This window comes from Oncorhynchus mykiss, chromosome 10 (genome assembly GCF_057628025.1).
Source record: "Oncorhynchus mykiss isolate SJ-2025 chromosome 10, ASM5762802v1, whole genome shotgun sequence".
Lineage (NCBI taxonomy): Eukaryota > Metazoa > Chordata > Actinopteri > Salmoniformes > Salmonidae > Oncorhynchus > Oncorhynchus mykiss.
The window spans coordinates 41090902-41235080 of record NC_143031.1 but is presented as its reverse complement, the minus strand read 5'-3'; the positions used below and the strand labels follow the sequence as shown (position 1 = coordinate 41235080).

Below are 144179 nucleotides of genomic sequence, written 5' to 3'. Positions count from 1 at the left end.
TTAAACCTTGAGTCATTCTTAGCACTAGTATAACTGAACAACAATGACAGTTCAAAAATACTGAACATAACCAATTCAAAAGCACCCAGGGCATGTTTGTCTTTCGGGAGATAATATTTTACGGAATGTGAGATCTCCCATCTCAAGGAGCTTATTATATATTTTCTCAACAAAAAGTGAGGAGAAATAATTTCCTGGCCCTGTTGGAAGTGGAGGCTCTGGAGATTGCTGCTTGCGTGCGTCTCAGCCGGAGACCTTGAGGGAGTTGTGATCTATTGGAGATTTATTCAAATGTATTTCCTGAATAAGTACACAGCCCACTGGGTGGCATGAATACCAACTGTGTTGACGACTGAGTCAGGCACACATAGAGACAGAGCCGGACTCATCCAACCAATTACAGTGATTTAGACAGCTTCAACCAACAGTATTACTCTCATCTGTAGCCACTGCTACACCATGTACTATGAATGCTCAGCTTCATCTATTGTGCCTAAGCTATGTGCCCTCCTACCAACACACCTATGACATACAGACTTTTCCCATAGTCCACCGCCACAGGACCTACAGGCTGAAAAAGGGTTACCACTGCAGCCAATAAATAGATACGTGCATTACAGACAGGCAATTTCATAGCTGTGAATACATTAGCATTCAAAGTGGATGGACGAACAGACAGAAATCCATACATGCCATCAGGCAGCGATGTAGTGGTATTGAATGAAAACAAGGCGAGACCAGAGAACTGACGGACAAGCTTAGCTAACTCTACCCCGTACCCCCCCACCACCACCACCACCACCACCACCACCCCACCCTCCCCCTCCAACCCACCCTCCCACTTCTTCAGCTAACCTAGCCTGGAATTGGCTTGGACTGTTTACATGCAGTGTTCATGTGTCTTATCCATCCTTATCCTTATCTAACCCCACCACCCAGGCTTCTTTTGCAGAGGCTCATTGGCATTTTTCCACTGTACCCTCTCATTCCACTGTACACTGTACATCACATTCTCTTGATAACTGGTCAGTCACATCATGTAAGGGAACACAGAGAGCTGCAGAGAGACACCAAGGATCACTGGGCACTCAGACATTATGTCAGGGTGCCATCTCTCTGTGTAGAGTGGTGAAGAATAAGACCCCACAGGCTTTACATGAGCTGACCACCAACATTACTGGCACAGACAATATTCTGCTGCCTAGACTAGAGAACCACTATATTCAATGTGTTTGACATCCACAAGCAGTGCAAACTCAAATATCTGACATCTAGCATGTGTTATTGGATGATACCAAAGTACAGCCATTGTCTGTGTGGCCTACGTGGTCATGTGTCATCGTTACCAAACACAGAGAAGTGAAATACAACAGTGTGCTTGTGGACCACCTGCCCCTGCCTCTCCCACCTTTGGTAATGTCACTGCCATAACTATGGATATCCATCACCCTTACAGTATCTTATTTATCTAACAATATCTCAATGTTTACCATCACCCCATCCATCACTCTATAACTCTTTGTTTTCATCTGTCAAACCATTCATCCATCATGTCTCTGTCCATCCCTCTATCCATCCATCAAGGTATTCAAATTCATCTACTTATCTATCTATCTATCTATCTATCTATCTATCTATCTATCTATCTATCTATCTATCTATCTATCTATCTATCTCTCTCTTTCTCTCTATTGTGTGCTATTACCCTATCCTTTGTTTTTCCTAAATAGTAATGAACTTGATGAGTGTAGTGTACTATTTTAAGTTCATGCTTTCTTGTTGATGAATTAAGGTTGGTATTGATGAGTATCTCCTTTAGATAGCCAAACAACAACATCATTCATTGGAGGCCTCTTGGATGCTCTCTGTGCCTCTTCGGCTTTAATACAAAGCTCATTAACTAACTAAATGAGACAATTAAAAACACATTGAGCTGGCTGTTACCTCCCTGACCTTCACAGTGTCATAGTTCATCTGAGCCAAACACCTTTTGGTGCTACTGTGACAATAGCCAGAAGAAAAGAGAATGGAGGATATGCTGTTGTTCCTCAACTTAATTAAGTATATAGGTGATTAATCACCTCTCTGATTATGATCGGCATGCACTCGAAGTTCAGCTTGCACTGTATATTGTTTTGGATGCAAGTGATTAGCGAATCGGTGACAATAAGAAGTCAGAGGAGGGCCTCAGGTGGCGCAGTGGTCTAGGGCACTGCATCGCAGCGCTAGCTGTGCCACCAGAGACTCTGGGTTCGCGCCCAGGCTCTGTCGCCGCCGGCCGCGACTGGGAGGTCCGTGGGGCGACGCACAATTGGCCTAGCATTGTCCGGGTTAGGGAGGGTTTGGCCGGTAGGGATATCCTTGTCTCATCGCGCACCAGTGACTCCTGTGGCGGGTCAGGTGCAGTGCGCGCTAACCAAGGTCGCACGGTAACCAAGGTCGCCAGACACATTGGTGTGGCTTCCGGGTTGGATGCGCGCTGTGTTAAGAAGCAGTGCGCCTTGGTTGGGTAGTGTTTTGGAGGACGCGTGACTTTCGAGCTTCGTCTCTCCCGAGCCCGTACGGGAGTTGTAGTGATGAGACAAGATAGTAACTACTAATAATTGGATACTATGAAATTGGGGTAAAAATGTAAATACAATTTTAAAAAGAAGTCAGAGGAGCAGGCAAGACTTATTCCCTACACCCCTGGGATTTCTGAGAGGCATCGTTTAGTCCATCACAACGAGATGGGTGTCTCATTTTGACAAACTCACAATGCAGTTACAGCATCAACAAGCAATATAATAAACAGGTACTGATTCACAGACTGGGTAGAAACAACAGTTACATACTGCCAGTTACATACTGTTTCACCTGTCCTTGTGATTGTCTCCACCCCCTCCAGATGTACCTTATTTTCCCCAGTGTATTTATCCCTGTGTTTTCTGTCTCTCTGTGCCAGTTTGTCTTGTATGTTTCCAAGTCAACCAGCGGTTTTCCTGGTCTCCTGCTTTTTGCATTCTCCTTTTTCTAGTCCTCACGGTTTTGACCCTTGCCTGTTCTGGACTTTGTACCCACCTGCCTGACCATTCTGCCTGCCTTGACCACAAGCCTCTCTGCCACTCTGTACCTGCTGGACTCTGATCTGGTTTTGACATTTTTGCCTGTCCACGACCATTCTCTTGCCTACCCCTTTGGATTAATAAACATTGAAAGACTCCAACCATCTGCCTCCTGTGTCTGCATTTGGGTCTCACAAGGTCTCACCTTGTGCCTTGATAGCCAGATTAATGCAAAACGTCACTCCATAAACTATTGAACAATAATGATATTCTATTGCTTGTAACTGTATTGTGAGTTGGTCAAAATGAGACACCCTAAGATCCCATCATTCAATTAGTTTATGGAGTGACATTTTGCATTAATCCAGGAATATGTAACTGTTGTTTCTACCCAGTCTGCTCCCAGGTGTGAATCAGTAACTGTTGCTTGACATTACCATCTCCGAGGACCACAACTCTTCTAATTGAATCAAATGTAGATGAATCAGATATTGCTCCGCATGGGAATGGTAATTGAAACCTTGAATGGAATTCTTGACCAGTTGTCTTATCTTCCGTGAAGCAAAGGTCTTTGTAAGGGTGCATCACAATGGCTGAGTGTTGGAAGGCAGCAGGTATAATGGTACAGCCTCCCTGCCTCCTAACGCCAGTCATCTGTCTGCACAGAGCTACAGCAATTTCTATACGAAGAATGGGGCGCTCCTGCAGGCTTTGAATTCACTGGATGTTAGAGGCCCTAGTCTGTGTGTGTGTTTGGACTGGATAATGATTTATTGGGGAATATAAGAGTGCAGAAAGAGGCACCCTCTATCTCATTTCTGCTCCCTAAAAATGCTATTTTTGGCCATTACAAAGGAACAGGCACACACACAACCATCCGTAAATACACATAGGCCTACAAAACACCAACAATAAAGCCATGCAGAAATGCAGGGACACACCCATCCTACTGGGCACAAACTGGTTGAATCACCGTTCTTTCAACGTAATTTGTCAACGTATTGTGACATGAAATCTATGTGGACAATATTCGAAAAACCTCATCAACTGTTGTTTTGAGGGTGATGTTTCAACCACATGATTGTCACCATGGTTACCAAATTTCAACATAGACAATGTGTTAAACTTGTACCTTCAAAACAACGTCAGATGTTCTACGTTATATCCACTATAAGTAGAAGAAAAAATAGGCTAGGCAGCACCTCCCACCGGAGAATTGATACATCTACAGTTACCCCTTGGTCTCCCATCCAAGGTTTTAACAAAGCCCAGCCCTGTTAGCTATGATAATTATCCCTGACTATTACCAATGCGCTATCGTGAGAATGATTGTTAAGAGATCTCCACTTAAAAACGAAATAGATTCACTTCATTCCAAAGGGTAGGTTTAACAGAGCAAGTAAAATATGACCGTACTTGACCGTCATCAACAGCAATTTTTTTTTTAATTCAACACAGAATACACAACAATTATTGTATTTTTCTTGTCTATATTGAATACATAATTTAAACATTCACAGTGTAGGTTGGAAAAAGTATATGAACCCCCTAAGCTAATGACTTCTCCAAAAGCTAATTGGAGTCAGGACTCGGCTTACCTGGAGTTCAATCAATGAGACGAGATTGGAGATGTTGGTTAGAGCTGCCCTGCAATTTAAAAACAACTCACAAAATGTGAGTACTATTCACATGAAGCAATGCCTGATTTGAACCATGCCTCGAAAAAAGAGATCTCAGAAGACCTAAGACCTACGATTAACTTCACTTGCATAAGTTGGAAAGGGTTACAAAAGTATCTCTAAAAGCGTTAATGTTCATCAGTCCACGGTAAGACAAATTGTCTATAAATGGAGAAAGTTCAGCACTGCTGCTGCTCTCCCTAGGAGTGTCCGTCCTACAAAAATGACTGCAAGCGCACAGTGCAGAATGCTCAATGAGGTTAAGAAGAATCCTAGAGTGTCAGCTAAAGACTTATAGAAATCTCTGGAACATGCTAACATCTCTGTTGATGAGTATACGATACGTAAAACACTAAACAAGAATGGTGTTCATGGGAAGAAGCCACTGCTGTCCAAAAAAAAACATTGCTGTACATCTGAAGTTCGCAAAAGAGCAGATTAAACTACAGTTGAGTTGTTTGGAAGGAACACAACACAATGTGTGGAGAGAAAAAGGCACAGCACACCAACATCAAAACCTCATCCCAACTGTAAAATATGGTGGAGGGAGCATCATGGTTTGGGTCTGCTTTGCTGCCTCATGGCCTGGACAGCTTGCTATCAGCGACAGAAAAATGAATTCCCATGTTTATCAAGACATTTTGTAGGAGAATGTAAGGCTATCTGTCCGCCAATTGAAGCTCAACAGAAGTTGGGTGATGTAACAGGACAACGACCCAAAACACAGAAGTAAATCAACAACAGAATGGCTTCAACAGAAGATAATACGCCTTCTGGAGTCCTGACCTCAACCCGATTGAGATGCTGTGGCATGACCTCGAGAGCGGTTTTCACCAGACATCCCAAGAATATTGCTGAACTGGAAAAGTTTTGTAAAGAGGAATGGTCCAAAATTCCTCCTGACCGTTGTGCAGGTCTGATGCCAACTGCAGAAACGTTTGGTTGAGGTTATTGCTGCCAATGGAGGGTTCACATGCTTTTCCCACCCAGCACTGTGAATGTTTACACGGTTTATTCAGTAAACCGTGTAAACCATGTCATATGCTGAGTGTGCACAGACACCTTAAATAAAGTGACATTCATTTGAGGTGTTATAAATCAGTTATTAATGTGCTTGTCTCACATGGTGAGTTTAAAGTTTTACAAGCTAAACGTTCAAAGGCAAATGGGAGCACAGATGTACTTTGTTTTTATTTCTATTTTGACGATGCTATAAGCTGCTCCGTGTTGTACAAATTGGACCACGTTCAGATATATATAGAAAAGAAACTTAAAATAATATTAATAATGATAATTGAAACTAAATGGAATCAAAAATAATTTTACAACCAAATCAAGGTTGCTTGGACACAGGATGAGTGACAGCTGTGAAAAATTTATTTGTGCACACTACAGTAACAATAATACAAACCATTTTAAATGGCTAGTTAGTCAAGTGTGGTAAGTACGTAGTGGATGATGCAATTGCAACATTGAGTCGAGTGTGAGCTCCTTGGTGAGGGGAATATTCCCCGCCGTGTTGATGGAATGTGGCAGCACTAGAAACGAGAAGAGGCCACAGGTAAGTATAAATTGGCTACCAGATTTAGTGCCACACTCACAGACATTGAAGTGTGGTCATCAATCTTACTCTTACAAAAACAGTGTACTGCTAACACAAATGCACACAGACTTTATGGCAGAGGGTTGTAGGTTCCCAATTCATTTAGTTTCTCTTCACTTTGGCCTTGACCATTTCATGGTAGCAGTTCTGATAGCTGTATGATGTAAACAAAACGTTGGATGCTCAACATGAAGGTTTAGATTTAAAAGAAAAAGAGCTGAAAGTAATGTAGGTTATTTGCGTAGAGCTTCCTATTGGTTTATTCTGATACTTGGGAAAGTGGGGTATCATCTTTATACAAAAACTTTCCAAGTCGGAACTTTCCGATTGCATTTTTTGGTGTGAATTTTGTAACATATGCCAAAGGATTCTATTTCAGTTCAAATTACTAGGCTTTCATGTCCTCGTGGGAACTTCCTATATCCGAGTTGCAAGTAGCGTAAGAGCTATTTGTGTAGAGCTTCCTATTGGTTTATTCTGATACTTTCCAAGTAGGAAACAAACAGGGGTATCATCTTTCTAACTTTGAGTTTTCCTAGTGCTGACATGTCATGAATGCAGCCTTAAAGAGCAGGTAGCATAAGCTTAAGCAATTGCAAAATATGGATTTGCATTAGTATACGTGTATGTATCCAAAGTCCCAATGCAAAGTTACATCTCATTTTTTAGTGTTATTACATTAAACCGATCAGAATTCCGAAGAATGACAAAGTCATGTCTGAATTTTTTTTTGCAGGGTGTGATGTAATATGGAAGACCCGGCAAGCCAGCCTATTCCCTATCATGTAAACTACAGAAGTAACATAAAAAGTATAACTTCAATTTAAACCCCATCATTTGTATTCATGACGACTGGTTTCAATAAAATGTTCAACCAACTTAAAAATAAATACTTTATGAATTTATGGTTACATATCAGCTTACAAGGTTGCTAGCCAACTAGCCTGCTAAGGTTATGTTAGCACCAGGGGTTGGAACCGGAAACCGGGAAATAACAATACTTTTCAAAGAACAGAATCAGAACTCGGAACGAAAGTGATCTATACTCTTCCGGAACAGAACTGTTATTTTACAAGCATGGGAACAGGATAATAACGTTCTTTTACAGGCATTTTTTTTAAGTCCCACAAAAAAACGCAACAAAGTGCCTACTCAATTCCTCCCTCTGTCAACCAGAAACTTCTTCCAGCTTCTGCTTGCCAGCTGAAAATCTTTGCCAGTGTGTGTGCATGTAGGCTACCTGCCCTATTCCCTCCGAAGCATAGCTGTAGTCTACTGATGTTTCAAGCTTGATTCAGAAGATAAGGAGAGAGATTTTCAATTAGAGAAGAATGAATAAAAAATGTCAATGCTAGTTAGGGATACTATATTTATCACATTTCACATTGGATTTATTAACTACGTGTTTTTAATTCTGGTGCCACTCTGCACACACAAGCTTGTTAGCTAGCTAGCTTCTCTGGTCCAACATTAAACCAACTCTGAAGTTCAAAGACATTCAAAGTTCCTGCATAGAAGCCGGTCCTATGTAGGTATAATACTGTGAGCCTAATTCAGATAATGCATGTCATCACAAGATCCCCAGGGCTTCAAACCAAGCCTCCTCCTCCACCCTCTCTCGCTCTCTCCCAACAGCAAAGTTTCAGTAGCATCTCACACCGTCTTTCCTTCACGCATGTAAACAACTCACTGTGCTATAGCTTGCCCGCCCGCTCCATAGCAAGATGCTCTATCCGCATTGTTGAAGTAATTTAATGTTGAGCTAAAAAACATTGGGGGGGTTGAACCGGTTCAGAACTTAATTTTTCTGGTCAGAAAACAGTTGAACGGAACAAAACAAAAAAAATATGTTCAGAACTAAATGATTGGAAAATAATTTCCGTAACACTGCATGATTTAGCCAGTTGCTATCGACACCTAGCTTACAGCTATATTAAAGTAAACCAATGTTTTGGAAATACATAACGCCATCTAACCAGTAATCAAATTATGTTACCGGTATATGCAGATATCTCAGCCAGCAAGCCAGCCAGCTGAAGTTAGTTATTTTAGCCTGCTAGGTAGTCTAGCCAGCTAACTAGCCTTGTTAGCCAACCACCACAATCAACCGAGCTAAATAGTAAGCCAGAGAACTAGTCTAGCACAGGCAGGAACCCACAGAACACACAAAAAAACTGCAGTTATAAAGAGTAGAGAGCGGAGAATTAGCGATTGACGGCTTAGTTAGCTACCAAAGAAGAGCCAAGGAGAGGCCTTAAGAGGTAGAGGCTGTTTCCTTAGGCGAGGGAGAGTCAGCTAATCCAATAGCGATATAGTGGGGTAAACCCACATTGAATTTACCCGGTTTGTCTCAATCACTACTGACACTCACAATGTACCAGTGAGTCGGCAGGAAACAGGGGTTTCAGGTTTCACATTCACGCTAGGCACAGTGCCTGATTCCAGTCAGCATCTCATTCCGAATCCTGCCTTCCACCGGTTATACTAAGCCTTTAAAGTCCTCCAGGAAGTCCTCCAGGTTGAAATGAGCACCGCATAAACTAGACATACTTCAATAGGACCGGTCCCACTTCAAAGCTATCTTCTCGAGTCGTAACCCCATCCTTGTGGGTATTACTCCATTATGTGGGTACTAGTATTACTCCATTATGTACTGCAATTAGTTAATGGAAAAATATAACAATGCTCGCGCGACTATAGTTTTTCACATTCATTTGTATGGTTTCTGCTTCTTTGATGTAAATTGTAGCTCACCAATGCCAACACTTTGTCTTGAATGTAATGACATGCTAGCATGGCTAGTGGCTAATGTTATCCAGCTGGAGCTAGCTACGTAGCAATGGTTTTCCATATGACATTGAAAATAGTGCATTGTGGGTAGCTACAAAGATATCCAAAAATAAGTTCATAAATATTTTAAAAACCTTAAACATAACTTTTTTTGGAGTTAAAGGTAACCACACCGTGGCTACAACTAAGTTACCAATTCTTTAACAACATGTTTTGACGACATGAGTAAAAACTCATTTTTTAAAAATGTTGTTTGTCAATACATTCCCCTTTTTTTTATTTCTGACATTGGATTTCACTCTTTTATTGATGTACACCAAGTGTACAAAACATTAGGAACACAGCAGGTGTCTCCCCACTTACAACTGAAGAGTCTAAACAGCTTCCTTGGGAGTGACGTCCCAGCTCTGACATCACCCCATTGAAGTTGACATTTTAAAAGGTTAGGGTTAGGTCACTGTCATGCCCTGACCTTAGAGAGCCTTTTTTTAGTCTCTATTTGGTTAGGTCAGGGTGTGACTTGGGTGTGCAAATCTATGTGTTCTATTTCTTTGTTGGCCGGGTATGGTTCCCAATCAGAGGCAGCTGTCTATCGTTGTCTCTGATTTGGGATCATACTTAGGCAGCCTGTTTTCCACCTGAGTTTGTGGGATCTTGTTTTTGTACAGTTACTGTGTAGCCTGCAGAACGTTACATTCGTTTATCTTTTTTTGTTGTTGTGTGTAATAAAGTAAGATGTACGCTTACCACGCTGCAACCTTGGTCTCATTCCAACAACGGACGTAACAGAAAATCCCACCACAAACGGACCAAGCAGCGTGGTCAGGAGGAGAGGACACGACAGAAAACCGAGAGGCCAAATTGTGTGTGTGGGGGGGGGGGGGGGGTGTCGGTGCTGAGGGGTGAGTCCGAGACCGAGGAGGAATTCTTGGACCGTTTGAGCAAGGAGTGGTTGGCAATGGAGAGGGACGAAAGAGTTTGGAGGGGTTGGAGTCTGGAGCAAGACAGTCGCTTTGAGGAGCGTGTGACCCTTCAGGCACCATGCTTTGCGGTTACACGTACTGTGTCTCCGGTACGCATCCACAGCCTGGTGCACTCTGTGCCAGCTCCCCGCATTTGCCGTGCTAGAGTGGGCATTCAGCCAGGACGGATTGTGCCGGCTCAGCGCTCCTGGTCTCCGGTGCGTCTCCTCGGCCCAGGATATCCTGCACCGGCTCTGCTCATTTTGTCTCCGGTGCGCCTTCACAGCCCAGCGCATCCTGTGCCAGCGCCCCGCAGTTGCCAAGCTAGGGTGAGCATCCAGCCAGGACGGGTTGTGCCAGCTCTGCGCTCCAGACCTCCGGTGCGTCTCCACGGCCCAGTCCATGGCCCGAAGCCTCCAGTGATGATCCATGGCACGAAGCCTCCAGTGATGATCCATGGCCCGGAGCCTGCAGTAATGATCCATGGCACGAAGCCTGCAGTGATGATCCATGGCACGAAGCCTCCAGTGATGACCCATGGGCCAAAGCCTCCAGTGATGATCCATGGCACGAATCGTCGAGTGATGATCCATGGCCCGAAGGCTCCAGTGATGATCCATGGCCCGGAGCCTGCAGTGATGATCCATGGCCCAAAGCCTGCAGTGATGATCCATGGCATGAAGCCTCCAGTGTTGATCCGCGGTCCGGAGTCTCCAGCAACGGTCTGCAGTCCAGAGTCTCCAGTGACGATCTGCAGTCCAGAGTCTACAGCAACGCTCTGCAGTCCAGAGTCTACAGCGACGGTCTGCAGTCCGGAGCCTCCAGCGACGGTCCCCGCACCAGAGGTGCCACTGAAGTGGGGGGAGCCTCAAGCGGAGCGGTGTCTGCGTCCCGCACCGGAGCCTCCACCGAGATGAGATGCCCACCCGGACCCTCCCTTATAGATTCAGGTTTGTGGCCGGAGTCCGCACCTTTGGGGGGGGGGGGGGGGGGGGGGGGGGTCACTGTAACGCCCTGACCTTAGAGAGCCATTTTATTCTCTATTTGGTTAGGTCAGGGTGTGACTCGGGTGGGAAAATCTATGTGCTCTATTTCTTTGTTGGCCGGGTATGGTTCCCAATTAGAGGCAGCTGTCTATCGTTGTCTCTGATTGGGGATTATACTTAGGCAGCCTGTTTTCCACCTGAGTTTGTGGGATCTTGTTTTTGTACAGTTACTGTGTAGCCTACAGAAGGTTACGGTCGTTTATCTTTTATTTTTATTTTGGTGTTCATCAAAATAAAGTAAGATGTAAGCTTACCACGCTGCAACCTTGGTCTCATTCCAACAACGGACGTAACAGTCACAGTTAGGGTAGGGGTTAAAGTTAGGGTTTAGGACGTCATAAGGATTCCAGATAGAACTAACCCACTTACAACTGCACGGTCAAGCTTGGGGTCACAGGTCACTTCTTTTAATATTTGTGTTTGTGTTCACAACATCACTGAAGAAGGGGAAACATAAGGGAGGCACTCTCTACCTCATTTCTGCTGTCTAAGAATGTATTCTATTGTTGGCCAGTTCAAAGAAGAAGGCACACACAACAATACAGTGCATTCGGAAACTATTAAGACCCCTTGACTTTATCCACTTTTTGTTACGTTACAAACGCTGCTATGAGACACAAAATTGGGCTCAAGTGCATCCTGTTTCTATTGATCATACTTGAGATGTTTCTACAACTTGCTTGTAGTCCACCTGTGGTAAATTCAATTGATTGGACATCATTTGGAAAGGCTATTTAAGGTTCCACAGTTGACAGTGAATGTCGGAGCAAAATCCAATGTCACGGATGTGCGTACTGGTAGCGAAGTCAGGTGCAGGAGAGCAGAGAGTTGTCAACAGATGCACACTTTATTTAGACTGGAGCAAACAGCAGACGGACGCAACTGTGTCAAAACCTACAGCAAAAATGGTAAATGTGCAAAGTGCGAAAACAGTCACAAAAGCTGTAGTTACCAAGTAAACATACTTTGTGAAATAAACATGGAACATGGAAAACCAGCCTGGCACATCACATAAAACACCTAACACAAAACAATTCCACACAAGGACTTTGGGGGAACAGAGAAATATATATACACAATGTGATTAGGGAATGTAAACCAGGTGTGAGGGGAACAAGACAAAACAAATGGAACAATGAAAAATGGAGCGGCGATGGCTAGAAGGCCGGTGACGTCGACCGCCGAACGCTGCCCGAACAAAGAGAGAGCCGACTTCGGTGGAAGTTGTGACAACTAAGCCATAAGGGTTGAAGGAATTGTCCGTATAGCTCCGAGACAATATTGCGTCGAGGCTCAGATCTCGGGAAGGGTACCAAACTATTTCTGCAGCATTGAAAGTCCCCAAGAACACAGTGGTCTCCATCATTCTTAAATGGAAGTTTGGAACCACCAAGACTCTTCCTAGAACTGGCCGCCCAGCCAAACTGAGCAATCGGGGAGAAGGGCCTTGGTCAGGGAGGTGACCAAGAACCCAATGGTCACTCTGACAGAGGTCCAGAGTTTCTCTGTGAAGATGTGAGTATCAAGGCATAAGGCGAGACCCAAATGCAGACACAGGAGGCAGATGGTTGGAGTCTTACAATGTTTATTAATCCAAAGGGGTAGGCAAGAGAATAGTCGTGGACAGGCAAAAAGGTCAAAACAAGATCACAGTCCAGGAGGTACAGAGTGGCAGGCGGGTGCAAAGTCCAGAAACAGGCAAGGGTCAAAACCGGGAGGACTAGAAAAAGGAGAACGCAAAAAGCAGGAGAACGGGAAAACCGCTGGTTGACTTGGAAACATACAAGACGAACTGGCACAGAGAGACAGGACACACAGGGATAAATACACCAGGGAAAATAAGTGACACCTGGAGGGGGTGGAGACAATCACATGGACAGGTGAAACAGATCAGGGCGTGACAGTGAGAACCTTCCAGAAGGATAACCATCTCTGCAGCACTCCACCAATCAGGCCTTTATGGTAGTGACCACACAAAATCCCCTCCTCAGTAAAATGCACATGACAGCCGGCTTGGAGTTTGCCAAAAGGCAACTAAAGACTCTCAGACCATGAGAAACTATATTCTCTGGTCTGATGAAAGCAAGATGGAACGCTTTGGCCTGAATGCCAAGTGACATGTCTAGAGGAAACCTGACACCTTCCCTACAGTGAAGCATGGTGGTGGCAGCATCATACTGTGGGGATGTTTTTCAGCAGCAGGGACTGGGAGACGAGTCAGGATCGAGGCAAAGATGAACGGAGAAAAGTACAGAGAGATCCTTGATGAAAACCTGCTCAAGAGCGCTCAGGACCTCAGATTGGGGTGAAGGTTCATCTTCCAACAGGACAATGACCCTAAGCACACAGCCAAAACAATGCAGGAGTGGCTTCAGGACAAGTCTCTAAATGTCCTTGAGTGCCCCAGCCAGAGCCCGGACTTGAACCCGATCTAACATCTCTGGGGAGACCTGAACACAACTGTGCAGTGACTCGGAAAACCATTTATTCCGGACCAACAACAGCAAACAAAAAGAGGGTAACGCCGAACACAGGCGTAAAACACTCCCAAATGTACAACACCGGTACATATGCTGTAAGCGGACATAAATGAAAAGGACACTCCTGAACCAAAAATAGCAAACAAGCCCGCACACACACAGGCGGGCCAACTGAACTTAAATAACCCAACCCAAACCCCCAAACAAGGAACAGGTGAAACCAATTAGACCAAACAAAACGAAAAGGGGAAAAGGGATCGGTGGCAGCTAGTAGACCGGTGACGACAACTGCCAAACGCTACTTATCAAGCCATTATCAAGATTGTAATTATCTTGAAATGACTTACATTTTGACACCTTGGTTCCAGTTGGTGGATTGTGGTAAATGTGAGTGAAATTAATTGACACAATAAGATATTCAGTTTTATCCTTCACCCAAAATAAATCCAAGAGGCTTTCATTCTGCAGCAAACTATGATGTTCAATTGCAAAGTTGAAGTCTACTTTCATGTCTGGTATCTAATGTCATCAATTAATCAGAAGGAAAACGTGAATAAAAAAACATACATTTTGAAGTTTGTGATAATAATTACCCCCCCTTGAAAGGCTTCAATGTTTTCTCTGAAGTAGATTAATATGATTCAGCTTATTGGAGTGGAACAGACGCACTTTTGCTTTAATCACATTTTTATGAGGAAGCTAATTTTGATGCTTGAGGCCTACTCCAATAACTAACATCAATTGGGTTCCTTGAATCAAGAGAAGACAACACAGTGCCCGCTGTAATTATTGTGACAGAGAAGCATTTTTTCTTATTTTGGTTCTATACTTCAAAAGTTTGTATTTGAAATCAAACAATGACTATGTGGTTTAAGTGCATACTGTCAGCTTTAATTCAGGTATTTTCATTCATATTGGGCGAACATTTTTCGAAATTTTAGCACTCTTTGTACATAGCCCCCCCATTTTAGGGCAACAAAAGCATTGGGACAAATTCACTTACAATATATGTGTATTAAAGTAGTCAAAAGTTTAGTATTTGGTCCCATATTCCTAGCACGCAATGACTACACCAAGCTTAAGACTCTACAAACTTGTTGAATGCATTTACTGTTTGTTTTGGTTGTGTTTCCGATGATTTTGTTCCCAATAGAAATGAATGGTAAAAAATGTATTGTGTCATTTTGGAGTCCCTTTTATTGTAAATAAGAATAGAATATGTTTCTAAACACTTTACATTCATGTGGATGCTACCATGGTTACGGATAGTCCTGAATGAATCCTGAATAATGATGAGTTAGAAAGTTACAGACGCACAAATATCATACCTCCAAGACATGCTAACCTCTAACCATTACAATAACAGGGGAGGTTAGCATTTCTGGGGATACGATAATTGTGCATCTGTAACTTCCTCACTCATCATTATTCACAATGAATTCAGGACTATCCATAATCATGGTACACTCCACATTAATGTAGAAGTGTTTAGAAACAGTAAAAAATACCCTCAAATGAAAGCTGGCATTCTTCACTTTAACCTCATTTCATTGTATCATTTCAAATCCAAAGTGCTGGAGTACAGAGCTCAAAGAATAAAAAATCCTTCACTGTCCCAATAATTACTGTATTTCCCTTATAAGGATGTGTATCTCAAATATATTATCTGTAAAGGTCGACATTGATTACGATGGCCTTGGATAAAGATAAAGAAAAAATAAGCTCGACTTATAGAGCTGAGCCCTGTCTCAGAGCGTTATGTAACATTAAAAAGATGTGACGGAGAGAGCACCTGATCAATGTTAGTGGTACAAGGCAGTACTTTTTACAGACTTGAAAGTCAGCCAACACAGCCATTTATAATTGCATTACCCCACTCTATTTATTAGCCTAGCAGATGCCCTTACTCAGGGTGACCTATCTAGCTCCATTTCATACAGAGGACTCCCTCCTTAGAGCAGACGTCTTTCACTTGATCAGGTGGACTGACAGTATACACTGGACAGGAGGTTACCAAAGGGGAGGTTACCAAAGGGGAGACTTTACAAAGGAATAGGATTTGTACCAACCTTGCCACCTCAATTGATTATCATCCCCATTGTGTTAGTTTGCGTGACACAGAAGTGTTATATATGACAGAGATAACTAGCACGCTCTCACCATGAAATTAGTCTCAAATCCACTCCTTCAACTCCCTTGACCAGGGCCAAACAGAAACCCTTACCTCTACCTCTCTTGAGTGTCAGGGCCACACAATTCATAGGCTCTCTGAGAGAATCCTCATGATCCTCACAGTCAAAGAAGAGAGTCAAGAAGTGAGATAAAGATTGTTGTTGGCTTTTCTCCCTGGATAGTTCAGAAACTAACTGAATAACTCTATCTGCCTTTCCATGATAGGTCAAAGGTCAAAGGAAAAGTAAACCTACAGTGAGCCAGTCTCAGCAGGGGCGCTATATTGTATCCTTTCTGCAGGTGAAGGAGAAATCAAGACCAGTGCATTTTCTATGTTTCTCAGAGATCCACATTTGGCAGCCACTGGCAAAATAACATGAGATGAACTTTTGGATCCATCTCTCACTACAACTCTGAGCAGAGTTACTGTGATACAATGGCTAAAAAGGTCAACTATTCCAACATAGCAGCCAATTACTACAGTCCTTGATAATCAGTATGTTTCCTCTCCCTCAGTTCTACATGTGAAAATATTTGGCATGGGCCCTCAGATCCTCAAAAAGGGGGCTGAACTCCCTGCCATCCAGGACCTCTATACCAGGCGGTGTCAGAGGAAGGTACTAAAAATGGTCAAAGACTCAAACCAAGTCAAAGACTGTTCTCTCTGCTACCGCACGTCAAACGGTACCGATGCACCAATTCTGGAACCAACAGGACCCTGAACAGCTTCTACCCTCAAGACATAAGACTCCTAAATAGGTAGTTCAATTGTTAACCAAATAGCTACCCGGACTATCTGCATTGACCCTGTTTGTACTAACCTTTGGACTGATCACATACGCTGCTGCTACTGTTTACTATCCGTCACTTTATTCCTAGCTACATGCATATGTACATATCTACCTCAATTACCTCATACCCCTGCACATCGACTCAGTACTGATACCCCTTGTATATAGCCAAGTTAACATTACTCATTGTGTATCTAAGGATCGGACCCTTTTTTTCAATTTTCGCCTAAAATGACTTACCCAAATCGAACTGCCTGTAGCTCAGGACCTGAAGCAAGGATATGCATATTCTTGATAACATTTGAAAGGAAACACTTTGAAGTTTGTGGAAATGTTAAATTAATGTAGGATAATATAAAACATTAGATCTGTAAAAAAAATATATATACAAAGAAAAAAACATGCGTTTTAGTTTTCATTATATTTGAAATGCAAGAGAAAGGCCACAATGTATTATTCCAGCTTAAGCGCAATTTAGATTCTGGCCACTAGATGGCAGCAGTGTATATGCAAAGTTTTAGACTGATCCAATGAACCATTGCATTTCTGTTCAAAATGTTGTGTCAAGTCTGCCCAAATTAGCCTAATCAGTGTATTAATACATTTTCAAGTTCATAACTGTGCACTCTCCTCAAACAACAGTATGGTATAATTTCACTGTAATTTCACTGTAAATTGGACAGTGCAGTTAGATTAACAAAAATGTAAGCTTTCTGCCCATATCAGATGTGTCTATGTCCTGGGACATGTTCTTGTTACTTACAACCTCATGCTAATCACAATAGCACACATTTGCTCAACCGTCCCATGGGGGGATACTGATCCCGTAGAGGTTAATACTTTTATTATGACATGTTTTACTTTTCTATTATTTCTCTATTTTCTTTCTCTCTGCATTGTTGGGAAGGGCCCGTAAGTAAGCATTTCACTGTTAGTCCACACCTGTTGTTTACAAAGCATGTGACAAATAAAATTGTATTTGATTTTGTTTTGCGGCCTGTTTTTACAGTGGGCATAAACGCTGAGGAGCAGGAAGTCACTGTCTCTAACTCCACCATGCAGGCGAAGCTGAAGCTGCTCAGTAAATTAGCAACGCGCATATCCCACCCACCTTAGGATCTATTTTTTTCAGCTATTTATTTCCTGTGTTTGAGGGGTGCAAAATCCACTTGTCACTTAAATCTCGCTGGATTGATTGCTTTCATTTTACTGATGCGACTCTGTCATACTCTTGCTTGTGCCATTAATTTCTTCCGTTAACGTTACAACTGTGAAAATGTTTGTAATGACCTGTCAGATACACCATGGTAATGGCTGATATGGGCTCAGTGGAATACATTGACTTTCCGTTGGATCTGTGAGAAGCTTCATCAGGGATTTAACGCATCGTCTCGACACTTACATAACAAGAAAGGGAAGAAAGATAACCTTTTTGTGGAATTGAAAAAAGTTATAATTTTATACAATTTTATACTTACATAGTAATTATGACAACTTCCGGAGGACGTCCTCCACCCTATCAGAGTTCTTTCAGCATGAACTGACATGTTGTGCACCCAATCAAAGGATCAGATAATTAATCTAGTACTGAAAGCGTAAGCTACAACTACAGATCCAGGTGTCGCAGCCACCCGTGACCGGGAGACCCATGAGGCAACGCCCACTGTCGTTCGGGCTAGGGGAGGGTTTGGCCGGCTGGGATGTCCTTGTCCCATCGCGCTCTAGCGACTCGTGTGGCGGGCCAGGTGCATGCTTGCTGACACAGTTGCCAGTTGTATAGTGTTTCCTCCGACATATTGGTGCGGCTGGCTTCTGGGTTAAGCGAGCAGTGTATAAAGAAGCAGTGCAGCTTGGCAGGGTCGTGTTTCAGAGGACACATGACTCTCAACCATCGCCTCTCCCGAGTCCGTACGGGAGTTGCAGCGATGCGACAAGTTGCAGCGATGCGATATCACGAAAAAGGGGTATATCACGAAAAAGGGTTAAAAAGTACAAAATACTATCATTTAAAACCAGAAATTTCACTTCCCTGACCTGGATCCTTTGTTTGGACTACAGGGAGGAGAGCTCTAATGTTACTTTGTCCATCTTGTCTTTGGTGTCGTTAACAATCCTTGGTTCCCGTCTGTGCCTGGTAAAGATATGAGGGGGCGACATCATGACCTCCTTCTATAGACTATTTGGCAGAACGGCCAGAATATGTTATTTAAGTTAAGATAGGAGATGGTGCCAAACACAAGCCGGAACCAACTATGAATATGACTATGAACTATGAACATATGATTATGAACTATGCCTATGTAACATCTCTGTAAACTACGTTGTATAGGCATAGTTGGGACTGCCCCAGTAGAGCTCCTGACTATGGTGCATCAAGTTTGTTGGAACCTCTCCAGCGTGCTGATAATAAACAATGATTCATTTAAGATTGACTTTGAGTGTCCCTGGGTAAGAATTTCCACAACAGAGCCCTGGCGGAGTGGTGTGAGGTAAATAACCTCTGTCAACAAAACGAAGGAGCTGATCGTGGACTACAGGAAACAGCAGAGACTGCACACCCCCATCCACATCGACAGGGTTGCAATTGAGAGGGTCACTGAGGATCACTGAGGACCTGAAATGGTCCCTCCACACCGACACCATTGTGAAGAAGAAACAACAGCGCCTCTTCAACCTCATGAGAGAAATTTGACTTGGCCCCTAAGACCCTCACAAACTTCTACAGGTGCACCATCAAGAGCTTCCTGTCAGGCTGTATCACCACCTGGTATGGCAACCCCACCGCTAGCAACTGCAGGGCTCTCCAGAGGGTGGTGCGGTCAGCCTAACGCATCACCAGGGGCACACTGCCTGCCCCCCAGTTCATCTACAGTACCCAGTGTCACAGAAAGCCCAAGAATATCATCAAAGACCTTAGCCACCCGAGCCACGGCCTGTTCACCCTGCTACCATCTCGCTGACAGAGACAGTACAAGTGCATCAAAGCCGGGACAGAGAGACTGAGAAACAGCTTCTATCTCCAGGCCATCAGACTGTTGAACAGTCATCACTAGCCTGCCTCCGGCTAGTACCCTGCCCTGCATCTTAAACACTGTGTCACGCCCTGACTTTAGAGATCCTTTTTATGTCTCTATTTTGGTTTGGTCAGGGCGTGAGTTGGGTGGGCATTCTATGTTTTGTGTTTCTATGATTTTCTATTTCTATGTTTTGGCCGGGTATAGTTGTCAATCAGGGACAGCTGTCTATCGTTGTCTCTGATTGGGAACCATACTTAGGTACCCTTTTTCCCACCTGCATTTGTGGGAAGTTAACTTTGTTTGATGACACATAGCTTTAAGCTTCACGGTTTGTTTTGTATTGTTTATTGTTTTGTCGGTGTCATTTCTTAAATCAAGTCAAATGTACGCTCACCACGCTGCACCTTGGTCCTCATCCTTCAACACACTGTCACTAGTCGGGTACAGCCCGGGACACTACCCTACACATTAGAGACTGCTGCCCTATGTACTGTACACTGAGTATACCAAACATTAAGAACACCTTCCTAATATTAATTTGCACCCCTCCCCCTCCCTTTTTGCCCTCAGAACAGCCTCAATTTGTTTGGGCATGGACTCTACAAGGTGTCAAAAGTGTTCCACAGGGATGCTGGCCCATGTTGACTCCAATGCTTCCCACAGTTGTGTCAAGTTGCCTGGATGTCCTTTGGGTGGTGGACCATTCTTGATACACACAGGAAACTGTTGAGAGTGAAAAACCCAACAGAGTTGCATTTCTTGAAACAAACCGGTGTGCCTGGCACCTACTACCATACACCATTCAAAGATACTTCAACCTTTTGTCTTGCCCATTCAGGCTCTGAATGGCACACATACTCAATCCATGTCTCAATTGTCTCCAGGCTTAATTATCCTTCTTTAACCTGTCTCCTCCCCTTCTTCTACACTGATTGAAGTGGATTTAACAAATTACATCAGTAAGGGCACAAAGCTTTCACCTGGTCAGTCTATGTCATGGAAAGAGCTTCATGTTTTGTATACTCAGTGTCTATGGAGTCATTGAACACTGACCACTTTAATAATGTTTATTGCTAGCGAGATCCTATATTTATATTTCCGGACTCCGACATTTCTCGTTGTAATATTTCTTATTTTCTTTTTCCTTCTTTTTTTTGTGAGGGGGGATTATTTTAATTGTATTATTGTACTGTTAGACACTTACTGCACTGGTGGAACTAAAAACATAAGCATTTTGCTGCACCTGCTTTAACATCTGCCAATCTGTGTAAGCAACAAATAAACTTTGACTTGAAATCTCTGTTACAGCCTCCATGGCAGGTGGCACTGGTAGAGCTCTAGGTGCTGTTCCCGTGTGGGATGAGGAGTTATTCATCCCAGACACTGACCTTCACATCCTTCCATTCAGCAAAGTGTCACATCCCATCAGGCCACATACACTCCAATTCTTACTATCAAGCTATCTGTAAAGCCATCCTCCCGCTCAATAACGGTATCACTGCACACACTCAATTAGCTATTACTCTCTGTGTCCATGTCTGTGTGGGTTTGTCGTCGTCGTCACCCCCCCCCCCCCAAATTCATTTTAAGTTTGTCCTGAAAATCAATTGTTTCAACAATATTTTATATGCATGTATATAACGACATGTCTCATGTTTTATGTACAAGATGTGGGTTCCGAAATTATTGACACCCTTGATAAAGATGAGCGAAAATTCTATTATTTTATACTGATACTGTACAATTTCACAGTGAAAGAGACTTTGTTTAACAAGTAATGCTTTTTTTCTCAAAAAGGTAGGGGTCAAAATGATTTACACCGCTGTTTTCAATACCTTCCCATACTTCACATTGCAATGATAACGGCACTGAACCTATTTCTAAAAGGTTTTATGAGACACACTGAGAGGGATCTTAGACCATTCCTACATACTGAATGCTTCCACTGGTCCTGGGGCCCTTGTTAGGGTCAACGGCATCATGAACTTTGCCCAGTACAAGGATATTTTTTTTGCCAAAAACCTGGTTGCCTCTGCCAGTTGGCTGAAACTTGGCCGCAAGTGGATCTTCCAGCAAGACAATAACCCCAAGCACACATCACAATCCACAAAGTAATGGTTAATTGGCCATAAAATCAACATTTTGCAGTGGCCATCTCAGTCTTCGGACATGAAACCTATTGAAAACCTTTGGTTTGAATTGAAGAGGGCAGTCCATAAACACAGACGAAGGATTTCAAGGATCTGGAAAGATTATGTATGGAGGAATGGTCTAAGATCCCTCCAAATGTGTTCTCCAATCTCATAAAACATTATAGAAAAATATTCAGTGCCTTTATCCTCGCAAGGTGAGGTATTGAAAGGTATTGAAAACAGGCTGTCAATAATTTGGACCCCTACCTTTTTGAGAAAAAAACTATTACTTGTTAAACAAAATCTCTTTCTCTGAGCAACTGTATTTGTATAAAATAATTGCCCAATTATTTTTAGCATACAATATAGCTCAGTATTTGAATTATTTTGCATATTAATTTTTGCTCATCTTCATCAAGGGTGTCAATCATTTCGGACCCGACTGTATTTTTGTGTAGGCATTTGAATTTTACTGAATTCAGTTCTATTTCCTTTTATTCAAATTGCAATTCTGTATCCTGTTTACTACTTAAATTCAAATTCAATTCAAATTCAAGAATTGAATTGGAATTTGAGGGATTCTCAATACAATTCTTGATTGAGCCCAACCCTGACATGCACACAGAGACAGACATGCACCCGTCAAACACGTGAATCCTTCAACAAGGTCAAAGTAGAAGTTAAAAGACCTGACTTGCCATGTCAGCGGAAACTGTCTTTTAGCTAACACTATTTACCGTTTCTATTAGATTAGTTCAGAGATTCCAGACCTAACTCAGCACAACTCAGGACCACCCTGTATGGATGCAGACTGTCAATGGCTCACCGCATGGGCTTCAGAAATTGTCAACCCCTGTTGTGAGGCGCTGCATTCCAAAATAATGACCGTGGAGATTCATCAGCCAAGCCTGACCATGCACTTCCTGATGACCTCACAACTGCACTATCATCAAAGTCATCTGTATCTGAGCTCTTCTTTCTAAGCAAAGATGATTCAACTTTGGTTCAACACAAACAGATTGCTTAGTTTATGAGTGCCTGTACTGTATGTGAACTTAACTATAAAGTAAGGTACACTCCCCTACTTATGTATTTGGACAGTTTATTTTTAATTTCAATTTATTTTTTATTTCACCTTTATTGAACCAGGTAGGCCAGTTGAGAACAAGTTCTCATTTACAACTGCGTCCTTGCCAAGATAAAGCAAAGCAGTGCGACATAAAACAACAACACAGAGTAACACGTGGGATAAACAAAAGTACAGTCAATAACACAATAGAAAAATCTATATACAGTGTAAGCAAATGGAGTAAGGAAGTAAGGCAATAAATAGGCCATAGTAGCGAAGTAATTACAATTTAGAAATTAACACTGGAGTGATAGGTGTGCAGATGATGATGTGCAAGTAGAAATTCTGGTGTGCAAAAGAGCAAAAATAAGTTAATAAAAACAATATGGGGAATAGGTAGGTAGTTGGATGGGCTATTTACAGATGGCTGTGTACCGCTAGAGCGATTGGTAAGCTGCTCAGATAGCTGATGCTTAAAGTTAGTGAGGGAGATATAAATCGACAACTTAAGCGATTCTGCATTTCGTTCCAGTCATTGGCAGCAGAGAGCTGGAAGGAAAGGCGGCCAAAGGAGCTGCCAAATGCACTGAGGCTAGGTAACACGGTCACCACCGATATATCCATGATAACTGAACATTTCTATAAGCATTTCTCTACGGCTGGCCATGCCTTCCTCCTGGCTACTCCAACCCCGGCCAACAGCTCCCACCCCCACCCCGCAGCTACTCGCCCGAGCCTCCCCAGCTTTCTCCTTCACCCAAATCCAAATAGCAGATGTTCTGAAAGAGTTGCAAAATCTGGCCCCATACAAATCAGCTGGGCTAGACAATCTGGACCCTCTCTTTCTTAAACTATCCGCCGCCATTGTTGCAACCCCTATTACCAGCCTGTTCAACCTCTCTCGTAACGTCCGAGATCCCTAAAGATTGGAAAGCTACCGTGGTCATCCCCCTCTTCAAAGGGAGTGACACTCTAGACCCAAACTGCTATAGACCTACAGTGGGGCAAAAAAGTATTTAGTCAGCCACCAATTGTGCAAGTTCTCCCACTTAAAAAGATGAGAGAGGTCTGTAATTTTCATCATAGGTACACTTCAACTATGACAGACAAAATGAGAAAAAAATTATTTGCAAATTATGGTGGAAAATAAGTATTTGGTCAATAACAAAAGTTTATCTCAATACTTTGTTATATACCCTTTGTTGGCAATGACAGAGGTCAAATGTTTTCTGTGAGTCTTCACAAGGTTTTCACACACTGTTGCTGGTATTTTGGCCCATTCATCCATGCAGATCTCCTCTAGAGCAGTGATGTTTTGCGGCTGTTGCTGGGCAACACAGACTTTCAACTCCCTCCAAAGATTTTATATGGGGTTGAGATCTGGAGACTGGCTAGGCCACTCCAGGACCTTGAAATGCTTCTTACGAAGCCACTCCTTCGTTGCCCGGGTGGTGTGTTTGGGATCATTGTGATGCTGAAAGACCCAGCCATGTTTCATCTTCAATGCCCTTGCTGATGGAAGGAGGTTTTCTCTCAAAATCTCACGATACATGGCCCCATTCATTCTTTCCTTTACACGGATCAGTCGTCCTGGTCCCTTTGCAGAAAAACAGCCCCAAAGCATGATGTTTCCACCCCCATGCTTCACAGTAGGTATGGTGTTCTTTGGATGCAACTCAGCATTCTTTGTCCTCCAAACACGACGAGTTGAGTTTTTACCAAAAAGTTATATTTTGGTTTCATCTAACCATATGACATTCTCCCAATCTTCTTCTGGATCATCCAAATGCTCTCTAGCAAACTTCAAACGGGCCTGGACATGTACTGGCTTAAGCAGGGGGACACATCTGGCATTGCAGGATTTGAGTCCCTGGTGGCATGGTGTGTTACTGATGGTAGGCTTTGTTACTTTGGTCCCAGCTCTCTGCAGGTCATTCACTAGGTCCCCCCTTGTGGTTCTGGGATTTTTGCTCACGGTTCTTGTGATCATTTTGACCCCACGGGGTGAGATCTTGCGTGGAGCCCCAGATCGAGGGAGATTATCAGTGGTCTTGTATGTCTTCCATTTCCTAATAATTGCTCCCACAGTTGATTTCTTCAAACCAAGCTGCTTACCTATTGCAGATTCAGTTTTCCCAGCCTGGTGCAGGTCTACAATTTTGTTTCTGGTGTCCTTTGACAACTCTTTGGTATTGGCCATAGTGGAGTTTGGAGTGTGACTGTTTGAGGTTGTGGACAGGTGTCTTTTATACTGATAACAAGTTCAAACAGGTGCCATTACTACAGGTAACGAGTGGAGGACAGAGGAGCCTCTTTAAAAAGAAGTTACAGGTCTGTGAGAGCCAGAAATCTTGCTTGTTTGTAGGTGACCAAATACTTATTTTCCACCATAATTTGCAAATAAATTCATTAAAAAATCCTACAGTGTGATTTTCTGGATTTTTTTTCTTCTCATTTTGTCTGTCATAGTTGAAGTGTACCTATGATGCAAATTACAGGCCTCTCTCGTCTTTTTAAGTGGGAGAACTTGCACAATTGGTGGCTGACTAAATACTTTTTTGCCCCACTGTATATCTATCCTGCCCTGCCTCTCTAAGGTATTCGAAAGCCAAGTTAATAAACAGATCACTGACAATTTCGAATCCCACCCTACCTTCTCCGTTGTGCAATCCGGTTTCCGAGCCGGTCACGGGTGCACCTCAGCCACGCTCAAGGTACTAAATGATATCATAACCGCCATTGATAAAAGACAGTTCTGTGCAGCCGTCTTCATCGACCTGGCCAAGGCTTTCGACTCTGTCAATCGCTGTATTCTTATCGGCAGACTCAATAGCCTTGGTTTCTCTAATGACTGCCTCGCCTGGTTCACCAACTACTTTGCAGACAGAGTTCAGTGTGTTAAATCGGAGGGCCTGTTGTCCGGACCTCTGGCAGTCTCTATGGGGGTACCACAGGGTTAAATTCTCAGGCTGACTCTTTTCTCTGTATATATCAATGATGCCGCTCTTGCTGCAGGTGATTCCCTGATCCAACTCCACGCAGACGACACCATTCTGTAAACTTCTGGCCCTTCCTTGGACGCTGTGCTAACTAACCTCCAAACGAGCTTCAATGCCATACAACACTCCTTCCGTGGCCTCCAACTGCTCTTAAACCCTAGTAAAACCAAATGCATCCTTTTCAACCGTTCGCTGCCAGTACCCGCCCGTCCGACTAGCATCACCACCCTGGACGGTTCTGACCTAGAATATGTGGACAACTATAAATACCTAGGTGTCTGGCTAGACTGTAAACTCTCCTTCCAGACTCATGTTAAACATCTCCAATCCAAAATCAAATCTAGAATCGGCTTCCTATTTCGCAACAAAGCCTCCTTCACTCACCGCCAGACTTACCCTAGTAAAACTGACTATCCTACCGATCCTCGACTTCGGCGATGTCATCTACAAAATAGCTTCCAATACTCTACTCAGCAAACTGGATGCAGTCTATCACAGTGCCATCTGTTTTGTTACCAAATCACCTTATACCACCCACCACTGGACCTGTATGCTCTAGTCAGCTGGCCCTCGCTACATATTCGTCGCCAGACCCACTGGCTCCAGGTCATCTATAAGTCTATGCTAGGTAAAGCTCCGCCTTATCTCAGCTCACTGGTCACGATAACAACACCCACCCGTAGCACACGTTCCAGCAGGTATATCTCACTGATCATCCCCAAAGCCAACACCTATTTGGCCGCCTTTCCTTCCAGTTCTTTGCTGCCAGTGACTGGAACGAATTGCAAAAATCGCTGAAGCTGGAGACTTATATTTCCCTCACCAACTTTAAACATCAGCTATCTGAGCAGCTAACCGATCGCTGCAGCTGTACATAGTCCATCTGTAAATAGCCCACCCAATCTACCTACCTCATCCCCATACTGTTTTTATTTACTTTTCTGCTCTTTTGCACACCAGTATCTCTACTTGCACATCATCATTCACTCCAGTGTTAATCTGCTAAATAGTAATTATTCACTACTATGGCCTATTTATTGCCTACCTCCTCATGCCTTTTGCACACACTATATACAGTATAGACTTTCTTTTTTCTACTGTGTCATTGACTTGTTTATTGTGTTATTGGCTTGTTTATTGTTTATTCCATGTTATTCCATGTGTAACTCTGTGTTGTTGTCTGTGTCACACTGCTTTGCTTTATCTTGGCCAGGTCGCAGTTGTAAATGAGAACTTGTTCTCAACTGGCCTACCTGGTTAAATAAAGGTGAAATAAAATAAAAGGAGGTGTTGGCTTTGGGGATGACCAGATACCTGCTGGAGCGCGAGCTACGGGTGGGTGTTGTATGGTAACCAGTCAGCTGAGATACCTGCTGGAGCGCGTGCTACGGGTGGGTGTTGTATGGTAACCAGTCAGCTGAGATACCTGCTGGAGCGAGTGCTACGGGTGGGTGTTGTATGGTAACCAGTGAGCTGAGATACCTGCTGGAGCGCGTGCTACGGGTGGGTGTTGTATGGTAACCAGTCAGCTGAGATACCTGCTGGAGCGCGAGCTACGGGTGGGTGTTGTATGGTAACCAGTCAGCTGAGATACCTGCTGGAGCGCGTGCTACGGGTGGGTGTTGTATGGTAACCAGTGAGCTGAGATACCTGCTGGAGCGCGTGCTACGGGTGGGTGTTGTATGGTAACCAGTGAGCTGAGATACCTGCTGGAGCGCGTGCTACGGGTGGGTGTTGTATGGTAACCAGTGAGCTGAGATACCTGCTGGAGCGCGTGCTACGGGTGGGTGTTGTATGGTAACCAGTGAGCTGAGATACCTGCTGGAGCGCGTGCTACGGGTGGGTGTTGTATGGTAACCAGTGAGCTGAGATACCTGCTGGAGCGCGTGCTACGGGTGGGTGTTGTATGGTAACCAGTGAGCTGAGATAAGGCAGAGCTTTACCTTTACCGACAGTGACGCAACATTTTTAAATGTGTCTCTATACTCCAGGATTTTGGATTTGAGATCAAATGTTTCATATGAAGTGACTTTTATTTGAGGGTATTTTGTCATGCAGATCTGATTTCCCTTTTAGAAATGAAAGCACTTTATATATCTAGTGCCCCCATTTGAAGATGACAATTTTTTGTACATATTTCACTTATAGTGTACCAAAGTAGTCAAAAGTTTAGTATTTGGTTCCATATTCATCAATTCATCATTCAGTTCGCTAAGCGCTAGGCACAATGACTACATCAAGCTTGTGACTCAACAAACTCATTGGATGCATTTGCATTTTGTTTTGGTTGGGTTTTAGTTTTGTTTTGCCCAATAGGAACTGAATGATGACTATAGTAATTGTCTTTCTAAGTGAGTAATAAGATATCTCAGAACACTTCTAAACCGATCCTGATAATTCCACAATTAAGAAAAATCATGAATGAATCATGAATAACAATGAATGTTACAAAGGCTACAAGAAAGCACGCTAACCTTTTTGGAAGGGGTATGAAATCACTCTGCAACTTTCTCACTCATCATAAATCACAATTCATGAATGGTTATTCATAATCACGGTAGCATCCACATTCATGTAGAAGTGTTCACAAATATTCTTACTTACAATACAACTGATTCCAAAATGGCACGACACATTATTCACCATTCACTTCCTATTGGACAAAACATAATCCAAATCAACCTGAACAAGCTGCAAATGCATCCAACAAGTTTTGAGTCACACCTTTGTGTAGTCATTGTGCGCTAGGAATATGGGACCAAATACTGTCCGATAGGAAGTGAATGGTGAATAATGTGTCACCTGCATTGCTTGCTGTTTGGGGTTTTAGGCTGTGTTTCTGTACAGCACTTTGAGATATCAGCTGATGTACGAAGGGCTATATAAATACATTTGATTTGATTTGATACTAAACTTTTGTCTACTTTAATACACTATAAGTGAAATGTGTCCAAATACTTGTGACATCTTCAAATGGGGGGACTAGATATATAAAGTGTTTTTTTCTAAATGGTAAAACTATTTGATCTCAAATCCTAAATGTTGGAGGAAAGAGACAAATTAAACATTTTTTTTTTGCATCACTGTACAAATACTGTACATAAGTAAGGAAGTGTTGGTGTCTGTTTCAAACAGCTATGCTGGGTAGACTTGTTGACTTAGGGTTTGTTGGCATCTAAAGCCAGTTTTTGAGAGTTACCTTGGCTATTGAGAGAGGATGAATTACAGGATATCCAGTACTTAATGAAAGGCCCAACCAGCAGCTGGAGAATTAAGTGTTCAGCCAGTCCTCCAAGCTCCAACGCTTTATGATTACACTGCTCTGCTCAACACTGAGGATTTAGCTGAGCATGAGATAAAAATGAAGTACACACTCCATTACAGAATAGGGGCTTTTCCTCAGACAGATCTGCAGGTGAATCCCTCACACCTAACATGACTTTTAACTGAGCCAAAAAACCCTCTTAGGACATTCACTGCATATACTGTACAGCGTTATGTACCAAAAATACAATACTTAGGGGGTGGTTTAATGCACCTAAGTAAAAATACTTTATTAAAGTACTACGTAAGTCGTTTTTTGGGTATCTTTATGTTACTATTTTATTTTTGACTATTTAGTGCACTACATTCCTAAAGAAAATAATGTACTTTTTACTCCATACATTTTCCCCAAAATGCTCATTACATTTTGAATGCTTGGCAGGACAGTAAAATGGTCCAATTCACACATTTACCAAGAGAACATCCCTGGTCATGCTTACTGCCACAAATGCTTGATTTGTAAATGATGTCCGAATGTGACCCTCACTATCCGTAAATGTTAAAAAATTAATTGTGCCATCGGGTTTTCTTAAAATAAGGAATGTGAAATGAGGTATATTATTACTTTTTATACTTAAATATATTTTAATAATTACATTCACTTTAGATAATGAAATACACTGCTCAAAAAAATAAAGGGAACACTTAAACAACACAATGTAACTCCAAGTCAATCACACTTCTGTGTAATCAAACTGTCCACTTAGGAAGCAACACTGATTGACAATAAATTTCACATGCTGTTGTGAAAATGGAATAGACAACAGGTGGAAATTATAGGCAATTAGCAAGACACCCCCAATAAAGGAGTGGTTCTGCAGGTGGGGACCACAGACCCCTTCTCAGTTCCTATGCTTCCTGGCTGATGTTTTGGTCACTTTTGAATGCTGGCGGTGCTTTCACTCTAGTGGTAGCATGAGACGAGCATGAGAGTCTACAACCCACACAAGTGGCTCAGGGAGTGCAGCTCATCCAGGATGGAACATCAATGCGAGCTGTGGCAAGAAGGTTTGCTGTGTCTGTCAGTGTAGTGTCCAGAGCATGGAGGCGCAACCAGGAGACAGGCCAGTACATCAGGAGACGTGGAGGAGGCCGTAGGAGGGCAACAACCCAGCAGCAGGACCGCTACCTCCGCCTTTGGGCAAGGAGTAGCAGGAGGAGCACTGCCAGAGCACTGCAAAATGACCTCCAGCAGGCCACAAATGTGCATGTGTCTGCTCAAACGGTCAGAAACAGACTCCATGAGGGTGGTATGAGGGCCCGACGTCCACAGGTGGGGGTTGTGCTTACAGCCCAACACCGTGCAGGACGTTTTTCATTTGCCAGAGAACACCAAGATTGGCAAATTCGCCACTGGCGCCCTGTGCTCTTCACAGGTGAAAGCAGGTTCACACTGAGCACATGTGACAGACGTGACAGTCTGGAGACGCCGTGGAGAACGTTCTGCTGCCTGCAACATCCTCCAGCATGACCGGTTTGGCGGAGGGTCAGTTATGGTGTGGGGTGGCATTTCTTTGGGGGGCCGCACAGCCCTCCATGTGCTCGCCAGAGGTAGCCTGACTGCCATTAGGTACCGAGATGAGATCCTCAGACCCCTTGTGAGACCATATGCTGGTGCGGTTGGCCCTGGGTTCCTCCTAATGCAAGACAATGCTAGACCTCATGTGGCTGGAGTGTGTCAGCAGTTCCTGCAAGAGGAAGGCATTGCTGCTATGGACTGGCCCGCACGTTCCCCAGACCTGAATCCAATTGAGCACATCTGGGACATCATGTCTCGCTCCATCCATCCATCCATCCATCCATCCACCAACGCCACGTTACACCACAGACTGTCCAGGAGTTGGCGGATGCTTTAGTCCAGGTCTGGGAGGAGATCCCTCAGGAGACCATCCGCCACCTCATCAGGAGCATGCCCAGGTGTTGTAGGGAGGTCATACAGGCACGCGGAGGCCACACACACTACTGAGCCTCATTTTGACTTGTTTTAAGGACATGACATCAAAGTTGGATCAGCCTGTAGTGTGGTTTTCCACTTTAATTTTGAGTGTGACTCCAAATCCAGACCTCCATGGGTTGATAAATTTGATTTCCATTGATAATTTTTTTGTGATTTTGTTGTCAGCACATTCAACTATGTAATGAAAAAAGTATTTAATAAGAATATTTCATTCATTCAGATCTAGGATTTTTTTTTAGTATTCCCTTTATTTGTTTGAGCAGTGTATATTTTAGCAATTACATTCACTTTAGATAATTAGATATATTTTAGCAATTACATTCACTTTAGATCCTTAAGTATATTCAAAACCAAATACTTTTAGACTAGTATTTTTGTATTTTATCGGGTGACTTTCACTTTTACTTGAGTCATTCTCTGTTAAAGGTTCTTTACTTTTACTCAAGTATGCCAATTGGGTACTTTTTCCACCACTGGTCCTAAGAACCCTACCAAATCATTCAGCTACAGTGGGATTGTGCAGTCAACCTACTTTACCTGACCCTATCAAATGCAGCTATAATATACCTATTATATATACCCTGTTCCTCTGGATAATGTAAATATGTGCTAAATAAGAAATACATTACCACCAAGCAATCCTGTTGCCAATAAATCCTTAGATAATATAACATATTCACTTTCCACTAAGTTTCTTTAGCATGGATTAGTGATATTGATAGATACATTATTCACTAGGCAATTTGTCGAGGCTCAGCTATCGAATAGTCCTCTGTGAGTTCCTCCTTGACATGAGACAGAGAATGACAGACAGCTAACACTCAATAACACAGGCGTCTAACCTGCCTCTGCTCTGTGCCGTGCCGCATCTCCTCTGTGACAATATGAGCTATGTCACATTCTTCACAGGTTCTGCTTTGAATCTCACTTTTCATTCAGCCACTGGGGATTTCAGAGAAAGGCCCAATGTTTTGGAGGTACTAAACATTCTGTCTCCAACGTGTGTTAGAACTTCTCTCCCTGCATTATTGAACCATGTTATTGACCTGCATGCCTGTCAGCTTCTGTGCTGGATAGTGCAGTGGCATGAAGGAGCTGCCTTACGGAAAGATCATACACACGGGTGGGAAGACACACTGCGCACACAAATGAACACGCACATGCACTTTGGTAGCTTTGGGTGAATATAACCACTGCACAAGCTCCTTTGTATTAGAGATCATTCACAAGGCTCTGACATCACTTTCTAATATTACATCCTCTATTTCAAGCTGTCTTTAGCACAGGCCCTCCCATTACTGATGCAGTGTCAGGGTAGATCACCACAAGCTAGTAACTGTCAATCAACGTGGTTGCCTGGCACAACCCTCCCTCTCTTGGGTGGCATGTGAGCTACTGTAAGCAGACCCTCCCCATCGTTCCACTGGCAGTCCCTCATGCAGGCAGGCAGGCACAGTCCTCCACAGCAGAGTGGGCCACTGGGACGCCAAACTCATATTTACTCATGCATAGAGACTGGCTCTTAATTTACCCCCTCGAGGAGTGAGGAAGCATCCCTCGTGAACGCCCCAACAAAACACCCGTCAAATTGTTGATACGCTCTGAGCAGCCATCCCTTATCCCCTCCTATTCTCCTCTGTCATTTATCATGGTTCTGCTTCACAAGGATGTTGTGATGACAGAGGGTAAAAGAGAGAGAACAGGAAAATATGATGCAGCTGATTGACAATCAACAGCAACAATACAGAAATGAATAGTGTCAATCAGCAGGAGTAGATTCGAATGCTGCAGTGTCTGTTCGGGGTGCTACACAGTGTTTGGGAGGCCCGTGGTTGGTTGGAGCAGAGAGCTATGTGTGGGTGTAGTGAAAGAAAGGACAGGTCTCTGCTCTGGGCCTGACCTTTACCTGTGGGGAGCCAGACAGAACAGACAGACGGCCTCGTTAGCACCAAGCACTGATAACATCCTGGGATTGAACGGCTGAAGGCATGACAGCCAGACAAAACGTCTGGCCGTCTGGAGATATAAACAAACATAAACAAACGTTGGCTTCATTCCCCCACACCTGGCCTGTTGAATATCTAGCTTCAGTCACGCTGCAGGGCACACGGAGCCATCTGAAAGGATAAAGGATTGCCACTCAGATGTCTTCTCCTTTTTGTCTCCTTAAATGTTGTTCCCTTTCTACGGGAATGCCTTTGTTTGGGTGAACCATTCATCAATGGTTTTTGGGAAACCAAGCAGTAAATATCTGGCAGCATTTGCATATGGCAGATGAGACAGATGATGGAGATGAGAGGTAATGATAGTAGAATAGAATAGCAATGATCAGACAGAGGAGATGAATCGCCCAGGTTTAGCTCTGATGAGCGTGACCTGTCTGCTTGATGACAAAGAGATGTGTGATTTCCGGTGCACAGCCCTTTCTGTCAACTTCAACAACAGACTTCGTTATGAAAACACAAACACAAAACGGCATCAATGCCATTTGCTATGCTTTAATGTTGCAACATCCTTTTAAAAGTTCACTCCTACAGTTAAACCCATAACTTCCTCATTTCTAAACTTCATAAACCCTCCTGGCAGGTTTGGTGCACTTCTCTAACAGGTTGAAGTAGAGATTTTTTTTAAATCATTCATCCAGAATTGTAATTCCTCTCCCCTTTAGACCAATGATTCATAAGTGAGCCAGTATTAGGATTCATGAGGTATGGCAGTCCTACACCTCCACAGTTCTCCACACTGCTAATCTCCCTCACCTCTGCTCTTGTGATGTGTGTCTCCATATTTAATTTCAACCATAAATCTTCTCCTCTCCCCTCCACGCACCCCCACAGTCCTGCGCTGGGCTGCGGAGCGTGTGATTGGAGGAGAAGCTGGGGGAGGGGAAGGACTGTGAGCCCAGTGGGGGCTATAGTGGAGGAGAGATGGGAGAGAGGCGTTGGGGCATACATAGAGACTACAGTGAAGCATTATTCAACACTGACTCCACCTGCTTATTATGTCAATATCACCACAGGAATTGGTGCATTGGGCCAACTGTAAGAAATCATACCAGCCCCATTTTACTAACTTATTTTCCACAATACAAATGATACATAGTTTTAACATGGATGATTTATGTTTTCTATTGAGTGGCCACAAAGCTCCCACATGCTGTGAATAGAAAACACTATAAGCCCAGAGATCATTAGTTATTCCCAGAGACCCCACCCTATACAGAATCCCACGTTCACACAACCATGAAACATCATCAGTGTAATTGGAGCACAACCAATTAGTCAATGAGATCAATTACAAATTACTCCATTTGCCATTGATTCTGCATTGTGATGGGCTGACTTTTTCCCCTTGTTCAATAGCCCAACATACTATTCATCTCACCCAACACATACTCACAGAGACAATTAAATCTCTGGCAGGCAGCAATCGATGCTTAAAACTGTGTAAAAACATTATTGACCCAACACTTCAGAAAGTCTGAAGTATTGAGCTGCCAATCTAGTGGAAAGAGGCCCTAGAGCATATGTAGGCTATTTTTAAGGTTTTTGGGCAATGTATGAAAGATATCAAAATAAACATTTTAAATGACTGAATTCACTAATACTCCACCTTAAAGGAGAGGGTAGGAGTACATAATGAGTCTTCTTGGGACTGTTTGTTCTTGTGTGGCGAGTGAAGCTATGCAGTGTGTGTATGTGTGTGTGTGTGTGTGTGTGTGTGTGTGTGTGTGTGTGTGTGTGTGTGTGTGTGTGTGTGTGTGTGTGTGTGTGTGTGTGTGTGTGTGTGTGTGTGTGTGTGTGGACATGTGTGGACATGTGTGGACATGTGTGGACATGTGTGGACATGTGTGGGGATGAGGGAGCATCGCAGGGCTGAGGGAGCATCGCAGGGCTGAGGGAATATAGGGCTGAGGGAACATAGGGCTGAGGGAACATAGGGCTGAGGGAACATAGGGATCTCTTGCCATGCATAGACATCACCCATCAACATAGGTCACATGGAATGCTCACAAAGACTGCATTTGCACAGAAATAAACATGCACCAAAGCACACTGACTGACGCCCCCGTGCACATGTGTGGATGACACCAGCCTCCCTCTACTCTCAACATCTGCTGGACCAGCTGGCTGCACAGGCCCTGTGTGTCCCCACATCCGCTACAGGGATTAGTGTGTTCACACACTGCCCCAGTCCCCTCCAGCGGGGTCCCCCTCTCCTCCCACCGTTCAAGTTTGGGTTGGGCCACATACTGGAGCTCAGCTGCACCATGTCCCGACTGTGTTCAAAACAACAAGACAGTAGAAAAGCACGTGAGCAGAGAGATCATGTTCACTAATGCCATTGCGATAGCAAATAGACCTCCACCTCCCTGAGGTAGACAGTTGACTAATCAAGATAGATTTATTGATTAAGTGTGAGAGAGACAGTGATCTGGCATTTGCCTCTGACACACCATATAGAGAGCCAACATCTATGGTGAGGATAATGCATGACATACATAGGAACTGAGCCCTGTAAAACATACACTGTTCTTCCTTTAGTGGGTCTCAAGCAAAAATCTATCCATTTGTAAAATAGTCTTTCAGGATCAGGTACGTCCAGACAGTCTGGACTGACAAAGGAGGAGAGAAGCAAGATAAGGCTCATGATTGCCCTCTTCTGGTGTCTGATGAATGTGTGTGGGTGCAAGTGTGACTGTGTGTGGCTGTGTGTGACTGTGTTGACTGTGTGTGGCTGTGTGTGACTGTGTGTGCAGTTATGTGCTTAGAATGAGTACAATTGAGAGGGGTTTACACATGAACAACATGGTCAAATAGATTACCATGACACTCCACGTTCAGGCTTTTAAGCTTGGTCGATGAGCTCAGGTCATTTAGTCATAAGGGGGACGACCAATGCCACTCCCAGAGCCTGCTCATACTCAAGCTCATTCAAGTGGAACTCTCAGCATCCATTTTGACAAGACTTTCAATACCGAAAAGCTGTTGCTTCTCAAATAACATGGAACTAGAGCCCACTACGGTATTTAAACCATAAACTATTTTTAATATTTTCTAATCTGTCATGTTTTTCTCCCGAGAGTATCATTTCACAGACTCAACTGGGGATGGTAGTATTCATAAATAGCTACTAACCCTCGCCAACCCTGAGGAGTAGCCTACCCACGCAACACCCTGGGGAGTATACGTTCACAGTAGAGAGTCATATCTCCTTAGTTTAGCATCCACTCACATTGGATTTGAAGTTACAGAATCTGGCTGCCATGAAAATGATTGGATAGGTATGAAGTATCTACATGAATGAGTAGATGGGCACGTTACTAAGGGAATGAGAGGACTTGGGCTTACTTGACATACTGTATTCCTTTCAGCTTCTAGTGGATCAAAGGGCCTCAACGATCTCCAGCTAAATCTGTGCTGGGCGGTTTTCTTGACTTCATTCCAGGTGGTTCCTGCCTTCTCCATCTTCTTGTTTGTCCTTGTCGATGTCTTCTGGGAATGAGAGGAGATCATGTTAAAATTACAGGGCAACGTAACATTGTTCGAAACTAAAATAGTTAAGCATGTAAAGGAGTGTTTCCTTTCATGAGAGTTTAAAGACGTCTTTGGTATTGCTACATGTAGAACTCGGATCACACAGACCAAATCGTCTCTTGTCCATAAGGACCTAAAATGTTGAATATTTTATGCCAGCAAAAACGGAAATGAATTAGCTCTCTTATAAACTGAGGAACTGGCAACATATGGATGGCATTGAGTGCTGAAAGGGTTAAAGGTGAGGGCACAGGTAAACTCCAAAACACCCAATTCTACAGTATTTGAACAGAACCATCACTCATGTGGATAGATTGGTCCTGAATCAGAAGGGCTGATGATGCTGTGCAGGGGAGATATGGGGCACCTACAATACTCTAACAGGCAAAGCTATATAATTCATCAGTTATCATACATTTTTATTTTTTCTCTCCATCTCTCCACCTCTATAGCGTGCAGTTGCCCGCATGGGACTCCAGTCTGTGTGTCTGTGTCTGTTTGTGTGTGTGGCAGAAAGCTCTAATTGCCAGCAGCTACAAGGTGATTAATGAAGCCCCATTGAATCTTTAATCATCACAGAAGAGATCATTTAAGTCTAATGAGTCTATGAGCATAAAAATCTGAACCACAGGTAATACAAGGAGAGTATGACTGCATAGTAGAGGGTCAAAATGTTACACGTCTTTGATATTCCATAGTGATTTGAATTACTGCCTTACAATTTCACCTCAACACAGTATCTTAGGAAACATGATTCCTTAGTATATATGCGTTCATTTGGTGACAATGGCAACAGAAATGGAACTTGTTCCTTATCCAGGTGTGAACAAAACGTCCGTATCTGATCCAGTTGAGAAATGATTCAGTATTATGAAGGTTGCACTTCTGTGTGGACTACAGACTCGTTCTGTGTTCATGTGTACTCGATTTCTCCTCTTGGCTGTATGATGGGCCTCTGTTCCCCCTGGCTCTCATAGGCAGGCAGCATCCCCCAGTTTTGACAATAAATCATCATTAGCTGATTCTCAACGTTTTATTAAACTCACACATTTATAAGCAATTAGAGGCGTCCTCCAGGAGTGACTGCTTCACAGCAGAGAGCTGGGGGCCATATCTCACTGCTGCCAGAACCACACATACGCAGGCAGGCCACACAACAACAAAAGAACAAACAACATTTACAGTACACACACACACACACTACATTACATACACTAGTATATCGTCCATTACTCCAAGGCTTCAAATCTACAGAGAAAACACAAGGCAGAAATAACTTAGAGAAAATAAGCGGGAGCTGGGTAAAACTGAGATATGATGGAGATTGGAGGTAAAGTTAGCCATTTCTCTGGTGTTATGGAACACCTTGGACATGTCATCTCGTCATTCCCAGTGATTACTGCCCATGGAAGGCCTAGCAGGCCAGCAGACACCCTCTGAAGCCAGTGATCTGTGCCGGCTAGGTCCTGCTTCACCTGCCCCTTTCCCCATCTCTCTCACGTCACCATTAACCCCAGGACAAAAAGAACCAGTCACACACCAGCTCCATCATTCCCACAGCCATGGCAGGGCTCACCAGTGTAATCAACGGCTTTTGAAAGTTTTCAGATTTTTTTTTATCTAACCTTTATTTAAGGTATCTGCTGGACGAATGAGGACAGGTTAGAAAATGGAGGAGGAAATATATTGTCTTGGAACAAAGAGCTTGTCAAGGGACAATCTTTAGTTGAAAAAATAACAAAGTGTACTCCCTGCCACTGTTTCGGGATGGGGATGAAGAAATGTAACCACTCTTTCATTTATAGACAGAGCTATGGATGCAAGGGTTGACCATCCATGATTATAGTTTTAACCATGTTTTGAGGCTATCCAGTGTTTGTTTACATCACATTGTTCCCAAACACTGGAGTAAAACACGCTTATATTTTAAGTTCTGATAGCGTACAACAGTTAAACTAAGCTCATGGGGTATTTATAAGATATATTCTTCAAGAATGAAATGGGTACATATTATACATTTAGTCCAAAAAAGAATGTAGCAACTGCAGATTGCCCCTTTAAGCAACAGACAGATGCTTTGTATAAAGATATTAGAAGTATCTGGCAACTCTCATCCTCTTAATGGCTGAGGTGAAATGGGGAAATGATTATTCATGCATTCTGTCACCGTGGTGATTCTGGCAGCCTGGGTGAATGAATGACTACATGGGCTTTGAGGCAAGTGGCAGCTAAAGTGAAAATAAAAGCGCAAAGAAGCGCCAATTTGTGTCTCGTCATTAATTTAGAGATGTAGTAAGGCAGTGTTTTCATTGTGCTGACAGTCAGTCTCTGTGAGAGCACATCCTATTTAAAGGATTACCAAGCCTTACTTGGATGCTTCCCTGCTGTGCTCTGACAGAAACTAACATCAGCATGTGCATTTCCTGTTTAGAAACCCCCCTAGATGAATAATATCAGCATGAGCACTGTTCAACAGCGGCATAAACCGCTTGCATTTCCTTTTAGGTGCATTTGGAGATGAATAGAAGAAAAAACATATTTTGAAAATGTGAATTGTGGAATAGTGAATTTGAAAAATAGGTAGCATAATGAGTATTTTATTGGACTGGAAGATACTTGAAAGGGTCAGAGAGCATCCCATTCCCTGAACCAATATATTTAATTAACTCATTTGCATAATTAACATTTCAAGCTAATCCACACAATTAAATTAGCATACATGAATGACATTCATTTGGTGAATATCAATCTAGCCTCGCTTGATAACATATTTCACGCATGCCTATTATAAGCCCTCGTGGAATAATTACAAGACAATCCAACTGTTTTAATTGCATGTAATTTTACCTCTGAGTAACATTTCTAAAACGTCTAATGACTCATTTGTGCTGACATGTGGTGCAGTTTGAATAGAGAGGCAGTACTTTGTGAATGTGGGTCCTGACTATCGTCCTTTTCATTCAGAAGAGGAGTCTTTATTATCACTGGGGGCAATTCATTTTGCAGCACTTAGTAAAAACACATTGGACCCATGGCAATAAATATACACAAAAACTATATATACAGCAATATGTACACAGGTAGTAGACCCTTAAACCATGCATGAACAGTCAGTCAATACCTAACTAAACAGTACTACAGTACTAGAACATCAGAATGGTCAGTTATGTTCGTACCAATGATCCTGCTACTTAGTTTCACGATGTTACCAAGCCTGTTCTAACCAAACCAGCAGATCAAATCAAATCGTATTTGACACATGCGCCGAACACAACAGGTCTGGACCTTACAGTGAAATGTTGACTTACAAGCTCTTAACCAACAATGCAGTTTTACGAAAATGCATAAAAAAGTAAGGGATAAGAATAACAAATAAGTAAAGAGCAATTGGAGGGGGGGGGGGGGCAATGCAAATAGTCTAGGTAGCCATTTGATTAGCTGTTTAGGAGTCTTGTGGCTTGGGGGTAGAAGCTGTTTAGAAGTCTCTTGGACCTAGATTTGGAGCTCCGGTACCGCTTGCTGTGCGGTTGCAGAGAGAACAGTCTATGACTAGGCTGGCTGGAGTCTTTGACAATTGTTAGGGCCTACCTCTGACGCCGCCTGGTGTAGAGGTCCTGGATGGCAGGAAGCTTGGCCCCGGTGGTGTACTGGGCCGTAAGCACTACCCTCTGTATTGCCTTGCGGTCGTTGGCCGAGCAGTTGCCATACCAGGCAGTGATGCAACCCGTCAGGATGCTCTCAATGGTGAAGCTGTTGAGGATCTGAGGACCTATGCCTGTACACTAACCTATAGGGAGGAAAACATCTGTACACTTTACAAACACCACATCACCTTGGAGACACAAAGCTATCCTCCAAAAGACTTCTCCCACTGGGAACAAACTAGTTAAATCAACGTTGTTTCAATGTAATTTGTCAACGTATTGTGACTTGGAATCTTCGTGGAAAACACATTGGAGCTATCCAAGCAGCAGAAACGTCTCCTTCAAATGTTGAAATTTGGTTGCGTTGACAACCAAACAATTCAAGATCACATTTTTTGGATTCACGTCTCCATCTAAACCAAAAATCTAAGTAAAAAAAATTAAATAGGATTTAGCCAGTGGCTCAGCGATTAGAGCATTGAGACGGTAACAGAAAGGTTGCTGGTTTAAATACCCAAGCCGACAAGATGAAAATTCTGTCGATATGACCTTGAGCAAGGCACATAAACCTAATTTGTTACAGGGGTGCCGTACTGCTATGGCTGTCCCTGTAGAACAACACACATTTCACTGCATCTATATGGTGTATGTGACGATCATTTGTGTTTATTTTTATCCAAGCAGTAGATACATCTCCTTTAAATGTTGATATTTGGTTGGGTTGTCAACCAAACCTAATTCATTATTACTTTTGTAAGACAGTAAATGGCCATATTCATTATCTCCAGCACCAAACCAGTCTATGATCTGTGGTAAATAATGCTTTTCTGTGACATCACAGGGTAGGATTAAAAGTATAGTGTTCAGCTGACCACATGGGACTCCAGCCTCTGCCTGTCTGTGTGGCAGAAAGCTCTAATTGCCAGCAGCTAAAATGTGATTAATGAAGCCCCATTGAATCTTTAATCGTCACAGAAGAGGTCATTTAAGTCTAATGAACATAAACATCTGAACCAGAGACAATACAAGGAGAGTGTGACTGCATAGTGGAGGGTCAAAAACAAACGTCTTTGATAGGCCATAGTGATTTGAATTACTGCCTTACAATTTCACCGCAACACAGTATTTTAGGGAACATTCATTCTGTGACAAAGGCAACAGAAATGGAACTTGTTCCTTATCCAGGTGTGAACAAAACATCCATATCTGATCCAGTTGAGAAATGATTCAGTGCTATGAAGGTTGCACCTCATGTGTACTCGATTTCTCCTCTTGGCTGTATGATGGGCTTTTGTTCCCCCTGGCTCTCATAGACAGGCAGCATCCTCCAGTTTTGACAATAAATCCTCATCAGCTGATATAAAATATACATATAAAAATCCGTGAGTGATGACGTATCGTGTACGTATTCATGATCTGAATAAAAATCTAAAGTTCAATGTGTTTCCATCGCGTTTTCAATTCCACCAATAGTTTTGTCAAAAAAACTGCTGCATAGGGCGGCGCACACTTGGCTCAGCGTACTCCAGGTTTGGCCGGGGTAGGCTGTCATTGTAAATAAGAATTTGTTCTTAACTGACTTGCCTAGTTAAAGGTTAAATAAAAAATGTAAAACAAAATGTGCCTACTCTGGTCTTGGCATATGAGCACTAGCCAACAGCTCACAGATACTGTGTGGGTACAGTGCAGGTAGGCTGTGTGGGTACAGTGGTGGTAGGCTGTGTGGGTAGAGAGGTGGTAGGCTGTGTGGGTACAGTGCAGGTAGGCTGTGTGGGTACAGTGCAGGTAGGCTGTGTGGGTACAGTGCAGATAGGCTGTGTGGGTACAGTGCAGGTAGGCTGTGTGGGTAGGCTAGTCTACATGATGAGATTATTATGGATTAGAGTGATAATGTTTTTATTTGTCAAACGTCGGTCAAGCATTGATGATCATGTCACCAGAATAAGACCCTCAATATTTATTGGAAAGGAGCATCAAGATCACCGTGCACTTTCACCACCCTGTGAAGTTTGTCATAACTTATTTCATCTGTAGCCTAATAAACTGCATGGTTTCCCCGGTCGTAGCTTGACTCCAGGCTTACTTCGATATAATGGCTGTTATATCAATATTTGCGCATTAAGGCATTTAGACCTTCATTTCCCGCATAATTCATTTTACAGAAACAAAAAAAAATCCCCCATAGAACGAACATATTATAAGTCCACGTTTTAAAAAATTAGACAAAAAATACACGCTTCAATCACAGCTTTTTTTTTACGGTATGCTTTACTTGCATAAAAATGTGGATGGAAACGTGGTTAGTGTTTGAAAATTAGTGTTTTTAAAATGTTTTTATGTATAACTTTTTATGTCATCGGGTAGAACTTAACATTATGTTTTATACAAAACATAGACATGCACCATTTTCACATATGTAGACACTGGTTTGGTGCTGAAGAGAATAATTATGAGGTTGAAAAGTGGCGGAGTTTCCGTTTAAAAACATCTTAAGGCTCATACCTTTTTTTTCCATTTTCGCCTAAAATAACATACCCAAATCTAACTGCCTGTAGCTCAGGACCTGAAGCAAGGATATGCATATTCTTGATACCATTTGAAAGGAAACACTTTAAAGTTTGTGGAAATGTGAAATTAATGTAGGAGAATATAACGCATTAGATCTGGTAAAAGATCACACAAACAAAAAAACATGCATTTTTATTTATTTTTGTTACATCATCTTTGAAATGCAAGAGAAAGGCCATACTTTCAGACAGGAGTCTAGGTGTGATTTGATTTTGGCCACCAGATGGCAGCAGTGTGTGTGCAAAGTTTCAGACTGATCCAGTGAAGAATTACATTACGGCACAATATTTTGGATCAAGTCTGCCAGGAGTTTTCACAAATGTGTCCCGAATTGGTCAAGTACATAACTAGAGAACATACAAAAATGATATGGAACTAAAAAATAAAAGTTTACACAATCCCAGGAATGTCATACATACACTAACTTTCACACATCTAGATGGCCGGGTCGTGCGGGGTGGGTGTGGAGCCAGAGACAGCAGTGGGGTCAAACTGTAGACCCCAGTTCCTACATTTTAACATAAAAATAGATTTTATCAAACAAAACTATGCTACATTTTATTTCTGGAACCCTCAGGATGACAAATCAGAGCAAGATTACTGAATGTAATTCCATTACTGACCTTCAGAAGTGAATGTATCAGACCAGTTGATGTGATTAAAGTTTGTTGTTGTGCACTTACCACAAACAATAGCATGGCATTTTTTCACTGTAATAGCTACTGTTAATTGTACACTGCAGTTAGATTAACACGAATTTAAGCTTTCTCCCCATATAAGACAGTCATGGCCAAAAGTTTTGAGAATGACAAAAATATAAATTTTCACAAAGTCTGCTGCCTCAGTTTGTATGATGGCAATTTGCATATATTCCAGAACTCCAGAATGTTATGAAGAGTGATCAGTCAATTAATTGCAAAGTCCCTCTTTTCCATGCGAATGAACTGAATCCCCAAAAAACATTTCCACTGCATTTCAGCCCTGCCACAAAAGGACCAGCTGACATGTCAGTAATTCTCTCGTTAACACAGGTGTGAGTGTTGATGGGACAAGGCTGGAGATCACTCTGTCATGCTGAATGAGTTAGAATAACAGACTGGAAGCTTCAAAAGGAGGGTGGTGCTTGGAATCGTTGCTCTTCCTCTGTCAATCATGGTTACCTGCAAGGAAGCAGGTGCCGTCATCATTGCTTTGCACAAAATGGGCTTCACGGGCAGGGATATTGCTTCCAGTAAGATTGCACCTAAATCAACCATTTATCGGATCATCTAGAACTTCAAGGAGAGCGGTTCAATTGTTGTGAGGCACAGTGAGACAAAGACTTTTGGAGCATGGCCTGGTGTCAAGAAGGGCAGCAAAGAAGCTTCTCTCCAGGAAAAACATCAGGGACAGACTGATATTCTGCAAAAGGTAGAGGGATTGGACTGCTGAGGACTGGGGTAAAGTCATTTTCTCTGACGAATCCCCTTTCCGATTGTTTGGGGCATCCGGAAAAAAGCTTGTCTGGAGAAGAGAAGGTGAGCGCTAGCATCAGTCCTGTGTCATGCCAACAGTAAAGAATCCTGAGACCATTCATGTGTGGGGTTGCTTCTCAGCCAAGGGAGTTGGCTCACTCACAATTTTGCCTAAGAACACAGCCATGAATAAAGAATGGTACCAACACATCCTCTGAGAGCAACTTCTCCCAACCATCCAGGAACAGTTTGGTGAATAACAATGCCTTTTCCAGCATGATGGAGCACCTTGCCATAAGGCAAACGTGATAACTAAGTGGCTCGGGAAACAAAACATCAATATTTTGGGTCAGAAAACTCCTCAGAACCTAATCCCATTGAGAACTTGTGGTCAAACCTCAAGAGGCAAACAAAACCCCACAAATGCTGACAAACTCCAAGCATTGATTATGCAAGAATGGGCTGCCATCAGTCAGGATGTGGCCCAGAAGTTAATTGACTCTTTGCATCAACATGTAATTGTCAATAAAAGCCTTTGACACTTATGAAATGCTTGTAATTATACTGCAGTATTCCATAGTAACATCTGACAAAAATATCTAAAGACACTGACGCAGCAAACTATGTGGAAATTAATATTTGTGTCATTGTCAAAACTTTTGGCCACGACTGTATGTTCCGGAAAGTTGGCTGTTGTGTACAACGTCATTCTACTCACATTAGTGCACGTTAGCAAAAACCGTCCCGGTTTAGGGACACCCATCCCCAAGAGGTTGATTAAGGCTATTTTACAAACGAATGTGAGAGTATTTATTCAACCTTAAAATGAGTAACACATCCATGGCCACATTATGAGGTTACTGATTCAATGCGTCTTCTTATGTAATCATAGAAAGTGTGTTCAGGGTCCCAGGTCTGTGGAGATCTTCACCATTGCTATAATCATCTGCACAGAATCTCAAACGGCATTGATCACTTGCGCCACGTACTTTAATGTGATATCAACTGCAATCCAGGTCATTTGGTTGTGCTATTAGATAAAGCACAGTGACAACACATTACGATTTTATATAAATAAACAATATATCTGACGTCGTATTCCCATTTGAACTTTGATGTGTTTTTAAATGGTTGAAAGCTCAGTGCTAAAACATTTAGGTGACAACTAAACCAAAAATCAGACATTGATTTTCCATTGGAATTTGGTTGTGCTTTTCGATGGTTGAAAGCATAGCGATAACACATTAAGGAATTCAACAGACTTTTGGCTCTCTTTTTGAGCGGGTGAAAATAGGTTGGAATCTCATTGATCAACGTATCTACCAAATTCTCCACGTTGAAATGACGTAGTGTGCCCAGTGGGCTCATTCATTGTTTAAACAAACCTCCAAATATAGGAGAAAATGATGGAAATAATGAATGATGTGATGAATTACATTAAATCATGATTAGCACCTTGTGAATACAGGCAGAGTATAAAAACAGCCTTTTTGTCTTCTTCATTTCAAACAGGGGAGCTGTAGGCCTATCAGCTGCATCTAAAGTAATACTCTATGATGACAAACAAAGCTCTGTGAGACAACAGCGTAGTTTGGACCAAGAAAGGAGGCGGCACACTGAAAATCAACAGAAGCACTGCTGGGGAACCCAACGTCTGTGACGATTAGAGAAACAGGATGAAAGCAAATACAGGGACGGGAGAATATGGAACTGGTAATCCACCGACTGTGTCAACTGGAACACAGTATATTTACATGTGAATATATTTACCCCTGGCTGGGTGTGTGTGTGTGTGTGTGTAACTCATTTAGGATATTAACAGCAGGCAAAGTGGAAAGGGGGAATAAAACATTGAAATAATTGTAGATGGTGTTGCCTTTGTTTTATTGACACAGCCTCATAAATATTCATGTTAGTAAAGTCTTCAATTCAGCTGTAAACTGAGCTAACCAAGGGCATGACAATTATTCTCAATACTGTTCAGTCTTTTGAACAGTGGCACTCACGTTGATGATAAAATAAATATATCCAAGTAACTCTTGGTGAACTGTGTGTGTGTATGCATTAACTCTGCAATAATTCGTTTTTAAACCATTCCTGGAGTGCATCGTGAATATGAGGTGATGTGTAAGTAGCTACTCACGGTGTTATTCAGCAAACACCACAATGGCCCACAAAACAATACAGTTCCACTTTTTATTTTGTCCTGTGACACAATATTAACATACATGTATATGTATACACTACCAGTCAAAGGTTTGGACACACCTACTCATTCAAGGATTTTTCTTTATTTTTACTATGTTCTACATTGTAGAGTAATAGAAGACATCAAAACTATGATAACACATATGGAATCATGTAGTAACCAAAAAAGTGTTAAAAAAATCAAGATATATTTTAAATTTGAGTTTCTTCAAATTGCCACCCTTTGAATTGATGACAGCTTTGGCACTCTCTCAATCAACTTCATGATTGGAATGCAATTCAATTTAACAAGGTGTGCCACACACCTCCACAAATTATTTCCGTCTTAATGTGTTTGTGCCAATCAGTTGTGTTGTGACAAGGTAGGGGTGGTATACAAAAGACAGCCCTGTTTTGGTAAAAGACCAAGTCCATATTATGACAAGACCAGCTAAAATAAGCAAAGAGAAACTACAGTCCATCATTACTTTAAGACATGAAGGTCAGTCAATCTGGAAAACTTCAAGAACTTTGAACATTTCAAGTGCAGTCACAAAAACCATCAAAGGCTATGACGAAACTGGCTCCCATGAAGACCGCCACAGGAAAGGAAGATCCAGAATTACATCTGCTGCAGAGGATATGTTTATTAGTTACCAGCCTCCAAAATTGCAGCCCAAATAAATGGGCTGCATTTTACAAAGTTCAAGTAACAGACATCTCAACATCAACCTTTCAGAGGAGACTACATGAATCAGGCCTTCATGGTTAAATTGCTGCAAAGAAACACTGACACTGTGATTTACTTAGAATTCAAGGCACACTTAACCAGCATGGCTACCGCAGCGATATGCCATCCCATCCGGCTTGCGCTTAGTGGGATTATCATTTGTTAGTCCCACTAAAAATGACCCAACACACACCTCCAGGCTGTGTAAGGGCTATTTTACCAAAGAGAGTGAGCTGCATCAGATGACCTGGCCTCCACAATCCCCTGATCTCAACCAAATTGAGATGGTTTGGGATGAGTTGGACCGCAGAGTGAAGGAAAAGCAGCCAACAAGTGCTCAGCACTTGTACCTTCAAGACTGTTGGAAAAGCATTCCAGGTGAAGCTGGTTGAGAAAATGCCAAGCGTGTGCAAACTATCAAGGAAAAGCATGGCTACTTCAAAAAAGCCTAAATATATTTTGATTAATTTAAGACTCTTTTGGTTACTACATGATTCCATGTGTTATTTCATAGTGTGTCTTCACTATTATTCTACAATGTAGAAAATAGTAAAAATAAAGAATGCTTGAATGAGTAGGTGTACAAACTTTTAATTGGTACTGCATATACATACACACACCTCATTTACATTCTTCAGATATGTAAATGACCACTTTTTTTTGCATTACAGTCACCAGTGGATATTAAAGAAAAAGGAAGCTAAAAAATACACATGGCTGACAAACAGGAGTGTGAACAAAAAGGTATCACTTCATTGTAATGTTTCCTTAAGGCTTAATAAATACCTCACATCGAAAGGTTAACAACACACTGAACACATCTGAAGAACAAAAAGGCAGACATAAAAGTTCACGTTTGTTAAAAACTGAACCTAGATATTTTCCATGGCCTATGACAGAGGACATGATCACAGCCCTATCATAGTAGTGTTGCGGTACATTTGGATCAAAGTCGGTTTCTTATATTCAACACATGTAAATCCTTCAATAATTTATCTTAAGTTAAAGAAAAGCATTTTTTACTCATTTTTATTGCAATGATTAATCCTTAATAAGACAAATATTTAACCTTGAACATCACCAAAGCAACCTAAATATCTTGAGCATTACAACAAGGAATCTACATTGACAATCCGATGGGGTTTTTGTTAGTAGGGCTAACGTATACCAGTACTCAGACTTCCCATCGTGGCCTATATTTGTCCTTACAGAGCTGAAAACACACTGAGGACCCTCTGTGCTCCCCTGTTCTGAGAAGCTAGGGTCAGTTCTTATATAACAGCCATGCAAAGTGCACCCACTGGTTAACATCTACACTGAATATATAAATAGGTTATAACTGATTTCTCAACAAAACAAAAGAAACGGGTGAGCAATAAGTGGATTAGGGACATGTGTAGTGACAGTCACTATTGAAATGGAAGGGAAAACATTTGACACGTGAAATGTACAGTCACATGTATAGCAACAACATGCACAAATTCTTGATAGTATTTTTGAGGCCTCAAAGTATGGTCCAATATTACAGTGTGAATTAAAAATAAATGATATACTAACAGCAGGAAGCTCTGTTTGTACAAGGCAACCAATGTCTGACATTTACAGTAAGTAGTGTAGAGTACTTAGTGTGTAGAGTAAGGAGTAAAAATTATAGGCGTGACGAAAATCGCACAAATTCAGTTAAAAAAAAAACCAATGTCATACTAAAAAAAAACTACATTGTACATACATGTATCTGTGTTTTTATTAATCAGTACTTAAGAGTGAGCGAGCAACTAAAGCCAGGCCAAAGCCTAACCTATGGCTTCTTGTCTGGTCAAATTGCTGTCCAAAACAGATGAGAGCTAGAGAAATGTGGCACAATAAAGTGAAGGAGGGGGATAAATAGTATGGTGATACAGATTTGGAAACACTGCTGCAACAGTGACCACATAGTGGTAGGAACTGAGGGTAAAAAGGCATCTCCATCTCACAGATCTGTTACACACACACACACACACACACACACACACACACTTAGAAAAATATAATAATTTAATTTTAAAAAGAAAGTATTTTTAACCAACTGCATTCAAAAACAAAAAGGGAAGACTATGCTCTCGTCAGTCAACTATGGGATAGTGTATTTTAAAGATGTGTTTATATGCAGCGAAGTGTTCATATGATTTACACATACTGCACGCTAAGGAGGAAACTTCCACACATACTTCAGCCTGAATATTTCATAGACAAACACTGTTTGTGGGTAAAAAAAAAAACACTTTCCGTAATTACAATCTTTGCACAACAAAATGCATCAGGCTTGTTAGCTCTCCTGTTGTGTCGTCAGACACACTGCTAATGAAAAATAACTATTCTAAAGCCCAGCAGAGGGCAGTCAGGAGTTTAAAAACTGAAATAAAAAAAGGAAGTGGGACTTAAATGACTTGTGAGTTACTGACAGAAGCTGTCAAGTTCAGTGACATGTCTATCACAATGACAGTAGTGTCTCATCCCTTAGACCCAATTAATTAGGAGGCATAAAAGTTGTCAGATCTTATAAACAGTTTGAAAGGACAAGGGGGTAGCTATAAATAGCTGTCACTGCTCAGATGTAACTAAATTAAAACAAGTTTAGACATACAGAATGGAGTAAAGGAAAACAATTATAACACTTGACACGTAAAAAAAAAACATTGTTAAACAGATAAAAGAACGTGGTTAAACAGACTAACATACAACATCTGATCACAACAAAAGGATGACAAAACCAACTTCAGATCCATTTCCACACAATAGAAAGCTTCCATCTTCCTCCAACATACTGTCCACTTGGAGTGCAGTAACAGATAGCCTAAGCCTTCTTTGAGACATGAGAGGTTTCACTAAAACTTGAGTCATGCTCTAAAAGTATGCTATCTCCATTTTAGATTTGAGGAGTTGAACTACAGACATTTTACTGCAATTTGCAATACACATACAAATAAAATGTTGCACTTGCTGGTTTACCAGCTCCCCCAGAAGGAAGAGGGGACTTAAAACAAAACGGCTTTACAACAAATGTACTATACAAACTATATATATCCAAAATATTTATTTGCCAAATATTATATTAGCTAGCATGTTTTAGTGCTTCCAGCTCAACACTCATTCACCATGCTGCATTTTATGTAGACTTCTCATGCCACTGTTTCTAATTTCTTTCAAGTCGATATCCATTTTGAAATGAAAACCAACATGTGCCACAAGCACATGGCATGAGCGCAACCACATTCACAATTCAATTGCACATTTTCCATTTCTATTTTCACAAATAATATACTTTATTTGTTCTGCAAAACAAATAGCAGAGACAATGTTACAGAACATAACTGTGTTCCTAAGCATAATTAGTGTTGGTACTTTGTAAACTAGACCAAGTTTCCTCTTAACAGACCAATAAGAAAGAGTTCCAAACATCTCTTCTGATAAAAATAAATGTTCTTGAGAAACTGCTCTTTGCTAAGAAGCTGTTTTTGTTTCTTTTTGACCATTTTACCTGAAAACAAATCACAGTAAAGTACTTTATTCTTACCCAGAAATGATTTGATATTGAGATAACTTCTGCATTGGACCTTTAATAAATCACAGATTAAACAAACAAGTGAAAAGATGGCCTACTTGTCCAACCAAAGGTGAAGTGAAGGAAGTGTAACGCATGGAGGAGCTCTGGGCAGCGCTAGGTTTACTGGTACCCCAACCCAACAGGCAGCCCACAGTGCCCATGAGAAGGGAAGCAGGTTCTACCATAACACCTCAGAATGGGGGCGATAAAGAGGCAGTGGAGGAGTGAGGAGAGCCATGGCTATCATGGTGGGCTTGGCCTGGGGGTAGAGTGGTGTGTAGTGGGTTAGTTGGCACCTCTCAGGGCGTCTGGGACCCGGACCTCTTGAAGCTGCCCAGCAGGCTCTGAACTCCCTTCTTGACACTTGAGCCCACACGGCGTGCCACAGAGTCAGCCGGCGGGCCTGGCAGGCAGGAGCTGTTACTGGGCGGCCTGGCGTCCAGACACTTCTGGTAGCGCAGCTGTCAACAGGCACACAAAATTAGCACCAAATCTAATTCGAAATATAAACTTGGAATTCAAAATATATGGTGCAACAAGGCTGTGTATGTTTACTATTTTCTCTTCATAAAACAGTCCAGTCCTGGCAAACTCCTCATATCGAGAAGAACCACTCACCCAATGAAAAAGTTGCCATATCAAATAAGAACCCATCTGAATGCAGTCATTTGTTGGGTAATGCTTTTTCAGGACTATACATTGCCGATTCACTGACATCACATGGACGTGACTTCAATAATCATGCAAGGAGGAATGATAGCCTACCAAGTCAACGTTGGCTACTTGCACAATGCACGTCTCTGTCCACCTGGCTTGTAAATATTCTCTGTTTCAGTGTCAATCTAATTTTCCACTCGTCTGTGCCTCCATCCTTGGTACAGTAGCTAGTTAGCCAACTAGCTAGCTTGATTCACATTGTTTTGGGCATTTTTAAGCTAACTACACAACCAGGCATTAGATTAGCGGTAGAGGAGGGAAGCAAAATTACTTCATCTAAATAGTCCTCCATGCTGGACTTCTATGACATTTCCGTACATTTTCTTATAGGGGGCAACGTTCTTTTTTTTGTATCCGTTATTTGACCAGGTAAGTTGACTGAGAACACATTCTCATTTGCAGCAACGACCTGGGGAATAGTTACAGGGGAGAGGAGGGGAATGAGCGAGGCAATTGTAAACTGGGGATTATTAGGTGACCGTGATGGTTTGATGGCCAGATTGGGAATTTAGCCAGGGCACCAGGGTTAACACCCCTACTCTTACGATAAGTGCCATGGGATCTTGAATGACCGCAGAGAGTCAGGACACCCGTTTAACGTCCCATCCGAAAGACGTCCCATCCGTCTTCTAGGGATATCTAGCAAAACATAAAATAGCGGAACACGTCTCTCCTGTCTGCACACAGCTGTCACAAACTCAATGGCTCTTGAATCTTTGCAGGCAGAGAGCCCAGTTGATACAATGTTGAAAGTTTGCTAGCGAGAGTGTGAGCTCAAAACAGACAGGCAGAGTAGAGAGATGATGTGATTGAAAGACAACCTGAACCAAGCTCCATGAACGGCCTGTGAGATTTATAGAGGATATTGATTTTCAATAGGATATTATCTGCCGGACAATTAATTTGTATCGGACAAAAGCCAGCAATTACTGGCTGATGGAAACATTGCACTCACCATGCAGGCGGCCTGCACGGCCTCACTGAGGCTGGCTGCGTTGGGCTCACACCAGAACATGTGGCAGATGAAGTCCCCGGGGCCCTCGGCCATGATGAAGGCAAAGGTGTGGACGTCCTTCCCCACGCCCATGAAGGACAGGAACCGCACCCGGCACTCTGACAGAACCTCCTCTGTCTGCAAGAAACAACAGAACGCCTTGGGTTCTATTCCCACAGAAACTTAAACAACCTCAGACCTTCAAATTGGAATGACATTAAAAATATATTTTTTTTTTGAGATTGTGTGTACATTTGAGTGCGACCATCTATATGTGTACTCACCTCAGCAGTGATTATGGTAAGTGTGGCTGAGGCCACGTTCACAGTAACTGACGTCCACTCTTCCTTGACTTTGGAATTCATTGCTGTGTCGAGGGCAACATTAACTAGGTCCATACCTGGATAGGAATAACAACCACCTAGGTTAGCTAGCAGCTACAGTGCATTCGGAAAGTATCCAGACCCATTCCCTTTTTCAACATTTTGTTACATTAGAGCCTTTTTCTAAAATGGATTGAATCCTCATCAATCTACACACAATACTCAATAATGACAAAGCAAAAACAGGTTTAGATTTTTGTGCAAATATATAAAAATAAATAAAAAACAGAAATACCTTATTTACATAAGTATTCAGACCCTTCGATATGAGACTCAAAATTGATTTCAGGTGGATCCTGTTTTCATTGATCATCCTTGAGATGTTTCTACAACTTGGGAGTCCACCTGTGGTAAATTCAATTGATTGGACATGATTTGGAAAGGCACACATCGGTCTATATAAAGTCCCACAGTTGGCAGTGCATGTCAGAGCAAAAACCAAGCCATGAGGTCGAAGGAATTGTCCGTAAAGCTCAGAGACAGGATTGTATCGAGACACAGATCTGAGAAGTTTGGAACCACCAAGAATCTTCCTAGAGCTGGCCGCACGGCCAAACTGAGCAATCGGGGGAGGAAAGGGCCTTGGTCAGGGAGGTGACCAAGAACCCGATGGTCAAAGCTCCAGAGTTCCTCTGTGGAGATGGGAGAACCTTCCAGAAGGACAACCATCTCTGCTGCATTTCACCAATCAGGCCTTTATGGTAGAGTGTCCAGACGGGAAAGGGGGATACCTAGTCCGTTGTACAACTGAATGCCTTCAACTGAAATGTGTATTCCGCATTTAACCAAACTCCTCAAGCAGAGAGGTGTGGGGGGCTGCCTTAATTGGAATCCACATCTTTGGCGCCCGGGGAACAGTGGGTTAACTGCCTTGCTCAGAGGCAGAATGACAGATTTTTACCTTGTCAGGTCAGCGATTCGATCCAGCAACCTTTCGGTTACTGGCCCAACGCTAACCACTGCCGCCCCAGGAAGCCACTCCTCAGTAAAAGGCACATGACAGCCAGCTTAGATTTAGCCAAAAGACACCTAAAGGGCTATCAGACCAGGAGAAACAAGATTCTCTGGTCTGATGAAACCAAGATTGAACTCTTTGGCTTGAATGCCAAACTTCACGTCTGGAGGAAACCTGGCACCATCCTTACGATGAAGCATGGCTAAGGCAGCATCATGCTGTGGGGATGTTTTTCAGCGGCAGGGACTGAGAGACTCGTCAGGATCGAGGGAAAGATGAACGGTACAAAGTACAGAGAGATCCTTGATGAAAACCTGCTCCAAAGCAATCAGAACCTCAGACTGGTACGAAGGTTCACCTTCCAACAGGACAAGGACCCAAAGAACACAGCCAAGACAACACAGGAGTGGCTTCTGGACAAGTATCTGTGGGTCCTTGAGTGGCCCAGCCAGAGCCCGTACTTGAACTGATAGTTGTCCCCATCCAACCTGACAGAGCTTGAGAGGATCTGCTGAGAAGAATGGAAGAAACTCCCCAAACACAGGTGTGCCAAGCTTGTAGCGTTATACCCAATAAGACTCAAGGCTGTAATCGCTGCCAAAGGAAAAACATTATAGATTTTTGAATAAGGCTGTAACATAACAAAACATGGAAAATGTCAAGGGGTCTGGATACTTTCCAAATGCACTGTACATCTGTCTGAGTACACTCAATACCTGAGAATATTAGGAAAATGGAAGGAAGGAATTACTAGAAATGTGTTCGTTCAGAATTCACTGAAAACCAAGAGAGTTAAAAGCTCAATATCCATAACAAGAGGATAGCTCATTGAAGTTGAGACTTCACACAGTAAGAAATCAGTATCACAATCTGTAGGAGAAATTAGTAGAATACGTGCAATAATTGGAGACATTCAATTAAGTAAACGTGTATAGAATGCATTTCATTGAGTGAAAGCAAACTTAGTAGAAAGTTAGCATTCATTTAAACACAGTACCAACATACAGGAGGACAAGTGGAATGTTAAATACAGGCAGTGACTGAGAAGTTTTCCTGAAACATTGTTCAAAACACCACAAGATACACCAACAAACAGCTAGGAAAGAGAAGAAAAAGCATTCCTTACCAAAGCGTTCCTTACCTACGGGTTTGGCCACAGGCACGTTACCTAGGTAACATACCTGGAAGCGCTGGACTAGCTCATTCTTTGGTGCAGGGAATTCTGTAGGGAGAATACAGCAGAGTGAGAGAGACAGAAGACCTCATGCTTAAACCATACAAAGGACCATAGATGCATTTGGTTTCAGATTATACATAGTATATAGTCATTAGGGATGACAAATGTTATCGAACCGTTCGGTATGCCCCCTACGGTTCAATACGCACACGTGAACCGTGGAATTATGGTATGCCTGTCATTTTCCTATCATTTCCAAAACGTGCTTATTGCGCTGCAGACTACACGCACGTTGTACATTCAAATCCACAGAAGCAAACGCTCAGCTTGTGGCCGTTAGGGGGCTCCTGGGGCTGACAAACTTTACTCCACACATGTCTCAAAATGTGGCAACCGCAGTGACCGCAACTCCCTCAAACAACCAATGGACGATTTGCAATGACATCTCAGTAGGAAACCTCCCTAACGGGGCCCCATAAAGAGAGGGGAAACTAAAAAGAAATAGTCTCTCAGCTCCAACGTGACAATGGCGTGCACCAACGAGACAGAGAGAAGCAAATTTGAAGAAGCACCGCCGTCTTTCAAATCCGCTGTGTGGGAACATTTTGGATTCAGCGTTCAATACGACGACGAGGGTAAGAAGACCGTAAACAAAGTACAGTCTGCAAGCATTGCTTTGCCACTCGGCGACTCGAGTGGAAACACTTCTAACATGATGTGTCATTTACGTGGCCATCACCCGGCCGTATCCCTTGCAGGTGGAGTAAGGAGAGCCCACCCGTTAAAGAAAACACCACATTCACTCGCTGCTGCCTTCTAACAACAATTTGCAACAAATTCAGAAAAACAAAGAAATAACGAAAGCAGTGGGAGTACTCATAGCCAAAGATTTGAGGCACTATTCAATGGTTACTAACTCAGTACTTTGTCACCTGATGGAAAAAATGTAACTGCGTTACAATGTCTCCTGCACACATTTCAGCAGCAAAGTAATTCCCAAACTCGATGAAACATCACAGAGAGAAATAGAAAACAAATTGACATAGATACCCCATCTAGCTCTCTCCACTGATAGTTGGACCTCCAGAGCAACTCGAAGCTACCTCCACTATGTACTGGAAGCTACCTCACTGTGACGGTTCACTATGTACTGGAAGCTACCTCACCGTGACGGTTCACTATGTACTGGAAGCTACCTCACTGTGACGGTTCACTATGTACTGGAAGCTACCTCACTATGTACTGGAAGCTACCTCACTGTGACGGTTCACTATGTACTGGAAGCTACCTCACTGTGACGGTTCACTATGTACTGGAAGCTACCTCACTGTGACGGTTCACTATGTACTGGAAGCTACCTCACTATGTACTGGAAGCTACCTCACTGTGATGGTTCACTATGTACTGGATTGTATGACACTCATCCTCTGTATGAGTGTCATACAAGCACACACTTTTCTTAAATAGAAAGACACTGAAACCGTACCGTGGCCCACAAACCGTGATACATACCGAACCGTGGGCTCACTGTACCATTACATCCCTAATAGTCATACAGTAAAAGTGCCAGTGTTTTACCCTGGAAAGGAATGTCTGCCAGTTTAGAGGGGTCTGTGTTGAGTCTGTTCAGAGAGGATTTGGATGACTTCCTCTGGGCCATTATCTACAGATAAGGAAAGACACAGTTGAGCCTTAAATTCAACATTTGAAAAAACAAGGACAAACATCCACCCCTGAACCACAGTTTCACAGTCATGTGAAAAAAGTTACATTTGGAGACCAGAGTATGGTGCAATGCACCATAGCAGATGGGCTTACCTTAGAGCAGATGTCATGCATGCTCGTGGCAATGTTCTTAGCAGGTGTGTCACACCTGAACACATGGCACTTCAGAACATGAGTCAGTTTGTCTCTCGCCACGTAGGCAAAGTCCCTAAAGTTAGCACAAACACACACAAACAAAAAGAGGTATCACCAGAGAAAGAGGCTGTTATAAAGGCTGATCATGACAAATGAGGCTGATGAAACGGACAATGCTGAAATCAGTCAATACTGATAAGGATCTTTGACCAATATTGTTCAGTCTCTACTCAAGAGAACTATTAACCAAAAATACAATGAACAAATGTAACCACAACTTTGACAGAGAACACTTAACATAGTCTGACTATTATTGATGGCTAGTCTTCACTGAGTGTACAAACATTAAGAACACCTGCTCTTTCCATGACAGACTGACCAGGTGAATGCTATGATCGCTTACTGATTTCACTTGTTCAATCCACTTCAGTCAGTCTAGATGAAGGGGAGGAGACAGGTTAAAGAAAGATTTTTAAAGCCTTGAGATATGGATTGTGTATGTGCCATTCAGAGGGTGAATGGGCAAGACCAAAGTTTTAAAGTGCCTTTGAACGGGATATGTTAGTATGTGCCAGACACACCGATGTGTCAAGAACTGCAATGCTGCTGGGTTTTTCACGCGCAACAGTTTCCTGTGTTTATCAAGAATGGCCCACCACTCAAAGAACAACCAGCCAACTTGACACAACTGTGGGAAGCATTGGAGTCAACATGGGCCAGCATCCCTGTGGAACGCTTTCAACACCTTGTAGAGTCCATGCCCCCACGAATTGAGGCTATTCTGAGGGTAAGGGGGGGGGCAATATTAGGAAGGTGTTCTTAATGTTTTGTACAGTGTATAGGTGCTACTTTCAGAGAAACTGATCGAAAGTCATGGGCGTGAGTGAGAAACATCAAGCATTATGGGATGGGGGTGTGGAATCAACAACTGACAAGCCAATGTTGTAACTATGACAACCACAACCTGTGACGGAAGATGGTGGATACAACAATACACTACCTCTCCCTGTGTGCCCAAGTGCAGCAGGTTAGAGAGAAAACACCAAATCAATTCAACAGAAAACAAAGCAGGATTCACAAAAGGCAACTCGAGATTCAGTTAAAAGCCAGGCAAATAAAACTAAAATAAGAAACATTTCCTATAGCAAACTGGCAAAATCTGAAATGTAGATTATATTAATAAAATAACAAAGAATAGTTAGAGTAGCAGGGGACTGGCCTGCCGTTGTCCCGGCCCACTCCCCACACTCGGATGCTGACGATAGGCTGGGTGTGCAGCAAGGTCTGGCCCAACGGATCTATCAGGTTCAAGATCTCATTCTCCAGAACAAGGAGCATGTCTTTTCCCTGTGTGGAAACATTACACAACATTTCTCTAAACATTGTTCTACCAACATTACGAGGTTATATTCCCATACACAAGCCATTATCTGACCTCTCCCCAGATCCCAGCCGTGTCGTGCAGGTTGTGTTTGTGGTAGGAGAGCTGTCTGATGCAGTTGTTGACAGCCACACTGCTCTTCCCTGGAGCCATCTCCTCCTCTGATATCTCCACCCAGCCAAGAGACCGGACTGCAAAAACCTATTCAAATCCATTTTTATTTGTCACATGCGTCGCAAACAGGTGAAGACTAACAGTGAAATGCTTACCAACAATGAAAAAATAAAAACAATGTGTAACGATAACTTGGCTACATCCACAGGGTACCAGTACAGAGTCGATGTGCAGGGCTACGAGGTAATTGAGATAGATATGTACATATAGGTAGGGGTAAAGTGACTAGGCAACATGACATAATAAACAGTAGTAGTAGCAGCTTCTGTGAGGATTGTGTGTTTTTCCTGACAGTATGCCTGTGTGTATGTGTTATGTGTGAGTGTATGTAGGAGTGTCAGTGTAGGTATGTATGAGTGTGTAAAAAGAGTTAGTCCAGGAAGCAATTTGACTACCTGCATTGACCTTTTTTGCACTAACTATGTAGCAGTCTTATGGCTTGTAGGTAGAAGCTGTTCAGGGTCCTGTTGGTTCCAGACTTGGTGCATTGGTACCACTTGCTGAGAGAACAGTCTGACTTGGGTGGCTGGAGTCTGAGCATTTTTAAGGCCTTCCTCTGACACCGCCTGGTATAGATGTCCTGGATGGCAGGGAGCTTGGCCCATATGTACTGGGCCGTATGTACTACCCTCTGTAGCACCTTGCGGTCGGATGGCAAGCAGTTGCCATTCAAGCTGTTATATTGCCAGTGAAGATACTCTAAAAATGGTGCAGCTGTAGAACTTTGAGGATCTGAGGACCCAAGCAAAATATTTTCAGTCTCCTGAAGGAAAAGAGGCATTGTCGTGCCAACTGTGTTGGTGAGTGGACCATGTGAATTCCTTAATGACGTGGACACCAAGGAACTTGAGGCTCTCGACCCACCCCATCGATGTGGATGGGGGCATGCTCGGCATGCTGTTTCCTGTAGTCCATGATCAGCTCCTGTGTCTTGCTGACGTTAAAAGGAGAGGTTGTTATCCTGGCACCGCACTGCCAAGTCACTGACCTCCTTATAGGCCGTCTCATCGTCGTTGGTGATCAGGCCTACGACAGTCATGTCGTCAGCAAACTTAATGATGGTGTTGGAGTCGTTCGCGGGCAGAGTCGTGGATGAAAAAGGAGTACAGGAGGGGACAATGCACACACCCAAGGACCCACACCATGTAGTGGGTCAGCGTGGCTAATGTGTTGTTGCCTATCTACACCACCGGGGGTGCGGCTTGTCAGGAAGTCCAGGATCCAGTTGCAGAGGGAGGTGTTCAGTCCCAGAGTACAGAGCTTAGTATTGACCTTGGAGGGCACTATGATGTTTAACGCTGAGCAATAGTCAATGAACAGCATTCTCACATAGGTGTTCCTCTTTTCCAGCTGGGAGAGGACAGTGTGGAGTGCAATAGCGATTATGTAATCTGTGGCCCTGTTGGGGCGGTATGCAAATTGGAGTGGGTTCAGGGTGTCTGGGGTGAAGGTGTTGATGTGAGTCATGACCAGCCTTTCAAAACTTTTCAAAGTTCTAGCCTTTAGCTCAGTGCGGATGTTGCCTGTAATCCATGGCTTCTGGTTGGGATAAGGTGAATTTGGAAAGAATTCAGACCCCTTTACTTTAACATTTTGTTACGTTACAGCCTTATTCTAAATCTACACACAATACCCCATTATGACAAAGAAATGTTTGCACATTTATTAAAAATAACTGAAATATTACATTTATATAAGTATTCAGACCCTTTACTCAGTACTTTGTTTAAGCACCTTGGCAGCAATTACAGCCTCAAGTCTTCTTGGGTATGACGCTACAAGCTTGGCACACCTGTATTCGAGGAGTTTCTCCCATTCTTCTCTGCAGATACTCTCAAGCTCTGTCAGGTTGGATGGGGAGCATCGCTGCACAGCTATTTTCAGGTCTCTCCAGAGATGTTCGATCGGGTTCAAGTCCGGGCTCTGGCTGGGCGACTAAAGGACATTCAGAAACTCGTCCCAAATCCACTCCTGCATGGTCTTGGCTGTGTGCTTAGGGTCGTTGTCCTGTTGGAAGGTGAACCTTTGCCCCAGTCGGAGGTCCTGAGTGCTCTGAAGCAGGTTTTCATCAAGGATCTCTCTGTACATTGCTCCGTTCATCTTTCCTAGGAGACTAGTCAGGATCGTAGTCCTTGCTGCTAAAAAAACATACCCACAGCATGATATTGCTACCACCATGATTCACCGTAGGGATGGTGCCAGGTTTCCTCCAGACATGACGCTTGACACTCAGGCCAAAGAGTTCAATCTTAGTTTCATCAGACCAGATTATCTTGTTTCTCATGGTCTGAGAGTCCTTTATGTGCCTTTAGGCAAATTCTAAGTGGGCTGTCATGTGCCTTTTACTTAGGAGTGGCTTTTGTCTGGCCACTACCATAAAGGCCTGATTGGTGAAATGCAGCAGAGATGGTTGTCCTTCTGGAAGGTTCTCCCATCTCCACAGAGGAACTCTGGAGCTCTGACCATCGGGTTCTTGGTCACCTCCCTGAACAAGGCCCTTTCCTCCCCCGATTGCTCAGTTTGGCCGGGCTTATAGCTCTAGGAAGAGTCTTGGTGCTTCCAAACGTCTTCCATTTAAGAATGATGGAGGCCACTGTGTTCTTGGGGACTTTCAATGCTGACAAAATGTTTTGGTACCCTTCCCCAGATCTGTGCCTCGACACAATCCTGTCTCGGCACTCAACGGACAAGTCCTTCAACCTCATAGCTTAGTTTTTGCTCTGACATGCACTGTCAACTGTGGGATCTTATATGGACAGGTTTGTGCCTTTCCAAATACTGTCCAATCAATTGAATTTGCCACAGTTGACACCAATAAAGTTGAAGAAACATCAAGGATGATCAATGGAAACAGGATGCACCGGAGCTCAATTTCGAGTTTCATAGCAAAGGGTCTGAATACTTACGTAAATAAAGTATAAGTAAAATAATTAGTATTTTTTTAAATAAATTTGCTAACATTTCTAGAAACCTGTATTTGCTTTGTTATTATGGTGTAGTGTGTAGATTGATTTTTATTTTATTTAATACATTTTAGAATAAGGCTGTAAAGTAACAAAATGTGGAAAAAGTCAAGGGGTCTGAATACTTTCTGAATGCATTGTATGTTCGTACAGTGACTTTGGGGACGATGTTGTTGATGCATTTATTAATAAAGCCACACAAAGACATGAGGACAAAGAAAGAGCGACTGAACTTAGGTTGACTGTTGACAGAGAGAAAAATATGTGTGGGATTGGAGTGGAATGATGGTTATGTCCATGTGTCCAAGTGAGAGTACATACCTTAGCCTCCGGGTCATTGATGAGCGAGTTCATCTTTTCCTTTTCTTCAGATTGTGAGGAGCTAGGAGGTGAAAGGAATCAGACTATCAGTTAGTTGTCATCTACACAAGTCAGGAGCATCTAATGATAACAGGAGGGGGACTCACTTGAGGTTGATAGAGGCATAACGCAATGTGGCTCCTTCAAAATCCTTTAGGGTCTGATCAGCCATGGCATCTTCCTCCTGAATTTAAAACAACAGTAACAAGTCAAAATCACCAATCACCAATCATATTTCTACATTTGATATAGTAAATAGTAAGCAGTTGATACCTAAACATTGAACATCTCAATGTGCAATGTTAATGTAAAGGTTTTCAAACGGAATTGATGTTGGGCTTGTTTCAAGTAGTTGGCCCTTACCTTCCAGAACTCCTCGTCATTAAATCTGTTGGGGCGGGACTGGGTGAGACTATTCCACATCAACTGAAAATACAAAAAGGACCAATTAGAAAACTAAATCAGTTCGCACTAGCAGTGGGGGCTTAATGGAAATACAATGACTGTGCGGCACGGGCAGGCATTGAGTACCGGCAGATGGGTCAATGCACGTACAATCCACTTGCTCAGACAATTTTTTATTCACAGTCCTGATACAGTATGTGGAACAATGTAGTCTTCTATCAAATGGCAAGAACAATGTCCTCAACACAGACTCCATCACTATCCTCTAGCTCTCACCGTTGGCTCCGCGTTGGGTGTGATGGCAGGGGAGGTACTGGAGGGTCTTTCTGGGGCTTCTCCCTCCTCTATGGGAGAGGGGGGCTCCCACTGTGTGGTGCCTGTTGGGATGTGCCAGTAGTAGGTACCCGACTCGTCTCTGACCCGCATCCACCCTGCAGGCAGGTCTGTGTCCGTCTCAAACGCACTGCGGTCCCAGTAAGACTCTATACAACAAGGAAGAACGGTGAGATAAATATAAGATAACCCAGAACACAATTGGACTGTGTCCCACTTCCTGTTTGTGACAAAAACAAAGTGCGGATCTTACACACAAAGCTTCATTCAAAGCCCATCCATTGTTAAGACATTTAATTTCCCCTCTTACCTGGGTCACTGTCTGGCGTGCTGTTGGCTGTGCTGCCCTGAGACAGTGACATGCAACTGGAGTCCTCATCACTGGGTGCTGCGTTTCTGCCCTGAAACAGCAGGCATGTGTCCTTCACTTCTCCACTGTCATATCTCTGAGACTCACTGCTACTCTGCGCCTCAGACGAGTCTGTGTCCCTCTCTCCACCTGTTGGAAGTAGTGGAGACTCTTCCTCATCCCCGTCCTCTTTCTCTTCTTCCTCCTTCCCATGAGGGGTCTCTGAGGTGTCGATCAGCAGAGGCTCATTCAGGTCAGAGCAGAGGGACCTCAGGGTCTTAGAAGACGGGTTCTGCTCACTGTCTTCCTCCTGCTGGTCCATCACTAAAGAGTTATGGTTGGGGTTTCCATCTGGGCTCTCGTTGTGATTCAAATCCTGGTCAGAATTTATATTCTGGTCCTGCTGCCTCTCTGCCACTTTGCGAAGTTGATTCTGACCCTCCTTGAGCCACTTGGCATTGGTCCCAGTGCAGTGCTGTCCCTGCTCGTTCTCCTGGTTCCGGACCCTCTCCTCCTCTCTCTGTTGACTGGACTCTTCCTCATCGATGCAATTGCTACCCATGGTGCCATTCAGCAGGTCCAAAGGTGTGGATGTGGCATAGTTGTGGCGCTTCTTGGTGGAGGAGGTGGTGGTGCCTTTGGCTTTCTTGCTCAGGTCAGAATCAAACTGAACACTATGTGGGTAGCGGAGGTCAAGGGTCAGCGAGGATGGCAAGCATGTGTTCTCATTGGCCAGGTCGGAGGTCTTCTCCAAAGACATGGCAGGGAGCTTAGAGCCACTGTTTGGACGTGGGGGAAACAGAAAATCAGGTATAAAGATTAACAAGGGTGTTTGTCTACAACAGCATACACAACTGTGTAGAGCCAGAGTTAATGTATCAGTGTTTACATGGTCTGCATTAAATAGATCTAATTTGAGTTTCATCTGATTTCTAAAATGTAGCATGAATATGATTGCAACCCGTTAACTACTAGCAAAGCTTGGCATGCAGTGATTTCAGCTCCTCCCAGTTGGACTCCAAGGCTGTGCAAGCAACACAAACTATAGAATAGCTAAAGTTAGGTAAAAGCCCACACTAACGTTACATGTTAAGCTAGCTGACGTTAGCTCGTAAAGGCCCACTGCATGTCTAGTTCGTTGCAAGCAAGTTAGATGCTACTATGCACAAAAAATAGGGACAGAGGACATGTCATCTTGCGAGCTAGTTTGCCCTACATAACGAACAATGTTTGGAATATTTGTTTCTTAGCTAGCTAGCTAAAGCTGCCAAAATTGAAGAAAAAAGGAAATCAATAGTTATTAAACCACGTATGGCACACATATTAGCTAGCTATATAATCATATTTTGTATAATAGCCTAGAAGCCGTCAAATGCATCACATTAGCTAGTTAGCTCGAGTTACTAGCAAGCTGTTTGCTAGCTACAGTAACATTCGCTAGTACGTTAGTTGTGACTCACGTAGCACTATCATTCTCCAGTTACAAACACACCCTTGTCTTGGGTGCCAGCGACATGGTAACTTACCCTAAATTGTATTTTCCACACCTTTATTTCAGTGGTAAATAGCTAAATGTAATGGTTTGCGACATTGAAGACGACGTGGAACGAAACCAATTTTGTGAACCGCAAAAGCAGCAAACTACGTCACTCATAAACGTCATTCCGTAGATTAGAAATGATCCGTAGACGCAGCTGCAGACCTAGGATCAGCGTTACCCTCCTACATTTAAACCTTTTCTGTTATGGAAAACATTTTAAAGCTGATCTTATAACAGTGTGTATGGGGTTCGTCCTCTATAAGTAATGATAGTCAGACAAGATCAGGGGTGGGAAGAGTACTGAAAATCTGTTATTTAGATTGTAATTTACTCAAGTAAAAGTAGCCCCCTTAAGAAACTACTCGTAAGCATAAAGAATTATCTGGTCAGAAAACTACTTAAAGGACAAGTCAGCCCCTTTTTACATTTGGTTGGTTATTATGAAGCATTTAGTGATGCCCATCACAGTTTTAGTGTCATTTTACGATTTCATGTCTATTAACTTTAGTGATGAGGAAAACCGGAAATTGCTTCTCTGTGACGTTTTTGAATAGGATCCATGAGGTGACTTTAAATTGTGGACAGTCATTTTCAGCGATTTATCATAACCTGTCTGTAGTTGTGATTATAATGGAACTCTCTTTGTCTAATAATATCTGTAAACTGGGTGACTGAAGTCTTTGACACTTCTTTGGGCTTCCCCTGACACTGCCTGGTATAGAGGTCTTGGATGGCAGGAAGTTTTACCCCAGTGATGTACTGGAACATAGGCACTACCCTCTGTAGTGCCTTACGGTGCAATGCCGAGCAGTTGCCATACCAGGTGGTGATTGAACCGGTCAGGATGCTCTTGATGGTGCAGCTGTAGAACTTTTTGAGGATCTGGGGACCCATGCCAAATCTTTTCAGTCTCCTGAGGGGGGAAAGGGTGTTGTCGTGCCCTCTTCACAACTGTCTTAGGGTGTTTGGACAATGATAGCTTGTTGGTGAAGTGGACACCAAGGAACTTGAAACTCTCGACCCGCTCCACTTCAGTCCCGTCGATGTTAATGGGGGCCTGTTCAGCCCTCCATTTCCTGTAGTCCACGATCAGCTCCTTTGTCTTACTCACATTGAGAGAGATGTTGTCCTGGCACCACACAGCCAGGTCTCTGACCTCCTCCCTATAGGCTGTCTCATCATTGTCGGTGATCAGGCCTACCACTGTTGTGTCGTCAGCAAACTTAATGATGGTGTTGGAGTTGTGCTTGGCACGCAGTCGTGGGTGAACAGGGAGTACAGGAGGGAACTAAGCATGCACCCCTGAGGGGCCCCAGTGTTGAGGAGCAGCGGGTCAGATGTGTTGTTGCTTATGACATACTGTAAGCAATATATTTAGACTTAACTTAATCTGGGCTTGATAGCCAGCTAGCTAAACTAACTGCGGGCTAACTAGGCGGAGCATTGCATCATGGGAGACTAAATGCACCCTAGGAATCGTAGTATGCTGCAGAGGGCAATGCAGAAGCTTAAAAATCACAAAAACAAGAAATCGTGCAGTAAGACTAACAAAAAAAGGGCAACAAATGTTTAGCAAATCTTACAGCAGTGATAATAACAGCATAATAACTGGTTATAGAGTGGCAGAATTGCCTACTAACAAATTTAGTTTGGTAATTGTTATACCATATGGTAAACTGTAAACGCAAACAGAAAGAACAACAACTTAGTGTAATTGATTTGACATTCATTTATTATTTCACCCTGCCAGCACTATAACCAGCACCAGTTGTTGACAGTGAACATAATGTCCCTCCCGGGAACATGCTACTTCAAGTACAGCCCACAGAGAGTAACTAGAAAAGTACTAGTGACCCTTACTTAAAAAGATTGCAGTCTCAGTGCAGTTTAACAGCAGTTCAACTGCAGTACACTGCAGTTATTCTGAAATTACTACGTCCAAAATACCACAGTCGACTGCAGTTGCTGCACTTTTACTGCAATTTCACAATCTTTTTTTTGTAACCAGAAAATGTGCTTAAAGATGCACTATGCAGAAATCGCTCTGCCATCTACTGGTTGCTAAAATTATAAGTTTGCCTAATTGAATTTTATGTGACAAAACAAACAAGTTTAGTTTAGAGAATCATTGTACCATCTGAATCGCTGTGAAATATCTTTTCCATAACCCAAAATATTGTATTTTCAACTGTTTGAAACTGGTGGACAAGACCAAAAATAAAAGACACAAAAACTAAAGTAAAAAATGGGGAGCATAGAAATAGCTCACAAAGAACAGATCTACCGCTTCTTAGACATATCATTCTTAGACTTGCTCTCAAATAGAATGACAGATCTATAACTCACATTTCTATGTGATTTTTTGTTGGGTTACCCCAAAAAGGTACGTATTGCAGCTTTAAGTACATGTTACTTGTAGAGCGTTACCACCCACTGTTGACAAAGATAGGCATGGGACTGGGTCTCTAGACTGTCAAGCAGTGTTTGTGGTGTCTTTTTTCAAGAACTTAGCTGGCTAACTAGCTACTCCCCTTTATTTCAAATCCATAAATCTTAGTAGGCCTAACCCGAATTCTTGCATGAACCCCTGGACAAAACCCTGAGTCCTGGGCTATGCTACATATAAATTGATTTAAATAAAGTCTAAATCACTAACAATTGTAGCCTATTTAATGACATGTACAACTTGTCTAACACACACAATGAAAATGTTGCATTGGAACCACATCCTGTGCACCAGTTAGGTACTGTATCACGTGAATAATGTTCTTATTATTTGTACCTGAGGGGATCTGTAGGCCTTTTAGGATGCATTATTCTATATTGTTTCATTGTAGTAGACCTACAGTATGTCATACCAGTGGTGGAAAAAGTACCCAATTGTCATACTTGAGTAAAAGTAAAGATACCTTAAAAGAAAATGACTCAAGTAAATGTGAAAGTCACCCAGTAAAATACTACTTGAGTAAAAGTCTAAAACTATTTGATTTTAAATCTACTTAAGTATCAAAAGTAAATGTAGTTGCTAAAATATACTTAACTATCAAAAGTAAAAGTATAAATCATTTAAAATGTTTTATATTAAGCAAACCAGACAACACAATTTTCTTGTTTTTAAAATTTGTGGATAGCCATGGGCACACTCCAACACTCAGACATCATTTCAAAACAAAGTATTTGTGTTTAGTGAGTCTGCCAGATCAGAGGCAGTAGGGATGCCCAGGGATGTTCTCTTGATAAGTCCGTGAATTAGACCATTTTCCTGTCCTGCTAAGCATTAAACATGTAATGAATACTTTTGGGTTACAGGGAAAATGTAAGGAGTAAAAATTACATTATTTTCTTTAGGAATGTTGTGGAATTAAAGTAAAAGTTGTCAAAAATATAAATAGTAAAGTACAGATACCCCAAAAAACTACTTAAGTAGCACTTAAGGTATTTTTACTTAAGTACTTTACACCACTGCCTACTATCCTAAGTAAAGGAAAAAAATGATTTTGCAAACATGCACATCCAAACATGTTATGCTACTTGAAGTAACTTACACATATTTAGTCCCCGTGAAGGAGAGTGGGCTAGATTTGACCTTGGTCGCCAAATTCAATATTGGCCATTGGGACTCCGTTGTCCACTTTGACGTAATCCTGCAGTGCAGACAATATACAAACACAAGGAACTGCATGAAAAGGTCAAATGTTGCATGCCCAGATAGCCTCTTAAATCATTTGAATCCACAGAGAAGGATATGAGATGCAGAAGGAAGTCTAGCGGAAGAAGCCACACGTACTTCATCATCCTCCAGGATGTTCTCGAGGTCTCTGACTATGTCGTTGAAGGAGGGCCTTTGGGTGTTTGGCTCCAGCCAACAGTCCCTAATCGTCTGCAGTCTAGAAGTAAAGGGGTCAATTTACTAGCACACCAGTATCATGCAAATAGACAAAAGCAGTTGATATTCCTGGAAATATTACATGTACAAATGAACCAGAAAGGGGACCATTTCTCACATCTCTGGCCTACATGTCTCTGGGACTGAGTTCCTTTGTCCAGAGCAAACATAGCGCACCACCAACTCTGGAGCCTCCAGGTTAGGATATGGTAAGGTCCCTAAGATTAAGATGAATCATTAATGACTCATTATTAAAACATTAGTGAATAGATTTCATTCAGTTAATCTCAGGTGCTCTTTCCATCTTACCAAATGTTTGCATCTCCCACAGCACAATGCCAAAGGCCCAGACATCCCCTTTGAAGCTGTAGTAGTTGTTTCTGAAGTACTCTGGGGGATACCAACGCAGGGGCACACTTTGCTGTGAAGCGAAGCACAAAGAACAGCCAAGTTAGAGATAGCTTTATGCTCTCGTCACAATGTCTGGGGGACTTCAGTACAGTCCTCCTCACCATGTGGTCCACTTTGCAGCTGCTGCGATGGCTCCTTTTGTGAGTCAGGTCTTGGGCCAGTCCAAACTCTGCCAGCTTCACCTCTCTGGGAAAATGGTTCACCATAATGTTCCTCAGGGCTAGGTCACAGTGGACCACCTGGAGTATGAACAATTGTGGAACAGATCTGATGGGGTCAAATATGTATGTGTGGTGACCACAGGAAAAATATTGAATATATGACATTGTTGATGGATTTTTAAAATTATTTTAATGTACCATTTTAGAGCACAGGTGTCTCATGGCATGGGCAATGTGATATGCTGCTGTGGTGAAGAAATGTTGCAGTTGACTGTCCCTGCTCAGTTGGTCTTGATTCACTTGAAGGAAACTGCGCAGTGTCCCACTGCTCACCGACTCTAGGATCAGCATGTAAGGAGCTGGAGTAAAGGGAAATAAAACACACACAAAACCACCTTTCCACTTTTTGCCATGGGACAAGATGCAGAAACAATCAATGCTAAATAAACGATACTGAACAAAAATATAAATGCAACATGCAACAATTTCTAAGATTTTACTGAGTTGCAGTTCACATAGTGCCTTGCAAAAGTATTCATTCATCCCCCTTGGCGTTTTTACTATTTTGTTGCTTTACAACCTGTAATTTAAATGTTTTTTATTTGTATTTCATGTAATGGACCTACACAAAATAGTCCAAATTGGTGAAAGGAAAAAAGTTACATGTTTAAAAAAAATTGGAAAAACATGTGAAGCCCCTAAATAAGATCTGGTGCAACCAATTACCTTCAGAAGTCACATAATTAGTTAAATAAGGTCCACCCGTGTGCAATCTAAGTGTCACACGATCTGTCACATGATCTCAGTCAATATACACCTGTTCTGAAAGGCCCCAGAGTCTGCAACACCACTAAGCAAGGGGCACCACCAAGCAAGCGGCACCATGAAGAGCAAGGAGCTCGCCAAACAGGTCAGAGCCAAAGTTGTGGAGAAGTAGAGATCAGGGTTGAGTTATAAAAAATTGAAAACTTTGAGCATCCCATGGAGCACCATTAAATCCATTATAAAAAATGTAAAGAATATGGCACCACAACAAACCTGCCACCCACCAACACTCACAGACCAGGCAAGGAGGGCATTAATCAGAGAGGAAACAAAGAGACCAAAAATAACCCTGAAGGAGCTGCAAAGCTCCACTGCAGAGATTGGTGTATCTGTCCATAGGACCACTTTAAGCCGTACACTCCACAGGGCTGGGCTTTATGGAAGAGTGGCCAGAACAAAAAGCCATTGCTTAAAGAAAAAAATAAGCAAACACGTTTGGTGTTCGCCAAAAGGCATGTGGGAGACTCCCCAAACATATGGAAGAAGGTACTCTGTTCCGATTAGACTAAAATTGAGCTTTTTGGCCATCAAGGAAACCGCTGTCTGGCGAAACTTATCACCCCGAGAACACCATCCCCACAGTGAAGCATGGTGGTGGCAGCTTCATGCTGTGGGGATGTTTTTCATCGGCAGGGACTGGGAAACTGGTCAGAATTGAAGGAATGATGGATGGTGTTAAATACAGGGAAATTCTTGAGGGCAACCTGTTTCAGTCTTCCAGAGATTTGAGACTGGGACGGAGGTTCACATTCCAGCAGGACAGTGACCCAAAGCATACTACTAAAGCAACACTAGAGGTGTTTTAAGGGGAAACATTTACATGTCTTGGAATGGCCTAGTCAAAGCCCAGACCTCAATCCAATTGAGAATCTGTGGTATGACTTAAAGATTGCTGTACACCAGCGGAACCCATCCAACTTGAACAAGCTGGGGCAGTTTTGCCTTGAAGAATGGGCAAAACTCCCAGTGGATAGATGTGCCAAGCTTATAGACATGCCCCAAGAGACTTGCAGCTGTAATTTCTGTAAAAGGTGGCTCTACAAAGTATTGACTTTGGGAGGGGGGTGAATAGTTATGCACGCTCAAGTTTTCAGTTTTTATTGTCTAATTTCTTGTTTGTTTCAAAGTGGTAGCCATGTTTTCTAAATCAAATGATACACATTTTACAATTCCAGGTTGTAAGGCAACAAAATAGGAAAAATGCTAAGGGGGTGAATACTTTCGCAAGCCACTGTATGTTATATGGATGTCACATGACTGGGAACACAGATATGCATCTGTTGGTCACAGACACCTTTAAAAAATGGGCCTCACAAAGGTTTCAGATCTCGTCATTGTATTTCTGTGCATTCAAATTGCCATCGATAAAATGCAATTGTGTTCATTGTCCATAGCTTATTCCTGCCCATACAATAACACCACCACCATGGGTAACTCTGTTCACACTGTTAATATCAGCAAACCGCTCACCCACACAATGCCATTCAAGTGGTCTGCGGTTTTTAGGTCAGTTGTACATAATGCCAAATTCTCAAAAACAACGTTGGAAGCGGCTTAAGGTAGAAAAATGAACATTACATTCTCTGGCAACAGCTCTGGTGGACATTTCTGCAGTCAGCATGACAATTGCACGCTCCCTCAAAACTTGAGACATCTGTGGCATTGTGCTGTGTGATAAAACTGCACATTTTAGAGAGGCCATTTATTGTCCCCATTTATTGTCCCCATTTGTGCCCAACATTTGAGAGAAATACGTTTTTTGTGCGTACGGAAGATGTCTAGGATCTTTTATTTCAGCTCATGAAACATGGGACCAACACTTTATACGTTTATATTTTTGCTGAGTGTAGTATGTGACTCTTACCCTGTGTGATGTTCCAGTCTAGCAGCTGCAGCACGTTCTTGTGGACACCCAGCTTCCTCATGATGCTCACCTCTCTGGCTACTCTCCTGTGAGTAGCCCCTACAGATGGTGAGGGTTGGAGGGCATTACTCTGTGATTGATATTATTGTAATGATTAAAGTGTATTGTCTCTTTGATTGATGATGAATGTGTTAGTGAGCTTGATGGATGTGTCCTAACCCTCTTTGATAATCTTGCAGGTGACAATGAAGTGGCCCTTGCAGGTGCCACGTATCACCTTAGCCTTGTAGTACACCCCTTCCCTCCCTGCTTTGATGATATACTGTAGACCTAGCCCAGAGGTGTTGAAGCAGGAAACCTGGGAAATTAAGTCCACACTGTTACACCATTTCACAGCTAAATTCAAATATGAGAATGTTTTTTTTTACACCGTTGCTTTTTCTACACAGTAAGTTTACAGTTTGCCGTGGTCTCCAGAGAGACCTAGAAGCAGACTTGGTTGTCTGCCTTTCAAGGGGAGTGGTTAAGTTGGTGTCCTGTGACTCCTGTCCCAGAGTGACAGAGACAAGCTCTCGTGTGGGATGGCTTCTTGTCTCATGCCCCAAACACTTCCTCAAGGTTAGGGGACTTCTAGATGGGGGGTTAGATGGAGGAGCTCTGCCCGATAGACCCTCAACACCCTGCAGGTCTCGAATGGTGTGAATCAAAGTGCGATACCTGGAAAGGATATGAAGCATGTTAGTAGTATTATACACTAGTAGTATAATACACTACCAGTCAGTTATACACTACTCGTTCCAGGGTTTTTCTTTATTTTTACTATTTTCTACATTGTAGAATAATAGTGAAGACCACAAAACTATGAAATAACACATGGAATCATATAGTAACCAAAAAAGTTTACTTTTTCGGGATCGATGTTCTGTCCAATGTAGGCTAATGCGCTTAGCATGAGGTTGTAAGTAACAAGACAATTTCCCAGGACATAGATAGACATATCTGATATGGGCAGGAAACTTAAATTATTGTTAATCTAAATGCACTGTCCAATATACAGTAGCTATTACTGTGAAAGAATACCATGCTATTGTTGGAGGAGAGTGCACAATTTTGAACATGAAAAGTTGTTAATAAACAAATTAGGCACATTTTGGCAGTCTTGATACAAAATTTCAAACAGATATAGAATGGTTAATTGGATCAGTCTAAAACTTTGCACATACACTGCTGCTATCTGGTGGACAAAACCTAATTGCACCTGGGCTGGAATAATACATTATGACCTTTCTCTTGCATTTCAAAGATGATGGTACAAAGAAATACAAAATAACTATTTTTGTCTTTGTATTATCTTTTACCAGATCTATTATGTTATATTCTCCTACATTCCTTTCACATTTCCACACACTTCAAAGTGTTTCCTTTCAAATGGTACCAAGAATATGCATATCCTTGCTTCAGGGCCTGAGCTACAGGCAGTTATAGTTGGGTATGTCATTTTAGGCGAAAATACATTTAGGTTAAACAAATCAAAATATATTTTATATTTGAGATTCTTCAAAGTAGCCACCCTTTACCTTGATGACAGCTTTGCACACTCTTGGCATTCTCTCAACCAGGTTCATGAGGTAGTCACATGGAATGCATTTCAATTAACAGGTGTGCTTTGTTAAAAGTTCATTTGTGGAATTTCTTTCCTTTTTAATGTGCTTGAGCCAATCAGTTGTGTTGTGACAAGGTAGGGGTGGTATACAGAAGATAGCCCTATTTGGTAAAATACCAAGTCCATATTATGGCAAGAACAGCTCAAATAAGCAAAGAGAAACAACAGTCCATCATTACTTTAAGACATGAAGGTCAGTCAATTAGGAACATTTCAAGAAGGAGAGTGATAAAGTGTTGCATCAGATGACCGGACCCAACCCAATTGAGTTGGTTTGGGATGAGTTGGACCACAGTGAAGGAAAAGCAGTCAACAAGTGCTCAGCATATGTGGGAACTCCAAGACTGTTGGAAAAGCATTCCAGGTGATGCTGGTTAAGAGAATGCCAAGAGTGTGCAAAGCTATCATCAAGGCAAAGGGTGGCTACTTTGAAGAATCTAAAATACAAAATATTGATTGACTTGTTTAACACTTTTTTGGTTACATGATTCCATATGTGTAATTTCATAGTTTTGATGTCTTAACTATTATTCTACAATGTAGAAAATAATAACAAATTAAGAAAAACCCTGGAATGAGTAGGTGTGTCCAAACTTTTTACTCGTACTGTATGTTATCAACTGTATTTGGTGTAGTAAGGTTGCATCCAGTATGGAACAGTCACATCTACTACCGATACTGTATTTAGGAAAGGTACAAATGTTTGATATCTTTACAAGTGGTGTAAGCTTACTTCCTCGTCCACAGAATTGCCATTAAAATGACAATGGTGACAGTAAACCCAGAAATACCGATTAGAATGTAGAACATCCCGTTTAATCTGCTACCTCCTGAGAAAATACACATTCACCAGTTACATCAGAGCTTGAGAAACTGTCAACAACAGTAAGCTTTCCATCTCACATTACATATGATTACACGACTCACCTACTACAGGATCTGAGAATTTATAACCAAGATCATTTGTTATATTTGAGTTCCTGATGAGGGAAGTATCTGTGTGATTACTTGTTGCATTCCAATATGACATTTCTCTGTTGAGTGTGTATGTTGCCTTCATCTGAGGACTCAAGAGCAAAAATATGAAATGGTATGAAACAATTACATTGAAAGGGTTCTAAAGTAGGCAAAGAGCTATGACTTTTCCCCCCAGAGTTATACACATTTAAATTGTATGGAGAAAGAGTACACCTCACCCACAGTGCCCAAGCTGGTAAGATATTCAAGCAACTTCTGTCCAAATTCATGTGAAATATTTTCTATTGCAACCACTGAGATGACCACTTCTGTTCGTTCTTCACCTCACTTTGTTATGTGGCTTCCTGTCGTCCCTCACTCACAGGAAGGAGCGGCTTTGTCATCAGTATCACTATGTCTCGCTGGATAAATTAAGCTTTCCAAGTCATTCTATATTCATGTACTCGTATGAGTTTTTGGGTGACAACGGCAGCTGGTTAACATTTTACAACTGGCCACTAATCATTTCAAATGAAACATGACCATATTGGACCAACGGTTATCAAGGGAAGTGTGTGTCAGATAGTGTTATGGGTGGTAGGCATTTTCATGCTGTGTTCTGATGCGCAAAGCTTACTTTCACCAACAGTAAAAAGGTTTGAACATAGATTGACAAAGCCCACACACAGTTCTAGGTTGTAAGGGAGGTGGAGGTGACATGGCCTCTTTGTGGTTTCCTATGTTTTCAGAAATAGTACTAAAATATATTTTCACCTGACAGTTATTTGAGCTGTGCTTGTCGAAAGTATGTGGCCCTGAGAATGTTGTCTAGCTTTACCTAGGCTGCTGGACATTGTTATTAAGTTATGACCAATATAGAAATGTACATTCCATCCAATTGCTCATGTTAACCATCCTAATAAGACTGTACATGAAAAGGGACACAAAAGCTGTGTATTTTATTGGCTGCCTGCTTTAATAGTTAGATAAACTAATCACTCCATATACAAGACAGATCTTTGCAGTTCATATTCCAATACATCCTTTTTCCAAAAGTATTTATGTACAGTACATGTTCATTTTTTCCACAAGGGTCAGTGCAAAGTAAATTTAGACTATAAACATTTTAGAAAAAGTACATTAAATTAAGAATAAATCAAAAAGAAAACATTACAACTAAATAGACAAAAATAAAAAATAAACATTCAGTAGTAATCGCTGTATCAAGGTTTTCAGAGGGACAATACTGAAAATGACCACTGCAGCAGTTAGCTAAGGTTAAAAAAAATGTAAAAATCAAAGACATCAGAATGCTTACCGTACTACCATCATACGTCAGGTAGAGTGGGTAGGGTTCTGTCCAGATGTTATAATCAGTAATTGATTAACCAAATAAAAGCATACACCTCAACAAGCCTTTAAAGACAGAGCAGAAAAGAGAGCTGTGGATTGTAACAGATATAGCTCAGGGCTTAAACAGTTAGATTTTTGTGTCTTCATATGATTAGATGAATTGAACTCCTTGTGACAATGTTTCACATAGTGCATGTCAACATAGCTACAATAAATACATGTTTTCCGAGGCGCGTAGGGGAAAAGCTATCTATCCACTTGTCGCATAACGGTAGGGTGCAACGACTCAAAACTAAGAAATGTCCCTCTGCCTAAATCAAATACATCATACCTATGGCATTCAGAAATATGCAACATTAGCCACAACTTATGCTCTTTGAAGTTGTGATCTCATTACTTGCATAAATAATTGTGTTAACTTGGGCACAATAATAAAGTATGTCATGGCCTACTGGTAGCTACTATAATGAAAGTCAACTGTTGATGTGATAACATCACAATGTTGTCATGGCACAGACTGATATGTTGTTGGAATGGACCTGCACACAGATTGGGACAAGCAGACGCTACAGGAAGATTGTGTCAGATAGGTAAGGGGTTCTGAGGCTTTGTTCTTAGCAGACCTGGTGTGATGAACATCAAAGACAGAGATACATTGCAATGCAAATACATGAATGTAGTTCAGCAACACTGAATTTAATCCAGGCCTATCGGTCTGGAGTCCGACTCCTTTACATTTGAAGAAGACAAAAAAGGGTATTTTCTAAAGAGACATTTTAGAATTGTGACTATGGATTTGACTACTGTCCAAAGCAGGGTATGATGAGGTAGTGAACACTTGCTACTACTGCAATCATTTTTTGTAGATTTCAATGGGGGGGGGGGGGGTTCAGTTACATTTCACTAGATCAATTGTATTATAACATCTTTAACTACAGAGAATACCAATCAAATGTGTCTAGTGTCTACACATATTGCCACTGGCATTGGTTTACAAACAAACAAACACACACACACACTTGTCACATCTGGCCTAGGACCAGCACCATGGGCCTAAGCATGGTCACCCTCCGACAAGGTGTTGATGCTGAAACAAACCAATACACAGCCCTTCCTTTTGTTTGACATCGCTAGCGCAAAATAACTTGAGTACCATTGCTTGAAAAAAATGTCTATCCACTAAGAAGAGGTGGTGTAAAAATGGTTTGTGGTCCACTTCTAACCACCAGGGATGATTTCTAAGGTTCAGCTCATCTCAACCTGAGAGATTTCAGATTCAAATAGTAAGGTGGTTTTCTAGCACAAGCATGTCGATGAACCAGCAGCACATTGACACATCAACAGTTAATTACTGAAGAACACAGTACTTCTTATAATCAGACTCAAAGTCCTCGTCCATGCTAGTTGTGTCGGCCATCTTTTTGCCGTCAGTTTTGGGCATGAACAGAGAATAATCCACTCCCTGCTGCTCGTAGAACAGGATATAGGCAGAGTCTGCATCAATCTCCTCTGACCTCAACTCCTGAACACAGAAAACACAGTGCAGCTTGGTTTATACTTGTGAACTTCAAATTGCTGCGTTATAGATGACAAATGGACAATGCAATGACAATGCATCACATACCAGAGATTGAAATGCTGTGTTTGGAATACAAACTCATGACTTCACTTACCTTACAGCTACTGTCGTTGTAACAGTACCACTTTTCATTTGGGTTTTTGGCATATGTCACATAGTGGCCTCCTCCGAGGATCCCTGAATGGCACTGCAGACACAAAAGTGATTGGTGGTTAAGAGGATATTTCAGGTGGTAGATTGTCACTTTGCACTCCTGTGTCTTCAGGTTATAAGAGCAATATTCTTAGAGAAAAACTAATATTTAATACTTACTGAAATTGCATACAAGTTGTACATGGGGTCTATGCAGATTTTGTCTCTTTGGTCCTGGGAGGCCTCCAGATCTATGCTGTCCTCGGTGTAGCCATTGCTCTCCAGCTCAGACACAGACGTTGTGTTGTCACAGTCCCTAGCCGTGTCCTCTCCAGAGGTAGAGTCGCTGAGGCCCTCTCCCCTGCTCCCCATCCCGCTGGCCTCGAGCTCCATGGGGCTCTCCCTGCCACTGTCCAGACTCTCTTTACTGAGGGATAGCTGGTACCTGCTTTCCAGGGGCAACACCCGTCCACGGCCCTGCCTCCTGCCCTCACTCTGTGGGCTGCAGTTGGGGCTGACATCTCTGCTGAGGGGAGTGCTGGCCATCCTCCCTGAGCACAGAGACTCTGAAAATAGAACATACATTCATAGATGAACACCAGCCTGTCTAAAGGAATAAGTGGGATGTGACAGCTACATCTGAAACCCCAGTCAAGACTCTTTACAAACCTTTCCCATTGTTGAGAGTTGGGGTGGGGTTACAGACAGTGTCTCCACCCCCAGATTTTGGTACTCCTCCCTCTGTGTCGTGTAGCTCCTCCCCTAGCCCGTCCCTCCAGCTCTGTTGGCTTTGGTCTGCATCTCTCGGAGTCAGAAAAGCACTGGGATCAAATGTCTCCCTGGGAAACCTCACAATCTTCTGGGATTTGATCCACCGCCCATTCATAAACTGGAAACGTTTTAAATGAATAATCTGTCATTCAAATGGGCAGAATAAAAGCGTTTTAGAGTGGGTGATGTCCTGTGCAGTCTTGCAAATCAGACATGGCATTCAAACTGTTGGACTAGGGGTTTCTTTCTTTCTCTTTGCATAGGTTTCAACTGTTGCCTATAGACACTAAGATTAATAGGGAGAGGACTGGGGAGTTAATGCAGAGGGAATGAGCTGTATATCTGACCAGGATGGGCGGCAGCCTCCACAGGTCCAGTTTCTTGGTGGCCAGGCGGTGGGTCTTGCACTTGGAGCAGTAGTAGAGCTCATCCTCTCCCAGCTCTTCCTCACTGGTAAAGGCCTGCAGACAACTGTCCAGACTGATGGGCTCTGCCTGGGCCCTGCGACTCTGTTCCACACTGGGGTGCTCCTCCACGATCTATAGGACACACTCATTACTTAGTCAATGTCGTTGTTCCATTAGATATGGAATAAATTAGGCATGTGCATCTTTCCTTTTCAGGACGATTCGATGCATGATCTCTCAATACAGAAACGTTAAGTTTTAGTTTGAAACGATTCGGTTTGATTAGAGGAACGAATCGATGCGACACATTAACATTGGTTGCATAAACACATTCAGTAAAATCTGCTGCTGATGGGCCTCTCTGAGCTGACATCTGTCTGTGTCTGTGTGTATATATACATTTTTGCACATAAAAAGTGTTGGAGCTAGTAATGTATCAATATTGATCTTACATTTTCTATGACATAACCAATTAATTTATAGCACAACTTTGGATTTCACCTCTGTCTCATAATCGAATGGTTTAGACTGTTTGGAAGTTGACAGACTCGGAGTGAACTTCTCTTCTCCCACTTCGACTATGCGGGTAGCAAAAGTGATTGCTGTCCTCGTTATGAAATTAATCAACTTTACCCTGAATATCTAAAAATTACAATACATTTATTTTTATTCAACCTTTATTTAACTAGGCAAGCCAGTTAAGAACAAATTCTTATTTACAATGACGGCCTACCCCGGCCAAACCTGGACGACGTTGGGCCAATTGCGCACCACCATATGGGACTCCCCAATACATACTGATTGTTTCAAGCAAAACTACCAAAACTACTGCTGATGGTGAACCTGAACAACTGAAATAAAATCTAATGTCCCGATCAGCATCTAGCCTACCTATAGCCAGATGAGCGTAGTCTCCCTGGCAGTAGCTTAGGCTACTTTTACTCCGGGAAAAACCATTTTCAACAGCGCATTTGATAAGAATAACCTATCAAATTACATTGGTTGTCGCTCAACTCATAAAGCTTAATATTGCGCAAGCCATTTTACAAACATATAAATGCTGAAGGTGACGCGCAGATGTGCCAGATCAGGAATAGGTCTTCCTCTTGTTGGTCTACGAGTGAAGCTGGGTACAGTGCGCAGTTTGACTAGCCTACTGTTATTGCCTGGGGTTGTTCTGCATGCAAAATGACTTGTAGATCAATGACTTAACACAGTTACATGCTTAGTTCAATACTGAAGGAGAGAGGACGCATCGGTTGTCACAAAAGATTAAGTATTTTCAGAAGGTAAGAAAAAGAAAATGTTATTTGACCTGCGATTTGTAACATTTGAATAGATTTTCTGACCGATGCATGCTACATTGGATCAGTTTGTGATCCTGCGGACCGATGCACTCATATCTTAAACACTTGGACCGGGGACTGATGCATATTGGTGAATCAGGTAGCCTAGCGGTTAGAGTTGGACTAGTAACTGGAAGGTTGCAAGATCGAATCCCCGAGGTGACAAGGTAAAAATCTGTCATTCTGCCCCTGAACAAGGCAGTTAACCCACTGTTCCCCTGTAGGCCGTCATTGAAAATAAGAATTTATTTTTAACTGACTTGACAAGTTAAATAAAGGTAAACATTTTTATTTAAATAATCATTACATCCCTAGAATAAATATATTGATATGACCTCTAGGGTCTCACTGCTGTGTTTATCCCCAGCCTCATGTCTCTCTTACCCTCTCCTGAGAGGTCTGGTAACGGAGGTGTAGAGCAGTGGGGTCCCAGTCCACAGCCATGAAGGCATTCCCCACAGCAGCCCTGTCATCGTTACACTCCACTGTGCAGCCTCTGCAGAACCTGTGGGGGACACCAACAGAGGGTATCAATTAATACCTTCTCCATCCTCAACCGTATTGTGATATGTTGTACTGTGAGGGCAGACAATTACCTGTACCACGGACACCAGGCGCAGGAGTTGCCATCTCTCTGCACCACGCGCAGAGTGAAGGGATACTGGTAGCCCATGCTGTCATCACTGTGTTCACAACAAACAAAAACACACAGTACAATATCACACACCTGTGCCATTAGGATAAGACTGAGCACTTCAAGCCACCTGACAGAACACACAGAGTGGTCTGGAGAGACTGACCAGTCCTGGGCGTGGTTGCTGGCCTCCTGAGGGGGTAAGGGACTAGCCAAGCGGGACACCTGGGTCCAAACAGCGTCATACAGGTCCCTGGTCCTGGTGTGGACTGTACACGGCACGATCAATGGCATCCCAAACAGACTGGGTCGGTTTTTCTGACTGGACAGGAAATATAACTCTGCCCGCATCTACAAAACAAACAAAAACAGTTTAGAAGTGAGCATTATATAGACTGACTAATCTTGATGCATTGATAATCTTGTCTCCATCTTTAGCCCATCCTGCAGTTCTCACCATCTTCCTATGGATGGCGATGATGTACCCAGCAAAGGTGCTGTCCAGAGGGGGCATCACGTAGCCGTTGGGGAGACCATTGGCATGGCTGCCCTCTGTGACACAGGGCACTACAGTGCTGGGCATGCCCTTGGGGATCATTCCTAGTTTCAGAGAGTTAATCTCAGTTACCTTGGCAGCATTCCCATTTGCTAGCGCTGGAGCTTCTGGAGATGACATGAAGAACAAACAGCTTGTCAAGTTGTCAGTGAAGACTTAAATAAGACATAACAGCAGTGTTGACAGCTACTGTGATGGTCATTTAGCTTTGTTATATTGTTCAGTGTCAAAGTAGCTACCTTTCCATCAGTTATCTAAAAACATGTGCATTTCTTGAAATTATTAAATGTTCTTGGTTGCTACTATGCATTTTCATCACTTCGCACTGATTGCTTTTAAAAAGAGCCTTATATGACAAAGGCTTTGATTGAATAACTTTTCAAAAAAGTGCCTTGAAAAGAGAAGAACAAACTGATAAACCAAATCGGTATACCATCACCATCTGTTTGCGTGGGGGAGGACACCACAGATGTGGATACGCCTGACACCGGGATCTCAAACGCACACAGAAAGCCGCTCACCGCCCGACGCACTTTCTGGTTGTCCAGTGGGAAATTCTAAAAATTGGGTAGACAAACTTTCACTAGTCTATGTGCATATGAACAGAGTGATGGTTGGATGGACAGTGATGAGGACAGATGATGGCTGGTGATAGCTCTACCTTGATGTTAGAGGCATGGACTTCAGCCAGGAGGATCTGCTCAGGGTTAAGGCAGCAGAGTTCACTCAGGAGTCTCTTCAGGCCTGTGTACTTCTCATCCGCATTGAGCCGGAGCCCATACCGCACTGGGCATGACCCTTCCAGCTTAATGACTGGACAGAGGAAACAAAGACAAAAGTGTTGCAGAGGCACGGGATCCAATATACTTTCTCTCACAAGACAACAGGAACAAAGGAGCTTTCTATTCAAAACCACACTGTTACTGTAAAGCTCTGAGGCGAGCACAGGAAAGGGTGGACAGGCGACAGACATCCTGAGACAAATATCTCCAATATGATGGTAATCTTTGATGTTTCGGGAAATATTTTCTGGATGTTGAACTGTAGTACTGTATACACTGCATTATAAGGCTCACCTATGATCTCCAAGTGCATGGAGTTATCCATGGGTAGGGGGAGAGAGAGGAAGTTGAAGGGGTCGAAGCGTGCACTGACATGGCCACAGGTCTTGCACTTGACCTGTGACCTGAGCTGGCCATGGAACAGATCCACCACAATGGAGCGGTTCCTCCTCAAGTGATTCTCCCACGCCTGGGGGAACACAACACCACATCCTCACACCAGACAACTTCTAGCAGTTCAAGATGGCACAGAAAGCTAATATTACACCCACAAATCAACATTTACACTCAACAGTTACATAAGGTAATTCACCCAGGGTCTTGTTTCTGGATTGCTTCACTATGAAAAGAGGAAAAGTGTCTGAACACTGACCTCAGAAGCCACCTCCCAGTCTGGCCGCCCGTCGCTGTCCTTCAGCTCTACGTAGGGTTTCTCGTGAACGCGGTTCAGGTCCTCGTGAAGGCCATCCAGCAGGAAGGCCAGCAGCTCCTGGGAGTCCTGCTGCTGGAAGCCATTGAACCGCGGGGCGTACTTCGCTATCGTCCACTGACGGAAGAGACAGGGGAGAGACAAGGACAGAAGGGAAAAGACAACCATTTGACTCTTGTTTTTTAGGTTGAAAGACTGCACTTTTTAGGTTGGTAGACTCTAGCGTTATTGTGGGGGGGGGGGTCAGTTGAAGGCTTGTTTGTGGACGTACTCTGAGTTTCAGAGGGGCCAAGTTCTTTTGTGTTCCGCTCCACAACTCTTGTACCAGATCGCCATAGCATTTGGCCATGTGACCACGCATCCCAATGGGATTGGTCCTGTTATGAAGAGAAACAGTACAAATAATCTTGCACACTCATCTCTGCTTGCTGTGGGTTTATTTAACCAAAGTTTTGCTCAAAGTATATAACAAGCATTATTTTATAATAAGAATGCATTCTTGTAAATCTAAGATAATGCACACGTATACCTGTTGAGCTCATAGAGGTGGTTTCCTGAGGTGAAGTAGTCTGTGAGAGGCTTGGTGTTGCTCACACACTGGATACTGGAGTTCATGAAGCACGTGTTGCCAAGGTTGCTCAGTCCAGTCGCACCTTTCTCAGTAGGGACTGTGAACAGGAGGAGGCAACAGTCTGAGGCGGCTATTTAACCGTCAAAGGCTTCTACAACAGTCAGTACGACCCCTTTAATGTTGCGTGAAAGCAAAACGAGTATTGTCTGACAGGCTTATCTATAATATATCAAAGTACTTATCAGCTCAGTTAGTGTTACATTCTTAATAGAGTCATTCCATGTCAATTCACCAAGCCATGACACCCACCATCACAGATTATTCTGAAATTGTTTCTAAAGTTAGAAACAGATTTTATTTGTATTTTTATTTAACTAGGCAAGTCAGTTAAGAACAAATTCATATTTACAATGACGGCCTACCCCGGCCAAACCCGGACGACGCTGGTACAATTGTGCGCCACCCTATGGGACTCCAAATCACGGCCGGTTGTGATGCAGCCTGGAATCGAACCAGGGTCTGTAGTGACGCCTCTAGCACTGAGATGCAGTGCCTAAGCCCGCTGCAACTCGGGAGCTAAGATTAGCATTCCTTCAACATTATTTTGTTGACATATAATTTGATCTCTGAGAAATTGATTGCACCTAAATTGGCTATTTTAAAATGTAAAGGATATACATATTATATTCAATTAATATAGTACCCAACATCCAATTTGGACCAAACTTCTTCTGACCATTGAAAGACAATAAAAAGCTCAAAAGCCACCCACGGACTCCCCCCCCACACACCACCACAACAACCAGTATATACAGTATCAGTATGGAGCTAAGGCTTGGAGTATTGATTCTTCATCCTATGTAATGTATTCCCTGTGAATCTGGCGATGTCCCCTCCCGTTTAGAGAAATTAGCCATTGAAGTTGCTTGCATTATTTACCATAAATTAGTGTGAAAGTACCAGGTTATTCCCACTAGATGCTGCAGTTCCTGCTATGGCCACACACTTTTATCAAATTTTCTGGTCTCTTGTGTTTATTAAATGAATTACAAAATGTTCTTTGCAATTTTGGGTAGAAAATCAATAGCTTTTGCTCATGGTGAAAATAAATCGTTAAGCCAGTCCTCCATGAAAGCAATTCAGTTTGTCCTTCTCTTAGCAACCTAATGCTTCAACCCAATTCTCTTTGAATAGTCCAACAAATGGCAGTTCTCTGAGGGCTATCCCTATGTTGCTTGTGGGTGGCTGTTGACCATTGTATTGAATTCCTCATGTCTTACTCATTGTTAGGAAGAATTATGGTCCAAAATCAGATGTTCGGTATATGAATACTATAAATTAAAAATGGCCAAGTTGGGTGCAAACAATTAGCTTAATTTCTCAGAGATCAAATTATATTTCAACAAAATAATGTTTCAGGAATGCTAATCTTATCCTTTTCCAACTACAGAAATTGAGATGGTGGGGGTCAAAATCCTCTTTCTTGTGCATTTTGAGGTGGACTGACCCAATAAGGATTACACAATAGTAGTACTATTGGTGTAGCTGTATGCAGTAATGGTCTTACCATTGTGTCTGTTCATCCTGTTGTTGTTAGCAATGAAGGACATCTCCTCAGGCCAGCTCATGTCCTTGCTCCTTACTAATTAACACAAAGAAACCGTCATCTACTCATCCTGACAATACATGATGAATCTATTTAACACAGAGACTCATTATGATACATACCTTCTATAACCATGTACTGTTCATCTGGGATCTTCAACCCCTCCAGGGAATGGTCTTCATCATCAAGAAGGGTCAGATAATTCTGTGGAATACATTGTTTTGAAAGGTATTTGAGATTGAACTGTAAAAATACAAATAAAATGTGGAGTGCATTTGTGTGTGCATCGGAGCTTAGGTGTTTACTGTGCGTGTGTAGTGTATGTTGATGATGGGTCAACCTTCTGAATCCCCACCCACCTCATTGTTAAAGAGCCACAGGCGCATGTCTTCCTCCTTGATGCGGAGTCTCTGGGCCAGGTACTCATGGATGTCTTTGATGGTGCCCATCCTACTGAAACAGCCCGTGTAGACCAGCACACGTTTTAAGGGGGCACTAGGAGAGGGGACATTACCTGGGGATGGACCGGGAGACACCATTGATTACTGTTCATAGATGGAAAACTATAAAACGCTTGTGGTAGCTCATTTCCAGAATATTTTGCTGTGGCCAAAGGCTCTGCCAATCAATGAGGCCTAACTTGAGATCCGCGCAGATCATGAATTGACGTCGGTGGATCGTGCACATCTTAGGATATTGCCTATTAGGATATTGCCATCTTAGGATAGTGTCACAGAAAAAAAAGGGTGTATGCATAGTGAGCACCCAGTTCCCCACACAGAAGTGATCTCACATGACTGAGATTAATGTGACCCCGTGGTGCCACCAGTCCTGTGACATCCACGTAAAAAAGAAGAAGATTTATTGGTTGTGTGGAGAGAGAATAGATAGCTGATCTCACAAGCTGCACACGCGGGAACTATTATTCAACAAGACAAACTATTCTAGCAAAAATAGTACAACTTTTTGAAATTAGTTGAATGTAGAGTATGATCTAATCAGACACGCTTCAGACAAAAGGTCTGACTGTCAGATAATCAGATTACAACACGGATGTAAAAATAGACTCACAGTGTGGCACTGACCCTGCCACACTCTTGGAGCAGAAAGTCACTAGGCCATTGTGCTACTCTTGTCTCTCCTTTGGAGAGGTGCTGGAGACACATGCAGGGGAAGCTCTTACCCATATTGACCCAGACGTTGTTCTGGGGGGTGCGGGCGGGGGGCTGCTGCTGCCTCAGGAAGAGCAGGTGGCGGGGGAACAGCTCTAGCTCAGCACAGTCTGTCTTGGTGTTTCTGATCACCTGGGAATACCCACAGGAGAAGAGGAGAGGGGACGGGAATATGAGGTTAACACAATATCAGGATTAATAACGGTAACTGGAAAATCCACAAGTTAAACTGTACATACCGGCCTGGGGAGACTCAGGTTGGCTCCGTACCAGTGGTAGAGTGCCCTCCACACCGGCTCTGGCACAACCTCAAAGTCCCTGCTTAGAATCAGGGATGGGGAGCGCCTCAGTAGGCCCCCCTCCATGGTCAATGTGGGAGCCTGGGGAAACAGTTCAAGAGGGGCAGGGTTAAAACTGAAACAATATGGCAATGTCAGTTTGAGGAATAGGAACATACTTCCACAGTGTTGTTTGTGGTGGTGGTGTCTACCTTTAAGGGCTCCGACATAACCAGAGGCTGGTTGTCGATGGCCCCAGGCCTTAGAACCGCCATGTTCACATCAGCCCCCAGGAAGCACTGGTTGTCTGCATCTGGGGTCTCATGCTGCCGGGCAAAGCAAATATCCGTAGCAGTCGAGCCCAGGGGTAGAAGGCCTAAAGAGAGCAAATTGTTTTAATTGTTTTCAGTGACATTCAATGGAAAACTCACTCTCAGGTATGCAATAGTTAACAACTAAGTGGAATATTTCCTTAAGCTATACTAGTATCCAACTGTTTTGCTAAATGCAATGCTGAGAATTCTTAGCCACTCACTGCCACTGGTTGTCTCAGAGGCCTCTGATGCACTGGAGATGTTGTCTGAGAACTTTTCCTCTGGGGAGCTGTGGGAGCTGGCCATGCTCTCCCCCTCTGGGCCCTGCTCTGCCCTGGCCTGCGTCTGGGCCCCTACACCACTCCTCCCTGTGCCAAACACTGACGGCTGTTCCACCACGATGTGCGTGTTGTCCTGGACGAGGCGCCAACAACCACAACAGCAAAGAGATTATATTGTAGAGTGGGCACATTATGAGAAACAGATGATCATGGTGTCAAGCAGCTAAAAAGCCTTGCTTACATATTTGACGTAGTCTCTCCACTGCTGCCACCACGGCACTGCTATGAGGAACCAGTAGTCTCCTGGCTGGAGGCCATGTCTGCTCTCTCTCTCCAACCAGCCCCTGCAGACACAAGTCAATGAGTTTGTGAGTGGTAGATTGATGAGGGGCATGTGTATGACAGCAGGAGAGGACAATGACATGGTGACAGACACACACACCTGATTATCTTTCCCTCCTCTTCACACGAGGCAGGCCGCAGCCCCAGGACAATATGGCACACCTAGGGACCAACAGGAGAGCAGAAGACTGGTGATCCAGCAGAAAAGCACACACAGCACATAATGATGACCAAAGTAGAAACACAGTGGCTGGCTCTTACCTGAAATAACAGGTTGAGGAACTCATTGGCAAGTGCACTCATCACACTCCATATTTGGTAATCCTCCAGGGTCAAATGCCCTTTCTTAAGAACAAAACAACAAAATTCCAGTTTCAACATTTTCTGACAAAATTGAAGAAATATGTAAAAATTCAAAGCAATGCAGGCAATAAGGTAATACCTTAGTGGTATCATGCTCCTTCAGGATGTCTTCCACAATGGCATGGACATTACTGTGCGTTTCCTAAGGGGACAGAGGCAGTGTAAGATAAGTGGTTACGGGACAGGTTAAAACAAACTAACTACAAACACTACAACAGTTATCATTTTCTACATGATGTCCATCATATGTCCAGTATGGCCAAATGTTACTTACAGGTAGAGGGTCTGTGCGATTGTCTTTCCACACCTCCAGTAATGCCCCAACCATATCTGTGATTTCCTCCCGAGACAGAAGCCCATCATGGTCAACATCAAACACTTTGAAACAGACTGGGGAGAAGAAACAAGGGGAAAGTCCCACATTGAAACAGTTAATAGGCAGGTTTCCATTGACCCAGGTTTATTCGACAAAAGCAATGTCGTAAACAAAATCCTTGCGCCATGTGTAATGGAACTGACCAATGAGAAATTTCAACATTTTTAGCAGTTCGATTTTGTCAAATTTTGTGTTTTTAGAATAAATTACGATTGCTGAATCATTTAAGGTATGCGGGGCACATAATTTAATAACACAACTATAAAACGCCACTCCACAATTCATTCTAATGTCTACTGCTTGCAACATCTATACAAATGATTTTCCTTTGTAGGACAAGGATTGTCCTGACTTTCAATAATGCCGGAATTCCTTCGCCTTGCTTTTCTGGTTGGCTGAATTATTTCAGATCTACAGGATTGCATGTTACGGACCGTGGCGATGTGTTGTCACGTGAGAATTATTACAATATGGCAAATATTCATCCATGCTGGCTTTCGCAGGCTACCTGAGACATACAGACAGGTGGGAGGGCATACAGGCAGGCAGTCAACTATTTATTAATGCGCAATTTTCCTAAATGGGTAATGGAAACACTTCATTTTTATTCAACACTGTAGTTTTTTGAGAAACAAAGTTTTTATTTTAGGTGTGACTAGGGCTGTGGTAGTCATGACATTTTGTCAGCTGGAGATTGTCAAGCAAATAACTGCCAGTCTTACGGTAATTGACCATTAATTAGCATAAACACGTTTAGCATGTTCTGGCTTCCAAGCATAACCAACAAGACACTGATGAGGACCTTTGGCACATCTACATTTTAAAAAGTCTAATAAATCCATTTAATATAGCCTCCACCATCATAGTCCATTTCAGAAGAACAGAATAGCATATACTTTGAGTTGTCCTTATGTTAGGCCCTGATCTGGCTATGCCATATGGCTGTAGGCAACACTAGTTCATTTAGCAGACAATATTTGCTTAGAATTCCGTGGCATCATTTTTAAAAATTAATATATTTTACAGTATGAAGAATACAATTGAACATAGCTTAATACAATAAAGGATATTTCATAGGAAGTGCATGTGGCTATTCTGTGTTGAGCAGTTAACTAAGAAACTGACACCTCCTACATGCTTAATTTATAGTTTTTTATGCAACTTTAGCTATGATACAAACATTGGGCTATATGTTTTGATGTTTAATACATTCTAAGGCTTCATGATGGGACTAATGATGATTTGAAAAAAGTACGCTGCACACACTTCAGTCTCTCATTCACAATTTGACAAGCACTTGATAATATTCTCTCCAGGCCTCGAATGTCCCGGCGGCATCTCCCTTGTGTGGCCGTGATGCCCCCTAAAAAATTCCAAATCATTGTACAGCCATTGTGCCCTTGGGCTGAATATAATAGGCTAATTATAATTCCCTTCTGCCGACTGCCGTGCTCCGAAGCACCGCTCAGTCACATGGTACTCTCAGATGTAGCCAATGCCCATCACGTGATCGAGTCCTTCCGACAGGCATTTTACCTAAGAAGTAGGCTACAAATTAATGAAGACAGACACATCTGGGACGCAACTGCGAGCATCCCTCAAATTCCAAGTCTCATATTGAAGATGTTAGAACTGTTCACTACTTTTCATCAGCCAATAAGATGAGTAGCCCTAACGGATAGCAAAAGCACAAGCCTATGTCAATCTACTATCCCCCAAAGTACAAAACTTGACCTATTATATTGGTCAACTTGTCCTTCATTCAATAAATAAATATTCCAAACATATCTCTGCGACAGTAGTGGGATCAGACAGCTGCCCAAATGAAATAAAACCACTAGTATCAAAAAAACTTGAGGCTGACCGTTTAGCTTAAAATGTTGATCAACTATTAGGCTATTCCTTCACATAAGCACGGCGCTCCACACACCCGCAGTAGACTATAAGCATGAATGTAACAATATGCAATCAATTAGCGAGTAAACAAGTGATGGCAAATTATGCATGTAATGCTTTATTATAAAGGGGCATTTTTATGGTGAAAATTCTCTTGCCCAAACTTCAATCTCACAAGCATTTGGAAAGTATTCAGACCCCTTGACTTTTTCTACATTTTGTTACGCTACAGCCTCATTCTAAAACTGATTCAATATTATTTTTCCTCAGCAATCTACACACAATACTCCATAATGACAAAGCGAAAACAGGTTTTTAGAAATTGTTGCAAATGTATTAAAAATAAACAGAAATACATTATTTACATAAGTATTCAGACCCTTTGCTATGAGACTCGAAATAGAGCTCCGGTGCATCCTGTTTCCATTGATCATCCTGGATATTTCTACAACTTTATTGGAGTCCACCTGTGGTAAATTAAATTGATTGGACATGATTTGGAAAGGCACACACCTGTCTATATAAGGTCCCACAGTTGACAGTGCATTTCTAAGCAAAAAAAAAACATTCCATAAGGTCGAAGGAATTGTCAGTAGAGCTCAGAGACAGGATTGTGTCAAGGCACAGATCTGGAGAATGGTACAAAAACATTTTTTGCAGCATTGAAGGTCACCCAAGAACACAGTAGCCTCCATCATTCTTAAATGGAAGAACCAAGACTCGTGTGCCTAGAGCTGGCCTCTCAGCCAAACTGAGCAATCGGGGGAGAAGGGCCTTGGTCAGGACCAAGAACCCGATGGTCACTCTGACAGAGCTCCAGAGTTCCTCTGTGAAGATGGGAGAACCATCCACATGGATAACCATCTCTGCAGCCAGAGCCCGGACTTGAATCCAATCGAACATCTCTAGAAAGACCTGAATATAGCTGTGCAGCGACACTCCCCAGCCAACCTGACAGAGCTTGAAAGGATCTGCAGAGAAGAATGGGAGAAACTCCCCAAATGCATGTGCCAGGCATGTAGCGTAATACCAAAGAAGACTAGAGGCTGTAATCGCTCCCAAATGTGTTTCAACAAAGTACTGAGCAAAGGGTCTGAATACTTATGTAAATGTCATATTTTCTAAAAAACAATTTTTGCTTTGTCATTATGAAGTATTGTGTGTAGATTGCTGGGAATAAAATACAATTTAATGAATTTCAGAATAAGGCTGTAACGAAATAAAATGTTGAAAATGTCAGGGGGTCGGAATACATTCCGAATGCACTGTATGCCAGTTAGGCTCAACACCGGTTATAAGGCAGATTAATGTGGTTAATTTTAAAATAAGTTATTTGGCCTTTGTGATACAAACCTTGTCAAAACATATAGGCCTATAGGTTAGCATACATGAGGTGTGTGACTATGATTTGAAAAAGACGCAAAAAAAAGGTATGCACTGTTTCTTGCCCAAGCTGGGCATCATTCACAAGTGATGGGTGACAATATTGGCCTATCAAACTATTCTTTATTTAATGTTGTCTTTACATATATGTGTGATAATAATTATGATTTAGAATGGACCATTATCATTCACCTGTCTCAGAACAGGGGCATGGGGGGGAATTATTATGTACTTAAGTTGCGAATGGAGGACGCTTTTTCATTGGTTCATTTTCATGCCAGTAGGTAGGCTCTACTCCTGTTGTAGCGAAGCAATGCGCTTAATAGTTGAGAAATAAATATAGTAGGTCTAGCCAATGGAAATCTCATGGGATCCTCTGTTTTCTCACACAATTGCATAGCCTATAGAAATGTTGCCCAACATGAGCTCATAGGCACTCATGAAGTGTTTGATTAAACAGCCATCACTTACATTGAGTGGCTGCTGCCAACATACTGACTCAACTTTAATAATGGAAAAATTGATGTAATAAATGTATCACTAGCCACTTTAAACAATGCCACTTATATAATGTTTACATACCCTACATTACTCATCGCATATGTATATACTGTACTCTATACCATCTACTGCATCTTGTCAATGCCGTTCGGCCATCACTCATTCATGCCTACCCTCTGACATGCCTACCCATGTCAGAGACGCAAACTCGGTCTCAACCTTTAAGTCTCTACTGAAGACTCATCTCTTCAGTGGGTCATATGATTGAGTGTAGTCTGGCCCAGGAGTGGGAGGGTGAACGGAAAGGCTCTGGAGCAACGAACCACCCTTGCTGTCTCTGCCTGGCCGGTTCCCCTCTTTCCACTGGGATTCTCTGCCTCTAACCCTATTACAGGGGCTGAGTCACTGGCTTTACTGGGGCTCTCTCATGCCGTCCCTGGAGGAGGTGCGTCACCTGAGTGGGTTGAGTCACTGATGTGGTCATCCTGTCTGGGTTGGCGCTCCCCCCCCCCCCTTAAGTTGTGCCGTGGCGGAGGTCTTTGTGGGCTATACTCAGCCTTGTCTCAGGATGGTAAGTTGGTGGTTGAAGATATCCCTCTAGTGGTGTGGGGGCTGTGCTTTGGCAAAGTGGGTGGGGTTATATCCTTCCTGTTTGGCCCTGTCCGGGGGTGTCCTCGGAGTGGGCCACAGTGTCTCCTGACCCCTCCTGTCTCAGCCTCCAGTATTTATGCTGCAGTAGTTTATGTGTCGGGGGGCTAGGGTCAGTTTGTTATATCTGGAGTACTTCTCCTGTCCTATTCGGTGTCCTGTGTGAATCTAAGTGTGCGTTCTCTAATTCTCTCCTTCTCTCTTTCTCTCTCTCGGAGGACCTGAGCCCTAGGACCATGCCCCAGGACTACCTGACATGATGACTCCTTGCTGTCCCCAGTCCACCTGGCTGTGCTGCTGCTCCAGTTTCAACTGTTCTGCCTTATTATTATTCGACCATGCTGATCATTTATGAACATTTGAACATCTTGGCCATGTTCTGTTATAATCTCCACCCGGCACAGCCAGAAGAGGACTGGCCATCCCACATATGCTCTCTCTAATTCTCTCTTTCTTTCTCTCTCTCGGAGGACCTGAGCCCTAGGACCATGCCCCAGGACTACCTGACATGATGACTCCTTGCTGTCCCCAGTCCACCTGACTGTGCTGCTGCTCCAGTTTCAACTATTCTGCCTTATTATTATTCGACCATGCTGGTCATTTATGAACATTTGAACATCTTGACCATGTTTTGTTATAATCTCCACCCGGCACAGCCAGAAGAGGACTGGCCACCCCACATAGCCTGGTTCCTCTCTAGGTTTCTTCCTAGGTTTGGCCTTTCTAGGGAGTTTTTCCTAGCCACCGTGCTTCTTCACCTGCATTGCTTGCTGTTTGGGGTTTTAGGCTGGGTTTCTGTACAGCACTTTGAGATATCAGCTGATGTACGAAGGGCTATATAAAATAAATTTGATTTGATTTGATTTGATATATTGTTATGTACATATTCTTATTCATTCCTTTACACTTGTGTGTGTATATAAGGTAGTTGTTGTGAAATTGTTAGATTACTTGTTAGATATTACTGCATGGTCGGAACTAGAAGCACAAGCATTTCGCTACACTCGCATTAACATCTGCTAACCATGTGTATGTGACAAATAACATTTGATTTGATTAGATTTTCGATTACATTTGCGTGAGTGATTACAGGAACAATAGAGTGCTGAGTACCAGGCAGTTAGCAAGTTTAGTAGGCTACTAATGACAAATCGGCAGCATCAGAGTCTGGAGAAGCCTAATTACGTGACAAACGGTCACATTGAATTTGACTGCGGTCATGACTCGTGACTACCGGTGTCCCCATAACAGTCACATCACCATAACAGCCCTAGGTGTGACGTCACTATGTCCAGCTGTTTGAATCGACACAAGATCATTTAATAGAAACGCACTGTAGCAGGCAATTCTCATATTCGATTTTCTAAGTGTAAAAAAAAACACTGGAATAGTTAATAGAAACATAGCTAAAGTAATGAAGAAATGACAAACAGCAAGGCTTAATGCTTGTGTATCCACTTACACTTCTGTCTCTCTGCCAAAGGCCCTCTGCAGCAAGCAGATAGGCCACACGAGATTTCCTTGAAATCTATGTGATTGTCCCTGTTTTCATCAAAGGCATGAAACAAACCTGGACACAAAAAGAAATGTTGAAGATGGAAGTAGTAACGATTGCCTTCAAAATAAGTATCCAATAAATCAATCCTGTTTTCTCTTACCTTCACTTAGGGATGCATGAATAGGGGGAGAAACTAACGGGACAAAGGTTTCCAGGTCAAATCGGCCAGTCCGAGATTGAGCTTTCAGCAGCCAGTATCTCTTCTCCAGGTCAATGATATCTGATTCCTCTACTGCAAGAGAAAAATCAATAAGCGGCATGACAAGACTAGTGATCATATCGGACCCTTAGCCTAGGCTATTGTTTAGTATATCTCCCAAAGGATCAGGATGAGCGTCACTCACAGTGTGTTACTCCAGCCAAGGTCTGGTAGAAGGTGGGTGTGTCACTATCGTCTGTCAGAGTGACACACACCCCACTGGACAGGAGCCAGCGGGAGAAGGTGAAAGCATCCTTGTTCTGCAGGAGCCAGCTCTTAAATTTCTCATAATTGACCTTCTCACCCTGGTAAAGAAAATAACAAAAAAGGTGCAAATTATCTTTCTGTGTTAAGTAGCATTAGCAGCCCTGTGCACTTGGTTAAACAGATAAGAAAGCCTAGGTGTGCTAAGTCCTGTCAGCAGTTTACAATTAGATAAGGCATGAGGGTAGATTAGGATGTGGCATTATTGTAGTGAACAGATGTTGCAGATAGAAATAGACCTGGTAATAGAACAAAAAGGTAGCCTAATAAATAACGGGCAACTGAATGGTAATAACTGATTTGCACCCACCCTGGAGGTCATATGTGAAAACATGGCTGTCAAAAGTTGTGTTTAAAACAGTAAAATACATATTCAGTCAACTAAGGCATGCGAGCGGACCTCTGAGAAACACTTCCTGAGAGAAAGTGGGATCTCTCCATCCACGGTCTGCAGCATGCTTTCCATGTCCTCTCGCGTTGCATGATTGCCCGAATCGCTGGCAAACAGACTAAAAATGTCTGAAGGAGAGCATCAAAAGAAGGTTAGCTTGTTATGCAACTCAGTCACATGTGATATTTACAAGGGGATGAATCACAGAAGATATTTTTAAGAAAATAAATGACATACCACACTAAGTGTGAAGATGGTCCATTTGTTTAAACTTTGTTTAAATATTATTCTAACAGAGACCCTAATAAATTATTTATATTATTCTGATTATTCTTGAAATTACATGGTCAACACAAACATCTCTAGTGGTTTCATAAGTCTGTCTTACAATACTCACATTTAGCTTTTTCCTCATCACGTCCTCTAGTCAAGAGAACCAGCCCAACAATGAGGTTGTTGAAGTGCAGGCCTTTAGGGGTCCCGCCGAATGAGCTGTATATCACCTAGAGATAGGGGAAGGGAGCTGGGTTGAGTTCAGGTAAACATGTCAACTCATTCATGCCCAGTCCTGACCTACTTTCTTTGACAGGTTGTTTTTTGTAGAGTGAGCGCTGTCGTAGAAATCTTTAAAAAAAAAAACATTTTCCCCATGCAAATGCAAAAAGTGAAGATTAATTAGAGCTTTAAAAAAGGAGAATGTAGCTTTTTCAAAACCAAATTGCAATTTTTAAAAATGTAAATGGCATGTTATAGAAGGGTACAGACACTTTCTTTTGCGGATTCCCTTGTTTGAGAAACTTACTCCAACCAGCGATTCACGTCCTCATCCTTGTTTTGCAGTACAGTGGCTCAGAAAAAACATGAACAAAGGCTCCAAAAACACCCAAATATGTCCTTTTAGAAACGGGAAAGGTCTCAGTATAGTGATGCAGGTCTTTAGATGTTGTACACGTGAAAGAGTCATTCAGAACTTTATCCGCAATGTTATATTCAATGTTGTTGTGACTCGAGCAATACCTCACCGTCTATCCTAACAGTAGGCTCCACGGATAATGTTAGATAGGGGAAACAGCTCGATGTGCACAAAATGGAATAAAACGATGTGGATAAAGTTCGGAATGACCATTTCCATGTATACAACATCTAAAAGACCTGTGCCACTATACTGAGAGCGTTTCAGTTTTTAAAAGGATGTATTTGTGTGTCTGGAGCATTTGTTCATGTTTTTTGAGCCCCCATACTGCACAACAAGGATTTGGAATTGAATTACTGGTTGGGGTAAGTTTTTCAAAAACAAGGGAAATTGCAACAACAAAAAGTGTCTGGACCCTTCTATAACATTCCATTTACATAAAAAAAAAATCTCTGTTAGTCACTTGGGTAACCAAAATTTGACTACTGATTAGACATACACTGAGTGTACAAAACATTAAGAACACCTGCTCTTTCCATAACAGACTGACAAGGTGAATCCAGGTGAAAACTATGATCCCTTATCCCTTATTGATGTCACACATTAAATCCACTTAAATCAGTACAGATGAAGGGGAGGATATAGGTTAAAGGATTTTTAAGGCTTAAGACAATTGAGACATGGATTGTGTATGTGTGCCATTCAGAGCCTGATTTAAGTGCCTTTGAAGGGGGTATGTAAGTAGGTGCCAGGCGCAGAACTGCAACGATGCTGGGTTTTTCCTGGTCAACAGTTTCCCGTGTGTATCAAGAATGGTAGACCACCCAAAGGACATCCAGCCAACTTGACACCCGTGGGAAGCATTGGAGTCAACATGGGCCAGCATCCCTGTGGAATGCTTGACACCTTGTAGAGTCCATGCCCCGACGAAAGGAAGCTGTTCTGAGGGCAAAAGTTATGCTCGACATAATTTCACTGTCAAGCATAAGTGAAATTATGAATGCTCTGACTTGCAGGACCACATTCCAAAAGCTGTTAGGAAGAGTCAAGCCCGTTTGCTGCTAATGTGAACGAACATCGGAAGAGCACAATGGGCTACAATCCCTCCCATCAGACTGGGCCCTCTATCGGTTTAAATATCAAATCAAATGTATTTATATAGCCCTTCTTACATCAGCTGATATATCAAAGTGCTGTACAGAAACCCAGCCTAAAATCCCAAACAGCAAGCAATGCAGGTGTAGAAATAGGCTCACCTCAGCAACCTTGGGTGGTACGACATCTCCCAGCACCTCCCTGAGGAAGCACTGCTGGCTCATATAACAGGACAGGCCACTGGTCCTGCGGAAGGCATCCTTCAGACGCTGGAGCTCCACATCAGTGACTGGGAGGAATAGAGAAACCGTAAGTGTTTAGAAAATATAATCGCTTTTCTGTAAATGAAACACGGACTATGGTTATGGCAGAGCATCAAACCATGGTCACCAATACAAGCAAAGGCTATCTGCTTAACTCCTTTACCCCAACCCACAACCACCATGGCTGTTAAATTGTATTACAATAGCTACCATCATAACTAATATCAGGGCCTAAAACAAACAGACTTTTCATCAGCTAAAATATTTTTGGGGACATAATTACACACAACCCCCCCACCCAAAAAAGATTTTCATGCCTTGTCATGTTTCTTACACAATAAATGTATTACTAGCAAAAAAGTGATATGGTATATTGATACATTTTATTTCATTTTTTGGGAGGTTCCCGTGGCAACAAAGGCAGGTCACTCAAGCCCTCAGTGACAGTGTGTCTATTAGATAAAGAATCTGACTGGGGCGGCAGGTAGCCTACTGGTTATAGCGTTGGACCAGTAACCGAAAGGTTTTTGGATCACAAATATGTCGTTCTGCCGCTGAACAAGGGGTAGGCCGTTACTGTAAATAAGAATTTGTTAACTTACTTGCCCAGTTAGGTTAAATGAAATAGTAGCCGATGCTAGCACTTGAAGCAAACATTGAAAAACAATCTTTCTTGTGAACAAAACAAAGGTAAATAACTAAGAAACACAATAACAGTCTCACTTTTGTACTTGAGTAAATTAGACCAACTTTTATGCATGTGCACAGCACTTCTAAAAAATGTACCTTCAGGCCATCTATCAGTACACACAGCTCCCCAGCCAGGCAGTGTTGCTGCGCGTTGCACAAGGTGGGATATATATCATAGGATTAGTATTTGTGTGAGATTCACTACCAGCTACAAAACAAAACGGCAAACACTTTGAAAACAGCTAATGCTGCATTAAATTAGCTATAAAATGTGTACTTGACTTATTGACTGCAGGTGAAGCCCTGACCACCCGCCAACGTGGCTGGTGAAATAGACATCTGACCCATCAATGCCAAAATCTACTCGCATTTGGCAGGGGTTCATTTTAGGCCCTGTAACTTATCAATAATTGTAGGAAGATGCATCTCTGCGACCCAAAGGAAATGGCAAAATTACTAATAACCGACGGTTATGGATGAAGACTGTCATGAAAATAACATAACCGTAATATATATAACGGTTTACACACACACATACACACACGCAGTCAAAAGTTTACACATGTACTCATTCAAGGGTTTTTATTTGTACTATTTTCCACATTGTAGAGTAATAGTAAAGGCATCAAAACTATGAAATAAGACTTGAAGGAGTTCCAACATATGCTGAGCACTTGTTGGCTGCTTTTCCTTCACTCTGCGGGCCCAACTCATCCCAAACTCAATTGGGTTGAAGTCGGGTGATTGTGGAGGCCAGGTCATCTCATACAGCACTCCATCTCTCTCCTTTCTTGGTCAAATAGCCCTTACACAGGTGCCAGAATAACAACCTATCCCTCAACGTAATCAAGACTAAGGAGATGATTGTGGACTACAGGAAAAGGAGCACCGAGCACATCCCCATTCTCATCGATGGGGCTGTAGTGGAGCAGATTGAGGTCTTCAAATTCCTTGGTGTCCACATCAACAACAAACTAGATGGGTCCAAACACACCAAGACAGTCGTGAAGAGGGCACGACAAAGCCTATTCCCCCTCAGGAAACTAAAAACATCTGGCATGGGTCCTGAGATCCTCAAAAGGTTCTACAGCTGCAACATTGAGAGCATCCTGACCGGTTGCAGGTACGGCAATTGCTCGGCCTCCGACAGCAAGACACTTCAGAGGGTAGTGCGTACGGCCCAGTACATCACTGGGGCAAAGCTGCCTGCCATCCAGGACCTCTACACCAGGCAGTGTCAGAGGAAGGCCCTAAAAATTGTCAAAGACCCCAGCCACCCAGTCATAGACTGTTCTCTCTACTACCGCATGGCAAGCGGTACTGGAGTGCCAAGTCTAGGACTAAAAGGCTTCTCAAGAGTTTTTACCCCCAAGCCATAAGACTCCTGAACAGGTAAACAAATGGTTGTCCGGACTATTTGCATTGTGTGCCACCCCCCAAACCCCTCTTTTACGCTGCTCATAATCTCTGTTTATCTTATATGCATAGTCACTTTAACTATACATTCATGTACATACTACCTAAATTGGCCCAACCAACCAGTGCTCACGCACATTGGCTAACCGGGCTATCTGCATTGTGTCCCACCACCCGCCAACCCCTCTTTTTACACTTCTGCTACTCTCTGTTCATCATACACTGCTCAAAAGAATAAAGGCAACACTTAAACAACACAATGTAACTCCAAGTCAATCACACTTCTGTGAAATCAAACTGTCCACTTAGGAAGCAACACTGACAATTTTCACATGCTGTTGTGCAAAAGGAATAGACAACAGGTGGAAATTATAGGCAATTAGCAAGACACCCTCAATAAAGGAGTGGTTCTGCAGGTGGTGACCACAGACCACTTCTCAGTTCCTATGCTTCCTGGCTGATGTTTTGGTCAATTTTGAATGCTGGCGGTGCTTTCACTCTAGTGGTAGCATGAGACGGAGTCTACAACCCACACAAGTGGCTCAGGGAGTGCAGCTCATCCAGGATGGCACATCAATGCGAGCTGTGGCAAGAAGATTGGCTGTGTCTGTCAGCGTAGTGTCCAGAGCACAGAAACAGACTCCATGAGGGTGGTATGAGGGCCCGACGTCCACAGGTGGGGGTTGTGCAGCCCAACACCGTGCAGGACGTTTGGCATTTGCCAGAGAACACAAAGATTGGCAAATTCGCCACTGGCGCCCTGTGCTCTTCACAGATGAAAGCAGGTTCACACTGAGCACATGTGACAGACGTGACAGTCTGGAGACGCCGTGGAGAACGTTCTGCTGCCTGCAACATTTTGGCGGTGGGTCAGTCATGGTGTGGGGTGGCATTTCTTTGGGGGGCTGCACAGCCCTCCATGTGCTCGCCAGAGGTAGCCTGACTGCCATTAGGTACCGAGATGAGATCCTCAGACCCCTTGTGAGACCATATGCTGGTGCGGTTGGCCCTGGGTTCCTCCTAATGCAAGACAATTCTAGACCTCATGTGGCTGGAGTGTGTCAGCAGTTCCTGCAAGAGGAAGGCATTGATGCTATGGACTGGCCTGCCCGTTCCCAGAATCTAAATGAGCACATCTGGGACATCATGTCTCGCTCCATCCACCAACGCCACGTTGCACCACAGACTGTCCAGGAGTTGGCGGATGCTTTAGTCCAGGTCTGGGAGGAGATCCCTCAGGAGACCATCCGCCACCTCATCAGGAGCATGCCCAGGTGTTGTAGGGAGGTCATACAGGCACGTGGAGGCCACACACACTACTGATCCTCATTTTGACTTGTTTTAAGGACATGGCATCAAAGTTGGATCAGCCTGTAGTGTGGTTTTCCACTTTAATTTTGAGTGTGACTCCAAATCCAGACCTCCATGGGTTGATGCATTTGATTTCCATTGGTCATTTGTGTGATTTTGTTGTCAGCACATTCAACTATGTAAAGAAAAATGTATTTAATAAGAATATTTCATTCAGATCTAGGATGTGTTATTTTAGTGTTCCCTTAATTTTTTTGAGCAGTGTATGTGCATAGTCACTTTAACGATAACTACATGTACACACAACCTCAATAAGCCTGACTAACATGTATCTGTATATAGCCTTGCTACTCTTTTTTTCAAATGTCTTTTTACTGTTGTTTTATTTCTTTACTTACCTACACCACACACACACCTTTTTTTTCTCGCACCATTGGTTGGAGCCTGTAAGTAAGCATTTCACTGCAATCATCTCTCCACTTCGAACAATCACAACTCCCAGAGTGGTGGGGCACGTGCACATCCATGCCTCCTCCTCCACCTGTTGTATTCTGTGACAAATAAACTTTGATTTGAAGGTGTGTAGGGTCATTGTCCTGTTGAAAAACAAATCATAGTCCCACTAAGCTCAAACCAGATGGGATGGCTTATCATTGCAGAATGCTGTGGTAGTCATGCTTGTTAAGTGTACCTTGAATTCTAAATAAGTCAGACAGTGGCACAAGGAAGACACCCCCACACCATCACACCTCCTCCTCCATTCTTCACGGTGGGAACGACACATGTGGAGATCATCCTTTCACCTACTCATCGTCTCACAAAGACACGGCTGTTGGAACCAAAAATCTCAAATTTGGACTCATCAGACCAAAGGACAGATTTCCACCAGTCTAATGTCCATTGCTCGTGTTTCTTGGCCCAAGCAAGTCTCTTCTTATTATTGGTGTCCTTTAATAGTGGTTTCTTTGCAGCAATTCGACCATGAAGGCCTGAGTCACAGTCTCCCAGGAAACAGTTGATGTTGAGATGTGTGTTATTTGAATTCTGTGAAGCATTTATTTGGGCTGCAATTTCTGAGGCTCTGCAGCAGAGGTAACTCTGGGTCTTCCTTTCCTGTGGCGGTCCTCATGAGAGCCAGTTTCATCATAGCGCTTGATGGTTTTTGCGACTGCACTTGAAGAAACCTTCAAAGTTCTTGAAATTTTCCAGATTGACTGACCTTCATGTCTTAAAGTAATGATGGACAGTTGTTTCTCTTTGCTTATTTGCACTGTTCTTGCCATAATATGGACTTGGTCTTTCACCAAATAGGGCCATCTTCTGTATAACACCCCTACCTTGTCGCAACACAACTGATTGGCTTAAACACATTAAGAAGGAATGAAATTCCACAAATTAACTTTTAACAAGGCACACCTGTTAATTGAAATGCATTCTAGAAAACTACCTCATGAAGCTTGTTGAGAGAATGCCAAGAGTGTGCAAAGCTGTCAAGGCAAAGGGTGGCTCCTTTGAAGAATCTCAAATATATATTGATTTGTTTAACGCTTTTTGTTACTACATAATTCCATGTGTTATTTCATAATTCTGATGTCTTCACTATTATTCTACAATGTAGAAAATAGTACAAATAAAGAAAAACCCTGGAATGAGTACGTGTCCAAACTTTTTACTGGTACTATATATTTATTTATTTAACTAGGCAAGTCATTTAAGAACAAATTCCTATTTACAATGACAGCCTACTGGGGAACAGTGGGTTAACTACCTTGTTAATCTAAATAAATTTGGCTGTATGTATTTTTAGATATAGGCCTATTATAAATGCGTATTGTTGATGCATCACCATATTAATTGCAAAAAGAAGTACATAACTTGAAGCTACATATTATTTTGACAGAGGTAATGAACTTTCCATTGATCAGCACAGCAATTGATAAAACAGAACCATGTTTGAAACACAAGTGATACTGAGCTTAATTCAATATTACACAGGTAAGCCAGCAGTTACAGAAATCAGGAATGCAGACAGGCTCTATCTGAGCTACTGTGTCCAACACACCACCACTTTCTGTTATGATGGGCATGATGGGCAACTACTGACCAAAAAAAGGATGTTATTATGATTACATGTTTTTCTAAAATAAAGGTTTAAGGAAATACAGGCAGGCACCACAGTACTACAAGAAAAAAACAGCTAAATCAAGCCTGATGGTATTGTAAGTATAAAAGCAAAGCTTGCATTCATTTAATTTTAAAAAGTATAAAAAGTAGCGTAATGGGATAATGTCATACTGTGGTGTGTGAAGAATCCAATACTGTACCTTGTATGCGGTACAAATCACATTATTGTGGAAGCACCTCCTCTAAGAGTTCCAATTAGGTTGTTTGAGAAGGTTTGAATTCTAAGCAACCTGCCTACTCAAACGTAATTTGAAGCACAATACCAACATAGCGATGGTAGTAGGTCAAAGCGGTGTGCTGGAAAACTTGGTAGAGCATGGGTGGAATAGACATTGTGGTGCTCATGTGAATTTCCTTTCTTTTTCATCTTCAGACCAATTTATTTATTTTGTATTTATCCGTTATTTGACCAGGTAAGTTGACTGAGAACACTTTCTCATTTGCAGCAACGACCTGGGGAATAGTTACAGGGGAGAGGATGGGGATGAATGAACCAATTGTAAACTGGGGATTATTAGGTGACCATGATAGTTTGAGGGCCAGATTGGGAATTTAGCCAGGACACCGGGGTTAACACCCCTACTCTTACGATAAGTGCCATGGGATCTTTAATGACCTCAGAGAGTCAGGACACCCGTTTAACGTCCCATCCAAAAGACTCTACCCTACACAGGGCAGTGTCCCCATTTACTGCCCTGGGGCATTGGGATATATTTTTTAGACCAGAGGAAAGAGTGCCTCCTACTGGCCCTCCAACACCACTTCCAGCAGCATCTGGTCTCCCATCCAGAAACTGACCAGAACCAACCCTGCTTAGCTTCAGAAGCAAGCCAGCAGTGGTATGCAGGGTGGTATGCTACCAATGCCTATTCTTACTTAAAACTTATTTTTTTATCATCATGAATACGATAAAATGAAACATTGGCACAGCACCAGACAGACAACATCAACGATACAGTACTGGCAGACACACACATACACCGTCATCGTCAGTATAGCTACTACTAGTTAGCTCTAACTACCGGTAGGGCACTAGAGTGGTGCCTCGGTCTAAGTCATGCATCTCAGTGCTAGAGGCATCACTACAGACCATGGTTTGATCCTGGGCTGTATCACAACTGATTGGGAGTCCCATAGGGCGGCGCACAATTGACCCAGTGTCGTCCGGGGTAGGGATTGGCAGGGGTAGGCCATCATTGTAAATAATAATTATTTCTTAACTGACTAGTTAAATACAAATAAAAACAATTATAAGATGGCCTTACAGGTCCCTGATTGCACAGTTGCTGTTCCAGCGCTAGGCTAGGCCTGAATATCATAACATACCATGAATATGATAAATTGCAAACTTAGAGCACCAGAAAGACAAAGGGTTTGTTGATAAATTCACTCTGGCTATCTTTGCACTCTACACACACGTACATTGTAATATTGTTGCATGGTGGTATTATACATTTTGTATTGTAGATATATAGTGGTGTAACTATGTTCTATGATGTACTGTTTTATATGTAATGTAAGTGCCTTGGACCCCAGGAAGAGTCGGGGATCCCTAATAAATACAAATACTCCAATTTAAAAGCACTTTTGTCCGTGTGTGCCAGAGCGCAGAATAACAGACTTAATGATTAACGCCCAACACCCATTGAATATGACTCTTGCCAGTAAACGTATGCAAAGAAACGGTATTAAATTGACAATGTATCGCAGTGCTAGCTGTGCCACTAGAGATTCTGGGTTCGAGTCGAGGCTCTGCGGTGACCGGCCGCGACCGGGAGACCCAATTGGCCCAGTACCAACGGTTAAGCTGCGTTGCGTTTCGGAGGACGCACGGCTCTCGACCTTCGCCTCTCCCGAGTCCGTACGGGAGTTGCAGCGATGGGACAAGACTATAACCAATTGGATACCACGAAATTGGGGCGAAAACGGGTGAAATTGACAATGTCAACAAACAGCTAGCGTTAGCCTCTCAGTGCAGCTGCTACTTGGTGGTGTCATTCATGCACTTCTAGATGACAGGGCATTGACAGTTACTGTACACAGCTAGCTACCAGTAGCTCTAGGCCTTATTTTCCGTCGTTGGCCTCTCCCCAATACCTATGTCATCATCAACCTATTCTGATCCCGAGGGCAGTACTGTAACGTACATCTTTAGGGTAAAAAAAAAAAGAATAGTATGTAAACTAACTAACCGCAGTACTGCGTCTTATTACCGTTAATGCTAGCCTGAAGCTAGCAGTACTAGCTACCCATTTGAATTAAACCTTAGTCCACTAACGTTAGCTAGTTAATTGCCTGCCCTAACGTTAGCTAGCTAGTAACGTTAGCAACGTATTACTCATCCAACAGAGCTAGCATAAACGAAGTTAGCCAGCTAGCCAATGAATCTAACGCTAATGTTGACAGCTAGCTAGCCAAGGTTAGCAAATGGTCAATTATGTTTACCTCTGTTGATAGCCTCGTCATACGAAAGGAAACCTATCCTTGACTCTTTGGCTCCCATGTTTTCCTCATTTCATAGCAGCAGCCTTACAAATATAAAAGGCAGCTAGCAACTGCTTTGTTCATTTAACTAGCTTGTACACTGCGGTCAAAACTATCTAATAATGCCTTGCGTATACCGAAGCTTTGCCGATGCCTCTTCGACTAAAAGTCACGTGATCACCTGTCAAGGCCAATAGTATCCAGCTGCAGCCCCGCAGAAGGCAGTGACTATTGCCGCGTTCAAAACAACTGGGACCTCGGATAACTAAATCAGTGCTTTCAAGACCGCTAGGAACTCGGGGAAAAAGCGATATTTCTAAAGCTTCGACTTTCCAACCTGAAGATCACCGACTTCATGATTTGACCTCGGTTATTTTCGAGTTCCTATGTCTTGAAAACACCATAAAACTAGCTTGTCACTAAACCAATACCCATCTATTGTCCGTGGTTAATCCCTACCACATAGATGTGAACTTTTCTTTCCTAGATTCCTTTCCTCGCTCCCTTGCATTTCCTAATTTCTTATATTCCTTTCCTAATTTCATTTTCTTCTTCCTTTCCTTTCCCCTCTACTGGTCATAGTTAATCTCAACCACATACATGTAAACGCCTCCTTTTCTTTCTTGAAATTATTTTCCTCTCCATTCCTAGCTTCCTCTCCTCCTTCCAAAATTCTCTTTCCTTATCTCCTTACCTTTCCTAGTTAATTTTTCCTTTCCTAGCTCCCTTGTCCTAGCTTCCTTTCCTTTTCTCCTTTTCTCACTCCATTTCCTTTCCTGGTTCCCTTTATTTTCCTCCTTTCCTAGCAATCCTTTTCTTTCCTAGCTTCCTTTCCTCCTTTCCTAGCTTCCTCAACTCCATCCCTAGTTCCCTTTCCTTATCTCCTTTCCTAGCTAATTTCCACCTTTCCTAGCTCCCTTTCCTTGTTCCTTTTCCTTCTTCCCTTTCTTCTATAATTTTATTTCCTAGATTCCTTTTCCTTGCTCCCTTTTTTTGTCCTTTCCACTCTCCTGTCCTTTCCTAGCACCCTTCTTTTCCTCCTTTCCTAGCTTCTTTCCTAAATTCCATTCTTTCCCTAACTCCTTTCCCCTCCTCCTTCCCTATCTCCTTTCTTTTCCTAGCTTCCTTTCCTTCTTTCCTGGCTTCCTATTCTCCCCTACCCCCATTTCCTCGCTCCCTTCCCAATCTCCCTTTCTTTATCCCCTTTATTTTCCTAGCTCCTTTCCTCCTTTCCTAGCTCCCTTTCCTTGCTTCCTTTTCTCTTTCCTTTAATTTCCTCATTTTATTTCCTAGAACCCTTTCCTTTCCCTATTTCATAGTTGGCAGGACGAGCAGCTGGCGAGAGCCTATTGGTTCGTTCTTACAGGCCTCGGCAGTTCCAAATCTAGCATGTATTTTTATATTTTCCATTAGGGAGCGCCTACTCTGTGAAGTGCGCATGTGCAATAACTCAATTCGCATTGCATTGATTCTGAACAACATCCTTTTTCATTTGTTTATATATATATATATATAATTTTTATTTTACTTTTGCATATTGTAAGGTGTACAAAACTTAGTAATCTCTGTTGGCAACAAATGTTCGTTTTGGGAACAGAAAACTGTTTTGAAATCAAATGTTTCATCGATGAGAAAATGAGCAGAAAGTCGGCCAAAATCCTTCTAGTTCCATCTTCTCTCACTGCCGACCACTGGGCTTCCTCTCATCACCATATTTGGTGGTGAGTGGAAACGCCAGGAGGATACTTCAGATCTATAAATCCGATTAAACATCTGGCTCATTCTATTTGTGCCACGGCTAGTAGTTAGGAAAGGAAGAAGGGAGCGAGGTAAGAAGGAAAGGAGCTAAGGAAAGGGACATATTTTCCTTCCTTGAATTAGGAAAGGATGAAAGGATGCAAATAAAGTAGGAAAGGAAGCTAGGAAAGGATGATTATAAAGGGAAATTACTATTTTACCGTTCAATTTAAATGGGGTGGGGACGTCTCAAGGATGCCGGACAGCAAGGACCGATAAAAAAGGAGTTCACATGTATGTGGTAAGGATTAACCACGGCCAGTAGATGGCGATAGTATTGGTTTAGTGACAGGCTAGTTTAAGTTACAGGCTACTACGGGGCTGCAACTGGATGCAGTTCATCAAAGCCCTTGAAATATTTCAGCAAGTTTACATAACCAAGACTTACTGACTTGAGTAAGTTTGTGTTATTGCCAAAGAATAACCGACACAGATTCATAATGTACAAACAAGTTTAATAATCATTTAATGGTGGTGCATTGCGTTACACAAGCCAAATAACGTTCATCTATCCATAAAAAAGCGCACTGTGGCACTAATGATGATGTCGACGTTTACATGTATCTTTTCAATTCATAGACATGTCAATATTCCTTCATCTTTTCAGAGCTTTGTAAAATGTTAATGAAAAAATGTACAAAAACACAGTAGTGTTGATATGAAACAAAAGGAGATTACTGAAAGTCCTTTCATTTCATATTGTTTGTGCAATTTCATTTAAAGATCCCATCCTATGACAGAATAATGGGCTGACCTGTTGCCATCTGTCTGTCACTGTTGCCATCTGTTCAAATTTAGGGGTACTGCAGAAGGCAGTACATAAAATGAAAATTATTTACATGTTCTCAGTACACACATTCCTCCAATTTCCTCTTACCTTTCTGGGTAGCCATGGATGTCATGATGAACAACCACTAAAGCCACTCTTACTAGAGGACTGTATCCACAACTATGCAGCAGGCAGTACTTCACGCAGTATACAATAAATACAATATCTCAAAAGATGAATGCACACCACAGTTCTTTAAAAACTCTGATACAGCATGTATGGAATATCTGCAATCTAGTTCTGCAAATACTTCTCTCAGAGTCATACCTAAACTCAAAATGTGTTTGTGTGTGTAACCTCTTTTAAAAACACATTTAGGGCCAGTTTCACAGACCAAGATTAAATGACTCCAGGAGTTGGGCAAATTACCTTTCGATAATAAAGACCTTAAAATTTCAAGAACATTGTTTAAGTAACTATGGATGAAATACAGGGTAGTTTCTGATGCAAACCCTTTAAAATGAAGTTTAGCCATAATGGTAGTCATAGCCAAAAGTACAATTTAGTCCAAGAGTGGGCTTAATGTAGGTCTGTGAAACTTGCCCATAGTTATACTTCTAGAATTAGACCATTTTCTATTTACATGGGAGTTTCAGAGTGAGCAACGGTTAAAATGTTAGTGTGGAAATAAATGTGCTTTACAAAAGGCTGGCGCCTTGCAATGCATGTGAGGATATAGACAGCACGTAGTAAAAACTAAATAAAAAAAGCTACATGGGCTGCATTTGCTCCAGTTTCAGTGGAAAACGTGTCTAGAAGTGATCAACTCTCAATAGATGTTCCACCTATAGCATACAAAGATGAAACTCCTGATTGAGATGCTATGCCTTGTTCCAGAGAGACGTCTTCAATTAATCTTTTAGCAGTCTTGCTGACACTGACAGACGTAAAGGACAGGGGGGGGCTCAGCCCCAAATTCATGTGTGCAGCAATCACAAATACCATCAGATATTCAGACCCAAACAGTAACATTCACCAGAAACAATTAAAGCCTTGTAAACAAAACTAGGGACATAAAGACAACCATATACCAGTCACCCCAGTTTATAAGGAGGTGGAAAACTTTTTTGAACATCCAATTTCTTAAATCTAAAATGGTTTTTATTTTCAGATGTACACAGGCAAAGCACTTGGGGATAAAAGGGTTGAAATTTGAGAATGTCCATTTGCTTCACCTGTTCAGATTTTAAGATGTCTTGTCCCTTGATCTGCCTCAGACCGGCCTTCCCTGTCACCTTCCGTCTCTAAGCTTGAACTCGGTTCATCCTAATTCATCACCCATGGTGCAATACTTTTCACAACAAAGCTGTTGAGTCAAGCTGGCTGACAAACAGTGCTGGCGGTCTTCCCTCAGAAGGACTGGGTGTCCTTGATTTGAGGACAACATGATCAGTCTTAGCTTGAAGAGACAATACATGGCCAAAAGTATGTAGACATCTGTTCGGACATCTCGTTCCAAATTCATGGGCATTAATATGGTCTCCCCTTTGCTGCTATCACAGCCTCCACTCTTCTGGGAAGGCTTTCCGCTAGATGTTGGAAAATTGCTGCGGGGACTATCTTCCATTGAGCCACAAGAGCATTAGTGAGGTCGGGCAATGATGTTGGGCGATTAGGCCTGGCTAGCAGTTGGCGTTCCAATTCATCCCAAAGGTGTTCGATGGGGTTGAGGTCAGGGCTCTGCGCAGGCCAGTCAAGTTCTTCCACGCCGATAAATACCTTGCTTTGTGCACGGGGTGCTGAAACTGGAAAGGGCTTTCCCAAACTGTTGCCACAAAGTTGGAAGCACATTAACATCTAGAATGTCATTGTATTCTGTAGCGTTAAGATTTCCCTTCACTTGAACTAAGGGGCCTGGCCCCACCACAAAAAACAGCCCCAGTTCATTATTCCTCCTCCACCAAACTTTACAGTAGGCACTATTCATTGGGGGCAGGTAGTGTTCTCCTGGCATCCACCAAACACAGATTAGTCCGTCGGACTGCCAGATGCTGAAGCATGATTCATCAATCCAGAGAACTCGTTTCCACTGCTCCAGAGTCCAATGGCGGCGAGCTTTACACCACGCCAGCCAACGCTTGGCATTTGCGCATGGTGATCTTAGGCTTGTATGCAGCTGCTCGGCCATGGAAACCCATTTCATGAAGCTTAATTTGACGAATCTCCCCGCAAACAGCTCTTGTGCGGACGTTGCTTCCAGAGGCAGTTTGGAACTCGGTAGAGAGCATTTCAACCAAGGAGATGATTTTTATGCACTACACCCTACACTCCTGTTCTGTGAGCTTGTGTGGCCAACCACTTTGCGGCTGAGCCGTTGTTGCCCCTAGACGTTTCCACTTCACAATAACAGCACTTACAGTTGACCATAGCAGCTATAGCAGGGCAGACATTTGACAAACTGACTTGTTGGAAAGGTGGCATCCTACGATGGTGCCACGTTGAAAGTCACTGAGCTTTTCAAAATGGGCCATTCTACCGCCAATGTTTGGCCTTCGAGATTACATGGCTGTGTCCTTGATTTTATACACCTATCAGCATGGGTGTAGCTGAAATAGCCAAATCCACTAATTTGAAGGGATGTCCACATAATTTTGGCCATGTAGTGCATGTCAGGTCAAACATGTGACCTTCCTGTCTCTGTCCTGTGTCGGCATATGGAAAGGAAGCATGCTAATAACCAGAGCAAGAGCACCTTGGGCTGATCGTCCTTTAAGGCTAAGGCTTGGACTTCAGTTGGACTATAACAGCACATGTAAAATTAACAGCCATGAGACAGACGTGCATGTTTAAAAGCAAGGCAATCATTTCTATTTTACCTAGTCCATACAAAATGGGGTACATCATTACTTAACGTTGCACTAGGTATCCGTTCACAAGCACTACTACCTTTACTATCTTCATTCTATAATGAAAACACGAGACCTATTCTATTGTTAACGGTGTGTTTTGAGGGTCTCAGTCCGACAGGGAGGGAGTCATCTCAATAGCAAGTTTTAGCTGACTTGTGTTTGGTTTAGCTTCATGAACTTCCTTATAAATACTTGGCATTTTAATTCCACAAAGGTACTCTAACGTACACTTTCAAATATTCCATAAGTCAGTGGTCCAACAATTGTGGAGCACAATTGTGGTCCAATTCAATACACATGCTGGTGCATTTCAAATTCATCAAATCACAGACAACCTTTAAAACGCATGCATGAAGGACTGCACCAACAACATCTTTAGAGTGAGGCAGAAACAGATGTTCCAAAAAGAAATAGAACCGAAGATTTGGTCCATGGATGAAATGGGTTGTAAACTCCCTCATGACATTAGCACAATAACAGAAGGATTGCACCCAGAAAAAGTCACTCTGGCTTTTTATAATTGACCAAAGCAAAAAGCCAAGTGGTGCTGAATCCATGCTTACAGGGGACATCAATGGTCAATAAACGGCAAGCTCTGACCAAAAATGAAGCAGAAAAAAACCCATGTACTATTCTATAAAACACTATGTTCTCATTGTCCCCCCCCCCAGTCTCAATTCCACTAACAGAAGACTGATGGTGATGAAAGTTGTGTTAGGTAATGCAAAGTGTATAGCAAGTGATTCCTCCCATCAAATGTTATCTGCAGGGTTGATCACAGGAGATCGATAAAAAGACTGGATCAGATGCATTCCACAGGCCATAGTGCATTTCCCTAAAGCCAGGTGGCCCATTGCAAGGCCAACCGTGTAACTTGATGTGGAGAGGGTGTGTTCAATAGATTTAAGCGAGCTGCGAACACCTTAGCGTTTCTATCTGCGTGTGGGCATATGTGTGTGCATGTGTCTGTGTAGGAAGCCTAAGCAGGTGGGCCAGCCCCATGGTTCTGTGACAGTAGGAAGGACTGCACCACCTCCTCTGTGGCCTGGGGGCTGGTGTTGACGTCCTCCAGGGCATCTGCCACAGCAAACTGCCGGTCCCTCAGCCGATTCCAATTGGATAAAATATTGTGGTACTCAAAGACTTTCTCATAGTTCCCCAAAGAGTTGTACAGTTTAATTAGGCCCCTGTAGTCGTATTCCAGTCCACTGTAGCCCTCGCCAAACAGCTTCTTACCTGCAGGGGAAAAGCACACATACTGGTAAGAATATTGAATAGGACAATGAGGAAGAATAGATTACAAAAGAAGAGTACAACGGTAAAATAGACCCCATCTAAACTAGTGACTGACCGATAGCGATAGAGCGCAGGTAGAGTCTCTCAGCATCTTCATACTGGTTCATGTCGTAGTTGTAGAGAGAGGCCAGGTGGCCCACAGACAGAGCCACCTCATAGTCCTCCTGACCCAGAAGCTGCTCCTTAATCTGGATAGCCTTGATGTGCATCTCCTCTGCCTCCTGAAAAACAAAAACAGATGAGACCTCTGTCATCCACAGCCTTGGGGTCTGTATACAGCTTTTCAGCTATCATTAAATCCCAGAGCCTCTGTGACATTTTAACCTACTTGGAGAGCAGATTCCTGCTCCAAAAGTGAGTCACAGGGTCCGTAAACACCGTGGAGAACATTTGGATGGCAGTTTATGATGAAAGTGTGTCACAGGTCACCTTCTGCATGCTTTCTACAGACACTTGTCTCAGGGGTTGGAAGGGAGGGATGATCTAATTCTGACCTTGAACTTCCTCATGGATTGGTAGAGGCGGCCCAGGTTGCCATAGTGTTTTGCTGTCTGAACATTAAACTCCCCGAAGGCTTTCTTGGCCAGCTGGAGGGAGGAGAGGTGGAGGTCATGGGCATCCTGGAGCAGCCTCTCCTCTGTTTCCTTGTTGTGGCAGTCAATAGCGATCTCCTCCAGGATCAGAGCTGAGTGAGCAGCACAGCACAGTCAGAAGAGGTACAGAGAGTCAGACGTACACCTCAAGTTAGTCAGGAAATGAAAGATGAAAACTGATCTAATCCAAATAACACGGACCTCTCCTCCAAAATAAAACAACTCCTCTTCAGTAATTGACTCGGCAGCAGTTGAGAATCACAGACATCATCGTGCCCATCACGGACAACGTGGGACAGGAGTAAACAGATGGTTGTGAAAGCCATTTTACCTTTGACTCTTTTGGAGGAGGCCAGCAGCAGATGATCCTCTGGGAGAATGTGAGTGATGATGTCTATGGCCCTCTCTGCGTGGAATCTGTACACAACATACCCAGGGGGCACAGCAGAGAAACAGATTTAACTCCGTGACACAGTAGCTAAAGCACAAACATTTCCTAGGAAACAAAATAAAGACAGGAACATCACTTTTGGGAGGGACACTGCAATTGGCCTGCATGAACTTCCAAATACAAGAGAGACTAAAAGTACATACATAACATCAAATGGACAACAAGTACCTTACAGCAGTGGTTCCCAACCTTTCTCAGTTACTGTACCACCAACTGAATTTTGCTCTGCCTGGAGTTCACTAGAAGTAACCCCTCATGTCCATTTTACCAGTAAAGCTATGGTCTCATGAGTCTTCAAATACCCCCTGTGGATAAGCCAAGTACCCCTGGTTGATTACTCACAGCGCGTTGTCAAATTTGCCAGAGCTGTACAGATGGACATAGGAGGAGTATGCCAGGTCCTCGTGTGCTGTGGCCACATGGATATTCTTTCCCCCGAAAACCGACTGCCGGATATCTAGAGCCGTCTGGAATATTAACACAGTTTACACACAATTAACACAATATCACACATCTGATACACCCTCTCTGCTGTCAATCGACATCTCAGACTGACTCACCCACCTGGTATATTGCAACTGATTGGCAGATGTTATCCACATTCAGCAAATAAAACCCATAATCGAGGAGAGTGTCTGAATATTTGGGATGCTTGTGTCCAAAATGCTCACTGCAGAAACAATAAGGAAACAGACATTACTGAAGGAGACAGAGACAAGGACTACAACACACAAACAACAAGTGTGGTGAATCTAACTTACCGTGCCAGGAAAACAGCATGCTTTATCAGCTGCTCTGCCTTACTGAACTCCCTCTTTACCACACAGGCCTGTTGGTCCAAACACAAAAGGCATGAAACCACACTAAGATCAAACTACTAAGGATGTGCATCTTTCCAGATGATTTGCTACATATCGAGATACAGTACATGGGCTCTGATACGATACAGGAACCATACCTTTTAGTTCGAAATGATTTCGCTAAGATTTTCATTAGAAACTGAATAGATGCGATACACTAACATTTGTTGCATAAACATTCATGCCTGGTTTCCTCCAGAGGTGATGCTTGACATTCAGGCCAAAGAGTTCAATCTTGGTTTCCTCAGACCAGAGAATCTTGTTTCCTTTAGGTGCCTTTTGGCAAACTCCAAGCGGGCTGTCATATGCCTTTTACTGAGGAGTGGCTTCCGTCTGGCCACTCTACCATAAAGGCCTGATTGGTGGAGTGCTTCAGAGATGGTTGTCCTTCTGGAAGGATCTCCCATCTCCACAGAGGAACTCTGGAGCTTTGACCATTGGGTTCTTGTCACCTCCCTGACCCCACGGTTGCTCAGTTTGGCCGGGCGGCCAGCTCTAGGAAGAGTCTTGGTGGCTCTAAACTTCTTCCATTTAAGAAGGATGGAGGTCACGGTGTTCTTGGGGACCTTCAATGCTGCAGAAATGTTTTGGTATCCTTCCTCAGGTCTGTGCCTCGACACAATATTGTCTCGGAATCCTACGGATAATAGACAGGTGTGTGCCTTTCCAAATCATGTCCAATCAATTTAAATTTACCACAGGTGGACTCCAATCAAGTTGTAGAAACATCTCAAGGATGATCCATGGAAACAGGATGCACCGGAGCTCAATTTCGAGTCTCATAGCAAAGGGTCTGAATACTTAAGCAAATAAGGTATTTTTTTATTTTTAGAAATCTGCTAACATTTCGAGAAATATGTATTTGCTTTGTTATGATGGGGAATACTTAAGTAAATTAGGTGTTTTTTATTTTTTATAATAAAATTTTTAAAAGACTTAAAACCTGTTTTTGCCTTGTCATTATGGGGTACTGTGTGTAGATTGACGAGGAAAATAATGAATGTAATCCATTTTAGAATAAGGCTGTAATGTAACAAAATGTGGAAAAAGTGAAGGGGTCCAAATACTTTCAGAATGCACTTAACAAATAAAGCTTAATGCGTGATGCATGCCATTTTAGCACTTGAATACTGAAGGTGTTCGATAAAGTGAAAAAGTTTTTAGAACTGTTGCAAATTTTAAATGAAACACATACATCTCATTTACATAAGTATTCATGCCCTCGAGTTGATACTTTGTAGAAGCACCTTTATCAGTGATTACAACTGCGAGTCTTTCTGGGTAAGTCTCTAAGAGCGTTCCACACATGGATTGTGCAACCAGTCGTTTATTTATCCTGAAAAACTCCCTAGTCCTTAACGATGACAAGCATACCCATAACATGATGCAGCCACCACTATGCTTGAAAATATGGAGAGTGGTAATTAGCAATGTGTTGTATTAGCCACAAAAACACACTTTGTATTAAGGACAAATTTGCCACAGTTGCAGTATTACTTTAGTACCTTGTTGCAAACTGGAGGCATGTTTTGGAATATTTTTTATTCTGTACAGGCTTCCTTTTTACGCTGTCATTTAGGTTAGCATTGTGGAGTAACTACAATGTTGTTGATTCATCCTCAATTTCTCCTATCACAACCATTAAAAAAGTCACCATTGGCCTCATGGTGAAATCCCTGAGTTGTTTCCTTCCTCTCCGTCAACCGAGTTAAGGATGCCTGTATCGTTGTAGTGACTGGGTGTAGATACACCATCCAAAGTATAATGAAAAACTTGACCATGCTCAAAAAGGGACACTCAATGTCTGATTTTTATTTTATAAAAAATTTTTACACTTCTACCTATAGGTACCCTTCTTTGCGAGGCAAAGCTCCCTGGTCTTTGTGGTTGAAATTCCGTGGTCGAATGAGGGGCCTTACATATAATTGTATGTGTGGGGTACAGAGATGAGGTTACCATAACAAGGGATTGAATACTTTTTTACTAAAGACATTTCAGCTTTTAATTTTTTATTAATTTGTAAAATAAATAAACATAATTCCACTTTGACTTTATGGGGTATTGTGTGTGTAGGCCAGTGATTTTTTTGTGTGAACTTAAATCATTTTTTAAATCAGGCTGTAACAACAACATTTGGAAAAAGTCAAGGGGTCTGAATACTTTCTGAAAGCACTGTATTTTTCAGAAGGTAGAATTCATGTAATAAATGTTAGTGAACCAACATAAAAAACAAATGTGAAAGCGATTTGTAACGTTTGAATTGATTTTCTGACCAATGTATGCTACATTTGGTTCGGTTTGGGGTCCTCAGACCAAAGCACTTGTATCTGGGACATATGTGTATCGATGAATCGCTACATCCCTACTAACTACAGTCCAAAGCAGTATCTATGACTAACAGAGTACTGCAGTGACTCCTGTGACAATAGTATGGGGACATCTAAAAAAGTATTTATTAATACATTCATAGACATGTCTATAACACAGGAAAAGGGAACACTCGTACCTTGGAGGCCTGTCTCAGGACATCTACCACAACTTTAACAGGCAAACCCACTGTGATTTCTTTCATTGCCTCTATGCACCACCTATAGGCCTGCAAAAGACAAAATCAGTGATGAGATCAACATGATAAACCAGAACACCAAAAGAATCTAACAGAACCAATTGACATATCTTTACCAGGCAACATACCTCATCATAGTGGCTCTTAGCAAAGAGCAGCGCACACAGCTCTCCATAGAGCGCAGCTTTGTTGGCCTGATGACCATGTTTGGCCAATTTGTCCATATACAACTGGGCCAACTTGACAGTCTCTTCACCAAGATGGTACTTGCAGTTGCCATTCCGGACATGAAGCAACCTAAGAGAAATTAGTGAATCTGGTAAGCTTTTGTGGAAAAATACAGACTAAGAGTAACCAGCCATAGAACTAGAATTGGACCCGAAAATACTAACGCTCTGTGACCCACTGACCTGACACAGCACTCCACAGCACGGTACCAGTGAAGCACCTCGTCATGCAGTGTGCACAGCTGCAGACATGACAGAAACACCTTCTCTGCATCACCATACCAGCCTGCATCAGACAGAAAGCCACCTACAGGACAGGGTCAACATTAGTACAATCAGAAACAAAATGGTAAAGAAAGTTGATGGGTGCGGGCACCTACCTAAAACAAAGCCAAACTGAATAGCCTTCTCTTTCACATGGGCATCAGACTCTGCAATGTAGGAGCAGCGGCGGCTGAAGGAGTTGGCCAGGACAGAAGCCACTTTCACCCCATGATCCATCAGGGCCTGGAAGCAATGGTGCAGGAGGTGTCTGCAGGCACATACACAAAGACCGGGCATGACGACGTGATACAACCATACATGAGAACCGGTCAAAATGCGTGACAATGACATTCAAGGTTCTCTCAAGGATCATCATATCCCTTTTGCTTCACATGATCATGAAGTCAGATTACCATACAGAATATGAAATATATATACACACAGACAAAGTACCTTTTGTCAGATGCTCTTAGAACTTTGGCAAACACCTCCAGCTCACAGAACTCCCCTCCCAGCTGGCAGAGCCGACCCTGCTGGTACAGCTGGAGAAACATGAAGACAAGGTTAGGATAGCAAAAAAGGGACAGGAGTGTCAGAAGCTAGGTTTCCATCCAACTGGTCACAGATTTTCATGCGAATATTCTAAAATCTGCATAAAGAAAATGTGCGCATTTTCACACCAGTGGCGTTTCCGAAATATGGAAACACATTTTTGCGTACACTTACATTTTCAACTCAACCGATAGTTTTGTCTCAAAAAGTTGCGTTAAATAGCAAACGTGTCTACTCTGGTCTTGGCACGTGTGCTCTGGCCAACAGCTCGCAGATACAGTGCAGGTAAGCTGTGTGGGTACAGTGGTGGTAGACTGTGTGGGTACAGTGGTGGTAGACTGTGTGGGTAGGCTAGCTTACATTATGAGATTATTATGGATAAGAGCGAGAATATTTTTTATTTGTCAAAACAGCAGTCATGTATCATCATGTCACCAGAATAAGACCCTGAATATTTATTGTAAAGGAGCATCAAGATCACAGTGCACTTTCATCACCCTGTGGAAAGTGGTTAGCTTAGCTGCCTGGCAAGCTAGCTAGCTAGCTAGCTAGCATGGTAACAGTACAGTAACATTACAGTAGCTCTAACATTTGTTTTCATGGGTAAGAGAACTGTCAAAGTTGGTGAGAGCCAAAATATCATGCAATCTGCTAACGTTAACAAGGTTATTGCCCATTTGGGTGAATCATTTTCAGCTAGCTACGTTTGTTGGCTAGCTAGCCATGTATAAACAGCTTACAATATTAAGTTAGATTATGCTTTGATATCAAGGGGACAAACTTCTAGTTATAAACAGCTTTAGCGAATGTAACTTACACATATATGTAATGGTTAATTAATTAAAAATCAGTCAGTCCATGATATAGCCTAGCTTACAAATTTGCAATGAGCCTACTTGCTTGAATACGGACTTGTTTTCCAATAACACAGTGTATTATTTTAGGCTGACTGCATTAGCCTAGTTCACATTAGGTTTGCTATGTCTTGCTAATTGTTCTTGTGGTAGTGTGATACATTCATCCTGTTGGTTCCAGATGCCTAAAAAGACCCATAAGCCCTATAAGTGAATGTCCTGCTTGCAGACACTTGCCACCACAGGGGTTTGGCCTTCCCGATGCAGGCAACAGGCCAGCTCCGAGGCAGAAGTGGTATGACCTCTAAGAAGGCATGTATTATGACAAAAAGTTAAATAGCAAAACATGCATAGGCCTGTGACATTTGAACTGTGTGTTCATCTAGAAAACATACCGTTTTACACTACATGACCAAAAGTATGTCGACACCTACTCGTCGAACATCTCATTCCAAATTCATGGGCATTAATACGGAGTTGTTCCTCTCTTTGCTGCTATAACAGCCTCCACTCTTCTGAGAAGGCTTTCCACTACATGTTGGGGACTTGATTCCATCAGCCACAAGAGCATTAGTGAGGCTGGCGGCTGATATTGGGCGATAAGGCCTGGCTCACAATTGGAGTTCCAATTCTTCCCAAAGGTGTTTGATGGGGTTGAGGTCAGGGCTCTGCGCATGCCAGTCAAGTTCTTCCACACCGATCGACAAACCATTTCTGTAAAGACGTCGCTTTGTGCACGGGTGCATGCTGAAACCTGTAAGGGCCTTCCCCTTACTGTTGCCACAAAGTTGGAAGCACAGACTCGTCTAGAATGTCACTGAATTATGTAGCGTTAAGATTTCCCTTCACTGGAACTAAGGGTCCTAGACCGAACCACGAAAAACAACCCCAGACCATTATTCCTCCTTCACCAAACTTTACAGTTGGCACTATGCATTGGGGCAGGTAGTGTTCGCCTGGCATCTGCCAAACCCAGATTAGTCAGTCAGACTGCCGGATGGTGAAGCGTGATTCATCACTCCAGAAAATGCATTTCGTCTGCTCCAGAATCCAATGTCGTCGAGCTTTACACCACTCCAGCAGACACTTGGCATTGCGCATGTTGATCTTAAGCTTGTGTGCGGCTTCTTGGCCACAGAAACCAATTTCATGCAGATCCCGACAAACAGTTATTGTGCTGACGGTGCATCCAGAGGCAGTTTGGAACTCGGTAGTGAGTGCTGCAAACGAGGACAGACTGTTTTTACGTGCTACGCACTTCAGCGGTCCCGTTCTGTGAGCTTGTGTGGCCTACCACTTTCCTGCTGAGCCGTTGATGCTGCTAGACGTTTCCATTTCACAATAACAGCACTTACAGTAAACCGGGGCAGCTCTAGCAGGGCAGAAATGTGATGAACTGACTTGTGGCAACGTCATAGGATGCCACCTTTCCAACGTCTTCAGTAAGGCCATTCTACTGTCAATGTTTGTCTATGGAAATTGCATGGCTGGGTGGGGGGAATTAATAAAGCTTACAGGCTAAAACATGTATTCACTTTCCTGATAAATTAAAATGAGGTACCATACTATCTAGTAATGTCCCGTCTATATTTTAAGCAGGTCTCGCCAATGAACCTGCTGGGCCAACACCTACAGCACCCCCAGCGTCTGTATCTGCTGTTCAGACTCCTCCATTGAGGACCGCATTGAACTTGTTGTCAATGGTAAATATTACATTTTTTGGCATATTTTTTTCACAATTACTATGGCTCTGCTGCCATGACAGAACATTGATTCAGATAATCCTTTTGACAGGTGACCTGGTTTCCTTCTTTCATCATTGTGTCCATTCAGTTTCTCTCTCTCTTTTGCAGTTCAAGAAAAGAAAAGAAAAGCACCCAATGTCACAGGAAAGCCCAAAAGATCATTAAGGACAACAACCACCCGAGCCACTGCCTGTTCATCCTGTTGTCATCCAGAAGGCGGGGTCAGTACAGGTGCATCAAAGCAGGGACCGAGACTGAAAAACAGCTTCTCTCAAGGCCATCAGTCTGTTAAATAGCCATCACTAGCACAGAGAGACTGCTGCCTACATACAGACTTGAAATCATTGGCCACTTTAATAATGCCACTTAAATAATGTTGACATATTTTGCATTACTCATCTAATATGTATATACTGTATTCTATTCTACTGTATCTTAGGTCTATGCCGCTCTGACATTGCTCGTCCATATATTCTTATTCCATTCCTTTACGTAAATTTGTGTGTATTGGGTATATGTTGTGAAATTGTTAGATATTACTTGTTAGATATCGCTGCAGTCGGAACTAGAAGTACAAGCATTTCGCTACACTAGCAATAACATCTGCTAAATACGTTTATGTGACCAATAAAATTTGATTGGTTTTTATAACAGTACAACCTTAAAAATGTAATTTTTTTTAACTGACACTAGATGTCTGTAGCCTGGCCAAGTTGTCTACAGCCTCTGAGTGTCCCCGCCCATAGACAACGTCTGCAAGTGCGCCAAACCGCTGTCTGCGAGTGGCCTTTTACTTACTACATCATGTACCGTGATCCTTTTAGAACTAACATTCATCAAAACATTTGATTTGTTTTTTTGTTTTAAATCTCACATGACCGTATTGTCAGGGTTCATATAAAAAAAATGTCCTTCTTTCCTTCCTTTATCATTCCAGCATGACATGCCTAGGAAGTCTGTTGGGGTAAAAATGATATACACTTGAGTGTACAAAACATTAAGAACACCTGCTGTTTCCATGACAAACTGACCAGGTGAAAGCTCTGATCCCTTATTGATGTAACCTATTAAATCCAATTCAATCAGTGTAGATGAAGGGGAGGAGACCGGTTACATAAGGATTTTTAAGCATTGAGACAGATTGTGTATGTGTGCCACTCAGAGGGTGAATGGGCAGACAAAAGATTGAAGTACCTTTGAACAGGGTATGGTAGTAGGTGTGAGGCGCACCAGTTTGAGTTTGTCAAGAACTAAAACGCTGCTGGGTTCTCACGCTCAACAGTGTCCCGTGTGTATCAAGAATGGTCCACCATTCTTGACATCCTGCCAATTTGAAAAGATCATGAGAAACCCGGGCCAGCATCCCTGTGGAACACTTAACACCTTGTAGTCCATGCCCTGATATATTGAGGCTGTTCTGAGGGCAAAAGGTGGTGCAACTCAATATTAAGAAGGTGTTCTTAATGCTTTGTCCACTCAGTGTAGCTTATTCTTGAGCTGGGCTCAAGACAAAATTGTCCCAATACCAAATTGGTATTAGCAAACTTATATAATTTCAAACTTTACATTTCTCTAATATACGCTAACTAACGTAATGAACGATATCAGCCAAATGCATGCGATAAGTGATCGGTATGGTCGGTGATCATTTTTAGTGTATCGTGCCAGCTATAGCTTAACCTGTCAAGAGCTTGTTTGATTACATATTTGTTTTTAATGCGGTTTACGTTCAAATCATTTTCATAATAAATCGTATACCTTTTCCTGTTTCTCCCCAGCCCTGCTACGGGGCTCTGTGAAGACCACCTCACCTTTCTCCCCAGCCCTGCTACGGGGCTCTGTGAAGACCACCTCGCCCCTTCTCCCCAGCCCTGCTACGGGGCTCTGTGAAGACCACCTCACCTTTCTCCCCAGCCCTGCTACGGGGCTCTGTGAAGACCACCTCGCCCCTTCTCCCCAGCCCTGCTACGGGGCTCTGTGAAGACCACCTCGCCCCTTCTCCCCAGCCCTGCTACGGGGCTCTGTGAAGACCACCTCGCCCCTTCTCCCCAGCCCTGCTACGGGGCTCTGTGAAGACCACCTCGCCCCTTCTCCCCAGCCCTGCTACGGGGCTCTGTGAAGACCACCTCACCTTTCTCCCCAGCCCTGCTACGGGGCTCTGTGAAGACCACCTCGCCCCTTCTCCCCAGCCCTGCTACGGGGCTCTGTGAAGACCACCTCACCCTTCTCCCCAGCCCTGCTACGGGGCTCTGTGAAGACCACATCGCCCTTCTCCCCAGCCCTGCTACGGGGCTCTGTGAAGACCACCTCACCCTTCTCCCCAGCCCTGCTACGGGGCTCTGTGAAGACCACATCGCCCTTCTCCCCAGCCCTGCTACGGGGCTCTGTGAAGACCACATCGCCCTTCTCCCCAGCCCTGCTACGGGGCTCTGTGAAGACCACATCGCCCTTCTCCCCAGCCCTGCTACGGGGCTCTGTGAAGACCACCTCACCCTTCTCCCCAGCCCTGCTACGGGGCTCTGTGAAGACCACCTCGCCTTTCTCCCCAGCCCTGCTACAGGCCTCTGAAGACCACCTCGCCTTTCTCCCCAGCCCTGCTACGGGGCTCTGTGAAGACCACCTCGCCTTTCTCCCCAGCCCTGCTACGGGGCTCTGTGAAGACCACCTCACCCTTCTCCCCAGCCCTGCTGCGGGGCTCTGTGAAGACCACCTTGGCTTTCTCCCCAGCCCTGCTATGGGCCTCTGTGAAGACCACATCGCCCTTCTCCCCGACTCCCTCTGCTACAGCCTGCGTGAAGACCACCACTGCCTCTGCTGTCTCTCAGGGAACTGAGCGCTCTGCTATAGCCTCTGTAAAGGCACCCTCATGCTTTTGAATAGATTGTGCATATATTATGACAACATTGTGACATTTCTCCATTTTTAAGGTTGGTCGAGCACACTATTTGTCTTGAGGCATGCCGAAGTTGGTAGCCGAGGTCAACTTTTGGGATTCTTCCGTAGTCTGTCATTCAACAAGAGACGACTCGTACCACTTTTTCAAGCGAAGGTCTTTTAAGGGAGTATGCAAGAATACTTGGTCGGTTAGGCTAGCCGCCAGCCAAACTGAAGCATGCCGACGCCTAAAGTGCTCTCCTCTGCTATAGCCTCTAAGACATACCAAACTGTAATTTCTTAACCAATTTCATGATATACATTAAAACATTGCAGAAACAAAACTGCGCATCAGTGTATTGATATGATGAAGATATTGTGAGTAATATTACATTTGTCTTGTTTTGCTTTTTATTTTATTTTCAGGAGAGCTGATTGGTGTGGACTACCTGCTCAGGCAGACTGGGAAGGACATGGACCCCCCCCCTGACTTGGAGGAGACTGATTTTGAGAACTATGCAACGGACCCCACAGTTGGTAGTCTTCTGGATGACTTCACCACCACTGCTGATGATTTCTCTGCTCCTAGCCCCACCCAGGATGCTCCCACTACAGTCCAACCTGCTTCCTCCAGTGCCACGTCTGCTGCCACCAGTACCTGGCCTGCTTCACCCACAGCCCAGTCTGCTGCCACCAGTACCTGGCCTGCTTCACCCACAGCCCAGTCTGCTGCCACCAGTACCTGGCCTGCTTCACCCACAGCCCAGTCTGCTGCCACCAGTACCTGGCCTGCTTCACCCACAGCCCAGTCTGCTGCCACCAGTACCTGGCCTGCTTCACCCACAGCCCAGTCTGCTGCCAGCCAACTCCACCCATGCAAAAAAACTGATTGTTTGAGAAGTGTCAACACATCAATAGTTTCCATATTAGACTCTGCTGTACTGTAGTCCTTTTTTATCTTATTTCTACAACCAGGGGTTTGATTCAATCAGATCAAGCATTAACCCAATGTTGCTCATGTGTCACAAACCACTCCCTTCTTTATTATCCTTACCACATTAGAAGTTCAAAACAGAGTTAGAAAGTGTAGGCTATTGCATAATTTTCATGTTAATTTGGATGGGGGGACTTAAAGCCTATCAGTCTAGTCGGGAGTAGGGCCTATAGCCTACAATAGAACATCACGTATTTCAGTGTTTCTAACGCGGCTGCATGGGATTTGTTGAATATAAAGTTGGCTGGTTTTGTTGCATTCAAGGTGATAAGGTAACAAGGTTCTGCTTGTGAATTTGACAGCTCTAACACAGTTTCACCTCCGATACCGCCAAAACAACCGCTATGCTGGTGTTGACCAACACTAATCTGATTAAATCGAGCTCTAGAACTTTTCGATTGAGTTTTTTTCCCCTCTGTTTGCATGGATGTTGTCATATGTTTGGTTCCGATTGTGTCATTCACTCAGAATCAGGCAGTGCCATACCCACTCATTACTTTGGGTCCCTAGGGGCTGTGTGTGTGTGTGACATTTCACATTAATAAACATGTTTCTATATTTCAACCAATTATTTGAATGACTTTTGATTGTAGGTCAATCATTATTCACTTTAAATAACTGACATACGTGGCTCTGACTAAATGTTCATAGATGTGATGTATTTATAAATACATCAGGTAATACGCAGTCCACAAGACACTGCAACAGATAACTGATCATTTAAGATACTAATTGCATAAACAAGGTTGCGGGAGTACTGTACATAATAAACCAACCTCATTAGAACACACACACACACATATACATATATACATGGTTGTTTTGGTGTTTTGGTGTTTGTTTAGAAACGTTATTTCTGGCCGAGGCAGGATTCGACCTGGAGACCTTCGGGTCCTCTCTTCCCCTTCCTTAATTAAAAAACTACATTTTCATTTTTCCCCCAGCTTACCACAATAAATAAATGAATAATAAAACACTTACATTATGACGAAGCCTCAATTTTAAAAATGTTTTCTTTTTCTTCTCCCCCTTAAGATACCATCGTTCCCCAGCTTTGGTGTTTGTAACACCAGAATAGTGGGTTCGATTCCTGGGACCACCCACATTTAAAAATGTATACACGCATGACTGCAAGTCGCTCTGGATAAAAGTGTCTGCTAAATGGAATATATTGTTGTTAACCTTTTAAGCAGGATAGCTAGCAAGCAAGTTAATCAGCTGATTTGCTTTGCAAAGAGTTTGCAACGTTAGCTGTAACGTTAAGTGGCTAGCTAAAACGAATCAACTCGGGAACATCACATTGTATAACGTTAGTTAGCAAACTAGACTAATAACTTACCTTGTAATACACATCAAATTGAATATTTTCAGGGAGGGAACGAATATCTCTTCGCGATCGACTGTAATTGTCCACCACTGCTGATATAGCAGTGTTGTACAGTGTCTCTGGGATCCATTCGAGCTCCAAGGCCGCCATGTTGTTTTCCTTTTCTCCAGCCAATAACACCCCCTCTGCTCGATCGACGGTCGGTAGCTAGCTAACCACCTTGCCAAGTTTAAACTCCTTTTCTTGTACCTTCTCATGTAACAAAACAGTTTTGACTGTCTCATCTGGTTAAGCACCAGCATTAACCATCGGCCATGTTCCTAGGATACGCACTGAACCAGTGCAGTCTGCCCGAAGGTCTATCTCTGCCCCCACCCTGTTTTTCACACTCGGGGTCTGATTCGCCGGAGTCAAATGTACTTCGCTTCGTTCCTGAGGGAGTTTGATTAATTGAACCCGCACCCGTTCATACCTGAAGCGAACATCTACGCCGCTCGGTCGTTTTCAAAGGCAGCATGATTTCATTTTTGTATTTTTTATGTAACCTTTATTTAACTAGGCAAGTCAGTTAAAGAACAAATTCTTATTTACAATTACGCCCAATGACAGCCTACCAAAAGGCAAAAGGCCTCCTGCAGGGACTAGGGCTGGGATTGAAAATAAAATATAAATAAAATATAAAATATAGGACAAAACACACATCACGACAAGAGAGATAACACAACACTACATAAAGAGAGACCTAAGACAACGACATAGCAAGGCAGCAACACATGACAACAACATGGTAGCAACACAACATGGTAGCAGCATAAAACATGTTACAAACATTGTTGGGCACAGACAACAGCACAAAGGGCAAGAAGGTAGAGATAACAATAAATCACGCAAAGCAGGACAACTGTCAGTAAGAGTGTCCATGATTGAGTCATTGAATGAAGACATTGAGATAAAACTGTCCAGTTTGACTGTTTGTTGCAGCTCGTTCCAGTAGCTAGCTGCAGTGAACTGAAAAGATGAGCGACCCAGAGATGTGTGTGCTTTGGGGACCTTTAACAGAATGTGACTGGCTGAACAGGTGTTGTATGTGGAGGATGAGGGCTGCAGTAGATAACTCAGATAGGGAGGGATTGAGGTCTAAGAAGGTTTTATAAATAAGCATCAACCAGTGGGTCTTGTGACGGGTGTACAGAGATACAGACCAGTTTACATAGGATTATAGAGTGCAGTGATGTGTCCTATAAGTAGCATTGGTGGCAAATCTGATGGCCGAATGGTAAAGAACATCTAGCCGCTCGAGAGCACCCTTACCTGTCGATCTATAAATTATGTCTCCGTAATCTAAAACGGTTAGGATGGTAATTTGAATCAGGGTTAGTTTGGCAGCTGGAGTGTTAAGAGGAGTGATTCTAGAACCAAGTCTAGATTTAACTTTAGCCTGCAGGTTTGATATGTGCTGAGAAGGTCAGTGTACCATCTTGCCATACTCCCAAGTACTTGTATGAGGTGACTACCTCAAGCTCTAAACCCTCAAAGGTAGTAATCACACCTGTTGGGAGAGGGACATTCTTCTTTTCCAAACCACATGACCTTTGTTTTGGATGTGTTCATAACAAGGTTAAGGGTAGAGAAAGCTTGTTGTTCACTAAGAAAGCTTTGTTGTAGAGCATTTAACACAACATTTGGGGAGGGGCCAGCTGAGTATAAGACTGTATCATCTGCATATAAATGGATGAGAGAGCTTCCTACTGCCTGAGCTATGTTGGTGATGTAAATTTAGAAGAATGTGGGGCCTAGGATCAAGCCTTGGGGTTCTCCCTTGGTGACAGGCAGCAGTGGCTGAGACAGCAGATGTCCTGACTTTATTCATTGCGCTCTTTGAGAGAGGTAGTTAGCAAACCAGGTCAGGTCATGGGAAAAAGAGGAAGACACATCTGGGATAGTCGCATTAGAAGGGGTGGGAGATGAGGAAATGTTGGAATCCTGTCATCATGATGGTGATTAAAGAGCTCAGCCATGTGCTTCTTGTCAGTAACAACCACATCATCAACATTAAGGGACATGGGCAGCTGTGAGGAGGTTTTATTCTCCAGGTCTTTAACTGTTTTCCAGAACACCTTGGGGTTGGACCCACAGAGAGAACTGCTCCTTAAAGTAACTAACTGATGCATCATTCAGAAACAAACATCTCCTTTCCAAAAAATATATTATCTTATTTTCAAACTAGTTTTCATTGGGAAGGCAGATATACTTTATTTTTTTATGAAAAGCAATCACTTTTGCATGTGAAAACAGAATCCTACTCGTTACTCATTATGCGTGCTTAACCTACTTCACTTTTGTTTTGAGCCGACATCGCCGTCGGCCAAAATCGGGCACCTGGCTCGCGCAAGGGAGGCAGCAAGTATCCCAACCGGATGCAGTCAACGCTAACCCGGTTCGCCCTGCGCATTAATCGAATCCCCTCACTGCTGCGCAGATGATGATCCCGTCACAGGTTTCTGTCGATAGACCGGGGTAGACCGTACTCTTGCTAATGATGTATTCAAGTGCTTGTCGGAACTTGAAAACTCTGAAATGTCCAATTTGCTAACTTGTTGTAGTTATACACGTGCCGCGTTCAACCAGTTAGCAATCGGACACTTCAGAGCTTCCGACAAGTGCGTGAAGGCGGCATAAAACCAGCGTTGCTGTGTAGTCACGTGGGTCAGTCAGGCTGCTAGGTAGACTGTACTGGAACGTCAGCTGTATGCTATCTTGCCAAAGAGATCGCAAACTCTGATCTGGCGATGCGAGAAGATGGAAGTGGAATGTATGTGGTGTTTTCTAAATGCATCCAAAATACTTGCTCTATTAATCAGTCAATCAATCACATACTCACAGCATAATATATATATATATATATATATATATATATAAAGTATTAATCAGTATTCATCGTTGTCCTATGGACGTCATTCCTTTTTTATTTTTTTTATAAAATATGTGTGTCCCTGGAACATAAACGTAACAGATCTGCAGCACACAAAATACATTTTTATATTGTTGTCCCTTGACAAGCAGGCATTGTGGAAACTGATCAGAGACCACTAAGAGGCTGAATAATAGCAACTTTGAAAGCACCACAAGCTCTTGTGGCCAAGACTGGACAAATGTGCATAATATGTCCCCAAGTCCACAAACCTTGTAAAAGCGAAATAGGATGTGGAGAAATTGCGAAACAACCCGCGCGCCGCAAATCTCAAACCAAGTGCACCCACTGCAAAATTGTTGCCAGGCAGTAAAAGCGGCTGGATTGATAGGTGTAGAAATCTGACGTCGGAACGTTCATTGGACCTTTGTGAAGCTAGCCACAATAACGATTAACCACAATAGTGGAATTTGAAGTTTGCCTTCAAAATAAAAGTCCCCAATTGAAACATGCAGAAGGTACATATAGTGGAATAATGCCATATTTGGACTAGATATTTCTAAACATGGTTGGAATGTTGTTACAAAACTTAACAATAAATACAATAACGATCTAATTTGACAATAATTCGTTATGAATGTTCAATTACGCATTACAGACTAACTATGGATTTGCCACAGTCAAAGACCTGCAATAAGACCTACCGCGGTAATATTTGTGTAAACTCTTCAGAATTTTAATCTGTGGGTGTCACTGTGTAGGCTGATACCCCAGTTCATGGGTGCACACTCTATAGGTAAGGTTGTACAGTGTAATATGAATGTTCAATACGTATAATGTGCTGACTGTCGGTTAAGATGGCGTGTCATGGAGGCATAACATGCTCAGTTCGAGCTACTCTCTGAAACTCACTGAAATAATTCCTTTGATGATACAGTGGTATCAATATATGGTTATAACATCTACAGAAGAGGCAGAAATGCCAATGAAGGATGTATCGCTGTTTATATTCAGAGTCATATTTCTGTAAAGCATATTATGTCAAATGCTGTTAAAGTAATATGGATACAGGTTCACCTACCTCACCTAAAGCCTATTATTGTGGGAAGTTGCTATAGACCACCAAGTGCTAACAGTCAGTATCTGGATAATGTGTGTGAAATGCTTGTATGTGATATCAGCAGAGAGGTATATTTCTCAGTGCCAAATATTGACTGGCTTCCATCAACCTTCATAATCACGCATAACGGACTCAAGAAAAAGTTTCAAACTGTAACCAGTGCCTGCAACCTGGTTCAGGTTATCAGTCAACCTACCAAGGTATTGGCCACATCTTTATTAATGCTGCAGAAATCCACTCTTAAGCAGTATCCACACCCATTGGATGTAGTGAACATATTTATTTAATTTACTAGGCAAGTGAGTTAAGAACAAATAGTTATTTTCAATGACGGCCTAGGCCTGTTCAGGGGCAGAACGACAGATTTGTACCGTGTCAGCTCGGGGGTTTGAACTTGCAAAAGCTCTAACCACTAGGCTACACTGCCCCAACATAACATAATAGCCATGTCTAGGAAACCCAAGTTCCTAAGACTGCACCTAAAATAGTGTATAAGCGGTCATGCAATAGGTTTTGCAATGATTCCTTTGTTAAAGATGTGAAAAATATTTGTTGGTCTGATGTGTGTAATGAGGAACATCCTGACGCTGCACTCAAAGCATTTATGACATTGCTTCTTCCGTATGGCTGAGAGGGATGAGGCTAGGGAATGGAAAATAAGTCTGGCAACGCAGCAGATTGGCAAACATACAGTAAATTGACAAATCAAGTGACTAAACAAAAATAAGAAAAAAACTATACTATGGAACAAAGATACATGATATAAAGAATGATAGTAAAGCGCTCTGGAGTCCCTAAAATTACATTTTAGGCAGAAAAGCTAACTCGGCTCCATCCTTCATTGAGGCTGATGGCTCATTCATAACAAAACCCTTTGATATTGCAAACTACTTTAATAACAAATTTGTTGACAAGATTAGCACATTTAGACACTACATACAAAAAACAAATGCAGAGCCTTCATAATCACGCATAACGGACCAAATAACGAAAGATAAGCACTGCAGCTTTGAATTCTTCAAAGTGTGGAAGAGTTGAAAAAATTATTGCTATCTGTAAATAAGGACAAACCACCTCGATGGTAAATTACTGAGGTTGGTAGTGGAGTACATTGCGACTCTTATTTGGCACATCTTCAATCTAAGCCTAGAACGTGGAGTGTGCCCACAGGCCTGGAGGGAGGCAAAGGTCAGTCCTCGGCCAAAAAATAGCTACGGTTATAGCAATGGTTCAAACAGCAGACCAAACAGCCTAAAACCGGTTCTTAGCAAAGCTTTGGAAAACATTATGTTTGACCAAATACAATGTTATTTTACAGTTAACAAATTAACAGACTTTCAGCATGCCTGTAGGGAAGGGAACTCAACATGCTCAGTGGTGACACAAATGGCTGAAAGAAATTGATAAGAAGATTGTGGGAGCTGTTTTGTTAGACTTCAGCGCAGCCTTTGATATCATTGTTCATACCATATTGCTGAAAACCTAGGTGTTATGGATTAACATCCTCTGCCTTTGAATGGATGGACCGTTATCTATCCAATAGAACACAGAGGGTTTTCTTTAATGGAAGCCTCTCTAATGCAAATTCTAGTGTGGCGTACTGCAAGGCAGCTGGCTTGGAGCATTATTGTTTTCTGTGATACTAATGAACTTCCACTGAAGTGGAGGCTTGATGAGAGTGACCATACTACCTGTGTCCAACAAGGCGGCCGTATCCTGACTTTTGATGGGGTTCTGTGGGGCTGCAGAGGCTTCATGGGCCCAGCAGGTTGTGATGTACTCGCACCTTCTGGTGGTCTTCTCTGAGGGCCATTGGCAGGGACTAGTCATTTCCCAGGCAGCTCCAGGCCAGGTGTCCCTCCTGGCCACAGGTGTAATACCTTCTCTGGTCCACGTTAACTAGCGGCCGCCGGGGATGATCTGGCTTCAGTAATAGGAGGCCGTCTTGAAGCAGGGTTCAAATAGGCGTCTCCCGTTCTACCACACGTTAGTTCGGACTTGAATTCAGGTCTACTGGGCTCTGGCCTACTGATTCGCAACATCTGTACCATAACCTTGTGATTTTCTAATATAGCAACCAGGGTGTCAACTGATGGGGGGTTGCTCTGGGCAGCATGGCACTTTTCGGTGGTGGAATATATTTGTCCATTACCAGGCAATCTATTCCTGATGGCCCGTCCCCATGGTAAGCCAACTTCTACTTGGCCTGAATGCCAAGTGTCACGTCTGGAGAAAACCTGGCAACATCCATACGGTGAAGCATGGTGGTGGCAGCATCATGCTGTGTGGATGGTTTTCAGCAGCAGGGACAGGGAGACTAGTCAGGATTCAGGGAAAGATGAACAGTGCAAAGTACAGAGAGATCCTTGATGAAAACCTGCTCCAGAGTGCTCAGAACCTCTGACTGGGGTGAAGGTTGACCTTCCAACAGCACACCAACCCTAAGCGCACAGCCAAAGAAATGCAGGAGTGGATTCGGGACAAGTCTCTGAATATCCCTGAGTGGCCCAGCCAGAGCCCCAGGCTTGAACCCGATCTAAAATCTCTGGAACCTGAAAGTAGTTGTGCAGCGACGCTCCCCATCCTGCCTGACAGAGCTTGAGAGGATCTGCAGAGAAGAATGGGAGAAACTCCCCAAATACAAATGTGCCAAGCTTGTAGCTTCATACATAAGAATACTCAACCCTGTAATCACTGCCAAAGGTGCTTCAACAAAGTACTGAGTAAAGGGTCTGAATACTTATGTAAATGTGATATTTCAGTTTAATTTTATAAATTGAAAAAAATAACTAAAAACCTGATTTTGCTTTGTGTGTAGATTGATTAGGAAAAAAACGAATCGAATCAATTTTAGAATAAGTCTGTAACTTAACAAAATGTGGAAAAAGTCAAGGGGTCTGAATACTTTCTGAATGTACTGTTTTATTTTTAAAAAAAGATACTCTGAACTCCGACATTGCTCGTCCTAATATTTATATATTTCTTAATTCATTCTTTTAATTTTAGATTTGTATTTTGTGTATTGTTAGATATTACTGCATTGTTGGAGCTAGGAACACAAGCATTTCGCTACACCCACAATAATATCTGCTAAATATGTGTATGCGACCAATCAATTTTTTGTATTTTATGTAAATGTAGGTTTATGTATATTGTGTATTTTATTGTTATTTCCTGTTTGGACCCCAGGAAGAGTAGTCACTGCCTCGGCAGCCTTGGCAGTAGCTAATTGGGGATCCGAATAAATACTACACTGAACAAAAATATAAAACGCAACATGTAAAGCGTTGGTCCCATGTTTCATGAGCTGAAATAAAAAATCCCAGAAATGTTTTGTACACACAAAAAGCTTATTTCTTTAAAATGTACACATTTGTATACATCCCTGTTAGTGAGCATTTCTCCTTAGCCAAGATAATCCATTCACCTGACAGGTGTGGCATATCAAGAAGCTGATTAAACAGCATGATCATTACACAGGGGACAATACAAGGATACTTTAAAATGTGCAGTTTTGTCATACAACACAATGCAACAGATGACTCAAGTTGAGGGAGCATGCAACTGGCATGCTGACTGCAGGAATGTCCACCAGAGCTGTTTTTTTTTTATTTCTTAATTTTTTATTTGACCCTTATTTAACTAGGCAAGTCAGTTAAGAACAAATTCTTATTAACAATGACGGCCTACCCCGGACGACTCTGGGCCAATTGTGCGCCGCCCTATGGGACTCCCAATCACGGCCGGATGTGATACAGCCTGGATTAGAACGCGGGATTGTTGTGACACCTCTTGCACTGAGATGCAGTGCCTAAAATCGCTGCACCCTTGCCCAGTCATGTGAAATCCTTAGATTAGGGCCACATTTATTTATTTAAATTGACTGATTTCCTTATATGAACTGTAACTCAGTAAAATCTTTGAAATGGTTGATGTTGCGTTTATATTTGTGTTCAATGAAACTACGAAATACTCCAGGAAATGACATTGCAGGCTAGCTCAGTGCTGCAGCCTCTCATTGAGTAATTTTATTGAAGGCCGACTGGGGTACTGCAGGCTACCATTAGCAACCAAATTATCCGTATAATTTATTCTGTGTGCGATTTTACAATAATTGGTTCAAGGACATACATCTGGTTTATTAGAAGCAATTATTGGTACCATGATTGTCTTTGAAAAAGTTTACATTTTCCCATGCACTATAATACTGTTTTCTGCTAACAACGTGGTCGGCCTTGAACTTCTGTGGCTTCAAAGAGAGGGAGAAGTTGTTCTCCCCCGGAGCACACTTTATATGTAAGGCTGTACAATAGTGTAATATGAATGTTTAATATTTATTATAGGCTGACCGGTTAGCTAATGTGGCTCACTTCCCAGTGGTTTCAAATTCCTGCGATAAAAGCTATGAAGCTAATATTTGTTTAAACTCTTTGGAATTGTAATATGTGGGTGTACTGAGTAGACTGATATCCCATTTCATGGGTGCACACTATAGATAAGGCTTTACAATATAATATGAATGTTCAACACTCACAATAGACCAACTGTGGAGGGGATTCTCCGCAGTCAAAGTTCTGCAATAAGAGCTATGATGCTAATATTTGTGTAAACTCTTTAGAATTGGACTCACTGAGTAAGCTGATAACCCACTTCATGGCTGTACAGTGCATATATGTATGCCCCCAAAGCAATTCATGCAGTCTAATAAATCCACAGTGGGATTTGAACTTTACTATTAATTGTCAAATTAATTTGTTATTGTATTTATTTTTAAGCTATATAAAAACATTCCAACCTGGTTAAACATGATCTAGTCCAAATATGGCATTATTCCTCTATGTGTATCCTGTTTGGATGTTTCAATTGGGGACTTTTATTTTTTTTTTAAGGCAAACTGCAAATTCCACTATTGTGGCTAGCTTCACACAGGCGGTTCAAATACCTTACGACCAATCGTCGAAAAATAAACAGAAGCAAAGAAGGAACGGAGAAAGGGTTTTTCGATCCAGATATCATTGCACATTTTGGCTTCAAACACGGCTTAGCATAACCGGTGGACAAGTATTTATTGTATAGCTTTGCTTGGATTTTTCATGGCCATGAACGACGCATTAATTTTCCGAGTTAGTGCATTCTCCGAGCAAGGAGGAAGGAGATACATGGAGGATGTTATTGAGTTTAAAGTGGAGTACGAACCGCCTGAACCAGAGCCAGCAGAGGGTGGTCTGAATTCGGTAGAACAACAAGGGGAGTCAAAAGTAGAGAAACAGGAGAATGGTCATACTGAGCAGACCATAATAAGCAATTCCCCCGAAAACGTTAAAGAATCGGTGCCTGTTAGTGCAATGTGGACAGAAAACATAACATGTGAGAAGCATGGGGACACTTCCCAGGCAGAAGTTCCAGCAGTGCACACGGTCGTTCGGAAGTCTGTGGCGTTTTTTGGTGTATTTGACGGTCACGGAGGGCGAGAAGCTGCTCATTTTGCGCGAGACAATCTGTGGGGTATTCTGAAAAAGCAAAGGGGGTTTTGGTCAGAAGATCAAGGGGAAGTCTGTGAAGCAATTCGAAAGGGCTTCATTGCCTGCCACCATGATATGTGGAAAGAGCTACGTAAGTGATCTTCTTTGCTGACTGACGCGATCTACAAGCTAGCTAGCCAACAACGCTCAAGTTATTGTTGCGAAATTATGGCGCCACAATAACTGTGGTTTAGCTAGCTACTGTACAGTCTGTAGCTAACCAATGCCTTTTTGCTGCTGCTACTTCCAAATATGATCGCCTCGTCCCCTCTGCTACAGTTCTGATATCCATCCCTTTTAATATTAGCTGTTAACTGGCAATTTTATGAGCAGGTCTTTTCTATGTAACGTTATTGCTCGGGGGTTTTGGGAAGACAAAACAATTGGGGTTTGTGAATACCTAGCTCTGCAAGTAGAGCATAAAAGGTAAGCATGTCAACCTTATGTTCCAAAAGCAATGATGAGTTTCTCTCATGACAAGCTGTTCTTGTCTCAACCTCTGACATGTGTCATCCAAAGGTCTCCCGATTTCCTCTAATCTGAATACACTTCTTTCATATGATGGCCGAATGCCAATTGTCACATCCACTCATCTGTGTTGCTGCAAGTTGTTTGTTCATAATAATGTTCTCCAATGCTTTCCCCATCTTAATCCTACAGCTGAGTGGCCCAAGACTCTGACCGGCCAGCCCAGTACTGCAGGAACAACGGCCAGTATAGTGCTGATCCGGGGGGATCTGATGTACGTAGCCCATGTGGGGGACTCGGCAGTGGTTGTTGGGGTGAAAGAGCCCGGTGAAAAGAACATTAGAGCCTTGGAAGTCACACAGGACCACAAACCTGAACTTCCCAAAGAGAAGGAGCGCATTGAGAGACTTGGGGGCAGGTGAGTTGGAGAGGACACAACAGTCTCAGTTTGTGTCAGTGCCCAGTGTGTTCCGTAAGTACATGGAGTAGCCAGACAAATTGTATAAATATAAATATACTGTGCCTTGCGAAAGTATTCGGCCCCCTTGAACTTTGCAACCTTTTGCCACATTTCAGGCTTCAAACATAAAGATATAAAACTGTATTTTTTTGTGAAGAATCAACAACAAGTGGGACACAATCATTAAGTGGAACGACATTTATTGGATATTTCAAACTTTTTTAACAAATCAAAAACTGAAAAATTGGGCGTGCAAAATTATTCAGCCCCCTTAAGTTAATACTTTGTAGCGCCACCTTTTGCTGCGATTACAGCTGTAAGTCGCTTGGGGTATGTCTCTATCAGTTTTGCACATCGAGAGACTGACATTTTTTCCCATTCCTTCTTGCAAAACAGCTCGAGCTCAGTGAGGTTGGATGGAGAGCATTTGTGAACAGCAGTTTTCAGTTCTTTCCACAGATTCTCGATTTGATTCAGGTCTGGACTTTGACTTGGCCATTCTAACGCCTGGATATGTTTATTTTTTAACCATTCCATTGTAGATTTTGCTTTATGTTTTGGATCATTGTCTTGTTGGAAGACAAATCTCCGTCCCAGTCTCAGGTCTTTTGCAGACTCCATCAGGTTTTCTTCCAGAATGGTCCTGTATTTGGCTCCATCCATCTTCCCATCAATTTTAACCATCTTCCCTGTCCCTGCTGAAGAAAAGCAGGCCCAAACCATGATGCTGCCACCACCATGTTTGACAGTGGGGATGGTGTGTTCAGCTGTGTTGCTTTTACGCCAAACATAACGTTTTGCATTGTTGCCAAAAAGTTCAATTTTGGTTTCATCTGACCAGAGCACCTTCTTCCACATGTTTGGTGTGTCTCCCAGGTGGCTTGTGGCAAACTTTAAACAACACTTTTTATGGATATCTTTAAGAAATGGCTTTCTTCTTGCCACTCTTCCATAAAGGCCAGATTTGTGCAATATACGACTGATTGTTGTCCTATGGACAGAGTCTCCCACCTCAGCTGTAGATCTCTGCAGTTCATCCAGAGTGATCATGGGCCTCTTGGCTGCATCTCTGATCAGTCTTCTCCTTGTGTGAGCTGAAAGTTTAGAGGGACGGCCAGGTCTTGGTAGATTTGCAGTGGTCTGATACTCCTTCCATTTCAATATTATCGCTTGCACAGTGCTCCTTGGGATGTTTAAAGCTTGGGAAATCTTTTTGTATCCAAATCCGGCTTTAAACTTCTTCACAACAGTATCTCGGACCTGCCTGGTGTGTTCCTTGTTCCTCATGATGCTCTCTGCGCTTTTAACGGACCTCTGAGACTATCACAGTGCAGGTGCATTTATACGGAGACTTGATTACACACAGGTGGATTGTATTTATCATCATTAGTCATTTAGGTCAACATTGGATCATTCAGAGATCCTCACTGAACTTCTGGAGAGAGTTTGCTGCACTGAAAGTAAAGGGGCTGAATAATTTTGCACGCCCAATTTTTCAGTTTTTGATTTGTTAAAAAAGTTTGAAATATCCAATAAATGTCGTTCCACTTCATGATTGTGTCCCACTTGTTGTTGATTCTTCACAAAAAAATACAGTTTTATATCTTTATGTTTGAAGCCTGAAATGTGGCAAAAGGTCGCAAAGTTCAAGGGGGCCGAATACTTTCGCAAGGCACTGTATATAGTGTACTCTTTCAATTTCTTTTATTGTGGAAAAAACATAATAACAAATGTGGTGTTCTGTCATCTAAACACAGATTCTCTGTTGAGTAACAATATAGATGGTCACATTTCTGCCCTGCTAGAGCTGCCCCGGTCAACTGTGTTGTTATTGTGAAGTGGAAATGTCTAGGAGCAATAACGTCTCAGCAGCGAAGTGGTAGGCCACCGAGTGCTGAAGTGGGTTAAAATCTTTCCTCGGTTGCAACACTCACCACCAGCCTCCGGACTGGCGCAGTGGTCTAAGGCACTGCATCGCAGTGCTAGAAGTGCCACTAGAGATCCTGGTTAGAGTCCAGGTTCTGTCGCAGCCGTCCGCGACCGGGAGACCCATGGGGCGGTGCACAATTGGGTTAGGGGAGGGTTTGGCCGGCAGGTATGTTCTTGTCCCATCTTGCGACTCCTGTGGCGGGCCGGGCGCAATGCATATGTAACGGATGTGAAACGGCTAGCTTAGTTAGCGGTGCGCGCTAAATAGCGTTTCAATCGGTGACGTCACTTGCTCTGAGACCTTGAAGTAGTGGTTCCCCTTGCTCTGCAAGGGCCGCGGCTTTTGTGGAGCGATGGTTAACGATGCTTCGTGGGTGTCAGTTGTTGATGTGTGCAGAGGGTCCCTGGTTCGCGCCCGGGTATGGGCGAGGGGACGGTCTGAAATTATACTGTTACACATACTGACACGGTTGGCAGGTGTACAGTGTTTCCTCCTTCCGGGTTAAGTGGGCATTATGTCAAGAAGCAGTGCTGCTTGGCTGGGTTGTGTTTCGGAGGACGCACAGCTCTCGACCTTGGATACCATGAAATTGGGGAGAAAAATGGGTAAAAATTCTAACGAACACTCACTAATGAGTTCCAACCTGCCTCTGGAAGCAACGTCAGCACAAGATCTGTTCGTCAGGAGCTTCATGAAATGGGTTTCCATGACCGAGCAGTCGCATACAAGCCTAAGATCACCATGCGCAATACCAAGTGTTGGCTGGAGTGGTATAAAGCTTGCCGCCATTGGACTCTGGAGTAGTGGAAACACTTTCTCTGGAGTGATGAAATCTAACAGTCCGACAGATGAATCTGGGTTTGGCAGATGAATCTGGGTTTGGTGCCAGGCGAACACTACCTGCCCCAATGCATAATGCCAACTGTAAAGTTTGGTGGAGGAGGAATAATGATCTGGGGCATTTTTTCATGTTTTGGGCTAGGCCCCTTAGTTCCAGTGAAGGGAAATCTCAACGCTATGCATACAATGACATTCTAGACGATTATGTGCTTCCAACTTTGTGGCAACCGTTTGTGGAAGGCCCTTTCCTGTTTCAACATGACAAAGCCCCTGTGCACAAAGCAAGGTCTATACAGAAATGTTTTTTTGAGATCGGTGTGGAAGAACTTGACTGGCCTGCACAGAACCCTGACCTCAACCCCATTTGAACACCCTTGGGATGAACCGGAACGCTGACTGCGAGCAATGCCTTATCGCCTAACCTCACTAATGCTCTTGTGGCTGAATGGAAGCAATCCCCAACATCTAGTGGAAACCCTTCCCAGAAGAGTGGAGGCTGTTATTGTAGCAAAGGGGGGACCAACTCCATATTAATGCCCATGATTTTGAATGAGATGTTTGACGAGCAGGTGTCCACATACTTTTGGTCATGTAGTGTAAGTATGCTTAGCTTTTATAACCTTCCATCTGTTTTCTTTTATCATATTTTGAACCAGAATGAGACTCTAGCCACTACCCATTGTCCCTGCAGTGAGGATTAACCATCTTCATTTAATATTTTCATAATTTAGCTGCAGATAATCGTCAAAAAGAAACCTCCCAGTATGCAATTCAGAGGGCCAAATGAACGTCTCCATCACGATTCGGTTCCTGACTGTCACCTAAAAGAGCCATTCAAAAAGAGCCGTTAGTTCGAACAGCCTGTCACCATCAGTAGGCTACACTGACAAGTCATTTTAGCGGTCCCTCACAAGTCATAGGCTTCGAATCCTAGGAAAGTACAAACAAGTTACTGGTTGCGATACGATGGACATATAACTACGTTGTACGATCTATAAATATCAAAGGGATATAGGAGATCGACTTGATTCAGTCTGTTCGACGCCTTTAAAAACCAACATGTCCAGTGTTTCCCAACTCCAATCCTCCAATACCCCCAACAGCACATTTTCTGTTGTTGTAGCCCCGGATTCAACCTGATTCAACTTGTCAACTAATCATCAATGAGCCAGGTGAGTTTGTCCAGAGCTACAACAAACGTGTGCTGTTGGGGGGGAACTGGAGGACTGGAGTTGAAACGCTGAACTAGTCGACACTTACTGTTCGGTCGTCAATCAAAGCACACAGTAAATATCCTATGTGACCCGACTCTGTGGATGGCTATGTGAAACAATTAATGCGCCACACAACAATTAAGTGTTAACTCATCGTTACCATTACGTGTAAATGAACTAACATGAAAATAAGTTTGACTGCAGCCAACCGCAGCGCACATAAATAACACGGATACCGAGAGGCAGGACAGACGGCAGACTGACAAACCAGCAGTTATCCTGTCATCACTCACTTTGTGACTGACAGGCAGGCGCCTGTTCTATCAATAGATTACTAGAAGATGTACTGTATATCGTTCATTCTAGTGGGAGAAGGCTATACAGACTTTTCTGACGAGGGAATTGAACCTTTTAAATGTAAAGAAGCCAAGTTAAATTTATGAAGTAGAAAAAGTGCGCCGGCCGGCCGACCGATGAGTCTGTTACCTGTTACCGCAGACCAAGTGTAACAACACCCGCCCAGAACCGACACATCCGGCTTCTTCACCTGAGGGATCGTGGGGGATGCTGATGAGTATTTCTGTCTGTAATAAAGCCATTTTGTAGGGAAAAACTAATTCTGTGGGTTGACCTGGCTGCCAAGTGGGTGGGCCTATTTTCTCCAAGGCCCACCCATTGCTGCACCCCTGACCAATCATGTGAAATCCATAGATTAGGGCCTAATGAAATCATTTCAATTGACTGATTTCCTTGTATGAACTTTTGAACTGTAATTGTTGCATGTTGCGTTTTATATTTTTGTTCAGGAAATGATCACATAATAAATCCGCCGTGCCTGTTGTGCTTGTGTCCTTTTTCAGTGTAGTGAAGAAGTCCGGGGTGAACCGTGTGGTGTGGAAGAGGCCCAGACTGACCCACAATGGCCCTGTCAGGAGGAGCACTGTCATAGACCAGATTCCCTTTCTCGCTGTGGCCAGAGCTTTGGGTAAGCACTACACTGTTGGCCTAAACACAAGTTTCCTCTGCCCTCCACTAGATACCTTACCGCTTCATAGCTGCTGCCTTTATGCAAACAGTATGATTTCCAGTAAGCTTGTCATCCAATCATTTCATTTAATATTTGCCCAGTGATGAAGCGTGTGTGTGTGGTTTGTTGTTGAAAGGGGACCTGTGGAGCTATGACTTCTACAGTGGGGAGTTTGTGGTCTCTCCAGAGCCTGATGTCACTGTAATGACCATTGACCCTAAGAAGCACCGCTACATCATCCTGGGTAGTGATGGCTTGTGGAACATGATGCCAGCTAAGGATGCTGTCGCTATGTGTGAGTGCCACGATCAGATGGTGGTAAGCCAGAGCTTCTTGTTTCCCATTCAGACCAAACCGTCTTGGCTGTCTGCCGATGCCCTTCTAACAGGTTGATGGTGTCACTATGTCTGCTCTTAGGGCCCTAAGGGATGGTCCTGTGCCAAACGGTTAGGATGCACGGCCTTGCTGTTCTGGCGCCAGCGCATGCTCCGTGCAGACAACACAACGGTCATAGTGATAACCGTGCAGCACCCTGATGAGCCACCCATGACCATGCACCTACAGGAGCTCTATGTCAATATGGCAGAGGGCCTTGATAAGATCCCCCCCGTTACAACCGCAAACTCTCCCCGCCGTTACGACGGCCCCATTATGGTACGTACCAAGGGTAACTTAGAACAGCACCATCCCATTTTAATACTTCCACCAGGCTTAAATGTAACCCGTGTTTGTTTTATTTGCATTTCATTGAACATTGTATTTGAAGCCTTGATTAAAAGCAGAATTGCTAGTGCGACCTGGAACCCCAGTGTCAGTGGGTCTTTCCAGTCGTTTACGGCTGCTTCCTAGAATCTGACCGCTCCTTCACCAAGACAACTTTTTGTTTTTTGGGACAGACAGAGGAGGAGGATGGGGAGGTCTGTTTTGATGAAGAACATGGGCATTGGCGACACCTAGAATGGGAGTGAGGTGACTGTCCACTCAGTGAATTGTAAATGAGCGTGTACAAGCGTGTGATTGATAATTGTTCAAATGAAGGCCACGTCATTGACATTTGTTGTAAAAAAAAAAAAAAAAACATTTTTAAGATTTGAAGGTGTCACATTTCAGATGTAGGGAACTGTAAAAAAAAAAAATTTAACATTTATGAGTGTCACTACCCTCAACTGTTAAATGTTCTGCTAGGCTACATTGCTTGTGTTCACACCAAGCAGTTGGAGTGTAGCTACCCTCATATAGATGCTGTTTTTGCACAGGGAGACAAAGCTGCTGACGATGAGTGGGCCCCGATTTCTGTATTCCCATATTAAGAGGGACTCTGACTTTAACAGACCTGTGCATCTTGTGTACTGTTGGCCCATTCAAAGAAGCAGCCGTCTAGTGTTTTAGTAAAAGAGGGAAACTATAGAGAGCAGGCAGATGTTTTCTGTAAACGGAGTGGCTGCGGTTCTGGATTTTCTTGAACCCGGTTTGCTGCGGATAAGAATACAGATATTTCTGTGCATGTGCATTGTTTCAACTTTCTTTAGCCGCTGCACACTCCCATACCGCTTTCCTGTCCTTACAGATGTATTTTACAGAGCTGAGCTCACCCAGCTGCCTGCTCCGCTGCTGGCTTGCCCCTCCTAAATCAGCGATGAACGCCTTTGTCTGGTGTCGCCTTCAAAGTTCATGTTGTACACAAAAGACATGGTCGACATATTCAAACTATTGCAAAAGATTAGGCGATCAAGCAGGATCACGATGTTGTGTTCATTTTTTCAGAGGGGGAGTTAAGACTACATACAGAACTATTTACATGTTGGCGCACCGGTCGGCGCAAAACGAACTCGCCCCTTGTCAGACTAGTGACCGGCTTGGCTGCCCAGAGATGGAACAGCTAGGTAGCCTACTCGTGCGGTTCTTGCAGGATCATCGAGAAAGAAGCGGAAAAAGTCAGATTGTGTTTAGCCCCAATGCAAAACTGAAGTGAGGACTTACATGAAGCTGTCTAGGCAGCATAAGCAAGACACCGACACGTACTGTTAGTCTAATTAGAGATCCAATGTTTCATCATTGCAGAACACTGGCTAAGCAGAAGGCAGAGAGACGTTCTTAGTAGTAGTGTTATTTTTTTCCCCAGGAACTGCGTCTGATGATGGCAGCAACTATAGCCTACATCACACACACACAACACAGATTTTTGTAGGGACTGCGTCCTGCTTGTGCAACTGCAATATCCGTTACAACAGACAGGGAAGGTTGTAGCCTTCATAGTAGGCTATATCTCTTTTGGAATGTTGGTTCAAATCGCTGCAGGGTTTTTATTTCAGCTGTTCAGAAATGAGGCAGAGACTGGCTAGAACATGGTTCAAAAGTGAGAAACTGAAGGAATGGGAGTGTGAGCAGCAGCTATGTAGGGAAAACATTTGTTAAATAACACATGCGCAGAATGTGCTCTGGATCCTTAGCTTTGAGAAAGAGGTTTCTGCTGCCACAGCCTTTTCACGGCCCTCTTAAGTGGAGCGTGGGCTTATTCAGGGTGAGGGGGTGGGACTTGTTTGATCTTCTCCCATTTTTCCTGCAGTGCACTTGTGATGCTGATAATGCAGAATTGAAGAGAAAAAAAAAAACAACGATTAGACATAGAGCCGCTTAAAAGGTAGCTTGTGGTCTGGCTATGGTTTTTCATCTTGATCCAGTCCAGACCTCTGACTCAGGGTTAGGTGATGGATCTTGGTTAATTGCATATCTGCATTCTCTTATCGTTCTGATTTTAAACTAACAAAATGATGTTGACCAGAACTCCGGGAGAGTTGGAGGATGTCTGTCATTGGCAGTTCCGTTCCACATGAAGGCAGCCACCTTGTTTTCTCATTTATCTAGTGCTGAGAGATTAGTTCTTTCTGAGGTCGTTCCAGGTTGGTTTTCAGTCAAGATAATTAAAAAACAAACATAAAATGCACGATGCGTTATATGGGCTGAATGCTATAACACAGAATAAGCCCTTTAATAAGAATCCCATGATGGGAGTGACTGCCCATTAATGAGTATCACTTATTAACCATCATTTATTCACTTTACTAAAATATTTCAGTTGTGTATATTACATTTGTTTTATTTATTTCGTTCCATGTCATGTCATCTCTATAGAGATGCTGTCTGACAAAATCACTATTTTAGTAGTGTTTCAAATTTAATAAGACATACTTTTATGACTGCTGAATACCAACTACCAATAATTTGTCATTTCAGGTTAGAGACTGCACTCAATCCCTCTCGATCGCACATTATTCTGTCTCTTCTCTCGCTCTCTGTGTCTGCCCCACACTAACCTAACAGGCATAAAAGAAACACACCTGACAAGTAGGTGTGCAATGAATTATGGTAATTTGTAGTTAATTACCCCCCCCCCTGTGGTAAACTATGTAGAATATTGTCTTCTACAACGCCCTACTACATCGCCCTGTTCGGACTTGATCTGAGTTATCTCTAGATCTCACAATGTGCGCATTTAAGCGCACAGAAAAAAAACTGAACAAAAATGAATTAAAATTATTGAACCAATGTCAGTCAGTTAGTTGTTTTGAAAACCAGAAAGTAACCAACATTTTGTTTAATCGCTCAGCACTACATTAGTGTTGCTATAACCCTTTTCTGGATTCTACTCGGTGTGCTTGATTTGCTTCATATCATGACTGATGGATTATAGAATGTTAACCTTTGTTTGTTTATC

The 144179-nt window shown here is 42.8% G+C and overlaps 5 protein-coding genes across 15 annotated transcripts in view; 1 reads left to right on the top strand and 4 right to left on the bottom strand.

Moving 5' to 3' along the window:
- Positions 1-47760: 47760 nt before the first annotated feature.
- LOC110533887 (amyloid beta precursor protein binding family B member 1) lies at positions 47761-64492 on the bottom strand. Of its 4 annotated transcripts, none has more exons than XM_021618467.3 (14): positions 64346-64492; positions 62781-63598; positions 62414-62619; positions 62096-62158; positions 61840-61916; positions 61694-61754; positions 58290-58436; positions 58074-58201; positions 56813-56927; positions 56573-56657; positions 54944-55039; positions 52764-52879; positions 52441-52617; positions 47761-51229 (listed from the first exon to the last, which is right to left on the bottom strand). In XM_021618467.3, exons 2-14 carry the CDS (start codon positions 63577-63579, stop codon positions 51068-51070), a joined length of 2232 nt encoding a protein of 743 aa, XP_021474142.2. In that variant the 5' UTR covers positions 63580-63598; positions 64346-64492; the 3' UTR covers positions 47761-51067. The 4 variants fall into 4 exon arrangements, with proteins under 4 accessions (XP_021474142.2, XP_021474144.2, XP_090044750.1 ...); XM_021618469.3 differs by having other exon boundaries at positions 54959-55039; XM_090188624.1 differs by having other exon boundaries at positions 54959-55039; positions 64280-64464.
- Positions 64493-66073: 1581 nt separating this feature from the next.
- On the bottom strand, positions 66074-74497 carry LOC110533886 (fibroblast growth factor receptor 1). 2 transcript variants are annotated; one of them, XM_036990285.2, is made up of 13 exons: positions 74366-74497; positions 74097-74229; positions 73903-73999; positions 71965-72223; positions 71726-71864; positions 71507-71605; positions 69016-69176; positions 68758-68895; positions 68555-68666; positions 68364-68463; positions 68147-68246; positions 67905-68003; positions 66074-67626 (listed from the first exon to the last, which is right to left on the bottom strand). In XM_036990285.2, the coding sequence occupies exons 1-12, from the start codon at positions 74414-74416 to the stop codon at positions 67935-67937; spliced, it is 1458 nt and encodes a 485-aa protein (XP_036846180.1). In that variant the 5' UTR covers positions 74417-74497; the 3' UTR covers positions 66074-67626; positions 67905-67934. The 2 variants fall into 2 exon arrangements, with proteins under 2 accessions (XP_036846180.1, XP_090044751.1); XM_090188625.1 differs by lacking the exons at positions 73903-73999; positions 74097-74229; positions 74366-74497 and having other exon boundaries at positions 66074-67629; positions 71507-72223.
- Positions 74498-75083: 586 nt separating this feature from the next.
- Positions 75084-105393, bottom strand: LOC110533885 (ubiquitin carboxyl-terminal hydrolase 32). Of its 4 annotated transcripts, none has more exons than XM_021618463.3 (34): positions 104856-105393; positions 96708-96835; positions 94936-95041; positions 94548-94666; positions 94029-94188; positions 93785-93916; positions 93589-93696; positions 87597-87712; positions 87402-87464; positions 87221-87304; positions 87060-87121; positions 86859-86961; positions 86558-86750; positions 86235-86398; positions 85984-86124; positions 85756-85876; positions 84932-85086; positions 84695-84776; positions 84534-84608; positions 82925-83063; positions 82667-82772; positions 82339-82512; positions 81981-82155; positions 81566-81717; positions 81338-81461; positions 80806-81011; positions 80515-80699; positions 80311-80397; positions 80099-80219; positions 78309-78500; positions 77860-78103; positions 77371-77756; positions 77153-77245; positions 75084-77001 (listed from the first exon to the last, which is right to left on the bottom strand). In XM_021618463.3, exons 1-34 carry the CDS (start codon positions 104911-104913, stop codon positions 76828-76830), a joined length of 4728 nt encoding a protein of 1575 aa, XP_021474138.1. In that variant the 5' UTR covers positions 104914-105393; the 3' UTR covers positions 75084-76827. The 4 variants fall into 4 exon arrangements, with proteins under 4 accessions (XP_021474138.1, XP_036846179.1, XP_036846178.1 ...); XM_036990284.2 differs by having other exon boundaries at positions 77860-78079; XM_036990283.2 differs by having other exon boundaries at positions 81344-81461.
- A 1732-nt stretch (positions 105394-107125) lies between these two features.
- LOC110533884 (amyloid protein-binding protein 2) lies at positions 107126-125450 on the bottom strand. Its single transcript, XM_021618461.3, has 13 exons — positions 124985-125450; positions 117080-117168; positions 116743-116894; positions 116546-116669; positions 116264-116432; positions 116076-116165; positions 113471-113538; positions 113274-113379; positions 113052-113176; positions 112590-112675; positions 112160-112350; positions 111721-111886; positions 107126-111605 (listed from the first exon to the last, which is right to left on the bottom strand). Exons 1-13 carry the CDS (start codon positions 125120-125122, stop codon positions 111349-111351), a joined length of 1761 nt encoding a protein of 586 aa, XP_021474136.1. The 5' UTR covers positions 125123-125450; the 3' UTR covers positions 107126-111348.
- Positions 125451-133908: 8458 nt separating this feature from the next.
- LOC110533882 (protein phosphatase 1D) overlaps positions 133909-144179 on the top strand; it is an 11147-nt gene continuing 876 nt past the window's right edge. For 2 of the 4 annotated variants that reach the window (XM_021618459.3, XM_021618460.3), the window contains exons 1-6: positions 133909-134616; positions 135186-135411; positions 140298-140422; positions 140601-140782; positions 140882-141118; positions 141361-141433. In XM_021618459.3, the coding sequence (XP_021474134.2) occupies positions 134097-134616; positions 135186-135411; positions 140298-140422; positions 140601-140782; positions 140882-141118; positions 141361-141432 (1362 nt within the window). In that variant the 5' untranslated portion in view covers positions 133909-134096 and the 3' untranslated portion in view covers position 141433. The remainder of the gene's footprint in view (positions 134617-135185; positions 135412-140297; positions 140423-140600; positions 140783-140881; positions 141119-141360; positions 141434-144179) is intronic. The other 2 variants (XM_021618458.3, XM_021618457.3) reach the window with 1 other exon arrangement.

Coding starts and splice junctions, on each gene's coding strand:
- LOC110533887 (XM_021618467.3), bottom strand. CDS start 63,579: ATGTCTTTGGAGAAGACCTCCGACCTGGCCAATGAGAACACATGCTTG. Junction 56,658..56,812: donor TGCATGACATCTGCTCTAAG/GTAAGCCCATCT, acceptor CCTTATCTGTAG/ATAATGGCCCAGAGGAAGTC. Junction 52,880..54,943: donor CGTAGGTAAGGAACGCTTTG/GTAAGGAATGCT, acceptor ATTCCTATCCAG/GTATGGACCTAGTTAATGTT.
- LOC110533886 (XM_036990285.2), bottom strand. CDS start 74,416: ATGAATTTGGACAGAAGTTGCTTGAATATCTTACCAGCTTGGGCACTG. Junction 74,230..74,365: donor TACCAGCTTGGGCACTGTGG/GTGAGGTGTACT, acceptor TTGAGTCCTCAG/ATGAAGGCAACATACACACT. Junction 68,667..68,757: donor GCTGCAAAGTGGACCACATG/GTGAGGAGGACT, acceptor TTCGCTTCACAG/CAAAGTGTGCCCCTGCGTTG.
- LOC110533885 (XM_021618463.3), bottom strand. CDS start 104,913: ATGGGAGCCAAAGAGTCAAGGATAGGTTTCCTTTCGTATGACGAGGCT. Junction 86,125..86,234: donor TTATGTCGGAGCCCTTAAAG/GTAGACACCACC, acceptor CTGTTTCCCCAG/GCTCCCACATTGACCATGGA. Junction 81,012..81,337: donor CACGCAAACAGATGGTGATG/GTATACCGATTT, acceptor TGTCATCTCCAG/AAGCTCCAGCGCTAGCAAAT.
- LOC110533884 (XM_021618461.3), bottom strand. CDS start 125,122: ATGGCGGCCTTGGAGCTCGAATGGATCCCAGAGACACTGTACAACACT. Junction 113,539..116,075: donor TCCTGAGACAGGCCTCCAAG/GTACGAGTGTTC, acceptor TTGGACCAACAG/GCCTGTGTGGTAAAGAGGGA. Junction 113,380..113,470: donor CATGCTGTTTTCCTGGCACG/GTAAGTTAGATT, acceptor TTGTTTCTGCAG/TGAGCATTTTGGACACAAGC.